A 144179-nucleotide genomic window follows, 5' to 3' on the forward strand; every position below is an offset into this window, starting at 1 on the left:
ATTTTGTAGAGAATGAAAGATTTCAATAATAACTCTAATGTACTCCTACATACTTGTACTATCATAGCTCCAAAGGTTTTTCTCGGGAAAAGAGATTTGAATTAAAAGTCATTTTGTGACACATTGAACGGTTAAAGTGCAACTCCAGCAGCATTTACGCAGTTTCCTACTGTGTAATTTAGTTTTTTTGGTTATTTTTGATTACTGTAGGAGGAAGCTTGGAACCACGTTTGCAGTGAACTGTTTGATTACCCTTGTCACCATTGAAGTCGATTTCGTAAAAATTTTAGGCATTTCACGCAGAATATTCATCATTGTTTGCTTCAAAAAATTGAGTCTTTTATTGAACTGAAATATTTACTTCTGTTATCTTCAATACAAGAAGTTCTCTCGCTTAACGATGTTTCCAACGTTTGATGAAAGCATATTACCAAACTTTGCCTGGTTAACCGTTCGTAAATAAATTTGTTTGTTTTGCATCTCGTAAATAACTAGTAAAAAGGTCAAATACTTGTTTGCGGGTTCTAGCATAATCTCAAATGAGAAAATAGTGACTGTGTTAGTACCAATAGAGCGTAGAGAGTTTTTATCCTGAACGATAAAGTTGTCTTTGGAATGCCATACACAAATGATGCTTTACACAACGATAATTGCTAGATTTTATTTTTGAAATTGCAATTAAGTTGCTCCTCAGCGTAACTCCATATTTTTTTTGTAATCCATTGTGCGAATCTTTCTTTATTGATTGAAATAAAGCAATAAATTTTTTTTAAGTTATTAATTCAAGTAGGTTACTCATATTTATATCAAGAGTAGATGCGTAATTAAATTATAAATAATAGAAAAATGTGTAATAATTATATAACTATATAAAATAAATTGTGTGTTCCGTTAATCAAGAAACCTCCTTATTTCGGTTTTTTTTTCTTAAGTTTATACTTGAACTAGAAAATTCAATTTAGAAAAAAGGATCATCTTTTAAAAGATCATCTTCAGCAGAACTTTTACTACAAAACTATATATTAAATTAGTATAAAACTACATAGACTAGGAGTTCAGGTTTTAAATAAAATTTAAAATGATTTACTCAATAAAATTTAAAATGATTTGCTTTTTTAAATAATTTATTATGGCTTTGTTTTTTTAGAGCATTTGTCACTCTTTTTGTAAAGCACACTAATACAATTTAAATGTATTAAAATAAATAGTTACTTTTTATTGTCCACGTCATTGAAATGGAAGCAATCCTAACTATTTTATACTTTTCTGATTCCGATATACTAATAAGCTATGAAACTTTTTGAAAAAAGTATTCCCAGTAGGGAATTTTGGTCCCCATGAAATGACCAATTCACGTGATTTATGGACGTGTTTTTCACGTTACTTTTGGCACGTGATATTTAGGTGACTTTTTGGTCCTCATGAAATGACCAATTCACGTGATTTATGGACGTGTTTTTCACGTTACTTTTGGCACGTGATATTCAGGTGACTTTTTGGTCCCATTAAACCGTCTAAAAGACGTGCTTTTTATGTTAATTTTGGCACGTAATATTTAAGCAATAACTATGCTTTATAATTACAATTATAAGTGTTTGGATTCGTGTAAAGAAAAAAAACTCATCGTCGAGGAAATATTTAATACGTATTAAAATACATGGTTTTATTAGTCAGTATATTAGTTCTTGACATAAAAATTTTTAATTTGTAATAAAAGCTGCAATTTTGTTAAAATATCCTCCTTATATCCAATAAGTAATAAGTACGAAGTCGTAGATCTGCAACTTACGAAGAGCACGCTTCAAACTTATATATCTATTCTCCCATAAAAGCACGCTTCAAACATAATCTAACGAATCAGTCGATATTTTCTTCTATAAGAGCACGCATCAAACTTCATCTAATGAATCAGATTTAGCTGAAAAGAAACGAATAAAATCTTAAATAATAATATGATTATTTAATAATTATCTTAAATCACAAACTTTTAAAACAAATCTTACTTTGAGAGTTGCTAACTACTTTTGGCAACAAGATTTTCTAGTGTGTTATTTGTTTTCTATTATCTAAATCATTAAATAATTTTAAGAAAACAATACTACATACAGTGTAAAAAAATAAAAGTCATTTGTCTTCTAATTTTATACTCTGATTGCTAAAAAAGTAAATAAGTATTTAATAAAAAAAGATGTAACAAAAAAGTCGACAGATGATTAAAAAAAAAGAAGTACATAATAAAAAATACAAGTTTAAAAAATTTTTTTTTATCTATATATATCTATATCTAATATCTATAGATTTATCTATATCTATATCTATATAAAGTTAATAACTGATAGACGTGATTAGAAAAAGACCTGTACTCACCTTATGTGATAGCATCTGTGATAACTCACTAGATGCAAAGGTGACAGCCCACAAAGTTGCTTTAAATGAGTAATCTACAAAGTTTTGAACAGCATTAAATGTCATTTTAGAATGCACACAAAAGTTAAAACAATTTATATAAATGTAATAGTTATCACATAACCACAAAGCATTATAGTGGGGATTTTATATCATGATTTTCCTTATCCATGGTCAGATTTTCACCTTGAGGCGCCTTTTGCTGTGGAAACATTCACCACGGCTAAGGAGCCTCATCTACCCCTAATTATATATAATATATTAAGTATAATACTAAAAATATGTATAATAAAGTTTTGTCAAATTAGGTCACCAATAAATACAGAGTGCTGAAAATTCAACTCAGAATCAAGTTGCATTCTCCAACAAGATATGAATTAAATCAAATTCTTACTACAGAGTGCGATCACAATAGTAGACAAAGAGAGGGTAAAGTGAAATTTAAAGTCAAACTTTAAAAGTTAAAAGGTTATTGGGTCTTACTACAGAATGATATTCCTAGGCAATAACATAACAATACCATTGGGTCTTCCTAGTCAATAATATTTTATGCAGAACTTATCATTTGTCATGTAGCCTAATAAATTTAATATTAAATAAGTTATAATAACTTATTTATTATCAAATTAATTACATTGACAAATTTGACAGTCTAAAATAATATACAATATGGTAGAAAAAAAAGTATACCTCGTAGTAGGGTTTGATCTTTTGCATATTGCAATATGATAATTATCTGCCATAACGTTACACAATTTTGAACTAAGCTTTATAATATATTTATTAAACCTAAATTGATAAAACTTAGTTATAAGATAATATGTTTGGATAAAATATTATATATGTGACATTTTATTTTTGTCAAAAATGCATTGCGAAGTTATAAGATATCTTACGCCCTACTTTTTAAACTAATTATTATAAAATTACAATGCAAAATAATTACATTATTGTAAAAGTAAAATAAAAAGTAATTACAATAATGAATATATAAACTACATATTTCATGTAATCATTATATTTAAAATATCCGGAAAAAATTTACGGAAAATATCCTGAAAAAATTCAGAATATTTCCCCCCTCATTTTTCCCTTAATTTTGCATTCAGCCAAGTTGTTTCTCAATTTTTTTAAAAATTTTCTTAATTTTTGTATGAATGATGACTAAAACAACATAAAAACAAATAGATGAATAATATATACTTGTTATATGTTGTAATATAAGTTGTATGTATGGAACTTGTAATATAAGTAAAATAAGATAATCCCTGAATAAAAGAAGATAAATCCTAAATAAAGAATATCTTTCCAAGTTTCTAATCACAGGTTTTTATTATGAATAAAAAAAGTTCCAAAATACACAATATTTTGGCAACGTAACATTCACGTTTTAATCAAGTAAAATTGTCACCTGGACAAGGTCACCTAAAATATACATGATTGAAACATGAAGAAGGAAACGGGGTAAGAGCAGGCATCAAACTTTATCTGATGAATAAGTCAATATTTTCTCCAATAATAGCTCACAACATCAAATTTAGCTCAAAAGAAACAAATAAAAACTTAAATAATAATATTAATATTAAATAATCATCTTAAATCACAAATTTTTAAGACAAATCTTACATGGTGAGTCACCAACTGTTTTGGCAACAAGATTTTCTGGTGTTGCTATTTCTTTGATCTAAATCATTAAACAATTTTTAAAAAAGCAATGCTATACTTGAGAGAAACTTGCTTTACATATTGGAAGGTCGTCAACATTGAAAGATAAGTAAAATGCAGTTTCAAATACAATAGCATCATAATTATCTTTTTGTGGGGAAAACATCGAACAAATCCGCGTTAATAACCTGTTTTATATTGTACATAATAACAATAAAAGTCATATAATATATATAATAATAATTTCATATAACTCGAATATATATATTAATCATATAATATTCAAATAATATAAAAAAAAGAAATAAATAAGTATTAACCCTTTTTAACAAGTAAAGCACGAGATCAAGATGTCATATATTATAAAAAGATAAAGTATTTAATAATAATATATACATATATCAATAATAAATAACATAACACATTTATTTATTGATATTATCTTGGATAAATTCTTTAACCTTGTTGATAAAAACCAAAGAAAGAAAGAAAATCTATTTTGGGTTTTTATCTAAACGACTCTTGAGTAATAATGCAGAAGTTCTGGAGACATTATTATTGCTCAAGAATCAAGAATAAGTTCTGCTAGAACTTATAATTTGTCCATGTAGCTTACTTAATTTGATATTAAATTCGTTATAACATAACTTATTTCGTACTAAATTAAGTAAGGAAAATGGACAAATTCGCCAGTCTAAAATATTATATCATAAAGTAGAAAAAAAGCATACCTTGTATTTGAGTTTAATCTTATTTGTGTGGCAAATAGGGACGGCAAATAGGGTACTAATTTATTTAACTTAATTTGATATAATTTAGATATTAGATATTACAACTTAAATGGTCAGCGCAAGAAAGTATCACTCAGAATACGATCAAAGTCCAATGACAAAAATACGTAATTATGCGTGTATTATTTAAATTAAGTTATATAAATTTTATTTAAATTATTCCATCATTGTAAAGCTTGTTATTGACAGCGTGCTCGTAAGCTAAAAAATAATAAAATTATAGTTTTATAATTAAAAAAAGTTTTAAATGGATATAGAAATGACAAGGTATATGTTAATTCTAAAGTTTAATAAGCCGTTGTAAGGATTTTTCCAGTTTGTATAAGTTTTTTATTCTTATTGTCAATAAGCGTGACTTACACAAAAAATTGCACTTATTGTCAATATTATTGACATAAATGATTATTGACAATAATCAATCAATTGATTGATTATTGACAATAATCAATCAATCATTTATTTTACTTTATAAAATAAAATTAATACAAAGCTAGGATCAGTCACAAACAGTTATGTAACTGACAAAAACGTGACGACCTACAAATATTATCCGTAAATTTGTAAAAGTATATAAACTTATTAGTAAATTAATAATAGTAATAAAATTAATAATGATAATACAGTAATAATAATTGTAATAATAATAGTAGTAATAACAATAATAATTTTAATAATAACATTAGTAATTTGCAACAGTAGCAGTAATAAAAATAATAATGTCAATTATAGAAATAATAATACTTTACAATAACAATATGTGGCATAGAAGTGGTCATTTGAGGAAGTACTATAAATAATACCATATAAGCAATACCTACATTTATTTAAGACACACACATACATTATATTTATATATATATATGTGTGTGTGTGTGTGTGTGTGTGTGTGTGTGTGTGTGTGTGTGTGTGTGTGTGTGTGTGTGTGTGTGTGTATATATGTATATGTATATATATGTGTATGTATATATGTGTATGTGTATATATATGTATGTGTGTATGTGTATATATATATATATATATATATGTATATATATATATATATGTATATGCATATATATATATATATATATATATATATATATATATATATATATATATATATATATATATATAAACACATATACACATATATACATATACCCACATTTATATATACAGATACATACATACATACATACATACATACATACATACATACATACATACATACATACATACATATACATACACACATATATATATATACAAACATACACACAATACATACATATACATAATCACACATATGCATTAATGTAAATAAACACATATAAAAAAATAAGTAAACACATTATACATATACACATACATACACACAATGCACACTCAGGTTCATACAAATATATACATATATGGAACAGAAGGGTAAGGAGTGGTAGAAGAGATAACTGATAATAGGTTTAAAATAAGGGAAAACTAAAAGCTGTTATAATTTAGAAAAATAGACAGAATTAATTGAAGATATAAGATAGTGAAAATGCTGTGTTAGAATTTTATTGAGTATTTTTATGAGGGATAAATTTTTTGATATTGGCAATGAAAGCATTTATAGTAATGTTTGGAAGATTTATTTTTATTGAAAGTGGCAGAGAGTTCCAAGAGTAAATTGATTGGTATTTAGTTGATTGAATACCATATTTGCTAGTTTTTTTGAAGGTAGCTAGTTTATAACAAGATATTGACCTAAGTTTGTAATTATGGATATCACTTGTGAATTTAAAATAGTTGTTGTAAGCAATAGGCATGGTATTATTAATGATATCCCACACAAAAACACAGTTTAATAAGAAGATGAGTTCATCTAACTTCAAGATATTTGATAAACTATACAATAAGTCTGGATTAAAATTACTTGGCTGGAAATGAACTATTCGTATAGATTTATTTTGAAGTTTTATAAGATTTTTAAGATGAGTAGATGAAATTTGGCAGCCATACCTTAGGTGGGAATTAAATATAGCATGCCAAATATTTATCAATGTTTCGTAGTTGACAAAATGCCTTACTTTGGAAAGCATTCTATTAGCTCGACTTAGTTTGGAAGATATTGCTTTTACTTGTCGATGAAACAATAGACTTTCATTTAATATAATGCCTATATTATTTGATCTTATTTATGGTATTAATTTTTTTACCGCTTATTCTGTAATTTTGTTGCTTTGAGATTTAAAGATAACTATTTCAGACTGTTTTTTGATCGTAGCCATTGTACCAAACATGCAAGGTCATGATTAAGATTTTTATTTAGTTTTTTAAGAGATTTACTAACAATAAGAAAATTGGTATCATCAGCAAAATGATATGTTTTGGAGAATTTTACACATGTGTGCAGATCGTTTATATAAACGAGGAAGAGTAGAGGACCTAAGATTGAACCTTGTGGAACACCAATACATGTAAACCTAGTATTGGAGGAAGTGTTTCCAATGCTTACAAACTGAGAGCGCATATACAGGTACGACTTGAACCATTTGAGAGCAACTCCTCTGACACTATAATGATTTAATTTAGTCAGCAAAATCTCATGATCAACAGTATCAAACGCCTTCTGCAAATCAACAAACACTCCAGCCGCAAACTATTTTTGATCCAGAGCTTCACGTATTGTCACAGTTATATCAATGAGTGCTTGATTTGTGCAGTGCTTTTTGCGGAAGCCAAATTGAAGGCTATAGAAACTATTAGATTGATTTAAAAAGTTTTCTAGTCTGTTAAACATGAATCTTTCAATTAGTTGGCCAATATTTGAAAGTAAAGATATAGGTTGATAGTTACAATGATCTAGTTTGGATCCACTTTTAAAAATAGGTACAACTTCAGCAACTTCAAACAAGTCAGAAAACACTCCAATTTCGAATGATTCATTCATTATAATGCTCAAAGGGTAGCTTAAATCTTTCAATGCTAAGATCAATATTTGAGTAGGAATGCTATTAGGATCAGTGCTTTTTCTAGGGTTCATACTGGATATATAATCATTTATTTCTTGTGGTGTTACAGGGGTTATATAAAAGGAGTATTTTTAAGGTAGTGGTTAAGGTTATGCCTAGGAGAGATGATTGTTTTAGAAAGATTTTCTGCAATTGTGGAAAAATAGTCATTAAATGAGTTAGTGATTAGGGGATTATCAGTTATAATTTGGTTATTTATAGTTAAACTTAAACAAACATTCTCACTTCCTCCTTCATGATCCTCTTCATGCAACAATATTTTTGTAGAACATACTAGGACAATAAAATTTGGCAGCGCATCAATTAAACATTAGTGCACCAATGCTTGGAACAATCTCCCTCATTCTTTGAAAAGAGAAAAACCGAAAACTCAATTTCTCGTTATAATTTTTTCAATAGATTAAAAAAACAATATTTGGATAGCTACTAGAATAATAACTCCAATAAAGGCAATATATCACTGTTAATAGTCTTATTAAAAAATACTCTCTTATGTATATATTTTTTATTTTATACCTTTTTTTTTTAAGAATCTATTTTTTTTTACAGCTTTTTTGTCGTCCTTGTACAATAATTGAATGTGTATGTACGTATGCATGTGTGGGTATATGTATGGGTACATGTATAATGTGTGTGTATATGTGTATGTATGTGTGTTGTGTGTATATGTATATATATATATATATATATATATATATATATATATATATATATATATATATATATATATATATATATATATATATATATATATATGTATATATATATATATATGTATATGTTTGTATGTGAGTATGTGTATAGATGTATGTGTGTTTATGTGTATATATATAAGCGTATGTGTGACATGTATGTATGTATGTATGTATGTATGTATGTATGTATGTATGTATGTATGTATGTATGTATGTATGTGTGCGTGTATAAGTATAGATATATTTAAATATACAATTGTTATTATTAACATTGTTATTATTGCTATTACCTTTATTTTTATTAATATCGTCATTTTTTATTAATATCATTTTTTTTATTAATATCATTTTTTTTATTAATATCATTTTTTTTATTAATACCATTATTTTTATTGTTATTAATACCATTTTTATTATGATAGTTATTATTAATGTTATCATTATTGTTAACGTTATGATTTTTATAGTTGTTATTATTTTACTCTTATGTTATTATTCATTATTATTAGGTGTTTACAAATCATTAGTAATTATACTATTTGTAAACATCCTTGAATTGTAAAATCATGTAATTCAGAATATATTGATTAATTGATTAATATAAATAAAATAAATAGTAGTAATTTATTATTTATTATTATTAGTAGGTTAATCAATAATAACAATTATAATAATAATATTATAATAATCATATTATTTTAGTAGTATTGTTATAATATTATAATAATAATATTAATTATTGATTACAATAATGTTGTTATCAATTTTTATCATTACGTTATTAGTTCAGATGTATCAGATTACGATGATTCAGACATATCAAATAATGAGGCAAAAGATGATTTAAGTCTTCAGGGTGATTTGTTTAACTTTTTTTTTTTTGAATATTTAATTTTTACTTATATCAAAAACATTCAAAGTAATTATGGTTTTGACTTATGCAAATTCAAATTTTAGATAAAAAAACGGTTTGTATTTACAATTCTGTCGAAGAAGCTGAACACTATCTTCTATCTGTTAATGAACCAACAAAAATTTCAAGTTTGCAAGATTTTTAGTTATTATTTGCTCTACAATATTTTCTTTGCATTTATTTTGAAATTAATAAGATCTTCACATTTCAGGTAAAAGTGATATCTACATATGTGATTCAGTTAAAGAAGCCAATCAGTGTCTTCATAACTATGAGATAGATAATACTGTTCGCTTTGCTGCTTTTTCAACTCCAAAGGATTTTGGTAGTACAGGTAAAAAGTTTTGGAACAATGTAAACTAAATGAAAGTTCAGAGTTACTTTATTTAAGTTGTGATATACACTTTGCAATAATCAGTTATTCAAATTTATGGAGTTTTTTGTCTCTACTGTGTTTACAGCTTATGATTATATCTATACAGTTTAAATAATAAACAGTTCATACAGCGTTGCCACCGAATCAGGGAGTTTAGGGAAAGTCAAGGGAATTTAGATATAATCAGGGAAAATATAGGGAAAAGCTTGATTTCGTTTAAAATCAGGGAAAGTCAGGGAATTTTTTAATTTTGTATTAATATTCTTTTTTTAGGTTACTATTTTAAAAATCATATCGCTCAAAAGATTGTTCAAATATATTAATATTTAATCATTATGAAAAAAAATTAAGTTTTATTCTAAAAAAAACTTAGTTATTAGTTTTGGTCTTTAGCATCGTTTACACTTTTAACAGAAAATATCAGGAAATCTCTAAATGGTTCTAAATATTTGGTTTTGGAACAGCTATCTAAATCATGCTGAATACAAATACTTTGACTCAAATTTTGGGCCACCCAAAAAATTTACTTGAGTACAACCACATCTTTGGCAACAATCAATTGCATAAATCTGACAAAACTGTGTGTGGATGGCCCAAAAGTAAAATGGTGACCTCTTGATATTATTAAAAAGCAGTGTGAGCAACAAGAATTTCCTAAACTTCCTAAAACTAAAAGTTGCAACCTCATGTAATCCAATATGCTTTTAAAACTGGTTTTTAATCAGGTCAATGAAAGTCAATGAAAGCTTCGAATGACTTTTGAATGACAGACTAAACTGTGTATTGATGAGATAAAAGTAAACTGTTAACCTTTTCATCTTATTAAAAAGCAGTTGAGCAACTCTTAGACAGACACCCTATTGATTCCATTTCTCTTTAAATATTTGTTTTCAACTGCTTAAAGCTTAATGAGTTTAATATTATATAAATACATTTTTGAATAACTTTTGTTTCATTTTTTAGATATATTTTCACACAAGCACAAAGTGTTATGGGAAACATCCCCAGAATTTTTTAATACGCCTTATGTTGTTTTGTCATCAAAAAGGTTTGATTGTCATCATGGCGTTGATCGGAATTCTAATGCTAAGCAAAAGTATATCGATGCAAAAGAAAATCAAAAAGTAACAATTAAATAGTCTTATTTATTATTGTAACAAATGTTCTTTAATTTCACTTAAAATTCTTTAAATTAAATAGAACAAAAGTAGATGTTTATGTTTATTATACTACTACTACTAATAATAATAGTAATAATAATAATAATAACAATAATAATAATAATAATAATATGATATTATTATTGTATTATTGTTATTATTATTACAGAAGTTTGATCATTGGTACAGAGGTGAATATGTGATTATTCAAGACACTAAGAAGTTTGAATGTCCTGCAAAAGTTAACATGAAAGAGATTGTATATTTTACTAGTTTAAAGGTATTTTACAAAACCGTAATTTTTTTTTTTAGTCACATTTTTAATGAATCTATTGTTATTAGAAAAATTATAACAATAAAAAGAATGATCAATTCTGTCATTTTATTTTCAGGTTGTCAACATGACAAATTATTACAAAAACCAAGTATCAAGAGATATTCGAAATTCTTTGATGAAGCATAATACTTTTGTATTTTGTAGAAAAATTAAAGTTGAAATAGACTGCCTATTATGTCACCGAAATCATCCACTTGGAAAAGTAATTGCTTTGCGCTTTGATACTATATTGCAAACTGTGTTAATCATTAATTCTTCTTTTTATTATTATTATTACTATATTTTTGAAATATATTTTTCATCTTGTAATGCTAGTAGTAATGCTAAGCATGATTTTTATACATGTACAAAGTTACAACTAATTTTATATTATTTGTGCGTAATAATATGTACCTTTCATATCTTGCTACTGTTTTATTAATTGATGTAGTAGTACGAATGCAGATAAGTAGTTACATTTTGTGTTACTCAATACTATTTTTAGAGTGAACTCCTGTCTCAGAAAATTGACCATCGATTGTCAACAAAGATTTCTGAATTTGTGAAACAAGGCGTTTCAAATGTATGTGAGATGAAGAGGCTTTTAAAAATTATGGTTTGTGATATGTTTGGAAAAAAAGATTTGCCTCCTTCTAACAACAGAAGGTTCTATCCAAGAAATAATATCATTCGTACACACATAGTCATTGAACGTCAAAAGCTTAGGTAATTTTTTTATTTAATTTTTAGTACTTTTAGATGTTTCATATTATCAAAAAGTTTTTTGATTTATTAATTTTTCAGATTCTCAAACATTGATCAGGATTGTTTAGAAAACAAAATAAATGAGTGGAAGGTTTCTGACGCCACTGTCAAAATACATTACCATCCAAAAAGAAGTCATAGTAAGGATGAGCTGTTGTTTGTTTATCAAGCTGGTTGGCAAAAAAAACTTCTAAATAAATATGGTAATGAAATGGTGTTTTTAGATGCAACATATAAGACCACTAGATATTCATTACCATTGTTTTTCTTAGTTGTTAAAACTAATGTTGATTTTCAAATAGTTGCAACATTTGTATCTGAAAGTGAAACTTTTGATACAATAAAAAAAGCACTTAATGTCATCAAATCTTGGAATCTTGATTTTCAACCTTTATACTGCATGACTGACTATTGTAATGAGGAGATACGTGCTTTGGAATCTGTTTTTTTTGTGTGTGTTTTTCCAATTTGTATTTATTTATTTAATTTTTAAGTTATTAACTTCTTTAAAGGAATCATTTTTTATATTTCATGCGATTTAAGCTCATAATCATTTTTAATAAAATTTTGTTCTCTTATTAGGGTGTGAAGTATTCATCTGCGATTTTCATAGAGAACAGGCATGGGATCGTTGGATAAAAAAAACTTCCAATGGTTGTTTTAGTAAAAAAGAAGATATTTTAAAATTGTTAAGATGTATAGCTTGGTCAAGATCTTGTGAAGAAGAAGTAGATGCTATAAAAGCGTTAGAGCTTTCTGACTTTTGGTGTCAAGATGGTTTTTCTAAATTAAAACATTATGTTGAAATGTATTGGATGCCTATAAAAAAGGTATTTATTATTAAACATGAGTTTAAATAATTAAACCTTTATTTGAGAATACATTTTGTGGCAATCATTTGGTTTGGTTTGTATTATTTTAAGGTGAGGTATGTAAAAGTAGAATTTCTTTCTTATTGTTTAGAGATGGATCTGGTGGTTTAGGCAAAATCGTCTTCTAATTAATTGCAACACAAACAATGGTGTTGAAAGACAAAATGAGTCATTTAAGTATTGCTATTTAAAGAAATATAACAACTCTTCTTTGACAGGCATGTTAACTTTATTAATTGAAGAATTCTTCACTGATAAGCTAGAAAGGTTAGTTTAAAAGAAAAGTTAAGTCATTGAACTGATGTTTGAAAGGGACTATTGTCAATTTAAAAGTTCACAGTAATGATATTAATATAATCTTTTTATTTTTATAAAGTTTTATCTATTCAATTTAGCTACACTGATGCCAACTTCAAAATGGATGCAAGATACAGGAGATATGGCTGTTGGGTGCCAAAATATTTATATAATCGCCTTCGTAGTTTAGTTAAGCATTGCTTGTTGCAAAAATCTACTGCTGATTATATGGATTTGAACACAGTTGTAATGATGAAACATGGTATCTTTACTGTATCTAGTACCATTGATTCTTCTACAAAATACTTTGTGCATTTTGGTGATGAAAATATTATGCCAAAATGTACTTGTTATGATTGGATATCAACAGGCTATCCCTGCAAACATTTTTTTGCTATATTCAAAAAGTATCCTGCTTGGTCATGGAATACATTATCAAAACTTTATGTGAATTCTCCATTCTTAAATTTAGATGAAGATAACTATGATATATTCCATGAAAAAAAACCTTTTAATTTTTCAAAGTCACTTTCACCTTTAAAAGAGTCATCTTTGTCTTTAAAAAAAAATACAACTGTAGAAGATCAGAATGACATATGTAAAAAACATGTTCCCATTTATTCTGGTGTCGATGTTAGGGAGATGCTTAATACTATTAAGAACTTATCATTTGAATTTGAGGCAAACTCTGATGAACTAGTGATGTTACATAAAACTCTTTCCACTCTAATAGACAAACTAAACAAAGGAAGAGTAAGAGAATCTGGGATTCCTGTCACTCAAACAAATAATAAATTAAGCAAAAAACATATTTCTATTCCTGTACGGAAACCAATAAAAGCTCAAACTAAGCGTGTTGGATCACAAAAAGAAAAAACATCAAATGCTTCTAAAGTGTTTATAGTAGCAGAGAGTTACTTAGTTGACTCGATTGAACATAAAATTGTTGATGAGCCTGTAAACAAAGAAAGGTTTGTTGTTGACCATGAGATAGTTATTTCACATAACAATGATGAACATTTAGTAGAAAACTGGTTTTACTTCCTCAGACAAAACTCTCATCAGATGATATGAATGATATTACAACCCATCAGATGTTGTCAGACAATGTCATCCATTCGGTACAAAAAATGATAACTGGTGTTTCTGGTCTGCAGGATCCAGTTTTGGGGCAAAATTTGTCATTTTGTGTGGTAAAGGGCTCCTTTGTACAGGTATTACATGATGGTGATGTACACTGGCTGACAATAAGCACTTTTGGGTGCTCTGAAGGTGAGGTATTTCTGTTAGACAGCATGTTTAAGGGCAAAATAAAGAATTATGTTGTCAGACAAATTTGTGCAATAATGCAGTGCACCAAAGACAGTTTGAAAGTACGAGTCTTACCTGTGCAACAACAAACAAATGGTGTAGACTGTGGTTTGTTTGCATTGGCGTTTGCACAGCACATTGCTTGTACCGGCTCAAATCCACACTACATTTCATTTGAAAATGATGAAATGAGAAACCATTTATTTAAAAGTGTTATAGAAAACCACTTAAATGAGTTTCCAAAGACTGGAAAATTGACTAGATTTTGCAAAGAAAAAGAATTTAATTTTACTCTTTATTGCGTATGTCGGCAAATTTGGATGGCTTCTGATAAAGTTGTCAAAGATAAGTAAGTGAGTTATTTAAATTATGTTTTAGCTTTTCAATCTAACTAGTTACACACACACACACACGTACACACACACACGCACGCACTTATTACTTTTATTTTATTTACACACATTACTTTTATTCACATTTTTTTGACTGTTTTTTATGTGTTAATACATTTAGGCATATGGTGCAATGTGGAAAATGTGAATGTTGGTTTCATCGTGTTTGTGAACGCATACCTGATTTTATTTTAGAATGTGAGAGTGTTGAATGGTTTTGTTCGCAATGCACAATAACTTTACCATGTAGTACTTTAACTTAAAAGAGATTTTGACTTTAACATTTATAATCCTTTTTTATGTAGTTTTAGTACTTTTTTTTTAATTAGTACTACTTAGTTTTACTTTAGTTTTTTTTTTTTTTTTTTTTTTTTTTTTTGTTATGGTAGGCAAAAAGTGTATGATTGATAAAAAATCTTATTTAAATAGTTTTTCATTTTCTAATTTTCTAATATATAGTCTTAAAGGAATACATGATTTTTGAAGGATAGCAATGCCTAAAAAGTTGTGTTACCTAAATAAGGTTTATTTTAGTCAAGAGTCCCTTAAGTAAGATGGTCTGGTTAAGTAAGTAAGATGATCTGGTTAAGTAAAGGCATGTTCAAGAACAAGATCAATTTTTTCAAACTAAATGGTTCTTTTTCAACTCTGAAAGTGGTGTTATTGTATTTCAATTTATTTATTTTTACCATAAACACTTTTTGTTTCAGTCTAAGTATAAATCTTAGTATTTGTAATAAGTATTTATTATTAATTACATTTCAATGAATATATATTTTTTTAATATATAATAATTTTTTTAAACATAACAATTTTCCTTTTTTTTTTAGTTGCGTTTGTCATTGCTTTATTAGTTTGCCTACTGTTGAAACATGGTTTTAATTTAGTAAATTTATATGATGTGAAATTTACTCTATTAATCATCAGATAACAGTTAGGGAGAAATTGGAATTCTACATAATTAAGGTAAAAATGATTATGTTTACAGGTATTACCATTAGTTGCCGATGGTAACATTACAAAACTAGTTTTTATGGTTGATTGTGTTTCAGCTCTTTAGTTTTATACTGTAACATTGATGACAAATATATAACAAAAACAACATGTTGTTTTTGTGATAGTCATTATCAATAAAAGCTTTTATTACGATTGTAAATCTTAATTATATGTTTTTTTAGCACTTATCATATTTCGTTATATCACAAATAATTATGACAACGTAAAAAATATTTAAGGATTTACTTTTGATTCATGATATAATTTTTCAAATTGCTCAACTCCAATTGTCTCTCTAGTTTAAATATTTTAATAAATGAAATCCCTTGAGTTCAAGTATTTTGTTGTAAAGTGTAATTATAGTTAATGATTGTTTTAAAGGTAACGATCGATTTGAGTTACTTGTAAATAATTGTATATGTATATAGACGTATTTGTATATAATGTAAAGACATAATTGTAAATATTAAGAGAATTAGTATATAAATTATGTTGAATTACGTTAAGAGAGAGGCGTTTTACGCTTGACTTATAAAGTTCTTTTTGATGTGAAACAAAAAGCTATTTCGGCTAAAATGTCGACTAAAGTTGATTTAAAGTTAATTCCGGAGTTAAGTGGAAACGATCAAAAATCAGTCGCAGAATGGCTGGAAAAAGTTGAACTGGTATGTAAACTACAGACGTGCTGAGCCGAGGTTGTTTGAAGATCAAACGCAACCAAATTGTTACGAATGTTAACTCCCCATTCATTTTGCAAGAGATAGTCATCTGCGAAGAAATAGTAATCGAAACAAGTCGGGTCGAAGACGGGAGACAAGCGATGTTTTGTCTTACTCGTGTCAAGAGAAAGGACACATCAAGAATGTGTCCAAAAAACGTGCCGAGGGAGAAGATGTTTGCGCCAGTTCTCTCCCTAAACAATCAATAATGGCGTTACCTACTATACGGTTGAACATTAATGGCGTTTCTCGGAATGTGTTAATCGACTCAGAATGTACCTGCTGCATCATTTATAAATAATGTGCGCCAAAAATTACGAAGAAAATACTTAGCGTGGTAACTGTTAATTGACAACAACAACAGTACGAAGAACGTTAGCCGAACTAGAATTGTCACACCTAATGAAAATGAAGTTTTTGTGGAAGCACTTGTAGTTGACTTCAAACCACTTTGTTATTGTTTTTGATGGGTATGGAATAGTGGCTTTTGGTGGAGTATCAATATCCGCAACTCGTGATGTTTGTTTTATGGGAAGAAACGAATCATGTTTACTTGGACTAAAAGGTGATATTTCAAAAGATGTCAGTAATACGAATATAATATCTCGGGATTTCACAGCTTTGTTTAAGAAACAAAATCGAGAATGGATAATTGCGTGGAAATGGAACAATAATTCTCAACCTGAAACTCTAGTGAATAAGATTGCTGAATTCACTATCCCTGTTGGCATAAAACACAATTACGAAAAAGAAATTGAAGGGTGGATAGAGAAAAAATGGCTTCAAAAGTACGATTTAAAGAAACACGGTCCAATAAAGGGTTTGGTTCCTCTCATGGCAGTGGTGCAGCAAAACAAAGGAAAAGTGCGACCAGTATTAGACTTCAGGGAGCTGAACACGTTTATTGAAGCATTCACTGCGAACACAGATGCGTGTGCTGACAAACTTCAAGACTAGAGACGGTTTGGAAAAAATATTTCAATAATTGATTTATCTTCAACTTATATGCAACTAAAAATCGATAAGAAACTCTGGACTTACCAAAATGTTGTGTTCCGTGGACAAAGTTTTGTTTAACACGTTTGGGATTCGAACTAAACGTTGCGCCAGTCATAGCGAAAGCGGTATTAGACAAAGTGCTATCGCAAGGTGAAACAATCTGGAAAGGAACGTCATCATACATTAATGATATTTTTGTTGAAGACATAGTACCTGTTTGTCGCGTATTTGATCATTTGGAAATCTTTGGGCTTAATTGTAAGCCGGCGGTCCGCGTATCCGATGGATCAAGAGTTCTTGGTTTACAAGTCAGAATGGAAAACAAAAAGTTATGTTGGAGAAGAGATAACGATTTTTGTGAAATTCCGAATTCGTTAACAAGACGTAATATCTTTTTTTTGTGCGGAAGAATGACAGGAAATCTTCCAGTTTGTGGTTGGTTGCGTGTAGCGTTGTCGTATGTTAAAAAAACAGCAAACGCCCTGACAAAAACGTCAGGCAACAAATTGGGTAGATGCTAGTTCAATCGTACTAGACGTGGTTGTCGAGTTTAATGGCAATATAATCGAAGACGCAGGTCGGTTAAGAAAACATACACAGCGCATATAAACATGTCCAAACTTGATACAGTGATTAAAGGATTAAATATGGGCCTTAACTCGAAAATGGAAGTTTTGCATATCTGCACCGATTCGAAAGCGGTGTTCCATTTAGTTACCGACACACTCGCAGAAAAATCTGGATTGAGGACAAACGCATCAAACGAAATGCTGTTAAGGAGAATACTCAAGAATATTGCAAATATAATGGAAGAAAAAAATGTGTCTTGATGTTTGATATTTAAAAAAAAAAAAAAAATTGTGCAGAGAAAATTAAGCGTGAATTTGTGTATTTTCAGATCTAATCGTGGTTCAATCCCCATAGCCCATTTAACGTAAGAGATCAACTTGAGGATCTCGAATCAGGGCCTATGGATAAATTTAATCAGATAACTCGTGACTGTTCTGAAAACATTGGTACATCAATTCAGACATGTGTACTGTTTATATTGTCATGCTTTTTGTGGTTTTTTGTGGTTGCTAATTATTTTTACTATTGTTGCATTTTGCATTTGTTGCTATTGTTCAAGTGATTTCATTTTTTTTTTGTCTTATCATAGTATTTATTTACATCCTTTTATTATATTTTATTTTCTATCACCTTTCTTAGAAGGAATAAATGAGATAACACAACGTTTAATGATCAGAATCTGATCATTAAATGTTGTGTTATTTTAATTATTTATTATCTCTCATGTCAGCTCATTCACTTTTTCCTTTTTTGTTATTAGTCTAGTTTTTTTAACAGTACACCAACTCAAAGTAGATATTAGGCTTGTCGCTTCGGAATTTAACCTGGCCGATGCCCTTACTAGAGTGTCTAATAGTTGGTTAAAATTGGTTGATAAACCTTCTGAAATGGCAGCAAGTGGTTTATTAGTACTTCGCTATCCTCCAAAGAAATCGAGCACGTTTATAGATCTACAGGACATAATGGCGTGAAGAAAACATTGTACTTCGTTCGTAAAATCGACCCGTCAGTGGAAGAAGTATTACTGAAAAGAATACATACTGAAAATTATAAAATTTTTATACCTACTTTATTAATCCTTAAAAAAAAAGTTTTGGCACTCCTATTGCGTAAATGTATACCATATGCGCTGCCTTTTTGGCACCCTAAGTGGTAGAAACAACCTTTACAGCTTAACTTACTTGAAACTTACTACTGACCTCATTTCATTTTTTAATCTTTTATATTTGTCCCATTCAATAATTTTTTTGTCCATTTTAATGAGTAGTTCTAAATAAATGGGATAAATGACCAGGTCTACTAAATCGTTCTTTTTACCAAAAGTACATAATAGTGCAAGAGTTAATGGTCATCAAACTGTTTTCAATATATAAGTTAAGCAACTTTATGAAATTAAAAAGAGCATTTCACGAGAACTGCCCTATTCATTAAGGTACTCCTCTTAATGAATAGGACAATTTTAATTAACTCCCCCTTAGGTCACACAAAAGCTTCATTTATTCAGTTTAAAAAAAAGTGCAAACAACTTCGCCAGTTATAGGCCACATTTTTATAAGAAATACCCATTGCAGAAATTAATTGAAGTATATATCACATATATACTTTAGTTATTTTTAATATAAATTTTAGATCAATAAAAGCTCTTTCAATTTAATCAAGGATTATTGTAACTATCGCAACATCAAATTACATATAATGCAGTTAATAAAGATTTCACCAAATACTGACTTGTATTTTATATCAAATACTAGCAAATGTCTTAACCATTTATTGGCCACTGATCCGTAAATGAGAAACACGTCGAACAGAATAATAGAGCATTGAAAATTTATTTATTTTAATGCAATTATTTAGATATAAAACAAAACTAAAAAATAAATCAATATAATTTATTCAGTTTAACTCATTGTATGCTAAGTGCAGGTAATGAACCCCGAAAAAAAGTTATTGCTAAATACCATCATTTTCTTCAATATCTTGATAATTTTCAATATCTTCAATATTTTAATTCTTCAATAGAGGTCGATTTTCGCAAATTTGATATCTCAGCTAACTTCTTTTTATAGTTCACAGTTTTCCTTTATTTTTCTTTTAATACCTTTTGTTATTCAACTTTTCTCTTTTCACAACTTTTGCAGCTGTCTTCAAGCTTCGTGTTGTAAGACTGTAATGTGAAAAAAAACAACTGTAAAACAGAATTTTTGAGTTAATCTTCTTTTGTTTAATTTGTAGTGAAGGATAAGTGAAAATATTGGAGTCTTTGTCTAATATACTAGATGAACCATTAAATGGGAATGAAAACTTGAGTTCTATTGATGTGTTGTGAGAGGCTATTTTTTATTATTCAAAAGAATTCAAAAAAATACTTACAATTTAAAACCATGAAGCACCAATGAACTATTAAACGAATCTTTTTTAACTAATGTTGATTTATTAACCTTTACTTCTTCAAAACTTACATTTGTATTAATATCCACAGTATTGTCTCGAATAGAAAAATCAATTGAATCATCTTTTACTCCAGGTTGAGTTCTTGCATTGTTGTGATGCCATATTGATACGCTTTAGAAAATAAACCAAATAACTTAGAATGTGAAACTTTATCCCCTGTAGTTTTATTCATCATTGTTTGATAGACATCAGAATGCATATTTTTTAGCGGCTTTAAAACTGTGCTGACCAAAGGCTGCAACCAGTTGTGGATGTGAACTGGAAGTTTTACACCTCATGTCTTTCTAGAATTAAAATCAGTGGCCTTGCAGAACTAATATTTGAAAAAAAATATTTTTTCAAACCGTAACTTAACAAAACCTTGTTTAGTCCAGCAAGAAACACTCAATGTTGCTCCTTCACTATTATGAGGTGGTATGACCAGCTGCATTTATACAAGCTATATTAGTAATGGTTTCTTTGTTGCCACTTATTTGACTCTGAATATATTTTGATCCTTTTACTTACAACAACACATTTTGGTGTATGATCTAGTTGTGATCCTGTTTCATCCATATTCCAAATACATATTAGTTTATTAAATAAGTTCTCATTTTGTATCAGTCTCTCCAAAGATGTGAAGTATTTTGAAATTTTCCCCCTGTCTATACATAATTTTGGCAAAGAATATATTGGCTCTGGACAACGAAGACTTGCACAACCATGACTCTCTTTAAGTAGTTGCTACCAGTTTTTTTTTTTTTGCTAACTTAGCAGCATAATTAATAAATGTTATTTTCAAAAACCAATTCCTATTTGGGTACAATTGCCAGCATAATACTTTTTTCAAGATCACCTTTAATTGGCTTTTTCCCTGGTTATGCTCTTATTTTAGATTTTCAATAGATAGTGGCCTGCATAGTTAAACGTGGAACTTTTTTATATTCCTTTTTGCTGAGACATACCATTTATTACCAGTTTCATATTAGAATCTGAATTGTCTTCAGCATGCATTTTTTTAATTATACTTGAAGTTGGTTTAATGATAACATTTGACTTTGGATTTTTCAGTATGTTTTAACTTTTTTGTTTTTTCGTATTTAATACTATTTTCAACTAAAAAAAAATAGTAATTATAGAAACAAGTCTACAAACATATGTAAATAAAATAAATCAAAAAATATATATTGATTATTTTTTTTTTACCTTTAACGCGACATTCAAATTTTCATTCAGTATGTATAATATAATATAAATTCAGTATGTATGTATAGTTTCATTCAGTATGTATAATCAAGTTAATTTAAGTAAAATTTGGATGTTGCTTACCAGTTAACAACCTTAATTTAACTTTTTTCACACAAGTTATGTGTCAAATTTTATCACACTTAGTTATTTATTATGTCACATGAATTTTAACTAAGTTGAGATAATCTTATTACGTTTACGACGGAAGAACTTTTGTAAACAGCTATTTTTAAAGCGTTTCGACATTCGCATAATTTAAAAATAAAACTTTCGCATGATTAGTATAAATTAAGTGCGGACTTTGATCGTATTCTGAATGATACTTTCTTGCGCTGACCAACTTAAATGCATCGCGTTAAAAGATATTATATAGACCAATTTTTTTTTTTAATTATGATAATACTACAATAAAAATTAATTATATTATCATAGAAGTAAATAATTATAACTAATATAATGAATACAAAAACTATACTATAAAAAAATAATTAATATAATAAAAAATATTATTTCACATTTCTTATGCCAGTTTTTTTTAAAAATAAAAAAAGTTCCGAAAGACGAGATATTTTGGCACGTAACTTTAACGTGACTTTCACGTAAAATAGTAACCTGGACGAAGTCACCTAAAATACACGTGATTGAAACGTGAATAAAACGTTGCGTGCCTACTGGGTTGTTTACATGGAAAAAACAGAAAACAAAGATTTTGCTATTTTATCAACGAAGTAATAAAGACTTGCAACCAAATAGAGTTAAACTTCTTTTAGTGTATAGAAGTCAGAGAGAAAAGATAGTTATTTAACGTAGTAATAATAACGTAATGGCCAAGTTAAAATAGTTGTTGAAATTTTGAAATATCAAAGAACAAAAAAGATATTTAAAATTTGATTAAGTGAAGTATTCTGATAAAAATTCGGAGAAGATTTCATGCAAATAATTGTAGATTTAGCTAAACTTTTTTTTTCGGGAAAATCTTTTTCGTTAACTTTATAGACATATTGTACCCGAACCCATTAAATCAACAATATTTAACATATTTGTTATATTTGTAATACATTTACAGATATAAAACAGCTAGTTTAAATCTGTGTGCAAAAGGAAAAAGAGAAATGAGTCATGAAATGCAGTAGTAATATGAAATTAAAATTACAGCAGAAGCAATATAAAATTGGTGCAGTTGCAACTTTTTTGAAAAGTACGATTTAAAGTCTTGTAAAAAAATTTATAGAAATTGATATCGTTAAAAGCATTTGTTAAATTAGTAAAACTAAATATTTACTCAAACTTGTATCATATTTAACTTAAATCTTATCAGTAATTTGATTAACTTTTAGCAAACTGGAGTCGTGATTTCACAACGCGACAAAATTTTTGCTGCTTGAACAACTCAACATAGTTAAGGCGAGTTAGTCAAACTTGAATCGAAAATGTTTATAAACGTCATCTTTGACGTCATCTATAACTTAGATTTGAAATGAAATAATAAAAAATCTATTTTTGTTAAATACAACTAATTCTTTTTTTGTTTTAAAAAATTTTCTCTATTTTTTTTTTTTTTTTGTTGTTAATAGAGAATTTAAGTCTTTTATAAAGTCTCGGTTTGCTTCAAATTGTTTTCAATAAAATTAAAAAAGTCCTTAATTTAGACATGATTAAAGATTAAAAGAGATCTTTTGATTTTATACAAAGTGTTTAAACCCGTAAATTTCCTAAACATTTGTTTTTTTCACTCAAAGTTACATAATAGATAAAAGTAAACAAATTTAATGTTGGTAGTTGTTGCTCTTTTTCTTTTATTTCCGTAAGAAATATTCCATTGTTTATATGTCTTTGCAAAAGCAAAAATAATTCCAGCTCTGTGCAAACTTCTCACTTTGCAAATAGCACTTAAGAACTCGAGATTTCACAGAAAACCTGGAAATTAAAACTAAAGTTGGGATTCCATAATACACCGCAATTAAATTATATTAAATTATAAAAGGTGATTTTTAAAGAGGTATATGATTTGATTTTCAAAAAAAACATAAAAAGTTTGAAAAACTGATGAAATCTTTATTTGAGTTGATAAAACGGTCGATATAATTTAATGTTTAAAATGTTTAATGTATCAAAGATTATTTCATGTAAATATTGGCCGCGGCTCCACTTTGGATGGCCCATGCGTAAGGTCCAATTTTAGCTCACAATCTTCAACATATCGGCTGGTATCTCACAAATAAATGCTTCAATATTAGTTTCCATATCGTCAATCGTTGCTGGTTTATCCCTGTAGACATTAGCCTTAACATGGCCCCATAAGAAATATTCCGATGGCGTTAAATCATACGATCTGGGCGGCCAATTGACGGGCCCCAAACTTGTGATAAACCGTTCACCGAACTTGCCTCTCAATTGGGGCATTGTTTCGTGTACTGTGTGGTATGTGGCACCGTCTTGTTGAAACCAAATGTCAGCCAAGTTCAATTCTTTCATTTTGGGCAAAAAAAGTTTGTAATCATTGCACGGTAGCGCTTGCCATTCACAGTAACGTTCACAGTAACGTTCCAGCCATTGTCATCTTTAAAGTACGACGGCCCAATGATGCCACTGGCCTATAATCCTCACCAAACAGTGACTTTTTCGGGATGCATTGATAGCTCTTGCAATGCTTCTGGCTGGTCTTCACTCCAGATGCGGCAATTTTGCTTGTTAACATATCTATTCAACCAGAAATGAGCTTCGTTAGTAAACACATTTTTTTGATAAAAATGCGGATCTTCCTCCAACTTTGCCAGCGCCCATTCACCAAATATTAAATGTTGTGGGAGGTTGTGTGGCTTTAATTCGTGCACCAGCTGTATCTTATAAGGTTTTACACTCAAATCCTTTTGCAAAATTTTCCACGTAGTAGAGTAACCCAATTGCTGCGAACGGTGGCAAATCGACATTTCACGGTCATCACTAACACTGGCGGATACAGCTGCAATATTTTCTTCAGTCCTCACTCTACGTATGCGTATAGCTCCCTAAGTAGGTCGACCAAACTGCCCATAAATTGGAAGAAGTGCGCGATGCACTCTCTTAACCGAGCATGAATTTTGATAGTAAAGTTCAATGATTTGCAAACGTTGTTCGTTAGTAAGTCGATAAATTAAAGTGGTTAAATTATAGACCAAACTGAACAAGTTTGACAATGACACAAGACACGATGCACGCGTGATCTGTCAAAACCAATGTTGCCAAAAAGATACCAGCAAAAAATTACCCTTTGTAACGTATACAATATATAAGTCTTGATTTTAAATTTTAAAAGATTGCTTGTATTTCACAATAAGTCTTTTAATTTTAAACAATCTAGTTTAAACCCACAGTCAATGTAGCAGCACTCGCGAGGGGGTGCTGCTACATTGACTGTGGGTTTCGTATGGGGCAGCAATCTTAAAAAGTCACCACTGACGAGTGCGCAATAAGCAAAAATATTAATTTATTTTAGGATGCTTAACAATAGGATTACCTACCCAGAGTTATTTGTTCTTTTTTCAATAAATTATCTCATTTACTACAGCAAAGATGCTTAAGGCTTGTTTAATGTAGTACCTACAATGTGAATTGCATTTATTCATCGCTATCTCAAAATTTGGTTTAAAAGCTGTTTGCAAATGAGATAAAAGAGATACATGAGAGCATGCAACAGCTGCTGAAGGTTATCTCGTATTCTCAGCGAAACCGGATGATTTTCAGCCACTTGATATATAAAGCTATGTACCTTGGGATTTCTTTTAGAAATGCAGGTATACGAAGCGTGATTTATTAGGCTTTCGGATAGCAGCGATTCACTACAAACACAGAAAATGACTTTTTAGAGAAAAATTTAATTCCTTAACATCAAATATTTGCTTTTGTTTGATCCAACTAGCATAATTCTGCAAGCTCTGCGAATCAAACTAGACCTTAAGAAAAACTTTGTCAAGTCAATGAATAAAGATAATCCAAGTTTTCACCACATGCAAACTAATACCCCAAGCATTAGGGAAGCTAAGTTGAGTGCTGGTAATTTATTTTCAAGGAAAAAATGTAGTTTTAGGAAAAGAAGGCTCAAATTACTGTGATACAACACTTATGACTTCAGTTATGTTTTTCGCTGTGTAGCGTTATTATCAACAAACCAGATTTAAGCGAATCGGCGATTTACTCGAATCGGAGAGATTTACTCGAGTTGATGGTAAAATTAACATTACACAAACCGGAAACATATTACACAACTTATATTTTAATTAACAAAATCATTTAAAACAGCAATATTCATTATTTGTAATTTATACAACTATTAAAACGTTTAAAACAAAAATCTGTTTATTATATCCTTAGTAAATCATTTAATACTTTAACAATGAAATATTTTAACCACAAAATAAATAAAATCAAATAAAAAACAAAAAAATAAAGCACAGCACAAAATTATTTTACAAAAATACAAAAATAAAAAAGTTTTTAAAACTAAAAAATCAAATTTTTATAACATCAGCTTAATAACTCTTTATTTCCATAAACACGAACTCTCTGTTCATCTACAGTGTTCTGCCAATCAGTAATTTTACGATACAGGTTGGTTATTGGGGTGTATTTTAGTTTAACAACAGGCTCTTTAAGCTTTGCTTGCATCTCATCTGATGTTACACTTAATTTAGATGATTTACATTTTGATTGAACAAACACTACAACCATGTAAACATAGAGAAAAACAATTGTTGACAAAACAAATATAATGATTACTTTAATAAGTAAGGAGTTACGAGCTTCAAACTTGCATTCACACTTTAAACAAAAGTTTTCACTTCTTTTCACAACATTTTCACAATTGCAATCATCTGGTTGTGTTATTGTGTTTACAACAAAAATATTTGAGGTATTATTTTTCTCTTTTGGGCAAATGCACTTGCAACGTAAATCTCCAAATTCGCAAAATACAACCGTTGATAAATTTATACTTATTAAAACTAGTATTAATTGAAAAGAAGCCATACTTTTATTTTTACCTGCATAACAAAAAAAAAGAAAAATTAATCAAAAAAAGCAACAACAAAAGTATACATATAGAATTGTAAAAAAGATTAAGGTAATCCAGGACAGAAGTTGAAGTTTAAATTTTGTACCTAGCTTATAAAACATGCACTCTGCCACTGCACTATTACAAAATTTATATATATATATATATACTATGCTCAATTCATATGTTAGGTCGGAATTTCCTAATATCATTTTAGCGCTCTTAAGGTAAAAATGTGCATTTTAATTTTTGAGAAAAAGAAGAAAAAAACGAAGAATAATGAAAGGAGAGATTGCTGCCCTATCCCAAACCCTCAGCAGATGTAGCAACACTCTGCTGCAAGTCAGGTTATATAAATGTCTTTATTTTGTAGCGTTTCCATTGATGTATCCTTACGGCACACATCAGCATTGGGGAACTGCTGCTTAAATTATTTTCCTCAAATAAACCCTGACTGTGCATCATATAAGTGTTGTTGAGCTTTAACAATTTTTATTACTTTTAACAATAATAATATTATAACAACAGTTTTATTTAATGATATAATAATACATTTTAAAAATTATTAACATTGATTAGTGACATCACTAAGAACGATTGTTGTTTTGAGAAACTGAATTTCATTAAGTGATGCCATTGAAAAGAAGCCAACTGTTTTTTAATACGTAGATTGTGTACTCTATCTCTCTACAAACTGACCAATTTTTTGAGGATTATTCCAATATACATTAATTATGCTTTTCATGATTTAAAAAAATTCAGTTAAATTTTCTATATTTCTTCCCTTCTCCAACTATAGTAACATTAATCTTTCCTCATTGACATACCTTAGAGTGAAGAAATTTTTTTTTTCTCTTTGTTGAATATTTTCTATCTGTTTAATTTTACAAATACTGAAGATTGTGGAATCCAGCAGTGTGGATACCAGTTTTAGTGCAGCGCACTTTAATATAACAGTGTATGTGGCCTCACTGACAATGTAAACAGCAATTCAAGCAAATTTCTAAATAACTAAATGTTTTATCATTTCTACTTTTAATTCATATTTCATCAAAACTGTATTCATTTTACAAACCTAAATTGATATAACTTATTTTGAATCTTTTGACACATAAATCCTAAAATCCTTTCTATTTCTGTTTTAAGTATTCATTTTGATTCCACATAACCTTATAATCTTTTACATTTCAAGGTTAAATCAAAGTAACCATTTTTTACCACCAATCATCCATTGACACTAGTGTCTTGTTTAAATTCTTCATTTTTAAAATCTGACACATCAAATATTAAATCAGGACATTTATGATTCATTTTCCCTGGCCTGTTGGGGTGTTGTTTAGATCTTCATGGAAAATAAAATAAAAAAATTTGTTCAAAATATTTGTTTTTTGAAAACTATCTGTCATCTATTAGAGCTCTTATTGCGTCTTTGATTGCAGTTTCACTGTTCATATATGTAAATCTAAGTTTCTAAATACATTTTAATTTCAAAGCTATTTAAGCCAAATCAATTTCTTTTCTTTAACTAGAAATTAAAGATCATTTTTCATTCAAAGCTCTTTTGTTCAATTAGTTTAAACAACTTGCATAACAGGTATAATACAAGAGCATCATGGATTTAAATATTCAACTTATTTGAATTAACAATACTCTTGTTTTTTTTTTTACTAAAACAAATACCCTTTGATTTAATAAAACTCTCTCACCATGTTTCACATATCATAACAACCTGCAGTTTTCTACTGCTAGATTCCAATAATAAATAATGAAATTTTATTATTATTAAAAATTATTAGAAGATATTCTCTCTATAGTTTTGAATTTTAACCTTAACTTATGAATTTCAATATAAATAATATATATATATATATATATATATATATATATATATATATATATATATATATATATATATATATATATATATATATATATATATATATATATATACTAAACTAAAAAACATAATATATACCCTTGAAAAATATTTACACTAAATTAGTTTTCTTTTGATTTAATGAAAACTTTTTTCTGTTATAAAAGCCAGCATTTTCTATAACATGTGTTATACAAAATTCTTGCTTTTGTTACATATGCAACTGCATATGCTACATAGGCATCTGTGGATGCAACAATACTTTTAATTTAGATTTAACTATTTTGCTCGGATTATTACACTTTTTACCTACCGTTTCTAAATTTATTAATATCGTATCTAAAATGTTGAAGCAAAAGAAAAAGTTAAAAATAATAGCTGTAAAACAACTTTACTCAACTTGAAACTAAAGTTAAATATTATAAAGAAAAACTTGTTAAAATTTGCTATTTTAGAGTCAAAATTAATCAGATCTTCGATCGAGAAACTTTAATTGACTGCAGTTTTATTACCATAAATTATGACTTTAATACTACTGACATTATAATACGTGAAAAATATGCGACAATAATTTCGTACGATGCAATAATTTTAAGCTAAATATTTCGGTAAAAAAAAAACGATTGGCCGGAGCAGCTTTTTATTAAACTGAATCAGAAAAAAAAAAAGAATAATTAACGTAGGCGTTTGCAGAAGATGTCAATTAGACTTTAAACACAATTCCAGTTTAAACACAATACATAGTTTTTGATTTGGGTAAATTTCTAAAACTTTAAAAGTATGTAATATCAAAGCTTTATTTTTAAAAACTAGCTATAGACTCTATAGCTAGTTTTTAAAAACTTTTTTGTAAACAGGTTTCAAAATTGTAAATAGTCTATAGTATAGACTATTTACAATTTTGAAACCTATTTACAAAAAAAAGTTAACAAAACGTTTACGAATAGTACTATTCGCCTTACGAATAGTAACTATTCATTAAACGAATAGTACTGTAACGAGTAGTAATTCGTTAAGCGAATTTTTGATACTATTTCTTTTTTCACAACTTCAATTTTATTCTCTATTTTGATATTATTCCGGAAATAGCAGTAGTACTACTCGTTAAGCGAATAGCACTGCTCGCCTAACGAATAGTAAAGTACTATGGCTACCTCCTGATTAATATTGAAATAAAGAATAAAATCGAAGTTGTGAAAAAAGAAATAGTATCGAAAATCCTAAAAGCAGTATAAGATCGAAGTTAGAAGAAAATGATTAACATCGAAATAATTAAAAATTTAGTAATGTTGAAAACTAAAATAATGATTATGATTAAATTTTTTTTAATAAACTGCCCAAACCAAACCCTCAGTCGATGTAGCAGCACTCCTCGCATGTTCTACCTCTTTGCTAGTTTTTCGATAGTATTCCTAACTCCAAATTTCGATATTATTCTGTATGGGCATTTTCGATAATATTTCTTCTAAAGAGTTTCGAACTTTTATTTGGAATTAATTTCTTAAAATCAATTATCACTACTATTTCCTTAAAAACGTTTCAGTAAAAAAAACTTCGATATTAATTCGCTTTTCGAGCAATTGTTTTGCTATACTATTCTGCATTCTCCAAAGCCAGTTATTTGCGTAAACTTTAAAAATTAGACCTCAAAACTTTAAGGTCTGCAGTTAGGATTGAAATTTTTTGAAAATTTTCCGGGAAATTTTTCTCAAAGCCTCAGGAAGTTTTCAAAATATATTTATTGCAATAAACTTATAGTTTTATAAAATTCATTTCTTTGTTTCAAAATATGCGTTTTACGAATATGTGTTTATGAATATGTTTTATGAATATGTGTTCTTAAAATATTTCAAAAAAAAATTCAAATAATAAAGACCCACAAGCAAAAAATAATTATAATTTGGTCAAATTTCTTAGATCAAAATTTAAACAACAAAAAGTTCATTTTTTCCGAGATAGCTTATTTCAAAATTTAAACAACAAAAAGTTCATTTTTTCCGAGATTTCTTGAGCTGCTGTATAACATATCGCGACGTTAGAATTATCTTGTTCTAAGTCCATGTTTTTGCAAACTGAGAAAATCGGTGTCAAAGTTTGAGTTTGTTTGCTGCTAAGTTGAAAAAATTATTTGGGAATTAAAGACTTTCTTTAGATTTATGATTGTTCCGTTGTTTATTTTTAAATAAAAAAAACTTATAAAAATTTCGCTAACGCCCATATTTTCCCACCCACTTTTGGAGATAGAACAAAATAACTTTGGTATTTTGTAAAATACAAAAATGTTATTTTGTTACATCTTATATATTAAATATATTAACTACATTTTTTAACAAAGACATGTTGAAAATCAATGAAATTTTGTTCTAGGTAGTCATTCTTCTTACGCAGTGCTGTTGCACCCCCACGCCCCTGAATTAGGGTTGGTTGGGACCCGGCGAATCTATGGGAACTCTTTTTAAATTAAAAGGAGTTTTTTTTTTTTTAATACCTAAAAATGGAATTTTTTAAATTTATTTTGGGAGGGGCTCCGACCCACTAGCTATTGCACTGTTCTTACAAGTTTGTTTGATACCTGTTCGCACCGGCTCTGAACAAGACTAAGACATCTAATTTAAAACAGAACACTTCGCTACATAATAAAAAACGGTAATATATAGCGTATAGGAAAGGAATGAAAAATATTTATCAAAGAAATAGCTTTTTTTAAATTTTCTATCAATTATTTAAGTCTTACAGATATTAACACAACAATTAAACTAATCTAATTACAAACAACATGCAAGATGAAATTGATTTTATTTTTCGTATACCTGTGATTCTATTACAAGAGTTTAAGTATTTATTAAAAACTATTATAAATAATAAGCTAAATAAGATTTTTCAATTTGACTATGAAACTCATCACATTCTTGAATGCTGGAGTGACCTGGCTCGCAGAACTTTTGCTCAATGACTTTAATTTGTGGGTATCGTATAATAAATTCACATAAAGCTGCTGACATGAAACTATTGCGGTTTTGTGGTACACATGAATCGAACCAAAGTATGAACTTATTTACGTCAAGGTCATCCATGATTTTCAGAAGCAGACATGTTACAGCACTGGCAAGATCATTTCCTCCACGACCAGCCATAGCTTCATGCCAAAGGACGCAATAACCTTTCTTGTTAAACAAACAATGATCAATTAATTATAACTTAAAAGTTTCCGTTTGTAATAAAAGTTTCCAACATTAGCCCAAGGCAAACTTAAAACATTTTTAAGATCAATAAAAACAACTGCAGTTTTAGATCAGCATTTTGACGATCTTTATCACGTTCAGTTTTGGTATCATTCCTTGATGTTATGTGCTTATTATAACTATCTGTTTGCTCATTGCTTGCATTAAAAATATTGCAATATTCATAGCATGTGTCACATAAATCTTTCTTTGGTTTTTGAAATTCTATGTTGAACTCGTGATTAAAGATATAACGATACATATGTTCTTTTACTGGTATATAGTCGTTTTCATCACAATATATTTTAAAAAGATCATGCAGTTTACCTATATTGAGTGATCCTTCCATATACTCTTTAAATGTCTTTTTCCTGCAATAATGGGCCTCAATTCTTGGGAAAAGATTTATATGGTCTCGTACAACTTTTTTAGAATCTTCCGGTAAGCTTTTTTTTATGTCTTCCAAATTTTGATTGCATTGGCGTTCCAGTAGTTAAGCATTTATTAAATTTGTGAAAGTAAAATATTCTTTGGCTACTAATATTCAATGTTGAAAGATAGTAGGATTTACAAACTCTATATTGTGTATTAGAAACAAAGAAGCTATAGTAATAAGACATTTTTCTTCTCGAATTTTTACCAGCAGCTGTTCGACAGCGTTTTTTCTCTAGTTTTTCGGTAGTTTTTGAATAAAAATGTTTTTTACCGTCATCATCTAAGGTCCAAAAGTTATCAAATATAACTTGACGCTCGATCTCAGTTATATTAGTAGAGCATTTGAACTTACAATTTCTGCAACTTTTTAGCGTTGCGATAGATCTTTCAGGCACTTGTTTACCTTTTGAATTTTTATAAGCTTTACCCGACTGACGTTGCATTTTTCTTATACTTTGTTTCCAATTACTTGTATCAGCTTTACGTTTTCTAGATATTCCACCATGGGGTGACCTACGAGAAGGTGTAATACCAAGCGACTCTAAAGATTAAAAAACTCCATTACCTTTTTTACTTGATTATCTAGGATGCATAAATAATAAATTATTTTGTTTTTTATGCATTCTGGATAATTAAAATAAAAAATTGGCAAAATTATAACGCTAATTAAGTGAAAAAATACCTTCGTTTTGATTTAGAGCATGTTCCATTTTTTGGTTAATATTTTTAGTTGCCATTTTGAAAATTACAATAACAACAAAATTATTCCGTACAAATATGTAATTGTAAATATATGATTGGTTGATCGGAGTTAAAATAAGATAACATTTTCAAATTTGCTTATTTAGGAGATAAAACAATGCAATATGGCATGCAACACCGTATTAAAAGTTTTATATGTTTTCAATATAAATAAAATAGAAAAACATAGCGCAAAACTATTCAAAAACTATAAAAACTCGATTTTTTCAAAAAGTGGAGATAGAACAAGATAATTCTAACGTCGCGATATTTCTAGCATTTACTTCTCTCAACTACGACGTAAAATATTTACAAAGTACAGTAAAATTCAAAATATAAAAAATAAAATCTTTTTTAGATTAACAAGTTTTATTGCGTACTATTTTTATAGAGTGTTTTTTAAGAAACAAAGATTTTTTTTGTGTGTAAAGATTGCATACAAAGGCGATTTTCGGGGTGAAAGGAGTGTTTCACCCCCACATAGAACTTGATTTTTAAGTTATAGTCGATTTTTTGACAAATTTTTTCGGCTAGTCTGGTATTTGACACAATTGCACTAGCTATGTTAGATAATAATAACTTATCTAAAAATGGTATTAGTAAGCACATTGGATTTGAGTGTTCAGTAAAACTAATTTACTTACTTATAAAACACACACACACACACACACACACACACACACACACACACACACACACACACACACAACCACTCAAATTGCCCACTTAGCAATATAGGTTGAAAATGCGGTATACATTTAAACCATTTTAATGTATAGTATAATTTTTTAATCTACTGATTTATAAAGTCAAAAGTGCTCTAGCAAGGTTGTGAAGGGTGAGCCTAAAGTCATAAAAGTACTTATTTAAACATAGCAGTAGAATTTACGACCTCGAAATCATTAGTTCTTTATTTTTATTTATATATTTTATACTATATTTTTAAATAAAAATATTAGAAAAAATTGTAAAATACTGTAAATAATCAATCATATCTTTTTATATAAAATTTCACAGTTTTTAGTAACTTATAGGCTAATTTAAAAGATATTAAAAAAAATGCTCCGTCTCTTTGAGGAATTTATTTTTTTTTTTTTTTTTTTAGGTGCCCCAAGAAGTCCTAACGGTCTTATCACAGAGCACCGCGGAAGTGCATTTAACCAGGAAGTTCACGCCTTCTTCCTTACCGTGACGCGAAAATGGGGAATGGGGGTGCAAATTATGCTTAGCCTTTTAAATAAATTTTGCTGCGGCAATAAACATCGATATGATTAGAAAATGACAGAATAAAATAGTTTTAGATAATTTTGAAAACAAATTATAGTTGCTACTTATAGTCAGGGCCGCCTAGAGGGGGGGGGGGCAAAGGGACAGTTTGTCCCGGGCGGCAGATGTCGATGGGGCACCAGATGCCGAAATAAAATAAAATAGTTTTTTTAATCTTAAAATGCCATAATTGAAATCTATATACTACTCGCGTTATATCATTACTTTTAATTCCTCGAAAAAATTTTAAAATACGAACTCATCATTGATTTCGTACTCCATACGCTATTTAATTAAAATGTCTCTTGAGATTTTCGCATTCATCAGACTAAAGTAAAAAAAACGTAGACGTTGATAATTAGCAATAACAAACTGTGAATACATTTTAGAAATAATTCTATTCAGAATTTAGAAAGTAGTAGTAAATATTTTTCAACTCTTTACGATCAACTTATTTATGGTAATTCATGTTTAAGATTTATATTTAACTATTGAAAATTGATTTATGACATTAGCTTTTTGAGATTGAGTTTATAATTTTTCGATGAGCTTGCGTAGTTGACTATGCTATTATTTTATTGATGCGTACGGTTATTTACAGTAACTGTTAATAATGAATCGTAAAAAACTTTCTGGTGCCCAGAATAGGGCATTGGCTTCGAAAAGGGCAAAAGAATGTGAAAAAAATAAACAAACGCTCCAAGAATTACGTTGGCTTTACAAAGCTACTAATCAAAATACTGATTTGAAGGTGAGTTAGTAGAAATATATCGGTCTATATATATATATATATATATATATATATATATATATATATATATATATATATATATATATATATATATATATATATATATATATATATATATATATATATATATATATATATATATATATATAGACCGATACATTTCTACTAACTCACCTTCAAATCAGTATTTTGATTAGTAGCTTTGTAAAACCAACGTAATTCTTGGAGCGTTTGTTTATTTTTTTCACATTTTTTTGCCCTTTTCGAAGCCAATGCCCTATTCTATATATATATATATATATATATATATATATATATATATATATATATATATATATATATATATATATATATATATATATATATATATATATATATATATATTATATTATTTTCAAAGCAATTTACGAATAATAATTAATCATTTTTCAAGTCGGCCAAATTAAATAAATTAGAACAAAAAATAGAATTATCGTATTATGATAATGATGATTGCGTTGAGGATATCGTTCATCTACATTCTCTTGGTTCAGTGGAAAATGAAACAGACGACAGTTTTAATAATGAATTGAAACCCGAAGAAAATAAAGGGGCACACAAACAATAATTCAAAATAGTTAAATATTTAATTATATATTAAGTTTTAATTCATTTTTTTTTAATTCAGACGTTGAAAATGACCCAGCACTCTGGCCATTGATTCTTGAGCAAAAAGAAAAAGAAGAAATAATCAAAAAAGGTCCGTCAACTTTACCTGATGATTTCCCACGAGATGCTTCTAATAACAGGGCCTTCCCAAAAGAAGTTCTTTTCATTGCATTGCCTAATGGAGAAAAAGTTCATAGAGATTATTTGATATGGTGCCCATCGTCTAACTCTCTTCTTTGTTTCCCGTGTTCTTTATTTGGATGTGAAAATTCTGGATCCAATGGGGATCGATCTCTTCTTCTTCTCTGGAATGGAGGAATAAGAAATGATTGGAGAAAATTGAGTGATTGTATCAAAAGTCATCATAGCGACCCAGTTTATCAGAGTCATTATCTCAATTGGAAAACTTTGCACTCAGCTCTTGTCAATCAGCACGGAATTGACTCCGAGTTCAAAAAGGCACTAGGAAAGGAATTAGCCAGATGGCGTGAAATACTTCGTTGTATTTTAGATGCAACTTTATTTTTAGCATCTCAAAACTTATCATTTAGAGGTAAATATTCTAGGCAAGAACTCTAAATAATTAAAAATAAGTTCTTTATTATTACATAACTTCTATGATATACATTTAACTAACGTAGAAATTATTGTTTTAGGGCAATATTCGTCGATGGAGAAGAACGAGAAAGAGAACTTTTTAAGTTGCCTTGAAGTTATTTCTCGTCACAACGAAACAGTAAAGAATCATCTTGAAACAGTTGCTCGTCATCAAAATAAGGGACACAAGCTCACTATCTCTCCTGGCAATCACAAAACGAATTCATCAGTGAATGCACTACATTAGTTCAAGAAGCAGTTGTGAAAGAAGTAAAAGATGCCGTATATTTTACGATAATTACCGATGGGACCCCAGGTGTATCTCACACCAAACAAATTACGTTTATTCTTAGATTTGTGCGATTCAACTCGGGTAAGATGATTTGGGAAGTTAAAGAACAATTTCTCTGCGTTGAAGATATGGAGAAAAAGAAAGGTGCAGATATTGCTTATTTAATTTGCAATGTTTTAGCGAAAGTGAATCTCGATTTACAAAAATCGAGAGACCAAGGATACGACAATTGTTCTAATATGGCTGGAATCTATAATGGAGCTCAAGCTCATATACTGGAAAAAAATTTGTTCGCTTTATACATTATTTGCGGTGCGCATAGTTTAAATTTAGCTGGAGTTCATGCTGCTGAGCCTTGCGCTGAGATCAAAACGTTTTTTGACATTATCCAAGCCCTTTACGTGTTCTTTAGTTGCAGCCCAGCAAGATGGAAAATTCTTCTTGAAGAAACTGCTTTATCACTTTACAAGCTCTCAGATACTAGATGGTCAGCCCACATTGCAGCTGTAAAACCTTTAGTGAAAAAACCACAAGAAATCATTGCTGCTCTGGATAGAACCGTTAATCAACTTGACCTAACTGCGGACATGCTAAATCAAGCGAAATCGTTGGGAAAATATTTTAAATCATTTGAATAGTTCTTCTGACCATTTGGTATAAGACACTTCAAAATATTGATGGTGTTAGTCGATGTCTCCAGTCGGAGTCAATCACCATTGAAGAAGAAGTCATCCTCATTCAACAACTTCTAGATGACCTAGGTCGCATTCGTTCATCGTGGTATTGTATTTGACTGAAAAAAGCTAGTGGCTGAAAACCTAGGCTTTGATACAGAACTTAAAGTGAAACGCACAAGAAGAGTGAAAAAATTCAACGAGGAATCATCAAATACAGCCCACTACCTCGACAATACAGAAAAAAACTTTGAAATAAATATTTTGAACATGGCATTGGACCACATAATTCTACAAATTCAATCAAGGTTTAATGTGGTGAAAAAGGTTTCTTCTAAGTTTTCCTTTATCTGGCTTCAGTCTGAAGACCCTTCTTCACAAGATGACAAAGCTCGTCAACTTGCGAAATTCTATTCAAATGACGTTAAAGAAGATGATCTTGTTGAGGAAACTTGTCACTTTGACCGGTTGAAAGCATCTTCCTTGTTCAATAGAGGCAACTTCCTCAATCTTTTAAATCAAATATATTCCAAAGGCTTACATCAAATTTCCCGTCGGTATGCATACTTTTGCGAATCTTTCACACATTGCCAATATCCGTTGCAGAGGGTGAAAGATCTTTTAGTAAACTTAAGATTATAAAAAATCACTTCAGTGCCACCATGGGAAAAGGGCGACTTTCAAATCTTATGATGTTGTCTATTGAAAATGATTTCGCGAAATCATTGTCATATGATGAAGTAATTTATAATTTTGCCTCGAAAAAAGCTCAATAATTTTATTTAAATTAGGAAATGTTTATGCTGTGGTTAGTTAGCAAAAAATAAAATAAAGTTAAAGTAGCTATAAAGGCATAATGTATTTTTTTGCTTCTATGCTAAGTATATATATGAAGCAAAATCTATAAGGGCGCCAAAAAAGGTTTTGTCCCGGGCGGCTTGAAGGCTCCCGGCGGCCCTGCTTATAGTTATAATAAAAAAACTTAACAAAACACCAAGAAAAGTGTTTTTCAAAGAATGCAGATTAAGAGAATTTTCTAAAACTTTTATAACCTGCATCACAATATTTCTCTTTAAAATTGTTCATAACAATTGCCTAAATAAGACAAAATTTTACCCATTAATTATAAAATAACTTATCTTATTTTGAAATTTTCCGGAAATTTTTAACCCTATCGGCAGTTAAATGCGTGATAAAACTCACGTGAAAAGTGAAGTTTGCGTATTTAAATTTAAATAAGCAAACTTCACTTTTCACGTGCGTAATTATTTAAATGAGTGATTATTTAAATGTGAGTGATTATTTTGTATTATTTATGTTTGTATTATTTGAAATATCAAGCGAGTGATTATGTTGTATTTATTTGTAAATCTTATAAAATTTACGAATAAATACAAAATATTATTAAATATTTGAAATAAAAAAAAGTAGGAATTCGTATTGTTCACATGTTTTAGACTAAAGAAAAAGTAATCAACATGTAGCTAATTGTGTTAGGATGGGAAATTGTTGTAGATTTCATTTAAAAGCGGATGCAGAAAAAGATACAAAGGAAATTGTAGGTGTAGAAAATGATGCAGCAAGTATCTGTGATGAACAAACAATACATGTTGGAATAACACCTTTCGTTACCAATTTTCAGCCTAAACTAGAGTCTCCGCCTCCCACGCCCCCATTTCCAGATAATACAGCTAAAGTTGTTGTTGCAGTTTATGATTATGATGCAAGATTAGATGACGATTTATCATTTGTAAAAGGTAATTTTATTTTGTTAATATTTCTGCTAATTAGAAAAAATCATACCTATAATGCATAAATTCATTATGTATTAAGACTAAAATTATCTTTGACTATCATAACTTGTCATGTTTTTACTCGTATTTCCTTACAATAATTCAACCAAAATTTTTAACTTTTAATCAAAAATAGTTATTGATAACATCTTTTTAATTTCCTTAGGTTTTAATCTCAATTTTCATATATGAAGTCAACTCCATTCAATGACATCATTAGTCTGCATTCCTAGCATATAAATTTATATATAAGGTTTTAAATATTGACAAGGAGATATATATAAAAAATAAAGTTTTTTGATAGATGTTAAATAGTCTATTAAAAATTCTCAATTGTCATAATGTATACAAAAACTTACTACAAAGGTAGAAATCAAATCCAAACCCTGGGGCACTATGGAGTTCTGAAGTTATAGCTTAAAAAATAATATATTTTAAACAGTTTTGTTGTAGTTCCAGTATCCTTTACTTTCTATCTAAAAAAAAAAATTAATTGATCTGGTTTATCTATTAAATTGTCTGCTAGTATGAAATCATAAGCAAGTAAATCTGCCTTGTTTATTCTGTATTTTTTTCTGTTTTAGGCACAAATTTCACATTTTTTTAAAAAACCATTCCATAGCTAGTTTTCAATAATGACTTGAAGCTAAATTAGCCAGAACACAGGCCTGTTATCATGTGATTTAATGAGAGGTAAAAGGCGTTTTTATAGACACTCTTTAACATATATTTGACCAGAAAGTTTGGACTGACAAATATAAGGTGCTGATTTTTTTCCACAAAAACTAATTTTAACATGTTGTAAACAAAATACAAAGCAATTAAAAATAAGTTTTTGTGTACACACTTTATTATTGTTGATTTTTAATGAACCATTAGTAAATAACTTGGAATCATTGTCATGTCATAAATCTATAGAAAACCAAGGCAAAAAATTAAGTAGTAATTTATGATTGCATTTTAAATCTTAAACTTTATTACATAATTTTATCAGTCTTTTTGCTCATTTATTCGAAAAAAAAATGTTTAAAAATATGCCTAACAATTTAATTTTGCTTTCCTTGTTTTATATTTAAATTGTATTATAAACAGAGATGTTTCTTTAATGGAGTTAAAGCTGCTGAGAGCAGATTAGAGTTTTTTTGGTGTGGTGTTTTTCTTATTATTAGGGTGAAAAAAATGTAACTCTTTTTTTAAAAATTATCTATACCAATTATTACTTACATATAACTGTTTATTATTACTGTTCAATAGTTATTTTAGTTTATTTTGTTGCTAATAATAATATAGGTGGTATTCTATCACGCGACGTTGAAATTTGCGGCTGCCATACTGTATGACAAATAAAATGAACATAGCAATCATTTATTAGCATAACTTATTTAATTTAATTATAATTATTTAGATAAAATTTAAGTATAAAGTATATTATAAGTAATGTGTGAATAAGTAAACTGTATATAATGTACTCCGAAGTATTCAAAAATAAACTTGATTATTTGTGTTTTAAATTTTTAAGGTCTTCTGTTAAATACAAGCTTCCCCAGGAAGCGCCTGCGGTCCCACACCTTGTACTTCCACGCTTCAAGTAATTTTTTTAGACAACTTGACCACATTTTTATATAGTTAGCATTTTAAGAATTTGTAACAAAATAAATCTATAAGAAACTAGAAAGAATAAAACAGCAATACTCAAAAAAAGGAAATGAAGACTATACGAAATAGAAAATCTAATTATAATAAGTTAAAAAAAATAAATATTAAAAAAAAATGTCAAAAAAATAATATTTTTATTTTTTTGAATTTTCAAAATTAGTTTCTTAATTATATGAACCGTTAAAAATCATGAATAAATTGCATATCAAAAACATTCAATTGTTGATAAATGTTTATAAAAGATAATATGTTTTGTTTCATCAACTTATATCAAATTTGGTAGCCATAAACAACAACCACTCTAAAAAAAAGAAAACAAAAGTTGTATTAAAATTTTATAAAAATTTTTATTTTTTTAGTTTCCTTTCATTTTCTTATTAAATTTTCTAGTTTATTTAATTAAAACTTGATATTTTTTTTCCTTATTTTAGGATTGTTTATTTTTCCTTGTTAGATAAGTTTAGCTTTTTGCTGCGAAAATTTGAAACACTTTATAAGTTGAAAGATGCGAACTGCCATGGTCAGTGTGTTTAAAAAAATTACTTTAAACGTGGACAAACACAGTGTGCGACAGCACACACTTTCCCGGAAGGCTTGTAAATATGATTAATATTAAATATTAATAATATTATAACACATTAGATTTTTTTATTATTTTTGTCAATTGCCTAACTTATATAAATCAGACACTGTGAACATATTTTGGTTATTTAAGGATGCTAAATTTAGAATATTTATATAATTTATTTAGTAAATAAATTATTAAAATGTTTTAATATTTTTTCTATGTATATGAATAATATGCTGTTTTACCTATTAAATTGCTTTAGTATCTTCAAAGTATTTAATAATAATTAGTAACAATAATAATTGGCAAAAAGCGAAACCACAAACTGAGAAGAATGTGTGATTTTAGAGGCAATCAACATTTGTGCAAAATACACAAACAAACTGCAGATGATTCAAATGATTATAATTTTATTATAAACTTTAAATTATTGAAAAATATATTTTCACCTTTTGCTAGCATGTTAAGAATGTTTTTCATAAAACAGACTTTATTGACAAATTAACTTATCACATGGGTGCTGTTTATAAATTAAACTTTAAATTTAAAAGCTTGCAGTGTTTTTTAAATTAACCACTCTTTACATCCAATTCTGCTGCAAATAAAAGTATATATAGTAGATGCAATTGATTGAAAGATCAATTGCATCTACTATATATACTTTTTAAAGTATATATAGTAGATGCAAAAAGTTTTCTGAAATAAGTTGTAACATTTCAAGGATTTCTACAAATACTACTAGTAAATATCTATTAGATCTTTAAGTATGAAATTATTTTCAAGGAATAGATATATTCATTCAAGCAAGCTGTTATTATGTTTAGAAGGTCCATTTCAATTCATTGATCAGAATACAATTAATTTCTCAGAAAAGGTGACATTTGCTATTTAAAGATGTTGTTAGTTGTGGGCCTTATGTACAATTCAATATAGTACCACTGAAAGTAAAGTGTGTTGGATTTGTGCAAATTTTTTACGGATTTCATTTAATAAAGCAATGGACTTAGAAGTTTTTTTGATGACTTTTAACAACTGGAACCTAATAATGGGACTCAATAAAGACTTAACAACACAACCTTGTGTTAAAACTACAAACAAACATGATTCTGAATGTTTTAAGTTTTTAAGAAAATGTTTTAAGAAATCACTTTTCAAATGCACCTTGAAAATATGCTTATTTTGAAATAAAAATGCTGGACCAGCATGTTTAAAAGAATATACATTACAACTTTTTTAAGAATTGTGTAGTATATATATTATCATCTAACATTACATCATTGTATAATTTGCATTTTGTAGGTGAAAATAAAAGTTTGAATTAAAGAGATTTTTTAATTATAAATTACTGTAAAAAAGATTGTTTTAAAGCGTGTGTAAAAATATTTTGTTTTCCTCCATGAACTACCTTAAATAAATTATTTTATCCTTGACAACAAAACTATGTCAAGTACTTGTTTTGTTAATGGTTGCTCAAGTAGAGCAGACCATGACAAGATGTTTTTCTATACCTTTCCTGCATCAAGACAATAAAACGCAAGAGTTGTCGTTTAAGGGCCTGTGAATAGATTGCAGCAGTAAATAGGCAAAAAAAAACAATCAAAATGGGTCTACCAAACTAAAAAGCTGTAATTTTGCAGTATATCGCATTGCAGCAGCACCCTATAATGTTTGAGCATTATAGATTTTTCTTAATTAATAATGTGATAAGATTAGTAAGGATTTACAGGATTACATAAATTCTATTTTTAATTGGTGCAATGAGTGGAGTATGCAACTAAATATAGAAAAATGTAAAATAATGCATGTCAATAAAAGTAATAAATTAAATAAAAATATCAATAAATATTACATTTCTGATTATCAATTGAGTACGGTGAATTGTGTAAATGATCTTGGTATCATGTTTAAATACAATCTGAAATATGGTCGTCATATATCTGGCTGTGTTTCTAAAGCAAATAAAATTTAGGTCTTATCCGATACACATTTTCATTTTTAAATACTGATATACTTAAATTGTTATATATTTCGGTAGTACGCTCTCATCTAGAACATGCGTCTTCTATTTGGAATTTGTTTTTAAAAAAAGACATTAATCTTATTGAAGGAGTACAACATAGAGCAACAAGAATAATTCCAGGATATTTAGAGCTTCTATATGAGGAAAGATTAAATAGACTTAATTTAACAACCTTATCTATGAGAGAACCTGTCTGTAGACATTTGAGTAGAAGGAATTTTTTTTACAATCGTGTTATTCCAATTTGGAACAATTCGACTTTGGAAGTCAAACTTAACAAGGCAGTGTTAAACTTTAAAAAAAGTCTTGATGAACTTTATTATGTGAATTAAAAATATAAGTAACTGATAAGTCACAAAAACTCAAAAATCCTTTTATATAAATATATATATATTTTGTTTTTGAAAAAAACAAATTAGATTTTTAATTAGATTTTTTAATTAGATTTAAAAAAAAAATCTAATTAAAAAATTTTAATTAGATTTTAAATATTTTTAATTAGGTTTTAAATACCAAAAACTTTTTGTATAAAATGGTGCACTTTCGACTTAATTTCATTAGTTTACCAGTGGAATTTAACTTGACACATATTGTCAAGTTAAATTCCACTGGTAAACTAATGAAATTAAGTCGAAGTTAAAAAAACACAGCCAAGATTATGTTGAGTATTCTGAAAAAACTGACGATTCTCTTCTTCCTCCTAAGAAGAAACAACAAACCATGGTTGAAATGCTTGAAACAAAGTCCAAATATGACAAAGACAATTCCATTCAAAAACAGTTTGACTCTGCAATGCTGGATTACTTTTGCACTGATCTGGCATCCTTTTCAGCAGTCGAAGGAAGAGGTTTCAAGAAATTGTTTGACATTGCAAACCCTAAACTGAGCCTTCATCACAGAACAACATATTCAAAAAAGCTTTCAATTCGGTCAAGAGAAGTTCAAGCTGGAATAAAGAGCATAATAACAGAGATTACGCCAAATCTAAAAAGTGCTGCATTTACTTCTGACCTTTGGACTTCTAGAGCTCAGGACAGCTACATCTCTTGGACTTTTCATGCTATTGACAAAAATTGGAGACTACATCACTGGACACCCCATGTTCAACAGTTCCCAGGCAGACACACAGGTATCATAATTGAAGGAAAGCTGGATTCTTTCTTAGAAGAACTAAATTTGCCTGCTGATTTGCCAATGTACTGCGTGAACGACTAGGCAAGAAAAATGAAACTTGCAGTCAAATTGTCAAAGCGCTTTGACCAATACTTGTGCAACAATCATATTTTGCAATGTGCAGTTCGAGACTCATTTGGAATGACTGCTGGAATGGATGATGCGTTGCAAACATGCAAAGATTTGGCTTCTTTAACTCACCAGTTAGCAGTTGCAGCTGAGTTGCTTGAATCAGAATCAGACGCTCAAGGAATCAATTATAGACAGTTACTCCAATCTGTTGACACAAGATGGAGTAGTGAACTGGATTGCATGGCTTCCGTCCTACATCTAAAGAGTGCAATTATCAGCCTATATGCAAATGAAGATATTTTTTCTTCGAAGACCATCACAGTGGAAATCAAACAAGGGAGCAGTAGAAATTTTAGCACCACTTAAAGAAGCTAAAGAAACATGGTCGGCTGAGTCTATTCCAACAACTAACACTGTCGCCGATTCTCTTTATTTAATCCATGACAAAATTGATCAACTTATTAAGACTGATGGAAAAAATGGCTACGGTGTCTTGTATGCAAAAAACTTGAAAAGTTGCATCGAGAAAAGATTTCCTAATTGTCACACTGGAAACTTATTGATTATCTTGCTTTAAAGGGGCTTCACTTGAAGCTCTTCAAAAAATTTCAAACAACAAAAGAATGGTTAGCCTCACAGGTTAAGGATAATGTTGAGTGCCAAGAGTCTGTTGCCAGAGTCCTTTCAGCAGATTTGTCCCCTAATTCAAAAATGAAGCGCAAGTTAAACGTCAGACTTGAAACACAAGAGCCAACATCTGAACTGAATCCTATTTTGAGCGAAATGTGCCAGTATGGATATCTCCCTGATGCCAAAAAAGACTTTCCGATTCTTGATTGTTGGAAATTGCATCCAAATACATTGCCAGAACTCTTTTCATTAGCTAGACAAATTTTAGCTATTCCAGCAAGTTCAACTAAATCAGAGAGAGTTTTTAGCTCAGGTGGAAATGTCGTCCAATCATCCAGACACAACTTACACCCAGAAAAAGTAGAACAAATCATCTTAATCAGAGAAAACATAGTCTTGTTGGAAAAGTTTGGCAAAAAAATTCTGAATTATTATTTGAAAAAGTTGTTTACATTTGACAAATGTCATTTGTGTCTATTTGTCAAAACCATGTTTACATTTTTTCTTTTTTACTTGGATTTTAATAAATTTGTTTTCAAAAATTGTTAAATTTCTTGTCTCGTCTCGGTCTCGGTCTCACAAGAAGTACTAACTTCTTGTCTCGGTTTGAAAAAACCTAGTCTTGCTCATGGTTAAAAAAAGCACAATAAAGTACGATATAATTATTAAAAAACGATCGCTAATTACAACAGTCAAAAGGAATTTAGCGGTGATCAAATATTTTAAATAAAAGAAATCGTTAAATAAGGTATAAAATATTTTTATATCTTATTTAAATCTTATTCAATATTTTCTTATAAATTAAATGCTCATAACTCTTTTGTAGATATGTATACAAAAATTAAAGACAGAGGAGTTTAAAAATATATAAAAACTAATTTAAACTTTTTATAGTTATTTCAAATTAAAAAAATAAAACTCTTATAACTTAATTTTAAAAGATATCTTTTTTATTATTATTTTTATTACCAATTAATTAATTTTTAATTTAAAACATTTACATTTTTAAATAAATAATTCCTTAAACTTCCCCCCTAAACAAATATCGATAATAATGTTTCATACAATGCGCAAATAGCTTTAGGATTATTTTTATTAGTTTATTTTTAAATTACTGCGCAAATTTTTTGGACCTTTAGTAATAATTTTTGTCTTACTTTTTTTGTTTTTATTTATAATCCTTAAATTACCTGGTGTTTAAAAAAAAACAACATAAAAATATGCAAGTTTTGACTGTTATTTTTGCAGTAGTAAATTTCTTATTTTGTTTTTTCATTAATTTTTGCAATATGATAAATTGACTGTTTCATTGACATAGTGTTCACAGCTTTTAATAAACTAAGAATTAAATGACCAGAAATATTTCCGGATATTGCAATTCGTGATCACTTAATTTGAGCCTTGCATTGTAGTCATTATTATATTAATGTTATTAATACTAATAATATCATTGTTATTATCTTTATTAATGTTATTTCTATTATTATTATTACTACTAATATTATCTTTATATAAAGTAATATTAGTATTAGTAATACTTACAAGTACTAATATAAAGTAAAAATCTAAACTTTTATTGTTTAGGTTTTTACTTTAAATTAGTACTTGTGCTATTTGTAAATTCACAACTTTTTAGAATAAACTTGATTTGTTTAATATTGCTTGATTAAAAACTAAAATTTTTTTTTTCAATTATAATTTACTTCCTATGTTTGGAGTTACTAGAAAACAAAGAATAAAAGAACAGGGAAAGGGTCTGTTGACCATTCTTTGAAGTACTAAGATTTTTAGAAGTTGTAGGTTGTATGAGTCAGGAAAACATGAATATGATAGAGGGTTCCAAAGGGTGCAGAAAAAAAAACTAGACTAAAAAATAAAAGTTTTTAGAGCATGTGAACAGATACAGTAAAAGGATGTGACTTTGTTGAATGACTAATCAAGCAAGAATGAGTTTTGGTTGATGGAACTAGATATGATAACTCTTTTGAGCAATGGCCATGATAGTATTTGTAGAAAAGAGAAATAGATGCAACCTAATGACAATGAGAGACTCAAGCTTGGCAGATAGAGCATGTTCAACTATATTTACAATGCAAATTTTACAAATTTTTTAGAACTTGTGTAGTAGAGAAAGAGCACCATTAAAAGAACCAGCCCAAGTATGACAACAGTATTCCATACAGGGACAAATAAGATATTTGTAAAGGTAAAGAATGTAATCAAGGAAAAGATAATGGAGAGCATAATAAAGAGAAGCAAGTTTACAAGGTACTAGCTTTGCAGTTGATTGTATACATTGTTTTCATAAGAGTTCAGTAGTAAACAATAATCCAAGAAGACATAAAGAAGATGACTCAATGAGAGGGTTGCCATTTATCAGTATAGGAATGTCGACACATTTGTAATGACCACTTATACAATGATCTCTATACTAAAGGATAACAAAGAGAAACTAAACACAAGCAAAGGTTAGAGACAAAACACAAATTAAGGAATGAAGTTAAATGATTAGGGTTGTCTGGAAAAATCCTGAAGAGAGCGATCCTGATAAACAGAGGCAACCTTAGTAGATGCTAACTTTGCAATGGATTGCAGGCCTTGTTATTGATAACTTTAACACAGCTTTCATATTTTACATTGTTAAAAGTTAAATTGCGTCATTAGCGTATTTTCAAATACTGCATTGTAATCAAATTAAATTTTAAAGCACGTTAAAAATCATTTAAACTAATATAACAAAAATTACTGATGAAATCTTAATCCCAGGCCTTGTGATGAAACGGGAGCGATCGCTCCGCACACATGAAACATGCCTGTAAACAACAATCTGGGCATGACAAATAGCGCTCGCTAGTTTTGTTATGAGAGTAAAAAATTGTGCTCGTCTAAAGAACATGCGAGGGAGAAAATTATAAGTTGATTTTATATTTTATATTATAAAATATTTTTAGTTGAACTTTTTTGCTGAAGTCAATATATGTTTAAACAGTAGAGTTTGCATATTGTTAAATAAAGAAGTTATATTCGTAATAAAGTACGTCACCCATAATTTATGCATGACATACTTCAATCTTAATTTATGCGGTATAAGTTCAAATGAAAATTGATTTACTTCTTTTATTTGAAAGCAAAATCCAGCATGTTTTTTTTAAAATTCGAGTTGAACTTTATCATATCCACTTTATCGTAACCTGGTTAAGTCGAACCATTTGCTAACTCGGCTAGTTTTTTAGGATTAATTTGACAAAAAGCTTTGCTTAACTAGAATTTTTACTTTGAATTGCATAAAAGTCCATATAATAGAATATTAAAACTTGCAACACTACAATGAAAATTCCAAACTTAAATGTTAAAAAATTAAATATCTAGTGTAATATCTATAAATATCTAGCATAATATTTATAAATATCTTATAAATAAACATCTAGCGTAAAAAGTTTATTTAACTTCACTTAAAGCTTTGATTTGGTACAGGCTCGATCACATTTTATCAATTAATGAGTATTATATTTAAAATTCAAAAACATCAAAACGTTGGGATATCAAATAATTTTTGTCAAAAATAAGTTAATGAATTAAATATTTTCATCTTCGAATCCGTTAAGCTATATTAAAGTCAAAAAAGTTAAAGCTAAATGCAATTAAAAATTAAAAAAAAAAAAGTTTCAATAAATAATACATATAACAATTATATTTGTTATGGATTAGGTCGAGGTTGTCATGTGATTGTAATGTTATTACCCCATTCGAAATGGTAGAAGCCGTGAATTGTTCTGAAAAGTTAAACATTAGAAAAACCTTTAAAAAAATTGTTTAAATTATTTTTTTTCATTTCATTTTAATTCACAATGTAAATATTTTTTACACTGTTTTTTATTTCTAAGTACCTAATTGAGCAGTAAATAATAAGTTATTGTTAATTAGTAAGTAACTCTTTTAGAAAAATGTTTTAAGCATTGTTAAATGGATAATTTGTGATATCATTGTATGTTTATAATGTATGTATGTTTATAAGCATATCAATAATAAAAAATAAACAACATAAATTCCGTATAAAAGTTATCTATACTTTATTATAAACAGTTTGGTGGTTAATTTATGCAAAAAAGTTGTAAAGAATTCAAATTTAAAATTCAAAAAAAGTAAAGAAGTGTTTAAGATAAATCTTTACATTACTTTACATTATGTTGTTGTTTGAACAATTTTAAACACAATCAGTTTTTAGCCTTTTTATTATCAAATCATAACAACTTTTTGGTTCTTTTATATCCACTTCTTGGCGTGATCTCTTAATTCTTTTAAAGCCTTTCTTAATGCTTTTATAACCACTTCTTCACATGATACAATCTTTCTTAATGCTTTTATAACCACTTCTTCACATGATACAATCTTTCTTAATGCTTTTATAACCACTTCTTCACATGATACAATCTTTCTTAATGCTTTTATAACCACTTCTTCATGTAATGCAATCTATCTTAACTCTTTTATAACCACTTTTTTATGTGGTACAATCTTTTTATGTCTTGTACAGCTAACCTTACAACTTTCTCGTATAACCTAACTGAACAACAGCCTTATGCATATCAATTTTTAATTAAAAAAAAAAAATGAAATTATGCCGCAGTAATGGTGTAAATATTAGTACACATTTCTTCACTGGAATAAAAACTACATCATTTTTGGCACGTCTTAATGATTTTCTTATAACATTCTTAATTGTCAAAAATGAGGATTCTTTAAGGATTTTCTCTTATTCTTTGCAATGTTATCACCTCATTTAACATGACTGCCAATGCGATTGTTCTTGTTTGACATCAGAAAGACTTAGTGGATATAACTTTGAATTGAAACTTTTGGAAGCGTTCTCACAAACAACAAAAGAAAAAATGTCACGTTACCAGTTTCACCTAAGCATTTCTCAAAAAATATGTCAGTATATAAGTTATTTATATATTATATTTGTATAAGTATATATATACTTACACTAATATATATTATATTAGTATAAGTCTATTATATATTTATTAAGTATATAATCGGGTATATAAAATAATATTCACTTGATAATATTTAAATGGCGCATTCAATTTAAATTAGAAAGCAGTTTTCTGTTTTGAACAAACAATGAATGAAATGTAATGAAATCATTACTACTAACAGATAGAATGGAATGTTTACTATTTTCAAAACTTTTCGTCCCAATGAGAATAAAAAATTTAGATTAAAAAATTAAAACTTGATTGAATTTTGAAAATTCAAAAGTTTTAATCCACAAGATTTTGTAAAAACATAAGATTCTTTTGCTTTATTGTTTTTAGTTTTTTCACACACCTTTTGTAAATAAAAGAAATATTCCCAATGTTTTTATTTTTTTTTTTAACTATTATTTATTTTAAAATAAATTAAAAACGTTTCTGTTGTTTAAAATGTCTGCAATCAAGCATGTTAATTCAACTCCAAAAAGTTATGTAGTCATTTTTTAGTAAATGACGATATTTCATTTTTTTATTTAATATGCATCCTTTTCCTTGTAGGCACTGGTACACTTTTGAGTGACTCCCACCCCATACTTGCGTATGTAATTTATGGATGGCCCCATTGCAACCAACTTCCAACTCTAAATATTGCTCTCAAAAACTTGATGCTGAGTGCGCATAATCACGCTCATTGATAATGTGTTTCAGTATAACGAGCGCGAAATATTGCGATGAGTGATTTTATTTATCACTTGCACTGCATCTGGTATTTGAAAATGATTATATTTCCTTACAGTTTATTTCTTAAAACAGTCTTATTCCTAATATAATCTTTTGTTTCTTTATCATAACTCTTTTTTTATTTTATTTTACATATTTAATGTAATATTTATTATAAACAATTTATAGATAGATATTTCTAAACAAAATTCATGTCCATAAATGAATTAAATCTACACAATATTGAAAATTCTAAATACATTTGTGAAAAGAGTTCTTTTAAAGCAAAAAATACTTCTCCCTACTTTAATTGAAAAAAAAGTTTTTTTATTAGCTTTCACATATTTTAATCTATGACGAAGAGATTACGTAATGAATTAATTATAAGATAATAAGTATTGCAAAACCATTTTATATTCCTTTGAAACTAAATTTTACATTCTACATTTTACTAACTATTTTACATTCCTTCAAAACTAAATTCAAATCAACTCAAAGTCTTATATTTAATTCAAAGTCTTTTAAAAAAATATTTATTTAAGTTTTTTAATTTATATCAGTTAATTTAATTTATATCAGTTTCTTTAACAAAAGATTTGACAGTTGCGGTTAAATGCTTTTTTTTTACGACTTAATATTTTCTGAATAAACATCACATAAACAATATTAAAAGATAACTTAAAAGTTATTAAAAGATAATTTAAATATTCCAAAATAAAAAAGTTAATGCTTAATGTAAAACTGCTGAATTTGTAGGCAAATCGCCATTTCATATGTAAAATGCGAGCTCTGTAATGCTTCTTAACAAGGTTTAACCTGGTTTGTATATATGGTTTCCACCGAAGGTCAGTGGTAAATGATAATCTGAGAGGATGTAAAATTCTCAAAAAAGACTCCAAAAAAGACTCTCAGTGAGAGGGTTACCATTCATCAGTTTACGAATTTTAACAATATTAATGCTGTTGTTTGCAGTATATAAATGAGTTTTGCCGGAGTTAAAATTCACAAATTGTTGGAAGTTTCAAGCTGTTACAGAACAGCGATTAGATTCAAGATTGGCTGCTTGTTCTAAGTAATTGAAAGGTGAAGACTTTTTGTCAAGGAGGTGTTTAAAATTAAGCCCTTAGCAAATAAAGCCACTTTCACATCAGGAAGTTCATTAATGTAGATAAAAAACAATACAGGACCAAGGATAAATTCTTTTGGTACCCCAAAAGTTACAAATAATAAAAAAGAATATTGGTTTTTAAGGATGACTTTAAAACTGCAATTAGTGTTGTGATTTTTATTTGCGTCATTAATTAGCTAATAAGCAGTTTTAAAGTCATCTTTGAAAGCCAATATTCTTTTTCATTATTTGTAACTTTTCGGGTACCAAAAGAATTTATCCTTGGTCCTGTATTGTTTCTTATCTACATTAATGATCTTCCTGATGTGAAAGTGGCTTTATTTGCTAATTAATGATGTAATGCGGTAGCGGTGTAGTGATAAAGCACTCGCCTCATAAGAGAGAAGTTCCAAGTTTAATCCCCATGTCCCGGGTAATATCGCACTCAATTTATTTCCCTGCGCAGCAGCCTTGTTCTTCAAGGTTTGTGTTTCATTATTATAGAGTTGAGAGCGGGTTGTAACCACAACTAAAGTAGCCTCCTCGACTTTAGTAGCCTTCTTGACCTTGGGGGCGTGAATAAACATAAATAAAAAATTAAAAATTATTGACAAAAGTCACACATAGTATTTTTTGTTATTATAATGTTTTGTATAATGATCATTAATTGGTGACTAGAGTCACAAGTTGTGTTTCTAAATGGTATATTGTAACAATATTATATATTGTGTGTTTATATATATATATATATATATATATATATATACATATATATATATATATATATATATATATATATATATATATATATATATATATATAATTTTTTGTTCTTTTACCATGGGTTGCGCTTTCATTAATTCCTGGAGTTGCCCAAGTCTCATGGATTTGATTTTTTTTTTAAATGAAGTAGGTGATCCTAGGCTATCTTTATAAAAAAGATGGTTTTGGTTTCTTAAAGCATAATAAAGATATGTCATTTTGAAACTTAGACAAAAAATTTCTTTATTTGGCCGCTATTCTCTATTATAGATTTTATAGCGATACTTTGTGTGTGAATAATTTAAGTTTTAGTAGGTGTTGAATGCAAAGGTGAAGAGAAATTAACTCAATTCCTATTATTTTAGAATAATTTTTAAATTTTAAAATGGTATAATATTACTTAACCATAAAATGGGGTAACATTTTCACAAATTGCCTGACTCTCATGGGTTCAATTGTGGCGTGTAAAAACAGTTTATTAGGGTTGGTTTAGATATATAAATAAAGTTTTGTGATGTGAATTATCATGAAAAATATAGTTTTGCAATGCCTGCTGTGATGTATAAGTATAGATTTGGGACGTCAGTTATGCTGTCTAAATATAGTTTTGAAACAACAGTTAACAATAACAAATTTCAATAAAAAAAAATTATTTTAATTTTAGATTAAATAATTTATTAAATCTTGTTTGGTAATTCAGTTTCTTAGTCATGGCAAACAGCCAACAGTGCTTCATTGGAATCAACCTAGAAAATGAATGTCATCTCACAACATATACATCGTTGCTGGGAATTTAACCTTTTGAAGATATTCCTGAATATGAAAGAGAAATATTAATGTGGAGGACTGGGCTCTCAATAATAAATGTCCAACCAACAACTTGTCTCCATCATAAACTTGTTTATTTGTAGCGTTATACAACTAAATTAACACAGTGCTGCAATCCTTTTAATACTCATAACAAAGTTATAAAAGGTATCGTAATCATAACTTTTAGTTTTGTGAAAATGTTGTGAGATACAATAATGAAATTATTGGCAGCCAAATTATATTTTAGCTATATTTAATCTTTTAGCTGACTTCTGAAAGTGCACTATTAAATGCCATACAACTTTAAGGTTTTATTAAAATTTTTATACATATTAAAAGAAATCTTCCCTTTTTTTAGGTAGTCTTCATGAAATCAACTTGGATACAGCAAAGTACCTATGCAGTAAAGGCAAATTCGTAGTTCCAGGTGAAAAACTTTGTCCACAATGCAGACATAAATTAACATCAAGTGAAGAATCAGAAGAGAACAAGTTGGAGATAAAATTAACTGAAGATAAAATGGAAAAAGAAATTAAAGCGGAATCAACAAGATCATTGCTCAACAGTACTTTACACGAACTTGAAGTGTCTCCTCTAAAAGTTCATTTACCCAAAACCTCTAACGCCTTCACGCCTTCACTTGGAAAGAGAAAGATAAAGAAAGTTGAAGAAGCAGTTATTAAGAAGCTTGCAATTAATCTGGATGTAACCAAATATGATCTTGTTGCACCAAAAATGAAGTTCTAAAGGAAATTTAAACCAAAGCTGGAGATCTAGACTTCCTTGTAGAATGCATGAAAGAAAAACCTAAGGTTTCTAACAGAAGGCAGCGACTTTAAATTTTGACATTAACCCCAAAATCTTGGTCTATCAGAAAAGCAGTAAAAAGTTTTTACGCAACCAAAAAGGCATCATAGCATACCCTGATGTACGTTGAACGGCATTAAATCAGTAAAAGTTTTATAGAACTTGTAAAGCTTTTTTATTGTGACGATGAGTATTCAAGACAAATGCCAGGTAAAAAAGACTGTAAGTGTTGGGGAAAAAAAATACATGTCAAAAAATTGATTTTGTGTTACTTGAAGGAGCTCTATGTGGCATATAAGACAAAGTACCCAGACCATAAAATTGGATTTTCTAAATTTTGCAGTCTTCAGCCTAATTGGTGCATCCTTGCTGGTCCAAAAGGTGCACATTCTGTTTGTGTGTGTACAATACACCAAAATGTTAAATTAATGTTGAGTGCTATAGGCCTTAAAACATCTTACCATGAAATCATTGAAAAGATTGTCTGCAGCAGAAAACCTAAAGTTTGCATGATTCACTGATGCAATAGTTGTCCTGGCATACAAGCTGATCAAAATTATTTCCAGCAGTATCTCACACAAAATAATGATCCAAAAGAGCAATATGACACTGATGAAAATGAACAGTCAGTGGATTTAAAGCAGTGGACAACAACAGATAGTACTGAACTATTAACAATAAAACTTCCATTAAATGAATTCATAGAGCTCCTGTGTGAAAAACTTGATAATATTACTTCTCATTCATTTATAGCAAAATCACAATCTAAAGCATCTCAAAGAAACAATTAGTATTGATGAGGCTATTGTACTGGCAGATTTTAAAGAGAATTACACTTTTGTAGTATAAGACGAGATACAGAGTTACCATCGGAGCAAGAGTCAATGTTCAATACAAGAAAGTGAAATTGGAAATATCTCCTTTTTGTGTAATTTCAGATGATTTGAATCATGATGTTGGATTTATCAATGAAGTTATGCATAAAACCATTAATCACATAAAAACTCATCTTTGTCCCACAATTACAAAAGTTCATTATTTTTCTGATGGCTGTGCAGGGCAGTATAAAAACTGCAAACATTTTTACAATTTATGTCACCACGCTCAAAATTTTTCTGTTCGTTGCATCTGGAATTTTTTTGCAACAAGCCATGGGAAATCTCCATGCGATGGAATAGGTGGCACTGTTAAAAGGCTTGTTGCAACAACTAGCTTGAAGAGTCCAACCACAGGTCGTATACTGTCTTCTCAAGCAATGTTTGAATACTGTCAAAAGTCAATCAGTGGGATTACGTTTGTGTACGTTACTGCATCCACATTATCCAAGTCGGTCGTACACTGGCCAAAGCGGGATGATAATTTCTGGGTGCCAAGAATGAATGTCATTTCTCTTGTTAAAACACGTTCAACATCTTCTGGGCGTCAGTACCAAATCTCAAAAGAAGATGAAACTCTATTTGAACAAGTTTTATCTTTTCAGTGAAAGTTGATTAACATTTTACTTTCATTATTTAAATGATATAAACTTCAATTTTAGTAATGTTTGGTTATTCCTTTTAATTTTTATTTTTGAGCCTTTTTCAATGAAACAGTTTTTTAATATTTTTCAAAAAAGTTTGCATTTTAGTTTCTTATTTTTTAACACAACATTTGAGCATGTAACCTATAATTTTCCCATGCAACCAATATTTTAAAATAATACCTAATTACTAGAAGAATAAAAAAAGAAATTATTTTTTCAGTGTGTTGTATAGTAAATTATATTTCCATGTATACTTTTGAAAATATTGATCATAAATATGCAAGTTATGCAATGCAATATAATTTTTTATTTTCTTTCAGAGACCTAAACCTTTCCAAAACATCTTATTTCACAATGAGAGTAAGGCAACTCGCTATAAAATCTATAATAGAGAATAGAGGCCAAATAAAGAAATTTTTTGTTTAAGTTTCAAAATGACATATATTTATTATGCTTTAAGAAACCAAAACCGCCTTTTCTATAAAGATAGCTTAGTATCAACCTACTTCATTTAAAAAAAAATCCATGAGACTTGGACAACTCCAGGAATTAATGAAAGCGCAACCCATGGTAACAGAACAAAAAATTTGATTGACCATTTTAAAATAAAAAAATAACTATCAAAAAATTTAAATTTCACTATTTTATCTACATTTATAAATACAGCATCCTCAAATATGGTCAGGTACCAATTTTTAGCTGCATTTTTCCATTGGATCTTAAATTATTCAATTAAAAGTACAACTACAAAATACATAATGACGTACTTCGTAAAAAAAGGAACATTTTTAGACATTTTTATAATTTCAAAACATCATAACTTTTGAACCGTTCGGATTTGGGAGCTTAAATTTTGCATTTTTTCATGTTTAATTTTTTTTTTTTTTTTTTTTTTTTTTAGATTATTCACCTCCCCAAGGCCCGAGGGGCCACTACAATCAAGGAGGCTACTCATTTTTTTGTGGTTTTTTTTTTATTTTTTATTTTTTAGTTGTTATTCGTGGTGCAACCCTCTCTCAACTCTTTAACTCCGAAACACGAACCTTGCCGAGCAAGGCCGCTGCGCGGAGAAACTAAGTTGAGCGCGGTACTTCCAGGGACGTGGTGGGAGTCGAACTCCGAACCTCTCGCTTACAAAGCGAGCGCTCTTACCACTACACCACTACCGCATTAATAGGTACCACTGGTTAAAATTTAAAGAAAATCCAAGGGGTGAATAAAATTTCTGTCCCACTTTTACATGGTCTTCTCCATAAGCTTTCTTCTTATGGTGTATCCGGCAACATCTTTAAGATCATTGAATCCTTCCTTTCCAATCGTAGCATAAAAGTTGTCCTCGATGGACAACACTCTTCTTCTTATTCTGTAACTTCAGGGGTTCCTCAAGGTTCTATCCTTGGCCCTATACTCTTTAATTTACATTAACGATCTTCCAGATATTCTCACATCTAAGGTGGCATTGTTTGCTGATGATACTACCATTTATTCTTGTCGTGATAAGAAACCAACACCCTTTGATTGCTTGGAGGGGGCATTTGAGCTTGAAAAGGATCTCACTTCTGCTACAGCATGGGGCTCACAGTGGCTGGTGAACTTTAATTCAGATAAAACTCAATTTTTTTCAGCCAATCGTTATCGCAATAATTTAGATCTTCCTATATTTATGAACGGTGATGTACTCGATGAGTCACCTACTCTTCATCTTCTAGGATTAACTCTTACTTCCAATTTTTCTTGGAAACCATATATCAAATCAGTTGCAAAATTAGCATCTGCTAAGGTTGCATCTCTTTATCGAGCTTGCCACTTTCTTACTCTGGATTCTATTCTCTATCTCTATAAATCCCAAATCCGGCCTTGTATGGAATACTGTTGCCATATCTGGGGCGGATCTTCTAATGATGCCCTTTCTCTTTTAGACGAGGTGCAAAAACGCATTGTAAACATAGTTGGACCTGCTCTTGCAGCCAACCTTCAACCATTATCACATCGTCGTAATGTTGCTTCTCTTTCTCTTTTCTACAAATACTATAATGGGCACTACTCTAAAGAGCTAGCGTCTCTTGTGCAATCTACTAGAATTCATTATCGTGTTACTCGTCATTCAATTAAGTGTCATCCTTTTTCTGTGACTGTTCCTAAGTGCTTCAAAAACGCTTATTTGTCTAGTTTTTTTTCCTCGAACATCAGTTCTTTGGAATTTGCTTCCTTCATCTTGCTTTCCTGATTCATATAATTTGCAATCTTTTAAATCGTCCGTCAATCGTTATCTTGCTCTACAATATTCATCTTTTCTCTTACAGTAACTTCCAACTTTAATTAGTGGCTGCTTGCAGCCTTGTTGGAAGCAAAAATGTTTAAAAAAAAAAAAAAAAAGAAGAATTACCCACTTGCATCTTAATTAATTTATGTTACTTCATAATTGGCAAATTTTTAACAATGCTTGTGTGCTTGCATATCTTTGTAAAATCTAAATTTTGCTTTTACAATTTTAACTGTTTATTTATTTTGTTATTTTTTTTAGCACTAATTGCAGTTTTTTCATTTTTTATATATGTATATATAAAGATTCCTTTGTGTAATCCTTATACCAGTACAAATACAAAAAAAAAAAGTAAATTTAAAAAGATTTGAAGCCCTTTTGAAAAAATTTTTCAGAGTTGAAGTTTAAGCTTTCTTAAAAATAATGGATTAAAACTTATGAACATTTTTTAAAACATTGGTTGCAACTTTAAAAAAAAATTTATATACTTATTAACTAAACATATTTTTATTTTAAAAATATCATTTTAACAGTCAATGTTTAGAGAGCTAGTTAATATTTTTCTGAACTTGTCAAATTCTTTTTGTTTAAGTGTTTATTCTCAGGTGTTTAATACGAAGGAAGGGTAATTAGTTAACTTTTGGAAAATATACCTACCCTGAGCATATTAAGATTCATTAAATTCATTTGTTTATTAAATTTCAATTATTGGCCAAGAAAACTATCTACCGGAAAAAAATAAAAACTAGTTAGTAATCAGGTTTTGAAAAGTCAAAAACAGATCAAAATGAAAACTTTCATTGTAATCAGCTCTTAAAAATTCACAAACTCTACACAAGAATATAAAAGGTTATTGAGAGTTTGTGTTGAAAACTGAATAATTTGTATTGTTATTATACATTTTTGAGTTGTTTATCTGCATTTTGATCCCAAAATTCTTAGTTTTAATTTATTTAATATAACTGTGACGAAAGCAAAACGGTAGCTATTGGCATGCTTAAGATAGTTAACTAGCAAAAGATTACTGTTAGGAAGAAAATGGTATAGTAAGGAGTTTTTAAAGTAAGGATTTACTTTCACAGTTGCAGCAGCAATTAAATTTTTTTTATTTTTAATAAAATCATTTCAGCCCAACAAACTGAAACACTATTTTAGTGCTGAACAAACTGACTTTGCAGTGGCAATGGCTTTGAAGTCAATAAGTTTGATGTCCAGTATTTTTAAAACAAAGATAGTGACATCAAAAGTAGATTTGGTTCTGGCAGCAATTACTGACTGCAAAATGTTATTCTTAACTCAAAATTTTCTACTCGTTTTTTATTTGTAATTTTCAGCCCTTAACTAAGAAACTCAAACCAAGTAAAAGATGGCTGCTGCACAGAAAAATACGAAAAATATTAAGTGTGTGGTACTTTTAGAAGTAACTTTTTAGCAAAAAATGTTTGACACTTAAACAAAAATTAAATGCTACTATTTGTAATGTCAAACAAGTAAAATGAGAAGTTCTAGAAAACTTTTTCTCTTTAAAAAACCTCACAAAAAAAATTAATATTTTTGAGGCAACTGTAAAGTGTTACAAAAATTTAAACAGTTAAATTAAAAACTTAAAAGTTTACTCAGCATTAATGAATATCAATTTAATCTTATAATGCAGTGGAACAATTTATGGAAAAAATTTGTTCATGATTAAGTTGTAAATCAATCAGTTGTTTATGCTTTTTAAAACATTTTTTCAATTTAAAAAAAATTGAATTAGTTTGCTTATATAAGTCCCAGAAATTGCCTTTTTTTTATTATAATTTTATATAAATTAACATACTATTTATGGTTGGGTCCCTAGAAACCTTGAGATAAAAAGTTACATATTGGAAACCTTGGGATGCAAACTCTCCACACTCAAAAAGATTTTTCTAACAAAATTTTAAAAATATTTTACATTATATAGATTGATGTTTTTCGTTAGTTTCATACTGAAAAAATTTTTGATCTAATTTTTGTTTATTTTCATCTTAATTTTCGATCTAATTTTTGTTTATTTTCATCTTAATTGTTAGTTTCATACTGAAAACATTATTTTTGACGCAATGTTCAAATGGATTAAGCTTAAATAGGGAAATTTAATAAACTTAAATGCAGAAAACCTTGTATTGTTTTATCAGAATTTTATTTTTGTTCAAACTTCATATTTTTAATCAGGTGATTTGCTTGAAATTAGAGAAGAGGCTACAGATTGGTGGTATGCTCGATCAAGAAAAAATGGAAAAAAAGGTTACATTCCAGGCAATTATGTTGCTCCAATACAGACATTAGAAGCTGAACCGTAATTTTTGTTCTGTAAAGTTTGTTTTAAAATGTTTGTTTTTTTAATGCTTCATGTTTTTAACTTTTTAACCACTATAAGTTAAAAATTTGAAATTAATTCAAGATCATATCATTTTGACACAAAAAATTCTTCTGTATATACAAAATTATTTATTATAAGTTATATTTTTTAATCAAACTTTATGTAATTTTGTTTTATATTTTCATTGTAACAAAGTTTTATATTTTAAAAAGTGACATTTATGATTTCTTAAAATTTTTTGTGTGATTTCTTAAAACTTATTATGTGTTTTCCAAATAAATTATACATCAATTTTATTTGATTCTGTAAAAGCTTTTACATAAAATTTACTTAAAAAATGATTCACAATTGTACATAGAATCTTTCCAAGCTTCTATAAAATTTCTTTATTATTGTTAAGTGATGTTTGATTGTTTACTAAATAACTGATGTTTGTGTTATCCATTATAATTATTTTATATTATTTTACATTATAAATATGAAATTTTACATACTATAATTTTACTTGAATTTAGTATTCAACAGTTTCAAATTTTAATGTTTATCTCATTTGCAATGTTTATAGTTATCTTCCTCTCATTTGCAATGTTGATAGTTATATTCATCTCATTCGCAATGTTTCAATAATTATAACATTAATAAGCTTTCAATAAGCTTAACATCATAATTAAGTTTTAAATGCGCAAAAACAATATAATTAAGTTTTAAATACACACAAAATTATTTTAAATTAAATGATAAAATCTATAAAAGTATTACAGAAAGATAAAAGTTAAAGAGATGAAAGTTAAGATAAAAGTTGATATTGACAGAAAGCTTAAAAAACTGTTGTATGAGTCAGAAAAATATGAAGACGGTAGAAAATTCTGAGGCATCGATGTTTGAGGAAAAAAATTTAATGAATAAAAGTATATTGTGCATTAAAAAACAGTTATAGTAAAAAAATTTTTGCTGAATGACAAGTCATGCAAGATTGAATTTGAATTGTTGGAAAAGGTGATGATAGTTTGCTTGAACAGTAACCACAGTAGTATTTGTAGAAAAGAGAAAGAGATGCAACCTTACATCGATTGGTATGATGCTCAAGCTTAGAGCAGGTCCAACAACATTTATGTATTTTTGGGTTTTGTCTAAAAGAGACGGCCTCTTAAATGGAACCAGACTAAACATGGTAAAAGTATTCCAAATAAGTACAAATAAAAGGTTTATAGAGGAAGAGAATAGAATCAGGAGTAAGAAACTAGAAAGCTCATAAAGTAGCAAATTCATTCAATGACAACAATTGTCAATGCTAACTTGCCATGGATTGTATATATGGTTTCCACTGCTTATTTGTTAAGGCAAATTTATTGGAATAATAGTGTTATACTTTGAATGATGTTATTTTTTACATGGCAAAAATTTATATCATCTAAGTTATTTATATACTTAAAAAAATCCTAAATTAAAAACAAATATATATTTTTTAATTTTTCTGAAAAACATTATATACCAGTTATATACCACTATTATATACCAGTTAAAATAGAGTTTTATGGGTGTTAATTTGGAAGTCATTTTTCCAAACTGTTTATTAAATATGAGGTCAGAACATTTTTTTATCAAATTATAACAACTGAAAAAAGAATTGTCATTTAGCTTGTTTTTATTGTGTTATAACTCACTTTCTACAAAGGCTTCGTGAATCACAATGATATTGTCTGGTATAAAGATGGTATTACTAATGTAAGTGGAACTGAGAAAAATTTATATTCTATTTTTATTGATAGAATAAATTTGTCTCGTCAAATTGTTTGCATTTTGTTAATATTGAAATGTGACTTGTTCTAATGATTGCAGACTCAATCAAAAAAATATTTTAGTTTATCAATCATAGCCTTCCGGTTAGGATCATATCCCTTGTTCTATATTATAAAATGAAACTTTCAAAAATTGTTTTATAATGCAGAACAAAATTGTTTTATAATAAAGAAGAATTTTCATTATCTCTTGATTTTTAGATATAATACCTTTAAAAGAGACCTTTAAAAAAAGATAAAAGTGGCTGTGGCGCAGTGGTTAGAGCACTTGCATTAGAAGCATTGCATTAGATTCAGGGTTTGAAGTGAGCTCTGGGCATAATTTGCGCCATAAATAGGGAAAGAGGCGTGTTCTTCCTAGTTAAAAGCTCTTCTGCGGTGCTCTGTGGCAAGACTGATAGGTCTTCTTGGGGCACAGAGAAACAAAAAAATTAAAAAAAAAAATCTATGGAAAACAAAGTAAAAAATTATTTTTATATAAGTTTATTAATTATTTTTAAAATTATTTTTTTATTTAAAAGTATTGTTCTATATTTCCAAATGTTAAATTTTTATTTAATAAAATCTAAAATTTTGTTGCTTTCTTTATATTGTAGTATTTCACTCTCCTTAAAATTTGCTATTATGACTTTTAAATGCCATTTTAATAAAGTATTTCTTTCATCCATCAAGTACAAATAAGAAATAATCAATTATGCTATACAAATAATCAATTATGCTATACAAATAATCATTTGTTCAATAAATTAGCTTTCTTTAGAATTAGTTTATTATATTTTTAAACATTTTTCAGGTGGTACTTTGGCGACATAAAACGACATGATGCAGAAAAACTATTAATGCAAATTGGATGCCAAGATGGTGCTTTTCTAATACGAAAAAGTGAAAATAAGAATGGACAAGTTTCAAACTGTTTTGCATTGTCTGTTCGTGATAAAGAGTTAATACGTCATTATCGTATTAAAATCACTGACAGTGGAAAATATTTCATTTCGTTATCAAAAGAGTTCACCACCTTGAATGAACTAATAGAGTTTTATAAAATATCCTCTGACGGATTAAAAATAAAGCTGTTAGAACCTTGCGGAAAGGTATGTAGATGTATTAGATTTAAGGTTTACAGCAAGGTATGTAAGCAATCAGTAAGTTATATTGAGTTAGAGTTGTCAACCCAAAAGATTTTGTGTAGTTTTTTTTTGTAGCTTTCTGTATTTTTTTTTTTTTTTTTGACTTATACAAATTTTGTTTACTTATTTTTTAACTTTTTTTTTAGTATTTTCAACTTTTATAAAAAGTTTCTTATTAGTTTTGTTTAAGTTTTGAATTTGAGTTTTTTTAGATTTTATGAGTTTTATTAAGATTAGTCTAATTAAAATTCAGGAAATTGTTTGTAAAAAGCTGATAAAAGCAAGATTTTTTTGATTGGTAAATTAGTTAACCAATAGTTTGTTCTTTTCAAAATTAAAATTTTGATGACAAGCAACATTTAAGGTTTTTTTTTAAAGTTAATCTACAGAAGAATCTTGGTCTAACAAATTCTTAAAAAGTTCACAGGCGTTTTCTTTCTACTTCAAATGTAGGAACAAACATAATTACTCACTATTAAGTTTGAAACCAAAGTACTGATTATGAGTATTGTATTGATAACATGATTACATTACTAATTGTACTGGTTGTTACTGGTTACTGGTTGTACTAAATATTGTGTTTCTCTGATTACAAATAATATGATAACTTTGATAAGAATTCTATTTAAAGCTTGCAAACACCTTAAAATTGTTATTTTCTAAAATAGTTCTATAATTTAATTAAATAGAATTACATTAACTGTATAAAATAAAATAAATAATAAATTAATTGTTTATAAATTTACTGTTAATTATTTCAAGGAATACTATATCACAAGATATTCAAGGAATATTATATCACAGGATGTGCTAAGTTGATTTTCTGGTTTCGCTAGCGAAAGCCATTATTTCTATCAAAGTGGAAGCGTTTTTAACGTTGCAGTAATATTTTTTGAAAATCTCTTTCATTATGCCAAACAAATGTGGAGTTGTGAATTGTAAAGGCAATTATAATTAACTTAATAAGTATTGTATTTTTAAATTACCTAAACATGAATTTGAGTAACAGAAATGGATTAATGTGCTTCCTCCATGTAACGATTTTATTATAGAACCATCTAATTTTTTTATTTGTGAAAAACATCAACCTTAAAATACTGAAATGATTAGGCTTCCTGGTGGCTATACTCGACCATTATGTGCACTAAATATTTTTAATGTTCCTTTTTCTTGTCTATAATCACAAAAGTCAGTGCTTCGCCAATCTAAGCCTGAGTAAACAAATTTATTTTGTTGCTTGATCAGCAACAAAATAAATTTGTTTTCTGAATTTTATCCTGACAAAAAGTATGAAAATATAATGCAATATTTCATTGTTTCAGTGTTCATTGTATTTACCACTAACATTTTCTGCTTTTAAACGTGGTAATAGCGTTCCATTAAGCAATATATTGAATCTCACCAATGGCTTCTCAAAAGTCTTCTATTTACAGTTAATGATATTATTGAAAAGATTAAAAAGGTTAAGATATTATTGAAAGTTATTCGTTCAGAATATGAATTTGAAATCAATAATGCTATCAAGCAAAAGAAACTGAATTTTATTATACAAGACAATTTAAACTATTGTGTAACAAAAGTTTCGCTATAGCAGATTGCTTTGCTGTCGAGTCTTTTTACAACTCCAACTATGATCAACTTTGTGATTTTTTAGTGCTTCCAAGTAAACGAAAACTGCAGTCTATAATTTCTCCCACCAATATCAACATTTTGTTGCAAAAAACATTTAAAAAAGTAAAGATGCTATGTGTAATGCTGAAATGTTTACATAGTGGACCTAGTTTAATAATTTCTGTTACACCTGTTCACAAACTTACATCAATGTATCAATTTAGTGTTGAGAAAGAAGCTGCTGTTATAATTGAAAAAAATGGCGCCATTATTTTAGGATCTGTAACAGAAAATCATAAAATCAATTAACAATACTTCAAAATTTTCAAAAGAATTACTGACTATCAGGCTATATAGTCATCAGCATGTTTGCTTTTTTTTGTTTGATACAGTTCATCTTCTGAAATATTTACGTAACATCTGGATTTCTGAAAAGTGTCAAAAATTATCTCTTGACAATAAAACCAATGGTTCCTTCACTGATATCAAAAACCTATATCAATATGAAAAAGATAACATTTTGAAATCAGATCCTATATCCTATGCTGCTGTTTATCCTTCTAGACTTCAACTTTATAATGTTTTAAGAATTTTTAATGAGAAAGTAATAGTGAATTGAAGTGACAGAGTTAAAGGAGAATTTTCTATTTTCAGACAATCAACAGGGGCATTTGGTTTTATGGCAGCTGGGGATGTTTCTTCTGCTTTTAAAAAGCGTTTTCGAGCGAAAACTTGATTTGCTGCAATATTTTAAGAATTAGTGGAAGTAGGACAACCCAATTAAAACGGTCACACATGTGATGGTCCAATCAATTATGAAGATGCAACCTAAATTGAAACTTGCATTTATAGTATGAGTCTTTCAGAAACTGAAGAGAGCTCTGCTGTCAATGTAGCAGGGCGGCAGGAGAACAAATGTGAGGGTGAACTAATTTATGCTGAGGATAAACCTATACTAACAAATAAAGCTTAAGACTTCATTGATTAGGTTTCAGGAGGATATTTGACAGTTCCTCGTGAGTGTACTTATCAGCTAGTTAGTATTGGGTTATGCTTGGTGAAAAAAACCAAACACAGCATGTTATAGAAAAAGACTTATAAATATTCTGTCTATAATGGACATGTTATGATTTTTGCAAAACATTTTTTAGTTAAATTTAATTTTATAAGTCTTTAATAAGAAGTATTGAATGGCCTTCACTAGCGAAGTAAAAAAATCAACTTTGCGTGTTCTGTCATATAGTAGTCTTTGTGTTAATATAATTCAAAATAAACAAATGCATTTAAAAAAAGTTATTAAACTTTTTTTTAAATGTGCTTACATTTAAAAAACAATATTAAACCATCATTAACATGCCTTTTATTCTGAAACAGTTTAACATGTGTAAAGTTTCTTTTTTCAAACCGATACAATGCACTTATGTAATATCAGGCCTTGGTGGGAAACAAGAGCTTTAGCTCTCGCCCACACTCCCCTAAAACGGTTTACTGGAGCAATTTATGGCTCTCGCAAAAGTATAATTTTTTCTTTCAAAAGTCTAATTATCATTGTAACCAAAATAAAAAACTCATTCATTTTAATAACTATTTTTAATGATTCTTAAAATGCCTGCATTCTATTACAATAAGAAAATATAAAATCTTTTTTATAAACAGTAAATAAATGACACTTATTATGTATATATTCCTGTAATATTAACATATCAAACATATGCTTGATATCGACAAATCTACGTGCAAACTTTTGTTAGAAGAAGAAAAATGAATGTCTCATTTCTTTATTATTACATTTATTAATGTCACATATATGTGAATATGTAAAATGAACGTCACATTTCTATATCTTTGCATATGGAACGGTTGGGTTTGCTAAAAAGTTTTGAAAACACACACATTACTTCAGCAATTTTTTCTCCAAATAATTATGCAATTAATAGTCTTTTTTTATAAAAAACACACTTTTATGATAAAAAAACAATTAGTTACTAAAATTTAAAACACATTTTAAAGACTTAAAAAGAAACCATGCTAATACATGATTATCTTGTAACAAGTATAAAACCAAAATTTTGTAATTAATAAGTAATTTTTTTAATGAATAAACAGATAGATCTTGCAATAATCAAAAGCTCTCCTAAGGAGCTGTTTAGAGGAGCAGCTCGCATAACTCACCATGTTTGTTTAAGAAGCTTTTTCGCCTCTCTCGCACTTATTTCTTCCCGCCGAGGACTGTAATATTAATTATAACTCGTTTAATAATTTATGTCTACAAAGAAAATTTATATTAAAGAAATTAAAAAAAAAAAAAAACTTAATAATTTTCTCTGATAATTTTATTGTTATTAGAATAAAGTTTCTTTAAATCAAGTTTCTTCTTTAATTTTTAGTTTTTTATTTTCAACTTAATATAAAGAAAATAATTTAGGAACAAATACTAAAATTATTTGATTAATTTAATAACTTAATAAGAACTTAAAAGTCAATATTGATAAAATTGCTAATTCTATGGAATGAAAACAAATCTTTTAAATAATATCAAATACTAAATATATATATTTTAAATCAATAAACCTTTTCATCAATAAACATCTGAAAAACTCAAAACAAAGCTTAAATTGTACCGTTGGTAAACAAACCAAATGGCTTCTAGTAAAAAAATCTTCTGTAAGATAAGAAAATCTTCTGGATTTCCTTTAATTCCTTTAATCGAAACTACAATATTTAATGTTGTAGTAGGTATCATTTTAAAAGTAGCCATCTTTCAAAATAATACCTACTATACAATTATATTTTTTTAATATCAACTTTAACAGTTGAATTGTTTCTATCTTCTTTTTGTAAAACAGTTTACTCAGGAAATAAGTTAACCACACTATGTAGATTGACTAAATTTCGTATATAAAAAGTAAACTTCACTGAACTTTATTTTTAAGTCTTCAGTTTAATTAGGCTTTTGTAACAAGACATCAGGACTTGATTTTAAGATACTATATACCCTTATTGTGTAAAGAGTTGAGAAGTTTTTAAACATTTTTGGAGCTATAAAACTCTAGAAATAAATAATAAATGTTTTACTCTGAATCTGGAAGTCCAGATTCTCATTCCATCCAAGATATAAGTATATAAAAACGAGTAAAACTAAATATACAGAGTTGGCAGCTATGTAACTAATTATTTTATGTTTGCAGCTGGGTAATTAAGTATATAAAGTTTGTAGCCAGATAACTAAGTATACAAGGATTGCAGTTTGGTTAATTAAGTGTATAAGTTTTGCAGTTAGGAGAAATGTTTTAATGAAAAATAAAAATACAAATCATTATATTTTTTTGTTAAGACACAAGCTCAAACATTTGGTTTATCTCATAAAGATAAATGGGAAATCTCAAGAGATTCATTAGAATTTCAAAGTCCTGTTGGGTCAGGGCAATTTGGTGATGTATACAAAGGAGTATGGAATAGTAAAATACCTGTTGCTATCAAATCATTAAAACCAGGATTCATGGATAAAAAACAATTTCTAGCTGAAGCTAATTTAATGAAACAATTAAGACATCCTAAGCTGGTTCAACTCTATGCTGTTGTTACCATTGAAGAACCATTATTGATTGTTACTGAATTTATGAGTAATGGCTCTTTGCTTGAGTTTCTGCGATATAATAAAAGTCAAAAGTTACTGTTTAAAGAACTTATTGATATATGTGCAGAAGTTGCCCAAGGAATGGCGTACCTGGAACTAAAAAGTTATATACATCGTGATCTTGCTGCACGAAATATACTTGTTGGTGAACACAATCTCGTGAAAATTGCAGATTTTGGTATTTATCATATTTTTAATTAAAACAAATGTTGTTGTATGCATAGCTTAGGTGACTTTATCATTTCTCTGGCCTGAATTGCAATTCAGTGAAAATCAAAATTCAAATGAAAATTGGCTAAAATAAAATAAAATTGACAAATTAAAATGAAAATTGGCTAAATTAAAGTGAAAATTGGCCAACTTAAACACAAAAAAAAACGTGTATTAAATTATTTGTTAAAATATATCATTTAAAAAGATTAAAAAATATGTATATGTATTAACTTTGTAAAGATCATTATTAATGCCATGAACACATTTTAATCTATTAAATCATCTTTCTGTTTTAATAATTATATAAAATCAGTTTTATAATTGAGACATTTAATGAAATTTGACATAGGGTAAGTTAGAGAGAGAATTTGTTTTTGTTGATGATACCATAAAAGATTTTTCAAAAATGTAGCCAAGCTTTAAGGTTGATATATGAAGTTTAGTAATTTGAAAATGTATTATGAATGAAAAATGTGATCGATTTTATAAAACCAAATCAAGCTTTAAGTTGATAATATATTTTTAAGGATTATCACGTTGTGTAGTTGATGGTGATGGTGAATACAGCGCTTTGCAAGCTTCTCATTTGCCAATCAAATGGACTGCTCCAGAATCATGTTTGTATAATCGTTTTACAATAAAATCAGATGTTTGGTCTTTTGGTATTTTAATGTATGAAGTCATAACATATGGTAGAACACCATATTCTGGTATGACAAACACTGAAGTAAGTTACTTTGATGGCTCATGTATATTTATATAGCTGCATTATTATTATTATTATTTAACTTTAGCCTGATAACATATCATCAGTATCATATATGTATGATATTGTTTTTAAAACATAAAGGAATTATATTAATAGTAAAATTTCTATTTTACATATCGCCCGCCCCCCTTCCTCAAAAATGAGTGGTCTCTTTAGTCAAGGATTTTACTCTTTTTTTAAAAGTTGTAGTTATAATCCTTTTTTAAAGGCAATGACTTTAAGACACTAACCTTCAAAAACAAGGCTACTGCACATTTAAGCAAGTTAGGTGATAAGAGAGTGAAGCTATAATACATAGCTCCACACTCTTATAACCTAACATTAAGCAACATAACTGATTGTAAAAGACAAAATATCTGATTGTTAAAAGGCAACATTAACAATTTATAAAGTAGGGGTGTACCGGAATGGAAATTTTGAATTCTGGCCGGAATCGGATTTACCGGAATTGTTAATAAAACAAGACTTATATTTATGTAATTTTTTACCTTCAACATTGAAACTGAAAGCCTGCACCTCAGCATCGTGGCTATATAATATATATTTATAACTTATAATATGTGTATATATAACCTATTTCAATAATTTGATTCTTGTTTCATTTAAATCTAATATTTTGTTTTCATTTGTTTTTTATAATTTTATCTATTGAAAGTTTTAACCTGCATAATATTTATATTTAAAATTATTTCTTTGTTTTCTTTTTTTCCATTTAGGTTAAAAATAAAATATTTACTGTATTAGACATCCTATACTTTTTAATTTTTTAAAATTAAAGTAACATTTAAAATGAGATTATTCTCAGAGACAGGTAACATTTTTGATAAAAAAAGGGCTTGTTTGTTGCCCAAAACTGGATAGCAAATCTTTTTGCACCAAAATATTCCTAAACCTCTTAAAATCAGTACATAATTGATTTCTGCAAATAAAATTACATTGTGTTTGTTAAGAAATATGTATTTTTTACCTATGTTTACCTATAGTTTATTACCAACAATTTTTTGATTTAATTTACGGTCTTCGTCACATGTCTTAAAAAAAAGGTAAAAAATAAATTCCGGCATTCCGGCCTGAAATATTGTAATTCCGGCCGGAACCGGAATGACCTAAGAGTCACGAAATTCCGGTACATCCCTTTGATTAAGACAGCATTTCTGATTGATGAAAGCAACATCTGATTTACAAGTGTAATATATATGATTGATAAAAGCAACTGAAATTTAATTTTTCCGTTTAAAAATTATTTATTTTTGATTTTTAAATCATACTAAATAGAGAACAAATCACAAATTGTAAAAAGAAATTCTTTTTAAAATAATTTTTTAATTGTAAAAACTAAAATAATTTTTAAACTATATAGCATCACTATATTAAACATGATGATCAAATAAAAAACCTTCATCATTAGTTAAAAAAAATAACTGGTTATCACAGTGCAAACACAAGCAACGTTTTCTAATAAACTATTTAATTACAAAAGTTGCATCTAAGTTTCATTTTACTTTGTTGCCATACCAAAGTGAAGTTTTTAATACATAACTAAAACGCTTTTGAAAAAAAAAGGGGGTTGTTTACTTTGATCAGTTATTTTTTACATAAAAACTTATAAGTTTGTAATTATTGTTTAGTTCTAAAAATATTTGAGTATTGGAATGAATTAATGAATGCATATTCAAATGAATTAAATAAAAGTTGGAAATAAGTTGAGTAACGAATGAATAAAAGTTGAATAATATTTGTAATTTTATACTTTAATTTTATAATTCTATTGTCTTATTTAGTAAATTATTTTCAAAATAATGAATTCAAATTCAAATTAATCCTTAAAAATTTTAAAATATTCAATCCTTAAATTTTTTGAACAAAGAAAAAGTAGGGTATTAATTCCATCTTTTTTAATTCATCTTTTTGATTTACTATCAAATATGATAAACTTTATGAAAATATTATTTGTACAGTTGTATTTTTAGATCTGATTTTAGTAAAATTTAAGAAATAACTTTTCAAGGTGTGCCAAAAAGGTCAAATGTGAAAACCTTAAACATAAATAAACAGTTTTATTTATTATTAAAACACTAGTTTTATAAGCCTATGTTTTTAATTATAGGCACTCCGGAAAATTCAAAACGGATACCGTCTTCCTTGTCCTGATGGATGCCCAATAGAGTTTTACAATATAATGCTAAACACGTGGAATGATATTCCTGAAGAAAGACCTTCATTTGAAACTTTGCAGTGGATTTTAGAAGATTGGTTTCAAGAAAATAAATACGCAAATAACTTATAATATACACTTTGCCAGATGAGATGAAAGATGAAGATCTTTAAAAGACTAGATGTCTTCAATTTTATTATCTATGATCTACTGATTTATTTTAAACAAATATGGTTATTGTTATTATATGAACGTTAGTATGTCATTTTTCTTTGATTTTTATGTAAAAGTGAGTGTATATTGTATACAAAGAACTATTGGGTTGTAACTGTTCTAACTAAAGTCCTAACTAAACCTGGTAGTATTTTGCTCAACCTGTTTTTCTGTAATGCAGTATTGCATACTAAAATTAATATTTTAGTATCCAATACTGGAAAAAATCCATGAACCAAGGACCTAGGGAATGGGTCTCGGGAAAGTTTTTTCACACTCATATTGTTTCTATAAGCTTTTCAAAATTTGTGTATTGTGAATTGTATTTGTGGTTGTTAATTTTTATTAAGAAAGGAAACGAGAAACAAAAGACTTCGTTTAAATTATTTTTTTAATGGCCACAAGGATTAAAAAATAAATAATAAAGATTAATGTTTTTAAGTTGTAAAAGTTAATTATAGTGAATCCGGTGCAAATTGGTGTTATTTGTATTTTTTATAGTTTTTCTTCCATATGAAATATGTAAATTTAAAAAAAGATATAGAATATATTAATTAAATATATTATTACAAATTAAATTATATTTTTCTAAATAATTTCTCAATATATTTTTATCAGATAAAAATTTTTTACTTTCTATATTGTTTTCTTAGATGAGAAGATTTATAATCTGAAACTTTTTTCTTTGAAAATAATTTTTTAATGTTTTTTCTTTTAAAATGATTTTTTAATCTTTTGAGTTTTGAAAAGGATTTTCAAAAGTAATTATATTTTTTAGAATTAACCAACAAATTTAAAAGCGTTAAAAAAAATTTTTTAACTTAATATTTTAAAGTATAATTTTTTAATTTAATTTGTTTTAGAATAGCATAGCATTTCATTTTTATAATTAAAACCTTTTTATTTCCACAATTTTTTTGATCTCGGCTTTGTTTTATAGTGAAGTGCACAATCAAGTGAACAGATATTTTATTCGCTGTTGCTCGTGCAACGGTACTGTCGCACAGTGGAAAATAGTTCTACAAAAACGTACCATAAATGTTTTTTGCTCTAGTTTCAATTCATATTTTTAATTAAATGGTTTTGTTTACTAATAATTAATTAGACTACAAAATGAGCTAGAAAATAAAAAATCTTAAAGTTTACCAATATTTTTAGTAGTCACCCACGCTTTATTTTTGTAATTGATTTGTGGCTTAGATGTTTATAAAATTGGTTTATTAAAAATCAGGTGCGGATACGTGCGGTTTCTAAAATAATAGTTAAAAAAGTGTTAAAAGTCAGAAAACAGAAAACTGCTTTTTATCGTGGTTTCAGACTATATCTGTTTATAACAATAGTTTAACATAAGTTATTTTTTCTATTTCTTATTAAGAATTAATTTTGATGGACATACACTCTATTTTTGGTATTATTATTGGTTGTTGTAGATGAAATTAAAATCCAAATATACTCTTTACGGCCATCTATATTTAACAAATGTTGTAATGGAATATTAGTGAAACATGAACTTTTTTTAACAATGATAGATGGAAAAGTGGCTCAAGTATTAACGGATACGTCTTCTGCGTCTACATGTACAATAGGTGGAGCTACACGACAAATAAACGATTTGACTGAAGTGTCTGCTAGGCTCGAAAATGAAAGTTCGTATTAATACGGTCTGTCCACACTACGTGCCTGGATTCGGTGTATGGAAAAATACTACATATTTTCTACAACATGTCTTTCTAAACATGGTCAGCTAAAAGTAAAGAAAAAAAAGAAGACCTTGGTACAGAAATGTTTTCGTGAGCAGCTAGGGTTAACCGTCAACAAAACGAAACAAGTAAGTGGTTATACGAATGATGGTGATACTGCAGTTAGGCGAAGTTTCTTAAATTAAACGAAATTGAAATCTGTTAAACTTCGAAAAACAGTTAATTAAACGGTTATAAAAGCCGTAAAAAGTTGTAACATTAACTTTTAATCGACTTTGAAAACCTTTAAAAGTCGTTAAAACTTAATTAAAACGATGTTGAAAGCCGTAAAAAGTCGTATCTTTACTTTTAATCGACTCTGAAAACCGTTAAAAGTTGTTAAAACTCAATTAAAACGATGTTGAAAGTCGCAAAAAGTTGTAAATCAAAATTATACGGTTATGAAAATCGTATAAATTTGTTTACATTATATTTAACGAATTAGAAAACCTCTTAACTTTGTGTATGTTATTTAACACAATTTAAACATTGTAAAACATCAAACAAATATGCCAAAGATCCATCGCTCGCTGGTTTGGCAGCACTTTCTGAAGGAATACAGGGGAGATAAGGCCTATGGTATGTGCAATATCTGCAAGAAGGACCTAAAGATGTATTCTGGGTCAACATCGACCCTGAGTGGTCACCTACGATCCAACCATAAGAATAAGTACATCGAAATGTGTCAGAATCAAAAGATACGAGATGAGGCAGAAGCTGCCAAGGAGGACAAAGCTGAAGAGACAGAAGATGAATTGGAAACAGCTGGCACTGGTAACTTAGTTAAATAATGGGTGTTACGATGCAATATACCGAAGTTATACTTCTTCATGTCAAATTTATATGATTTTATATTGATGTAAACAACGGTATCCGAAGTTAACTCAATGTTAACAAATGTATGCAATTTTTTTTAAGTCACAGAAAAAAAAAAGGGTTCTAAAAGCTAGAAAGAATCTGTGCTATCCAACACAGATCACCACTCAACTTCGTGGTGACATGAAGCTCATGATTTACCTAGCAACTGACAAACAGCCTTTCTCCATGTGTGACTCTATCCCGTTCCAAAGACTGCTTGCCCACTTTGACTCGAGGTTTAAGGTTAAAATTGGTGCCTGCATGGCTTGCTTCAAGTTACCTCTCCTCTATAGGAATCTGCAGATGGCCATGACATGTTTGACAAGGAGCTTCCTCATTGGAACGAGTTGCAATCAGCACTGACATTTGGACCTCACGCATCAACGATCCATTCATGGTGTTGAAAAAGAAGTGCATCGAGATGAATGGTAATATTTTTAACTTTTTAAGTAGATACGAATACGAAGTTTTACAAATGTCAAGTTTTACAAATATTTTTTGATTTTGAACAAAGTTTTCTAAGAGTTTACGATTTCAAGCGAAGTTTTTTGCAAATTTTTATTTTAGTTTTTGTTTCAGTACCCTACATAAAGATCACTGCTTCTTGTGCTATCAGATGGAACTCTACCCAGATGATGCTCCTAGACATCAACCATCTCCAAATTGTGTTGTGTGCTCTCTGGGCTGACAAAAAGGAATGGATCACACCCATTCCTACGGATGAGCAATTTGAGCTGGTTGCAACCATTCTGCCACTCCTGATCACATGCCAAATCATTTCTGAGTCAATGTTGAGTGATAAGAAAATTACAATGGATAAAGCACTGGCAGCCACTGCTCATCTTGTGGATAGGTGTGCTTCTCTGAGAGTCAAAGAAATTAGAAAGAACAGTGTCACTGGAGTAGGTCTTTTCATGGTTGAGCTCATTGAAGAAACGATTCCCAAAGAGGAGGATGCGACATCATGCCTTATGCTATAGGCTGCCTGCTACACTCCTTCTTGATAGGCCAACAACTGCACGCTTATGGTGTAAGAGATGAGATTTTTGACAAGTTGAAAGCCAGTCATCCTACAGCAGCAAACTGGATGTCAAACCAGCAAGGTACAATCAACGTCTCAGTTGAGATCACCGATGAGCTTCTTGAAGATGATGGTGAGACTGAATCCTGGAAGGCAGTAGCAAAGTTAATAGCTATTAAGTATAATATAAATTCCTTTAAAAATGGTAAACTATATATCTACTAATTTTAATGCAATCAAACAAACAAAGTCATAAAAATTTTAATTTGAGGATGTGATACAGGGGAGAGGGGCGGGCGGTTAAAAGTTAAACGAACTTTTTAAAAACTATTTAAATTTAAACAATTTTAGATTAAAGTAAGCAAAGTTATACGAAGTTTACTAAACGTTTAATTTCCTTCCTTCCTTTTAGACTGTATCCAGTCAATTGAGGCGGACAAATGTTATAGCTGAGGGTAATCCTCCAATTACCGTTGAGTGGGCAAAATTCAGAGAAGCAACAGTAATAGAGTCGATGGTTGATATCCTTGACTGGTGGAGGACACATCGCAGAGAGATAACCATCTTGGCAGAACTAGCACGGGAGTATTATTGCCTGCCAACCTCATGTGGCTCAAGTGAGCGGGCCTTTAGTGAAGCTGGACAGGTGGTCCACAAAAAGAGATGCAGGTTGTATCCAAAACCACTCAGAAGTTGGTCTTCATCAACGAGAACTTCAATCTGTTAAACTCCTTTGTACCAGTTTGGGAATACCGCTCCATGGAAGACGAGACAGTCATTCAAATGACGTGACATGAAAGACGAGACAGTCATTATTTGGGCTCCCAAGGCCAGGAACTAGCACCAAAAAAAAATGAGAATGAAAGACTGGAAGAGGGCGACTAAATATTTTTTTACTAGGACAACATGCTAGGATTATTTTAGATTAGATAATCAATAATATACAAATAATTTTTTCACATGTTTAAGGAATTAGATTTTTGAAATCTAAAATGATTATTAAAAAAATGCAAGGGTTTTAGCATACTTTTTGTATATTCTGTATTTTTGTAATGTTACTGTATTGTATATTTCAAATTTTTATTATTAAGAAATTAGAACTTAGAAGGGCAGAGATTGCTAGTATATACCAAACCAGTTATCATTTCACTTTACTTTGTATCAATGTCTTTGAACCTGAGCGTAGGTAGCTTCTCATCGATTGTGATTTTTTCCAAATCTTAGGGATAGAGTAGGAGTCTAGGGAATAGAAGGGAAGAGAATAATAGTACTAGTACAGCTACATTCAAGTTTAAAAGCCTTTAGAAATTTTAAACATGTTTAAAACACGCCACTTTCGAATTTATACAACTTTTTACAATTTTAAAAACCGCGAAAATATACTTTATTTGAACTAGTACGATTTTGAAAACCGTTTAATTAAATTTTATACTACTTTTAACGATTTCGAAACACGTTCACACACGACTTTTAACGACGTAGAAGCTTCGACTCCGACTTTGAAACACATCAACCTCGATTGTTTTATCTCTAATAATAACTTTTAATAATAAAAATAGTTGAAAAATAGTTTTTTTAGTAAAAGACTCGATCCCGCAACACCGAGGAAGATGAACCAATGAGATACCACATTACTAAAGGTACAATGTTAAGTTGGAATTCTTTTAAAATTTGTTCAAATAAAACTTTTAAAACCAACGAATAATATTCGCAGCCGTGACTTAAAATGTGACTTTAAAATAAAAAATTAAAGCAACGGTACCGTTGCGCTAGCCACAACGTATTTTATTATCTAGTATTAACCAATTGTACAATTTATTACAGATTCGTTGTATTATTTTTCTTCACAGATTTGTGAATTCCATTTTTTTTTTCTAAAGATTTTAATTTTAGTAATAAAATTATAAACTTTTTTATATTTCTCTATATATACTTCTAGTTTTCTATATTTTTGAAATAAATTAACAAAAAAAATTAAACGTTATTTTGTTAAAATGTGTCGTGTAAATTTTAACAAGATAATATTTTGAAATACTGTACAATTGAGAATTAAAATGTCTTCGTTCTTTTTATTCTCGTGTTTTTATTGAGTTTCTTTTCTTTTTATAAGAAATAATTTTGAAAGGTTTCTCCTGGTTAAATGAATTTTTTACCTAGTTATTTGTACTTCAAAGATTCTGCAAGTTTGATTTGATGACGATAACCTTTTATAAATAAAATTATGGAAACTATGAGAAAACAAGAGCCCAGTACAATTAAACATAAACGATCCACAATTATCCCGATGCATTTCCAAAACTCTTCGTTACTTCTTGATTCAGTTTTTTGCAACGATCTTGAAACTAATATATTAATATCTGAACTCAGTTTATTTGTTTCGTACTTTTTTGAACTCTTTCGAATGTTTTTATACTTTTCGTGAAACTTAACGAGGAGATTTTTTTTACTATAAGGTTCTTGGTTTTCTTCGTCGTAATATCTTGGCGACTTTGGAATTATATGGTTAACTCCAACTAAGGGACCTATACAATTGAAAGCTAATATTCGCAGCCATTTTGGAACTGGTTGTTGACGTTTTAAGCCAATCGAAATAATATTAAAGACTAATGCTAATGAAATCAGCCCCATATACAACATCAGTGACTTTGTAATAAGCGGTGACACATCTGAATTAATTGGAGTACTGTCCGACACCATCATGCATAAAAATGTAAGTGATAAAAATGATTCTATCACAAGACTTATTCTTTGTCCCGTTAAATGAGGCAAGCCAAATGTAAGAACACCTGATAGTGTCATCACTGTACTTGGAATTATTACGTTAATCATAAAATATCCAGGATGACGTCGTAAATTGACTGTAAATACGATGTTTGGATAAGGCGTTGGGCAGCAACTATAATGAGACTTCAAATAATCTTAAAATAGTAAGTAATAATGTAAAATTAAATTTTTAATAATAAATAACATTTAATTTGTAATCTGAATTTACCTAATTATAGTTAACTACCTGTATTTTACAACTTCTCTAACAACCTTTGCGCCAAGTAGCTTGAACTCAGTACTGTTTAAGTAATACCTTAAATCAGCAGATGTATTTGTCGGAAACATGTCGATGTGATAACCATCAAATGTCCAACTTCCAAATCGAAGAATACATAACTGGTCGTCAAATGGAAAGTATGTTGTGTCAATATTACAGCTGCTTCTGATAATAGCTGGTGAATACCTAACAATATTTCACACATTTAAAAAAATATGAAGCTCATTACGCACATATATATTGACAAATTTGACGCCAAAATATATTGAACATAACTCAAAATTGTTTTTTTTTTTAATACATGGCACTATCCAAAAAAATTGAAAACGTGGCTAGTCAAATTATCAGATAGGAAACTTGGTGTTATACTTTTTAAATAAAAAACTTCATCCGACTTTCAAGTTTTTCTTTTATCGTAGCAAAAAATATTGTGTTATCGTGGTGAACCTGCGTACTCTTGAAGCGGAAAAAACGTCAAGTGTACGCAGTGTTTTTTTGAATTTTTTCAACGTAAATGTTATATTAAAAATTGTCAATTCATCTTTGTTTATGTTTATTTGTATTTTGAATGATTTTATTCTCTCTATATTTAATATTTTTTTAGTGCAATTTTATTTGCTTCCCACGTAATTTTTCAATCGCAATAAAAGCTAAAAATATAAGATGCACACAATTTTTTTAAAATTAATTTTTTAGAAGACTTTTTAGAAGACTTTTTAGAAATTCTTTTATAAATAAACGAAGACTACTTTTTTTTATAGTATTAAACTAGCAAAAAACTAATTAAAATTAAAAAATTATTACCTTTTAATTCTACGTGGGAAAAGACGGACAAAGATGACTAATGTGGCTAAAGACAACTTTTCTTATAACAATTCAACAAAAAAATTAAAACATGTGTAAAAATGAAAGTGTATATATATATAGATGTGACGAATGCGACGAGATGGCTTTTCATATAACAACTCAATCAAGTTTTTTAAGCATAGTTGACGTGATTTTATACGCATATGCTTTTTTTTTACGCTAAAAAAGTAAAGTTTTACGTTTAACTGCCGATTACGCGGTTAATTCCGATTGATCGCTTATTATGCGGGTGTAACTTTTTTAGGAACATTTTTTTGCAACGCGTTTTGAGTATTTATGACAGTATGCAACGTAAATAAAGCAACAAAGGGAGTTAACTAATTAATTAAAGATGTGTTACAACCATGTAATTCTAATTGTAGTTGGGCCATAGACCTATTGTGCTATTCAAATAGGCTTTTTACAAGACTTCAAGAAGATTTTGGCAAAAGTAAAAAGTGAAGATGATTTCGGCAAAAGAATGGAATTTTGTTATATCAGGTTGTCAAAGAGTAAAAAAGATTCCGATTTGCATAACAAATTTTTCGAACAGATTGTTGCTATTGGACCTACTCTAATCAGTACAAACTAATACCTGTACCTAACTCAAAGAACGAAGTAATGGGGTGGTGTTAAATAACTTATGTTGGTCTAAATGGTCCATACTTTTTCAGCGATAAGATAGACGTAGACGTGTGTAAGGGCCTGCAAAATCGTAGTGTTTTGAATAAAACGTCTCCAAGAGCTAGATGGTAAAAAAATTGAATAGCTGCATATATTCTTTTTTTATTTTCATAAATATACTATTAAATAAATTTAAAAAAATTTTATTATTTGTTTAAATATTTTAAATGAAAAGCACATACACAACTTATAAAATACCCAATAAATAAGTATTTAAGAGATAATGTTGCTTTTATATAAATAAGTATGTAAATAGGTAATAAATAGGTATGTAAGAGATAATATTGCTTTTATATAAATAAGTATGTAAATAGGTAACAAATAGGTATGTAAGAGATAATGTTGCTTTTATACAAATAAGTATGTAAATAGGTATAAATAAGTATGTAAGAGATAATGTTGCTTTTATATAAATAAGTATGTAAATAAGTATAAATAGGTATGTAAGAGATAATGTTGCTTTTATATAAATAAGTATGTAAATAGGTATAGATTGGTATATAAGAGATAATGTTGCTTTTATATTCAATAAAAGTAAAATAAGTAAAGCTTTTAAGAACAACTTATTTAAAATTTTCTAAAAACCGACAGCTACCAATTGGCACACAAGCGCCACTAGCTAGTTGGTGTGATGATAATTTTGAATGAAAGACATTTTTAATAAAGCCATGATTTAGGTAAAAAATTCACAATCAAAGAACTTTTTTTAACTACTGATTATCTACAACTAGACTAACAAATAATTTTCATAAATATTTACATAAATAAGATTGAATAGTTTAAATTTTCAAAGATTGAGTATTTAAATGAAAAAAAGCATTGTTAGCTATGATATCATAAAAAATAGTGAAAAAATTCTTTACTTAATTATTGCATGAATTTTCTTTTGAGCAATCGTAAATGGGTAAAAAGAAAGTATTTTACACGCCTAAAGTCTTCTATGTTACGTTGATTTCATTGTGCATAGAGGACTGGGTACATTCATTTTTGTAAATTAGCCATGAGAAAAATATAATATTATATGACATATGGATTGTTTCAACTTTATGTGATGAAGTAGTGATATTAAAGTAAGAACACTCTTTGAGTTTGATAATTTCAAAAATTTTAAGTTTTGCAGTTCAAGATTTATTTGGAAATGAAAACATACCTTTGCCTCAATAAGATCCCATACAATATTGTTATTGAAATAATAAACAGGAGTCCCAAGAAAATGAATCGGTGTTTTTTAATAGAGCGGGTATGCTGAAAACAGATTGAGCAAATCCGCCCAACTAAAAAACACTGATTCAACTCTGTGGCATAGATAGAATTTATTAAATAAAATTTTAATTTAAAATTTTATTTAATAAATTAATCATCAATTAAAATAAATAACTTTTTATTTTATACAATTTATTATTATTTAGATATTTAGATCACTGAATATGCAACTAAAAATGCGATTGCTAAAAACAAAACGTTAAAAAAAAAAAAAAATTTTCTGAGCAAAAAGCTACTAACAATTTACTAAACTTTAAAATGTTTTGTTTTTTATTTTACTTTGAATTTTATAATACTTCTATTATATTTAGAAAAGCAGTAGAAACAAAAAAAAAAAAAAAGAAACAAAAAAAATACAAGTTAAAAAAAGTAAATAAAACAAGTTTTCAAACTAATCCTATGGTCACGTGTTTAAGACGTCAAAATTAGTTAATATTACTTGGAATTAAATTTATACTTATCGCTATCAATGATAGTGATAAATATAAATTTATATTGATATGATATATGACATTGCATGATGATAGATTGAAAAAATAGATATGATATGATAGATGTAACTGAAACTATAGATATGATATTGTACGATGATGATTATATTGATATAATATATGATATTGTATGATGATTGTATGCTATAATAGTATAACATAATATAATAATTTTCTCAAATGCATTTTTGTTTATGCATAAGTTAAATAATTAAATAACTAAACAAATAATTAATTAAATTACATTAAATGTACTGAACCCAGCTTTCTTCTAGTTTACTTTTTTGAAAAAGTTCACAGAAAACAAAAATACTTTTATTACTACTGAAACTTTTTTTTTTTTTAAAGTTAAGACTTTTATTTTTTTTATTTTCCATTTTGAACTTTTTATTTTCCAGTTAAGCAACTTTCAAAACAATATTTTTCAAAAAATAATAAAAATGTTAAAAACACAAGATCTTAATATCAAAAATCATCAAATAAATATCCAAAAAAAAAAAAATTTGCTTTTTTTTTACTTTCTTAAGAAAGTAAATTTTTTTTTTCTCTAAAGATACAATCAAGTTTGAATCAAATCAAATTTTTTTTTTTTGATATTTATTCTACTTTTGAAACTGACATTTCTTAGCTTAAATAAGCAAGTTTCATCTTTAATTTTGTAATAATCAATTACACCAGTTAATTAATTAAAACAAATCAGTGTACTTTTTATAGCATTTTTAAAATATTTGAATTTAAGGGAATTTCTTAGTTTAGCTTGCCGTTATTAGGATTCGTACATTTTAAGGTCATATTAGACATATCCAGCACACTGTTAAAAATCGGAATTAAAAAAAAAAACTATTTTAGACTTGCCAAGAATGTAATCCGTCGTATCTCATAATGATTTTGGTTTTAAAACTGTACATAGAGCTACCAATGCCACTGCTTGCACTAGATATAATTCATCGCTTATTTAAAATTTAAAAATTGTAACAGATTTATCAACAACAACAAAAGTAAAAATTAAAAACAGTTATTTACTATCATATACCTAAAAATTTTTTTTTTAATTGCATATTCAATTTGTTACTGTTAATTTATTTTTACCTGTTATATAAAACAACATCTGGTACCCAAATTTTTTCAGGACTAACATTAACTACACTGATATTATTAAACTCATAAGGATTCCATTTTAAATGCTGATTATACCATTTCTAAATGACATTCAAAAATTAAGCACTTATTTGATATTCAATTAAAACATAGGGTGACACAAAGTTTGTAAAAAAACAACAACAACAACAACAACAAACGCAGTGCGTATTCTGGTTCTACCAAACTTAGGAGTCTACAAGAAAAATCTTAGATTCTTAAGTTCTCAAGAAGTGCTACACGTAAGTTCGAAGAGTTGAGTTTCCTTTCTTAAAAAATCAAAATATTTCTAAAATATTTGTGGTCATTTATAATTAGTTTTTAAACAGTTTAATTATAGCGTGAATATTGTGGTTTGCATTTTATTCACATTTCAATAATTAACTTATTTTGTATGTTTTTTTAAACTAGTAAACAATTTTTATTATTTACGTTGAAAATGTCAAAAATCATGGAGGGAAAAGAGAAAAAAATTAGATATAACGCTCGAAGATTTTTATACCTACTTAACACGCCTTTATGCTATTTACCTACGAACCGACTACCATCTAATAACAGAATTCTTTGGTATTACCTGAACCTGACCTCAGCTAAAGATAATCTATTCAAACCTATCAATCTTTTAATGTTCTTGAGCACAAGTGGATGTTATCTTTAAAGAGAAAAAGGAGGTGTGTAATTCACATACCGGAAAATACTGCTTACTCCGACAAATTGTAAATATTTGGAAGTTGGCGGATTTCAGTAACTATTTGATTTCTGAGGGAAGCATATTGGAAAATTTTAAATCTCTTAATGAAAAATATAAAGGTTTACGCAACGGTACGAGCTTTCAGATCAAAAAGGAAATTTCTGACAGCACAAAAATGATTTTTACAATATGATAGAGCAATTGTTGGACATCAGTGCAAAGGAATTTGAGAACAAGTTGAAGCACGACAAATCGATGCCTCGCGATACTTCTGTTATACAAGAGGATTAGGCCTTCTTAGATAATCAAGGCATTCATTGTTAATACATTTTTTAAACATTTAACCAATTAAAATAACTTATCTACTTATTTTTACAAAAATTAATTTTTTTAAGAATTGTTTTATATTCAAATTTAAGTTACACTAAATGTTTTTAACAATTTTTTATCCAGAACTAACAAAAGTATAATCATATCAGCAAAAATTAACAAATCTCTTGATTAGTGGTAATGAAGACGAAATCGGTAAAAAGAGGCGATTGAACCATAATTCATTCTTTAACGATAAAACGGATCCTGATTTCTCTGATGAAGAACCTGATATTGATCAGGAAGATATTGCACCTAAAAATTTAAGAGCTAAATCACAGTTAGGTAATATCAAGTTTTAATTTGTTTTACACATAAAAATATTCATATCATTTTTGCATTGAAAAAATAAGAAAGAATGTAAATATTTTTTACCAATAGTAAACAGACATTACAGGTAAAATAATGCAACTTCTGAAGTAAATATGTGACCGAGCTGGAAATCTTTATATTAATTTAAGTGCTGCATATTTAATCGTCAAAGTAAGAAACTTTCATCCCAATTAAAAATGTTTCTTTTCATGAATCAATCTCAGAAAGCAAGCATTAGTTTAGATTAGTATGTTTTAAAGTAGAATAGGAGATAACCATGGAGGGTCTCATTGCAGTAACAATTTCGACCAGTACAAAGACCGGTCTCAGGGTTCAAGATCAAATCCTTTTTATTGCTAGTCTAGTAAATTATCTTGGAGAAGATGTTAGATAGCTTAAGTTAAGCAGAGAACCTCACAGAAGAAGACATTACAGATTTTTAGTACAGGAAAGAGGCCAAATACAGATTTTTAGTATAGAGGCCAACATTTATATTACTATATTATTTTAATGATTAAAGAGATGTTAGTTGTACATTTGATGAAAAAATTATAAATTATAATATTGAGAATAGACAGACAATTTTTGCAGACAGACTACAAGTATTGGTAACTAGTCCAGAGTTTGAATCAAAAGATGATCTTTTTCTTGGTGTTGTACCAGCTGGAAGAGGTTAGGGAAGCAATATAGCAATAAGTGTTATAAAACCTCCTAGAATTTTTTGAAAACGCTGACTATATTGAAGGATTCATTTCTGACCAGGGCCAAGAAGAGGGTGAGTCACCCGAGCAAATTGCTCAGGGCCCCAACAGTGCATATATTAACACACATGTAGTATAAAATGTTCAATGGCGCCAACAATAGAGCAAGCGAGTTTTGTTATAGTCAATAGAAATAACCATAGAAAACTATTGTTAAATCTTATTTTTAAAATTTTGCGATAAAATTTGTCACGTGATCAAATCTAGTGAAAACAAATTTTATAAATAGCGTATTTGGAAGAGTTTTTTTACTGGCGAAAACTTATATCAGCATGTTAAATCTTATTGAAATTATGATAAAACAGCTGTTTGAAAAGGCACATTTTACTGCAAGCCACGCTAAAATTAAATAGTTTTATGCGTGTTTTGTAAAAAATATTAGTTTGGATTTATAAACTAAAATTTTTTGTAAAAAATACTTATATTGTAATGTAATAAAAGTTCTTACCCTCTCGTCTCTATCATTAAAACCCCACAGTTTATTAGATCTAGGCTAAATTACCCCCCTCCTTCCTTTATTCCCCCTTCCCGTTTTATTAAGGACTCGAGAGTATACAATCTTCTCTGCTAGTCCACAACGCTGGGAAATATTACAAAAGAGGCAAACGACGTACCTCTGTGTGGTCCAGATTGTCCATGCAATCTGGACCACACCCCTCCATGATGTGTTTTTACACGGGTAATCTTGAACACAATGAACTGAGAGACTTGACAGCATTCGCCCTTTCTCTAATTACTTAAATCAAATTATTGAATTGTTGGAAGATGTTCACAGCTTGAATCTCACTCTTAAAACAAAAACTGATATTAGAGGTGCCCTGAGTTATATGAGCTCTTTCAAATGTGAGCTCATATAATGTAATTATAGGAGAAGTCAAATAAGCTGCAAATACTGCAATCAGTTCTGAATTTACAATCTTTCCATTGAACTTGTTAAACAAAATTTTTGAAATGAAGCTTGGGTAACTCCTTAGAAATGTAGTAATTGCACTGTAAACTTTTACTTCAATTCCAGTTACAGTGGACTATCAAGAGTTTCTTGCGCTTAATTATGGGACAACAACAAAGTAGTAATTTTGCCATTTTTCTTTGGTTATTGTTTAGGCACCATATTGCAGAGATAAGTAGGCTTTTAAAGTAGTTTTAAAGGAACAGTCTAAAGTCCTTCTAATAAGTTGCTAAAAGATTTTTTAGCAGAAATGGATAACATAATTTTATCCAAAAGTTTTAGCCAATGGTGTCGTAGAAAAGTTTCATTGTTCAAATAATACCCTGAGGGAGACCTTTTTGTTTGCAGTCAGCTCTGCTAACTCTATATGAAGGCTAAAAAGTTTGTAGCTAATGCACTTGAACATGAAATTTTCCCTAGGTGTGTAGCAATAATATAAAAATATTTATTTTTTTATAAATATGCTTTTTTTTTTAAGGAAAATAAATTTAAATAAATGTTTTAGGAATAGTTATAGGCATTTTCTAAAATATTTGGCGTTCTATATGAACGTTAAATCTAATAAATATATGAACTTTTGCATCTGTCAGCCTGGCGCATGTCACAATGCAAGGTTTATGGCCAATGTCATATATTTTCTAATGCTCAATATGACATCTGACAGTCGTTGAATATCTGACTCTTGAAAAAAAAGATACGGTCTCGAGGGTTACATTTATTGTAGCTATTTACTATGAGCTTGTCTTTCTTAAACCTGGTAAGACGGAGCATGTTGTTCTCAATGATTTAAATGCTTTTAAAATTGCTTAAACAATTCCAATAGAATAGGGTCATGAAGTTGGAAACTCACTTCAAAAAAGCATGAGTAACCGCACATGATATTTGTCTCCTAAGGTTATCTTACTATTGTTAGGTGATCCTGATCTGAAAGTAGAATCTAATTTTTTAATTTTTGAGAAGCTCTTAAAATTTCCAATTTCTGAGTTATCAGAGATTTCTGTAGGTGCTCTTTCTGTAGTTACTGTCTCTAGCAATAGTGTGATAGAGAATTTAATTACGAAGAAAAATCTTTTTTTTTTATACTCACAGGTCACATCGATTCTGTTTGAGAATGGTATTCTTCAAGTGATTTCTAAGCTTTAAATTCATACAAGCATTTTATTCAGCTAGTTAGCAAGCTTAGTGTGACCAATGACTGCGCGAAAAGAAATATTAGTTTAGTAGAAAACTTTGTTCACAGTTCCCACAATAAGCATCAAAGACAAAACATTCTTTTAGTAGTCAGGGAACATAGAAAGTTAATAACAAAAGATATGTCACTTTCTGAACTGGTTAAGCTGTAACCTTGAGTTGGGTAGTTAATGTAAAATAAGGCTTAACTTTAAGAATAATCGTGTTTTATTTTCTAATAGCCGTCACACTGACACTAAAAAACGTTTTATTTTAAAAGTGTATTGAATTGGTGTTGTAAAAAGCTTTACAAAACAAAAATAAAACAATACCGCAAGGTTGTTTTGTCAGTGGCCTATAACTCAACCTAATTTTGAAATATCGTAAATCGCAGATTATGACGTTTTTGATTTTAAGATGACAACTTATTAAAATTTAAGACGGCACCTTATTAAAACATGTACTACTAGTTTTGCGACCTACTAAATCTTTATTTTTGACCTACTGAATTTCCAACCTACTGAATATTCGACCTACTATCTTTTCAATTTTATAGCGACGCCGTTCCGGTATGTATAATGTATATTTTGTTGTTGATTTGAATTTTGAACGAGCCAAATTTGATCAGCTTTGGCTCAGTGGTTGAAGGGCTGTCTTTAGAATCGGGAGGTATACGGGTTTTGATGAATGTATGGAAAACTTATTGATTGTTAATTAAAAAAAAAATTCGCAGTTTAAAAAAACAACGCTAAAAATACAGACAAAAAAATCGGTCAAAAATTAATTTATCTCAAATCGATTGAAAATGAAAATCTATAAGATAGGTTGAAAAAAAATCGGTCGAAAACAAAAACGTCATAAATCGGTTGAAAATAAAAAAGACTATAATCGGTTGAAACAATTTAGGCCTCTGTAGGTTATCTGAAAAATAATTCCACTTTTTAGTAGATGTTCTTTTTGTAGAGCAACTTAGTAGGTCGAGATTTTGTAGATCTAACTATCTGACACGGTTTTAATATAAAAAGCTTGTGTTAAAATAAAATAACCTTGCACCGTTGTTTTATTTCTGCTCTATACAGTTTATAACATTAAAAACATAAAACGCGCTTAAAATAAAAGTTTAATTATAATAATAGTTTAACTCATAAAAATGACATAAAACTCAGAAAATTTTCAACATTTTAAAAATTACATGTAGCACTTTCAATTGTCAAAAACAATTGAAACTTTGTATTTAACCTAATTAAATGTGGTAGAGCAGGATAAGCAACTGCGGTTCAATTTTCTAAAATTTTCAACTCACAACCCTATTTTGTGTCACCCTACTGTACATGTTTTAAAAAATATTTGAAAGTTTTTACCTGACCAACCCATACATTACTGATCAATGTTTGTGAGCGATCGTCCTTAAAATAAAGTGTAAAAACATAAAAAATGACCAATAGATCTTCTTAGATTTTCGACCTTAGATCTTCTTAGAGTACCAAACCAAAAAAATGTCTAATTATAAGATATAATATTTTATTTTAATTAAACGATTGATTAACAATATGACCCTATTTAAAACATATCTCTATATTATATTAAGTTTATCATTTTAATTTAATCACAAATACAAAATAATAATACACGAAAAAATTTTAACTAAAAATAAAATATAATTCAATTTTGAACAAAGTTTCAGAACGTTATATATAAAACGAAATCTCAGAAACTTAAAACTAAATTTGAGAACATAATATTTAAAACGAAATTTTACAACGTAATACTTAAATTTTTTTATTTTTAATTTTATTATTTTATGAATTTATATACTTCGTATAACTGTTCTTATAATCATATAGTAACCACTTATCAGAAAACAAAATATTATATAATAACCAATATGGATTTAAAAAAAATAATTCTGCAGAACATCCAATACTTCAACTAACAAGAAATATTGGTGATTCGTTTGAAACATCGCAATACACATTAGGTATTTTCATAGATCTATCGAAAGCTTTCGATACTATAGATCATAAAATTCTTTATAACAAACTAGAACATTATAGAATCACTGGAAATACTTTATTATTACTAAAGAACTATTTAACTAATCGTAAACAGTTTATTCAAATAGACTTATCATTATCATCAAATTTATTAAATATAACTTGTGGAGTGCCACAAAGCTCAATACTAGGCCCATTGCTGTTCCTGATATACATCAATGATCTCTACAAAGCCTCAAACTTAATGACAATTATGTTTGCGGATGACACTAATCTTTTTTTAACCAGCAATGATCTAACAACATTATTTAGAAATATGAACACTGAGCTTATTAAAATCTCTGACTGGTTCAAATCAAACAAATTATCAATTAATATAGAAAAAACTAAATGGATGCTTTTTTACCCAAATTCAAAAAAAAATTAATTCCAAGTATTACGCCACTTATTTTTGTTAACAATATTGAAATAAAGCGAACAAAAATTACAAAATTTTTAGGCATTTATATTGATGAAAATCTTAAATGGAAACACCACGTTAACAACCTAAATAACAAAATTGCTAGAACTATAGGAATATTATATAAATCAAGATGTTTCTTAAATAAACATACTTAAACTTAATTATATTATTCCTTTATTCACTGCCATATTAACTACGCTAACATTGCTTGGGGTAGTGTGAACAAAAGTATACTAGAACCTCTTCATCGTCAACAGAAACACATTGCACGTCTTATAAACTTTAAAGACCGTTTTACTCATGCCAGGCCTCTCTTACTTGAAATGAATATTTTAAATATATATCAGCTAAACGTTTATAATATTTTATGTTTTATGTATAAATGTAAAACCAACGATTCCCCTTCTTCCTTTCATAAAATATACTCAAAACAAGTACAATCTACGAAATGATAATTCTATTCGACTACAATTTTCGCATACAAATTTTGGTAAATCTTGTGTTTCTTTCCGAGGAGCCTTTCTTTGGAATAAAATAGTTTTGAAACATTTTGACTTTTCTCATGAATGGACTTATACCTCTTATAAAAGGAAACTTAAGAAAATCATTTTGTCTATTGATAATATACTTTTATACTTTTAATAGGAAATTTATTTGAAAATTTCTATTTTTTATTTAAATTATGTTTTTCTTCTACTATTGTTAAACACAGTTTTTTTTTAACTTATTTTAAAATATGTAACACGTAAATTTGTAACGATTTTGCAGCGGTTCTCGACGACTAGACCTTAAGGTCTTCAAAGAGTCTCCGCATTCTTTTTTTTTATTATTTATAGTAAAAATCCTCACTTGTAATTGTTTATATTATTATATCTTAACTTGTAATTTTATAAATATTGAAGAAATGTAAAAAAAGAATTAAAAAAAAAAAAAAAAAAAAAAAAAAAATTTATTCATAACATCTATGTTTTTATATTTATTCATAACATCTATGTTTTTATATTTTTTATTTGAGTTTGTTACAAAATTTGAAACAAGAATACTACTATTGAATTCGAGTTAACAAAAAAAAAATTTGTATTGACATCGGTTACTAAGTAAAAAAAATTTTTTACTTTGTAACCGGTGCCAAATTCAGAAATTGATCACAAATAAAATCAATTGTGGAACTGAGTTTTCAATTTTTATTTGATGAGTATACGTCGTTTTGTGACACGTTTTATATAACACTTTCGTACGTAAAGACAATCAGGAGAAATAGAGGAAGTTTATGGCTTCATGGAATATTTAATGAAAGATGAAGTAAAAGCAGTTGTGATGGTGACGGTAGTAAATTTTGTTCCGAAGTGAAAATCAACGATGTAATAGTTAAAGGCCAATAATTGTGATTTAAATAGTTTTTTTAATTAATTTAAAATAGTTTATGACTATTTTAAAAGGTTGAAAAGCAAGATGAAATAGCGTGAAAAGTTTGATAAATTGAAAAGTTTCGAACAGCAGCAAAAGAACATAAGACATAAGACATGTTGATATAAGTTTAATGAACGGATAAAAACGTTAGACAGCGAGTACAAGTTCTGTCAAAATATGGAAAGCCGGGAGATTTTTTTTATTAATTAGGAATAAAGAAATAAACTATTATTATCAACAAAAACAAGTCTTTAATCTCGTTTTGAAGTATAGGTCTTTTGTCTCGTTTTGAAGTCTTGCTTTTGAGTTTTTTTTTATTCAAAAGTTATTAAAAAGTTTTTTTCATTGAAAATTTTTTTATTTAAAAAAAAACATTTTTAAAAAAAGTTTTTAAGTTTTTAAAAAAATACTCCGTAAAAAATTAGCGTTTTAAAAAATTTTAAAAATCGGAAAGATTTAATAACACAGTGAATTACAAAGAACTTTAGGTAGTAGGATGTATAATCAATTTGGTTTTATAAAGAACTATTTAAAAACAAAGCATCAAAAATGCCACTTTTTCATTAAATAAAAACTCATGGTTTACATTAAATAAGTAAAAACTCGTGGTTTACGTTACAAGCATTCATTGGTTTTTCAAAGTATTTTGTCGAACCTTAATGAAAAGATTAAACTCAATTTAAAAATTAAAATCACAGTAACAAAAAACATTTTGTAACTAAGATCACGTGTCACACGTGTCAATGTATACAACATATGGTAACTTGCATACATACTTGTCTCATTACATAGTAATGACACTATTATGTATCCATATGTATCCTTACACAGTTTTACTGTAATATAAGCTTAAATATCAAAGAAAAAAAAAGAAGATATCTTTAAATATTTTATTATGAAGTTTTTTTCCCACGTTCTCAAAAATGAAGATAGACGCATATCTTCTATTAAGCTTTTATAGGTAATAAAAAAGAAAATGTTTAGATATATAGGCTGTATTCAATAGATCCTAAATAAAACGAAATTGTAAATTTTTAATTGAAATAGACTCTATTATAACTGAAGATTCCTACAACTTTAAGATGACGTACTAAAAATACTTACATCGAAGTTGCTAAAAACATTAAAGTACTATATAAAGCATGAAAAAATGTTTAAAGAGCAGTCAACACAAGGATGTAACTTATTAACTGCTAAATTAGCGGTTACGTCTTAGTTTATGTGGATATGTGGAGGTACTCAGCAACACTTTTTTACGGAATTTTTGACAAATATTTATTTATTTTTCCTTGGTGATGTTTTTGATAAAATTTTTAAACAAAAGGTTGTTATCTGTACAATGATAGAGCAACAACGTATAACGGTAGTGCAACAACGTACATCGGTAGAGCAACAACGTACAACGGTAGAGCAATCTTTTCACAAAAGTTTAATAGATAAGTTACAAGATTAGATTGATTAGATGGCCTGTAAATTAATTTAATGAACAGTAAATTAATCTTTTTTACCATAAAATGTGAACATTATATATAAAAAAAAAGGTTAATATAGATAAAAAAAAATTTGAAAAAAACCCTAAATTGATGTCTGTATACTCTCTGCACATTCTACCTGTTTAAGTCAGTCAATATATATGCATTCCCTTCATGCTCTAAATATTTATGTCAGTCAACGTATGCACACATCCTGCATGTTTTACTTATTTAAGGTTATTATTATTATTAACGGTATTTTAATAATAAAAGTCTGATCAAAGTTTTATTTTTAATTGTCGTATTAGAATTATTTAATGGTCCTTGTAATAAATCTAATGATCATATATATATATATATATATATATATATATATATATATATATATATATATATATATATATATATATATATATATATATATATATATATATATATATATATATATATATATATATATATATTTAAACAATTTTAAAATGTATTTTACAAAATAGAGTGCTCAATGTTCTTAAAAGATCAGAGCAATTATAAATTTATATACATAAATATATATATATATATAAAGTTCTAAAAAAGTATTTTTCATTCAAATTCACAAATAAAATTAGCTGGAGTTCAGTTATTAATTTATCTATTCATGAAAATTAGGTGCTGCTATATATTTATTTCATCATTTTCATATCTCTTATTAAGGGTTACTGTTCTCTTATATCTATATGTTCTTATATATATATATATATACATATATATATATATATATATATATATATATATATATATATATATATATATATATTTATATATATATATATATATATATATATATATATATAATTATATATATATATATATATATATATATATATATATATATATATATACATATATATATATATATATATATATATATATATATATATATATATATATATATATATATATATATATATATATATATATATATATGAACATATAGATATAAGAAAACAGTAACCCTTAATAAGAGATATGAAAATTATGAAATAAATGTATACCAGCACCTAATTTTCATAAATAGATAAATTATAACCAAATTCCAGCTAATTTTATTTGTGAATTTGAATAAAAAATACTTTTTTAGAACAAATTAATCAAATTCCTCAAACTGCCAAGGAAAATAAATAAATATACGGAATATTCAATAGCGTTTTGAGGTCATAAGTTATAAAATTGTTTTCAAAATGATAATGCAAATATGTTAAAATTAAACTCATTTAAGTTTTAATCTTGCAAAATTTTAATCTTCTAAAACTCAAAAAAATGACTTAATTTATTCAACTAAATTTTACCTTTTATTCTTAGTAATTACCAATGATATATTTATTTTTATTATTAGTATAAATTATTCAATCTTTGCGTTTATGTTTGATATATTTCTAAACCTTTGATTATATATTTCTAAATCTTATTCCTATGTATGTATATATATATATATATATATATATATATATATATATATATATATATATATATATATATATATATATATATATATATATATACATCTACATATATATATATATATATATATATATATATATATATATATATATATATATATATATATATATATATATATATATATATATATATGTATTAATGAAAGTTGAATATTTATATATTTGTTATATATAAGTATTAATGAAAGTTGAATGTACTTAATAGTATAAATAGATAATTTTTTAATAATGTTAAGTAATACTTAATATCTAATAAAAATATCTCAATTAAATAATGTTTAATTAAATATTAATCAAAATGTTTACTAATTTGACGACTTGCACGTATGCTAGATCCAGAGTCAAGTTAACAGGATCTGATTTTTGCATCGCTGGGCGAACTTCTTTGTTATAATTTGAAAAAATATAACTTAAAAGTAGCGTTTCGTCGTTTGTCACATGTTGACCATCTACGTCTAAAATTAAAACTTAAAAATTAATTTTAATTTTTTTTCACTAGTATATTATAGATTATTATATTACTCTAAGATACACATGCTCGTTAGATAATAGTTACTTAACATACCTTTGAATAAAGTAAAAAACAAGGTTGAATAAAAACACATCGAAATACACCATCGGCTAAACAATGATATATAGAATATCATTGCTATGTTATTATACTGACGTATCTAACAAAATTGTAAATCAAGTAAAAGCAACCTCTTCAATATGCAAAAAAAAAAAACAAAAAAAAAAACAAAGTTAAACAAAAAACATTCAATTGTTTTCATTGTGGTGAAATATTTTTAATACTGCATTTTAATACAGTTGGGCCGAATTTAGAAAATGGATTTCTGAGATTTCAATGAGTTTTATTCTAACCTAATAATTAATAAATGAGTCATAAATTCATAAGAAATTTTTAATGTCAAGTATTTTATTCTTCCAAAACAAGTTTTTCTTTTATACAAATTTAAACGTTTTTTTCTCTACTAACAATTAAATTAAAGTTTTTGATATTTTTTATTATTTAAATTATATTCGTTTAAATAGCTTTTTGATACTTTCACTTATTCTCTTCATTGACATGATACCGAGTTTGGTTTTTAAGAACAATGTCATCATTAGAATCAAAGTTTTGGTTTATATCATTTGGATAAGTAGTTATGCGGAAGGTAAGTATTTTCTTACACATATTAGTTTTGAATATGTCAGAAAATATTTCTGTATAAAATTTTTAGAGTTTTTCTTTTTTTTGAAGCTTCGTTGGAGCCAAAGAATACAATGATAAAGTCAAATACCAAATCAGAAACAAATGAAAAAAACAATAAAGCATCTATGAATATTGACCAAAAAACTTACCAATCTACATTATATAGTACAGAGTCAAATGACTCAAACATAAATTCAACAGAAAGTGACGAAGTTAAATTGATAAAAGAAATATTTAGGAAGAGAGGTTATAATAAAGAAGTCAGACCTGTTGTAAAAAAAGAAGATGTTGTACAAGTTGTGTTTGATTTAGCCTATACACAGTTGCTTGATCTGGTATGTTGTCAACACAATTTTTTTCTTAGTTTAGATTGCTAAAAAATTTACTTGATTTGTTGTTATTTTTATTATTATTATTGTTATTATTATTATTAATATTGTTAATGTTTTTAATATTATAGGATGAAAAAAACCAAGTGCTTGTTAGTAATGTTTGGGTTCGGATGGTATTTTTTATACCTATATTTTCCTATTTATATTAATAATATTTATTTTAAAATTTGTCTTTGTTACTATTAGAGTTATATTGAATATTATAAACATTACAAAATATAATTATATATAAAAAGATATTAAACTTAACAAGATAGAACTTATATTTTTTCAACGTTAAGAGATGGTACAACGAGCTATTAAAGTGGAATAAAGACGATTATGGTGGTTTAGAGTCAATAAATATCGATTCATCAAAAATATGGATACCAGATATTGTTCTTCAAAACAAGTAAGAATAGTTCATTAGGAATTGTGCTTCAAGGAATGTTTCTTATATTTAAAAAATATATGTTTTCAAGCTCAAAACTTTCATACTCGATAATTTTCTGTAAAGTGAAAAACGAATATTGTGTAAAAATAAGAAATTAAAATTATTTAAAAAAGACTATATTGCGGTAAAATAATTTGTTAAACCCTAAACTATATATAATGTTGTTTATACTTGTTTTATCAAAAAGAATAGATTGTTTTTTAGAATGACGGGGAACGCATCTCATAAAAAAGTTCTATTGCTAAATCACAGCATTAAAAGTTTAATTAATATCTTAACATTCTTTAATATACAAATGAAAGCAAAAATAGTTTATAAAGCTCATATCTTATCTATTCAAACATATGTCATTTTAATAAATTCTTTTCATTATAAAACGTGCAATAGAATTTTTATATTAACACAACATCAAAACTGTTTTTTTTTAAATACTATTGAACAAGTTTAGCTTCGTACAAAGATATAAGCAAGATATTATAAGTAACATAAACAATTTAGCAATACATCTTCTTTATTATTACTGATTTTTTTCTAAGTAAATCGTTCTTACCAGCTATGTATTTATTAAAAGCTGTTTACCTGCGCGGACGCGCAAATAAGCTTTTTTCTATGTAACTTTAAAAATATCTGTAAATACAATCAAATAATTTTTGAAATATGTTTTATAACAAGCTTCTTCTAAACTTTATTTTATACTTTCATTCTGTTTTTAGCAGCCTGTGTTTTTACTGATTCATAAAAAATAGCAAAAAACGGCTTTATAGTCTGTATCTCTAAAGCTTTTTTAAATTGTAAACCTTTATACTTTACTGTTTTCAAAGCTACTTGACCAAACGCTAAAAATGCAGTTTTGAAAAAAAAGGAGTCTTATTCAACCAATTTATTGAAACAATCATACAATAGTAGAAACTTTTTTGAAAAATCTCATCAATAGCAACAATTAATTTAAATTAACTTTGATTAATTTTCATAAAAGCAATGAGTTCAAAGTTTTTTGATTTTTGGTTCTCTAGCTTAATCAGTAACAAGTTTAATGCAGTAACAAGATTAATGCAGTCCAAGCAGAGGCCTGAGTCCAAGGAGTAATTATTTTACAACGTTGCAAAATAAAAACAAAAAAAAAACATTTTGCTTAAACAATGTTTTCAATGAATTAGACATTATATACGAAGAACATAACACAAGCTAAATTTAGAGCATATTTAAAAAGTATTAATCAATATTTCATATCAAATTATATTAGCATTTGCTATTTCAATTTTGTGTTATTCGATGACTCAAATTAATTTGAATGAAAGTGCTCCAAAAGATATGTAACCAAAGGCGACAAATAGTTTTTTTATTTCTGTATGTTTCAGCAAAACTTAATTAATGAGTAAACAAAAAAAAAATTATATTTAAAAAATTTTATTTGCAACAAAAATTTAAATTTGAAAAGAATTTATTTAAAAAATGATAGCTACCTACAGAAAAGCTTATTCTGGATAAAAGTTGTTTTTATAGCAAAAAAGCATTTTAAAATTCAAAATGAATGGTTTATAAAAATTTAAGATGCCTCGGGGCGCCTTGTACGCATTTCTTTCAAAACGCAACGAGAATGCTGTAGTTAAAGAATAAGTTTTTTCAAAAGAAATATGAAATTAGGTAATTGAAATGAGGTATTGAAATGGGGTGCATAGTGTATTGGAAATAAAGATTAATTTCAAGTCGCTTAATTGACAAAATAAAAATGTAAAGAATCTATAAAATGTTGTCACTGTATTTTATAGTTTATTAACGATCCATAAAAATGTTTCAAAAATCAAAACTTTTAAAAATTCTTTATATTATATTTCTTAATACTCTGTTCTTAATCATAATAATTGAAAACTGTTTTATATAAGTATGAATTTTTTGTTTTGTTTTGAGTTCATTTATTATTGAAAATCAATTTTGGAGTTTATAATCTTTATTTTTCAAATTTGTATTATGCTTGATGACTTTTTATGATGTTTAATGACTTGTGAATATTATTTATTAGAGGATTGGCGATTGAATATTATTTATTAGAGGATTGGCGATATTGTACCGCCATTTGTATATTTAACAAATACGAAAATGATAATTCTAACGGCAAATTAAAAAAAAAAAAAAACCGAAAGAGATTGACTTCTCAAATTAAATATTTCTTTATGTTTTACAATTTAAAAATGAAATCTTCAATCTATCATTCTAATTCATTGCAATCATCTAATATATCAAACAACAAGCATCTTGTTTCGATTTTATAATTCTAATTGGTTTCTTGATGCTGTAACTTATTTATTGTATCCAGAAATTATAGTATGTTTTTTATGATAATATATCCAGCAAACTTTATTATCATGGATTTGCAGTGGACCTATAAAAGCAACTTAAGAGGTTCATTGAAGTTTCGGTCATCGGTTATATAGTGGACTATTAGTGGCATCCGCTATAAGTGGACGGCCGATAACTTTTTACATGTTATATAAAGCTTATATAACGCTATTGTTAATCACTTCTGGCAGCTGCCACTAATGGTTTACTTAGTAACCAATGACTAAAACTACAGAAAATCACTCAAAATGCCTATATAGATAAACAGTTATCCTATTCACCTCAGCTTCTCTAAAAAAATTTCTACATGTCTATAGAGTCTTTTATTCCCATTATATGACAGTATTTTACCTATATTTTACTTTTGATCTATGGTGAATGGGGTTTCTATTTTAAGATAAAAAAATATAAAATGTTTCTTGATCGACTTACAAAGATGCCAATGATGTATTAACACAGCCGTGTTCAACATTGGTTGTGAGTTCTGACTCCGAACCAAGAGGTCCGAGATTTGACGCCAACTCTAGCCTAATAAGCAACATCGGCAAAAAAACGAGACGTGTTATGAAAAAATGTTTTGTTACTTTGATGGAACAGAAGGTATTAGAGAGCATTTAAGAGTGTGGAGTAGCTAGGTTTATGATTTGACAAAACTAGAAGTAATACTCAAATTCATAATGAGACAATCACTGTTTTTAAGTTGTCTTCTAACATCACGTTTATGAAATCTGCGCAGTTGCAGTGTTTTACGGAATTGTATCAAAAGGATCAAAGATTGAACTTTTTGGTTGAGTGAAGTTCTAGTGGTAACTAACAGAAAAAGTTTTAAAAGTAAAATATTTAAAGATTTTAAGAAAAAAAGCGCTAAAAAATAAACATTAGCAACCCTAGGGCAAACCAATGATATAGCGGATGTATAAAAGTATTTGGTTTTTGCCATAAATTAAATGTTACCAATAAAAAAAATTATTTTTTGAGAAGTTAATTTCTTTTTAGGGTAATCCCTTTTAAACTCTTAATATCTTTTTTACACGAATTTTTATCAGTGACGGCTTTAATCTAAAAACGTTAAATACTAAAAATTACGGATATCATTGAATAGAGTTGTATCACAAAAATATCTTTTTAAGAGAGGAAAGTATTAAAGAAAATAAAAAAAGAATGATTGCATATCACCCAATTTAATAATCTTATTTCCAAATAAATCAATTTGAAAGGACTGTGTTAATCACATAGCATATTTTATTAACACAGTCCTTTAAAATGTTCAATATGTTTTCTCAAAAAATGGAACGTTTAATGAAGCTACAATTTTAATTGAGAAGCAAATGGTTCGTTCATTACTACGACATATAATATAATCATCATATGGTACCTATATTTCATCTTTGCTACCTATTGTTCATCTATGCTATATATAGCTCATTTATCCGATCTATTGCTCATCTATGCTGTCTTTTGTTAATCTATGTTATCTATTGTTCATCTACGCTATCTTTTTTTTTTTTATTTTTTTTTTTTATTTATATATTTTGCCGTTGATAAATATTACAAAAAAGAAATTACAATAAAAGAAAAATCCTGGCCGGAGCAAGAAGAAGACAGGTTGTCTTATCACCGAGCCCCGTCACACACAAATTTACATGCACAATAAATGATAAAAGACAAAAAGACAGAATAAATACAAAAACAAAAACAAATCAAATACTATTGTTCAGTATAATTGACAGTATAAATACAAAAACAAAAATCTATTGTTCATCTATCCTATCTATAGTTCATCTATGCTATCTATTGATCATCGATGTTATTTATTGTTCATCTATGCTATCTATTGTTTATTTTTACTATCTATATAGTTCATCTATGCAGTCTATTCTTCATCTATGTTATCTATAGTTCATCTATGCTATCTATTGTTGAAAAAAATTGGCATGGCAACTGTGCAAGAGTTGACTGGTTTTGATCATCTTATCAGTTTACCAATGAAGAACAATTTATCGACTTCGTGAATTATGCAAAAACAAACGATAGGGGTCAGTAGTTTATAAAAATATCAAGACCTAAATTGTTTTTTCCTTAAATTTCAAAGCCTCTAGATATTATGCAAAGAAAAAATAGCTAAGAAGAAAGACTTTTTTTAAAACATTATATCAAAAATATTCTGAGCTATTATTAAAATTTTTTTTTGATCTTCATTAACTTTAAGCAAAATTAAACGTTTTGCAAAAAATGTAAAAAAATGCATCAGACCTTTTTTTGATTCATTTTTAAAAAAAATTCAACTTGACCCCAGTGGGCACGCGTCGTCCTAGGGACATCGAACGTCTTACGGAAGTCTAAACGTACGAAAAACGTCTGACAAACGTTGCCCGGACGACGCATGCCCACTGAGACTGGATACCTTTGTCATGAAACAAAATCAATATTGAGTTCCAACATTACAAAAATATAAGAAGAAACTTTTTAATAAAATTTTTTTTTATCATTTGATATATTTTGATAATGCATAATTTTTGTATTTTGTTTATTTGCTCAATAATTTTTTCAATACACCAATATTACATAGTCAAAGAAAGAATTGATTTACTATGAGTGGTATAAAAACACACAAAAAAAGCAAGCTTCGGTGTCTGATTTAAAAAAAAAAAAAAAATACAGTTTTTAAAAATATAACCTGAACTTTTGAGTTTTTGTGAACTTTTTTCCCATCTAGAGATGGGAAATAAAAGTTCACATTAGCTGAAAGTATGAAAAACCAAAGACTTTCTTTAATGAAGTTAAAATTAATTCAATCGCAGAGAAAATAAGAGGGCTAACAAATCGCAGAGAAAAAAAGCGAACAAATTGTAATCAAATTATTATAAAGCTTAAAACCAAATACAACTGAAAAAAATAATTGAACAAAAAGCAATGAGAAAAGTAGTGAAAATGAATACCAAAGAACACGAAAGATATATACAATATATTTATTTATATATATATATATATATATATATATATATATATATATATATATATATATATATATATATATATATATATATATACATATATATATATATATGAGGGCAGAGTAAGTGAAAAAATATCATCCTGATAATTAAAACTAGTTTAGTGGAATATAATGATTCTTTAAATCCAACCCCCCTCCTTCCCTCCCTGAATCCGTCGCTGATACGATGGCTTATTATTACTATATTAACTTTACTATTTTTATAAAACTATTTTTTACATTTATTTCATATATAACAATTTTATAAAAATATAAATATATAACATTTATTCAGTCAGTCTTTAACTATTTTTTACATTTATTTCATATATAGCGCAGAAGAAGCTCTTGGTGCTGGTCAGCTTGATTTGTTTAATACAAAAGTAATTTTAAACCACAATGGAGAAAACCAGTTCTATGCTCCAGCCATACTTCGGAGTCGTTGCGAAATTAACGTGGAATACTTTCCTTTTGACGATCAAAAATGTCAGCTCTCATTTTTAAGTTTAAGCTATGACAAAATGAGGCTTAATATAAAAAACAAAACTAGTCAGGCTGATAGAATATTTTACCTAGAAAGTGCAGAGTTTGAATTGCTCAGCGCAAAAGCTGAAAACAAAGAATACTATCACGGGTGAGTTTGTTATTTATTTAAGTTTAACTTTTATTTGTATTTAACTTTAAATTCTTCTCCAAAACAATATTCAAAATACCTAACACAGATCCTGGAATTGGGTTTTCTATTTATTTCCCCGTATACTATTGTCATCACAATTTTATAAAAATATAAATATATAACATTTATTCAGTCTAAATATAACATTTATTCATTTGATTTTGAAACTTTTCTTAACCCCAAGGTTAAATTTCTGAAACTAATGTTAAGATATTTAACTATCCATATTGACAACAAAATCAAAAAGCTTTACTCTGTTACTAATTTTAAAAAAGCTTTATTCTATTACTAATTTAATGCGCTAAAAACAATAAAAATACTCAAATATAATATGATGCATTTTTAACAATAAAAATACTCTAAAAAAACAATTTAAAAAATAAAATTGTCAAAAACGATTACTGAATTGTATTCGAGTCCGATTGTTTGAAATGTTTGAAACTAAGAGGGGATTTTGTTATGATAAGTTAAACACTAAGTTATTTAATGATTTAAATTTTACTTTGAAATTTAACGCCACTGCTGCGAAAACTAGACGGTTTAATTTTGTAATCTTTGAAGAATATCTCATTATTACATGCCATAAACTCCCTGATATAATGTCATTTACTACTTGCCATCATTTATCAAAACTCCTACAGAAAAACTTGCTATTATCATTATTATTATTATTATTTATTTATTTAATATATGTTATGTAATTATGTTAATTTAAATACTCATTTAACACTATAGATCATAATAGAGCATCTACAGGGGCGCACAGAGGGTGGGGGATCCGAGTTAAATAAAAAATTGAAAACATCCAACAAAGAAATGAAAATTGTTTACTTTGTTACCTTCATCAATCAGATTACAGTGAGATTTTAAGCTCTGAAACAGCAATGTAGATTATTTTCCTTCATTTGGTCTACGCCTCAATACAGACATATGGTCTCGATATCAATTCCGACTAAACAAACAGTCAGAAATCTAAAGTTAAAGATCTTGTACTTCTGTATCCAAATAATCTTTGTGAAGACGAGTTTATTAATGAGTTCCGCCAATTTTTGTTTGTTCAACGCCATCTACTGACAAATGATCGGCCCTTAGGTCTTCTGAAGAGCATTTATGCAAAGGGATTTAAAAGAAATTTCCCCCTAAGCTATGAACATTCCAAGACTAAATAAATTAGTAAACATTCCAATTGCAAAAGTTTTTTTGAGAAAGATTTGTTAAAATTGTAGTTTTAACAAATTAAACTATTCAAGATTTTAAACAAAAAATCTCATTTAGACAAGATATTATTCAATACTTTTCGATATATGATACCGAAGAACTAATATTTAGTTAACTATTGAAAGTTTTTTTATTCTTCAGCATCGTAAATCTATTATTTCAGTAAGATTTAGTTGTTCTAGCCAATTTTTATAAGGAAAATTTGACGTTTTTGCTATAACTTATTTTTTAGTAGATACCCATTTTAAAATAATTTCACATAGGATTTGCGGCGTTGATATGTTTAATAGTATTATTTATATGTTTAGTAAGTTTATTATTATCTTTATAAAACGGTACCACCGTTTTACTTTTGGTTGTTTCCCACAAAGCACGGTATTCATGAGTAGCAATATTTTATTTTTGTAAAAGTTCATAATAGATTCACGTGCTTTACTAATATATATAGATCTATCAGCAGAGTTTTAAAAACAGCTGGACTTATCTTTTAAATTGCTCAGCTTTATTTTCTTTTTTTATTATTGTTTCTCAGAATTATTCATCCACAGAATTGGAAACCACCTTTTTTTTTCCCCAAATAAATGAGAAACTTGAAGTAAGTTTAGCTATGAACTTTGGAAAATGATATGCTCTTAAAATTTTTTTCTATGTTTCGTTATTAAAAACATAAAATTAGGTCTTAAGTTATATATCTACTCAGCATCAATTCATGGCTATTTCAACGAGTCTTAAATAAAATAAATAACAATAAACTTTCTTTTTGCTCGACCTCTTTAACTTAACTTAACAAGAATTTTAAATGTGCAATACCTGAATGCTTTGCATATTATTATTGTTTTTGTTTCCTTTTTTAGCGACTAATTTACTTTTGCATTACCTGTTTGTATAGCTTTTAGAGAGTCGTAATCCCTGAACACATATCACCTTAAGACTTATATTCTTCATTGTCAGAGTTATAGAGCAAGAAAATGTTTGTCAGAAGACTTGAAAAGTTGTTGGTTGTATGAGTCAGGTAAACATAAAGATAGGAGAGTTTTAAAGGGTTGAAATGCGGGGAAAAATAATAAACAAATAAAAGTTACGAGTCAAGCGAGAATGAGTTTTGGTTGATGGAACTAGAGATGATAGCTCCTTGGAGCAGTGAGTATAATAGTATTTGTAGAAAAGAAAAAGAGATCCAACCTTAAGACCATGGGAAAAAGGCTCAAGCTTGGCAGATAGAGCAGGTCCATCTATGTTTACAATACGTTTTTGGACCTTACCTAGAACAGAAGGAGCATCATTAAAAGAACCAGCCCAAATATACAAACAATATTCCATACAGGGACGAATAAAAGATTGTAGGGGAAGAGAATGGAATCAGAAGTAAGAAAATTGCGCGCACGATAAAGAGAAGCAATTTTAGCAGATGCTAGTTTAGCAAACGATTATATATATGGTTTCTATGAAGGGTCAGTAAACGATAATCCAAGAAGATGTAAAGAAGTGGACTCAGTGAGAGTGTTGTCATTCATTAACATAGGAATGTCGACAGTATCATAATAATAATTGTTTGCAGCAAATAACTGAGGGTTTTTGGAGTTAAAATTTACAAGCCACTGCGAGCCCTAATATGTTACAGAAGTGAGATCAGATTCAAGATTGGCTGCCTGTTTTAAGCAATCAAAAAAAGAAGAATTTCTGTCAAGACAGGAGTATAGAATTGAGTCATCAGCAAATAGAGCTACTTTAGATGTAAGGTTGCCAGAAAGATCATTAATAAAGATATAAAACAAAACAGGCCCAAGGATAGAACCTAGAAGTAGTAGAATAGTACCTCAGAAGGTACTGGAAATGAAAAAGAGTATTGGTCTTTGAGGATGACTTTAGTAAAGCGGTTAGAAAAAAACGATTTGATAATCTCAAAAACTTTCCCAGATACACCATAAGAAACATACTTATGGAGAAGACCAGCATACTATACTTTGAAAAAAGCTTTAGATATGTCAAGAACATTAGCTCTAGCCTTTCAGCCTCCATCTAATGCACAATAAAATCTTTCAGTTTCAGTAGTTAGCGAGTCAGCAGTAGAGCAAGAAGATCGAAAACCGTATTGATTGTCAGACAGTAACTTATTTGACTCAAGATGTGAAAAAGTTGTTGACAAAAGACTCAAAGGCCTTGCTATAATAACAAAAATAAGACTGATTGGACGATAATTGGAGAGGTCAGAATGTTTGCCTGAGTTTTTGAAAATTAGAATAACAGATACCATTTTCCAGCAGGCAGGAAAACAAGACTCAGTAAAGCAATTATTAGTATATAGTATTTTAGAGAGAATTGAAGAGAGTTCTGGGAACAATTGTAAGAATTTGACAGGAATCTTATCTGGACCAAAAGCCACAGAAGAGTTTAATTGAGAAGTGACTTTAGCAACAGAAACTGGAGTGATCTGAATGGCAACAATAGGTTAACCTGTTTATTTAGAATGGAAGGAAGAGAATAGCCATAAAATTTAAAAATCGAATTAGAAAAAAGTTCCGCCTTATTCTTGGAAGAGCTAATACGATCACTTGCATTAATGAGAGATAGAATGTTAGACCAACCCTTGTTAATGACGCTGTTAATGACGACTGGTGTTGTACATATTGGTGTTTTTTGGCTATTCTCTAGTAAGGTTCATTTTAATGTGATAACCATTCATATTATAAAGGCTGCAGAAAATCGTAAAGATTACAAAGATGCATCTCTGACGAGTGATGTAGTTCTTTTATCAGGCTTGTGTAAGTCTTTGTGTGGTTCATATTTTAACTAAAACGGAGTAGACAAAAGCACTGTTATTAAAAGAATATTATGGTTAGAATAAAAAGATTGTTTAGTAATTAAATTTGATCATTTCGTTATTTCGTAGAACAGAAAGTATCCTTAAAATGAAGGATGTAAATACCCATTTAAATAGTGATTACTTCTTTTTTATTCTCACTTCTCTTTATACTTCTCGTCCCACTTTCAAGCAAGACTAGTATAAGGGATTTGGAGAGTCATTTCAGAAATCAACTTTTTTTTTATAAAAAATATAAAAATGTTTTTTTAAAGTTTGTTGGGTACCATAGTAATATATTACTATGGCACCCAACATATTACTAAGTATAGCAATTTTTAAACAATGTTTGTAAATTGTATACTTAACAATATTTAGTAATGTAAACCATAATAGATGTTTGAACCATAACAATGTTTGAAGTACCATAATAGATACCGCAATTACTATTATGAGTATTATATTTCTTTTTTTTTAATTTAAAGATTAGATTTACATGTTATTAAGCAGGACTTCTAGAAGATCACAGGATTTTATTATGAGTCTTTGAGAATAAATATCACATGTTAAACAACATTACGAATTTTTATAAAATTATGCTATTCGTTATCATTTTCTTTATAAACTATATAAGTTATATAATAAATAAAATCCAAATATAAATCAAAATGGTGCGGGTTTTTGATGATAATTTTTATAGAAATACTATCAATTTTTTTATCTCTAATAAAGATTTTTGTATATTATACCAAAAACTTTGAACTTTTATCTCAAGCAAAATATTTAATAGTCTTTCTTTTTTTTAAAGGTTTGAGTAAAAGGCATTCATTTAAATTTATCAATATTTAAAAACAATGTTTTCTTAAATAAGTTTTTTACTAAATAAAATATGGTATTTAAAATAGGTTTTTGACAAACTAATGAATATGCCAAATAACTTTATTTATTAAAAAAATTTATTTTTGATGGTTTTAATGCTATTTAAAATTTATTATAACTTAGATTTAAATAAGTTTAACTTAGTGGCAATACAAATTCTATAATGGAGTTAGAATCTGTATTGTAGAAAAAAAAACTTGAGTTCGGTGATTTGAGTTCAAACTTGAGTTCAGTGGCTTGAGTTCAGTGGCTTGAGTTCAAACTTGTGTTTATTGGCTAATTTATTTTAAATTTTCATTGGATTTTGAACGGTAGTTGTGTTTGCCTCCCAACAAGGCTGCAAGCAACTACAGTTTAAGTTAAGAACTACCAGAAAATAAAACATGTTGTCAAAGAATAAAAAACGGTTGATAGAAGACTTAAAAAACTCAAAATGTTTGAGTCGGGAAAATATAAACACGGTAAAGAACTCAATCATATGACTCAATAATAGTACATGGCACCTCTAAAAATGAGTTATGCAGCTGCCTTAGCCTCACTACTTAACCCAAGGACACTTTATGTAATCTCAGCAATGCACAGAGACAGAAAAGAACTCCCATTCGCAACATGGCACTATTAAGGCTCGGATGTATTATAGCTGTTGGTGGAAACAACTTCCCTGAGAACTACCCTGAAGTTTGGGAAACGTTACTACCAACCTGCCTAAGAACCTTTCAATTGAGTTATAGATCTGTGTCCCAATTAGGAGTGAAAAGGAAGAGTTGCACCACCACTGGCAAGGAGACACAAGCAAAAACCCATGAGTGATTTCAAGTAGATTTATCCTCGGCAGGATGCAATGTAACACATTTGCATCAGCTTAATGGAATTTTTTTGCCTACCCCTTCAGTCTTTTCTAAGAGACCTTTTACAAAACAGTAACCGGATGTAGTAAAATTTGCTAAAGATAAGTATTTTAATCGAGATAACAATTCTTAATAGAAGAAAGTAACAAGAGTTACTTTCTCCTAGCCTTTAATTAGAAGCTCAAACTCTACAAGGCATCAGGATATTGGCATGTTTGTTCATAGGCGAGGCAGAATAGTAAATTTTTTCTTTGTTTTAATGTTTTGATTTCTGCTTGTTGCTTTGTATCGTATGTTTGTTTTGTGGTCAATAATTGGCAATGATCAAAATTATAATGAATGGCAAATGATCAAAAGTTTTTACAATACTTTTTAATCAACCAATTGAAAAACCAAATTGTATAAAACGTTATTATTTAACAAGCATGTTGAAAAACTTGTTATTCTTGTGATTTTATTTTTCATTTCTATTTTTCTCTACATCAAGTTTTTGTTGCAAACTACGTTAAGATAAGTTTTCGTTTTGCAGTTTTTATTTAAAAAGTTTATTAGATTAAAACAATTTAACAAATTAAAAATTTATTAGATTAAAACAATTATTATTATTTTTAGAATAAAAACATTTAAACTAAGATGAAGTGATTAGAATAGTTTATATCTCAGTGGGTAAATTAAGAATAATTTAAAATAAATTCGAACTACCTTTTGCCTTTTTTAATTTTCGTTTATCTAGATTCAATGTAAATTAACGATACAAATGGTTTATAAATACTTTCATTTAAAATCGTTTAAGGCTTTTTTTAATTGTTAATTTTAATATTTTCAAACACTGTAATAATTGCTTGTAATCGTTTGTTGTTCGCTTTCTGAAATTGTCATTAGTATAAACTTTTTTGGTTTATAATTTCAACTTTATTATAGTACTTGATTTTTATAAACTTACAGTAGTTGCATTCTTTCGAGTTCTTTAAGCTTTTTATTATGCATAACCGAAAACTGTTTCTATAGTACAGTACATTAACTTAAACTAATAAAGTAAAAGATTTTTAAACTCCCTCTCTCCATGTTTTTAAAATATAATCTCTTTAATTTTGAAAAACTAATAAAATTTTTAGTAAACAGCAAATAAATAGGCAAGTTCCTAAATAACAATTATTGAATTGTAGAGAAATTAGATAGTTTGAGTTTACTTATTAATTGAATGAAAAAGTAATTATAAACATATAAACAATTATAAAAAAAAATTATAAAATTATTTATATAAGCAATTTTATTACTTATTTATATATATACATTTTTTTTTTTGAGTTGTGAGTTTTAAGTGAGGATTGCATTGGATATGGGGTTTCAGGGGATAGAGAACCTTGATCCTACTATATTTTTGATATCTACTGTTGATTTTTCAGCGACTATTTTGTGCCATATATGAACGTTGTATATACAATTCATATTCGACGAAAAACCTTATTTTATTTCAACAACTTAATTGGTCCGTGTTTTCTCATTACTATGTTGTGTTTATTTACATTTCTTTTGCCTCCTGAAACTGGTGAACGCATTACTTTAGTTATAACTACTCTACTCGCTATGACGGTTTTTATGCTGACCATTGCAGAAAAGACACCAATAGCATCAAAAGCAACTCCTTTAGTAACAAAATTCTTTTTTTCGTCAATGGTAATTATTGGTCTATCTCTCATAGCAACCTGTATAGTATTAAACTTGTATGAAAATAGAAATTCACGGAGCACTGCCCCTCGAATATTGAGAGTCATTTTATTTGAATACGTAGCTCCCTTTTTATATGTGAATTTTAATAAAGATTTATTACGATCCAATAACATTTTACATCAGGTAAAACAATGTAATATGAAAACTCAAAACGGTAAATCATTTTTATCGAATAGAGCACAGACATGGTGTTCAATTCCGCAAAGTCAAAATCACGTTTTGAGTGTGCCAAAATCCATTATGGATGGAATAAAGGTGCTTGCTGATCGAGCTAAAAAACGCAACGAAGAAGAGTTTAAAAGTGAGGAATGGGTTACAATTGCAAAGATTTTTGATCGATTGTTTTTTATAGTTTTTCTTTTCACTATTGTATTATCAGGAGTGTTTATTTACTCAAATCGATCCTGATTAAATATTTTTCATATCTGACTAACGTTTGGTCAACTCATGATAAGATTTATCATATTGCTTACAAACTTATAACAATGAAGAAGTAGCAGGAGAATTAGTAAAGTTTGTTGTGAAGACACACTCTAGCTTTTTTCTATATTATATATTAAATAAAGTTTATAAAATATAACTTGTTTAATATATAATGTTGTGTATAAAATAATATAAATTACATTTTGTAACTTAATAAAAAACTTTATTTACTCATTTTTTTGTTTTAACTGTATACTTTGATAATATGACGTGATGATAAAAGTCTAACTGTGACATTGTAACCTATAATTATGTTTACACAATTTGGCAATATTATTGTTATTATAATTGTTGTTGTTATTGCTGTAGTTATTTTTACTTTTATTATTGCTGTTATTATTATCATTGTTATTTACAACAAGCCTCAAAAAATTAGCATCAAAATCGCAGCCGTGATGCTGTTAGAGCGCTTGCATTAGATTTAAGTGATTAAACCTTAGTTCAATGTCTGTACTCTAAGATTCAATGGCCATAAATGTAACATAGGTTAGACAGACGGTGAGAGCTTCCTAAATGCATTCCACTGAGACTTTGTGAAAAGACCGTTGGGTCTTCCTTCAACCATAACAACCCGAAAAAAAGTTCCATGTAGTTTCAAACGTTAAATACAAAAAATGTATATGGTTTACAAAAACCAGAAAGCTGGTGAAAAAAAGGAAACGAAAAATAAAGTGCTTATAAAACATCAACTAAAAATGAAAAATAAAAAATGAAAAAATAATAATATGAAAATATTATTATAAAGACTACAATAATAAAATTATTGAAAATAATGAAAAAAAATTATGAAAAGTTTTTTTATTAAACTTAAATTTTCATGAACATGAAAAATACTTCTACAAATTAAGGTATAAAATTTTTCTTTAAAATTTTTTATAAATGTGTTAAGATATGGCTTGTAAATTTTCTGCCCCAAAAAAATGCTTTTCAAATTAATAGGATAAAATAATTTTACAAGAATTATACTTTTTTATGTATTAAGCAAACTGCAGTAAATTGGTTTGAAAATCTAAAATTAAAACAGCATTAAATCATAAGAAATTAGCAATTAAATTTAAAATAATTAATGCATTAATTATTTTCATAATGCAATAATTATTTAAAATAAATAATATATATAATTGATTTTTAAATATATATATAAATAATTATTTATAATATATAATATGTATATAAATAATTATTTAAAATAAATAAGGCAATAAATTATTTAAAATAGATAACGCATTAATTACTTTAAATACCCGGTGTAATTAATCAAATCAAAATTTAAAAAAATATATATATATATATATAGGAGTCCGAACCATGTAACTTTTTTTCATTTTATGAACAGTGAATTAGTTATTAAAAAAAAAACTTATATAAGTTTTATATTTTAATTATTCTAACTATAAAGTAATTATTTTATATTTAAAGAAACTTTAAAAAAAAAATAATTGCTTTTCATATTACTTTGTAAATGAGTTTTATTATCTAGTTATCTAGTTTTAATTAGTATTAAATGATATATACATTTAGTATGAGCACTTTAATAACCAGAGATAAAGAAAGGAATGGATTCTCAGGTTATAAACCATAGTTTTATTGGCCAGATAAAAAAATATATATTTAAAATGTTTAAAAACATAAATAATTTCCCGAAAAATCCTGCTTTATAAACAAAATGTTTAAAAATTACTTTTCTAAACTGAAAATCGAATTAATTGAGTTTATTATTGAGTTGAAAAAATTATTCGAATTAATTTTTTAGTAACTTAGTTTCCAATATTTAAACTTTTAGTAACTTAGTTTCCAATATTTAAACTTTTAGTAACTTAGTTTCCAATATTTAAACTTTTAGTAACATAGATTCCAATATTTAAACTTTTAGTAACTTAGTTTCCAATATTTAAACGTTTAGTAACTTAGTTTCAAATATTTAAACTTTTAGTAACTTAGTTTCCAATATTTAAACTTTTAGTAACTTAGTTTCCAATATTTAAACTTTTAGTAACTTAGTTTCCAATATTTAAACTTTTAGTAACATAGATTCCAATATTTAAACTTTTAGTAACTTAGATTCCAATATTTAAACGTTTAGTAACTTAGTTTCAAATATTTAAACTTTTAGTAACTTAGTTTCCAATATTTAAACTTTTAGTAACTTAGATTCCAATATTTAAACTTTTAGTAACTTAGTTTCCAATATTTAAACTTTTAGTAACTTAGTTTTCAATATTTAAACTTTTAGTAACTTAGTTTCCAATATTTAAACGTTTAGTAACTTAGTTTCCAATATTTAAACTTTTAGTAACTTAGTTTCCAATATTTGAACTTTTAGTAACTTAGTTTCCAATATTTCAACTTTTTGTAACTTAGTTTTCAATATTTCAACTTTTAGTAACTTAGTTTTCAATATTTAAGCTTTTAGTAACTTAGTTTCCAATATTTAATTGTATAAAAAATCTTTAAACTTTTAGTAATTACTTTTTAGGGTTTTATCACAATCAGTTATTGTTACTTACCGTAGAAGCTTTATTTTTCTTTTTTAATAAAAAGATATTACAAGCTTTATAAAAATGTTTCATATAAAAAAAAACAAACAATAAAAAAAACAAACATATTTAGGTGTCAAATTTAATTTCTTGTTAAAGTCTTATCTAAAAAATATACTTTAATTTTTTAACTACTAGTTTTTGTTGTTGAGTTTTGTTACAATCGATGATTTATAATACTTCAATACTCTATGAAAAATGTTGATTACTCGAAGGTTTTTATCTGATAGTCTCCATCTCTTCCTAAAAATTTTTTTTGTTATAAAATTTGCTATTATCATTACCTTTTACACATTTTATTTGCATTTTCCATTATAGAAAAAATCAGAAAAGATTTTTTTAAGCAAGTTCAACGTTATTGTTTAATAAACTCTTTTCACGTAGCGGAGGTTTTATTTATTCGTTTAAAATAATCAAAAAAATTTTTTTGTTTTTTATAGACTGCAACTTTTTTGAAGTTTTTTTTTTAGCACAAGCAAAAATGGCCGTGCACACACGAATACACGCGCACGAGAATACATATAATTTAATATTCTTGTGTGCAATTTTTTAACTTGCGACAATTATATTACGAAAACAATATCGTTTTTACAGTGTATTAATACATATTAATACACTGTAAAAACGATATTTTATCAAGATAACTTTTATTTTTATAATTAAAAACTTTAATTTTTTTAACAAATTTAAATTTTTATTAATATATAAATTTAAATTCGGAAGAACAACCATAATGTTAATTATTAAAAAAAAAAAAAATTTATAAGAGGAATTAAATTTTGGACAAGTAATTGTTGCTTATGCCAAGTAATCTTACTTAGCTAAGATTTTTTTTTTTTTTTTTTAGTAATAAATCAAAATAACAATTTTAGAAGTTTTGCCTCATTGCAAAATATTCAATATGAACTAACCTACCTTAAAGCCGGCTCCAAAATTAGTTTTATTATAGAAAATCATTTCTTGTTACCAAAAATTTGTAGGATAGGTAAGTTTAATCAGAGAATTTTAGCGGTTTAATTTGTAATGTATTTTTCAGTGGTTGTTGTGCGCCTTATATGAACGTTGTATATACTATTCATATTAGAAGAAAAACGTTATTTTATTTCAACAATTTAATTGGTCCATGCTTCCTTATAACGATGTTGTGTTTGTTTACGTTCCTTCTGCCGCCAAAAACTGGGGAACGCGTTACTTTAGTTATAACTACACTACTGGCTATGACGGTTTTTATGCTTACAATTGCGGAGAAGACACCAATGACGTCAAACACTACTCCTCTAATAGGACAATTTTTTGTTTCTTCCATGGTAACTATAGGACTCACTCTAATAGCAACGTGTGTAGTACTTAATCTGTACGAAAATAATCATTCTCCCAATACTTTGCCTCGATCAGTAAGAGTAATTTTACTAGAATACTTGGCTCCTTTATTGCGTATAAAGTTTAACAAAGATTTTCTCCCTTCAAATGTAATCCAACATAAAAAAAAAATCTTAAAAGATTTTAAAGCTGAAAACGGACACACTCAAAATCCGCTTTTACAACCCAGAGCACAAACATGGAGCTCAGTAACACCAAACCGACAAAACATCTTATGTGTACCAAAAGGAATAATGGACGGGATAGGAATACTTGCGGACCGAGCTATACAGCGTAATGAAGAAGAATGCATAAGCCAGGAATGGGCAACAATTGCTAGGATTTTTGACCGATTATTTTTTATTGTCTTTTTAATCACTATTGCATTGTCAGCCGCTTTTATTTACTCTAATCAAACATAGTAGAACTAGAGTACAAAACTTCATCAATAAAACTTGAACATCATCAATAAATCTTCTATGAAAGTATTTTTCAATATTTTATTTATTTAATATTTCAATATCAGTGTAATACTATGCTTATTATTTGTGTTCATGCTAATTGTTTATATTAATTGAAACTAAGTAGCAGTTAATTTAAAGTTAGAAATAATTGTCTTTAAATTAATACTTGGGCTTTTGATGTTCTTAGAGGTTTTATAAAAGATTTCACATGTAATGGTTTTTTTAATAAAAGCCCAATGTTTAATTTCTTTTTATTTAAGATTTGTAATTTTTTTATTTTTGTTGAAGGAAAGAAAAATGCAAATAAATTTTATGTCCAATACCTCATAGCGGTTATATAATTTCACAAAGTTATCAATACCTCATAGCGGTTATATAATTTCACAAAGTTATCAATACCTCATAGCGGTTATATAATTTCACAAAGTTATCAATACCTCATAGCGATTATATAATTTCACAAAGTTATTAATCCGAATGATGAAATACATTTTAAAATGCATGATGAAATACATTTTAAACGAATGATGAAATACATTTTAAAACATAATATTTGGAAAATTAGTAATTTGAGCTTCGTTATCCTAGCCAATATCATTGAATGGTTTATAATTATATCTAAAATCATTATATAATAATTACATCTAAATAACTATATTACATCTAAATAACTATATAATTACATCTAAATAATTATATCATTATATCTAATGTGTACATTAGATATAATGATATAATAGCCTATATCATTGAATGGTTTATATTTATATCTTAGATCATTATCTCAAAATCATTAAAAATGTAAGATTTTTAATGATTTTAAAAATCAAATAATTACCTATAATTTACTTCAAGGCTTATTTTATATTAACTATTCAGAATTTTTAAATAATAATTCAGAAAAAAAAAAAAAAAATTCCAAAAAAAAAGTAGATGTTTAAAAGTTATAGCTGAAATGCCAGCCAATAAAAAACCTTTAAACAAAACAGCAAGAAAAAGGCAACTCATTCAAATAGGAGTAGCGTTTACCAAAAAAGAAGTTTGTTATTACTAAAGACATTCAGCAATATTTTATGTTCCTCTTTAGAGTGATAGATAATTTTAATCTCTCTTAAGAGTGATAGATAAGTTTTTGATCTTTAAAAAAATAAATTCAATTGTTAATGCAATAAATGGCTTTAATGAACTGAAACTATGAACTGTTTTATGAACTGTTGTTTTAGAAAAAAACTGCAAAAATTATAGCTGTCACAATGTTAAGATTCTCAGAAACTTTAAATGCAGCAAGAAGTTCCGAGTTTGATCCCCACTATATTCCTGGTGGTACTGCGCTCAAACACAAACTTTAACAAACAAGGCCGCACTAGCTTCTCCGCGCATCGGTCTTACTCGTTTAGGTTCGTGTTTTGGAATTAAGAATTTGAGAAAAAATTGTTACCGCAGAAAAGTAGCCTTCTCGACTGTAGTGGACTTTTCGGCCTTGGGGAGGTGAATAATATAAAATTAAAAAGATAAAAAAAGAAAAAGATAGCGGATTCAATTATATTGGACTAACAGAAAGAATTTGTACAGACCTTTGGTACAAACACAAAAACTAATTCCAAATACGAAAGCAAAGCAAGTTCAACAGAGCTTTCAGATTTTATGTGGGAAATTAAAAAAAGGGATATACAATTCCTATTTGGAAAATTATTCGTAAAGCAAAACCGTTTAAACCCGGCGGAAATTTACCAGTACCACATAAAAACATCAAAATTAAAATTATTAAACAAAAGAAATAAACTACTATTAAAATGTTGCCATGAAAACAAATTTTTTATAAATAACTTAAACTTCATCAAAAACTGCATAGTATTATTGTAATTTTTTTTTTTGTCGTTAAGATTATTTGAAGAGCTCCCATGCAAAACCAGAGAAATCCAATGTTTACCGAAAACAAGATTATGTGTACTATTTATAGTAGACAATGATTGTCATTGATTTATAAATGATTTTCAAGCAAAAGAGGACTCTATTTTACTGTAATGACATAAATAAGTTACTAATATTGTGCAAAAGCAGAAAATTCCAGTTAAGCATTTTGTCTAAAATAAGACAAATCCAACAAACAATCAACTTTATCAAAACGAACCACGCGATGTTTACAACTTCTGAAACTGAAAGTTAAAAAATTTTGTTTTAATTTTTAAACTGTTGCAAATTAGTTATCAATAGTTTAGACCTGTTATAATGCAAGTTAATTACGAAAATAAAGTAGATAGTTTAGAGTTTTTTGAAGAACGTAGTTGCGGCTCCAGAAAGCGGAAAATAATTAAAAGAAAGCGATCAGTTGCAAAAGAAAAAAAATGTAATTTTACCAGTGTTATGTTCATTTTAGTTCTAATTCTAACTGTGACCCTGAAGCAGCACGTGATTCAAATAAGATAGCAAGTGTAGTGTACCACTCTCTTGGTAAGGTATTTGTTAACTTTGGGAGTTCTAGGCAAGCGTCACATGTCAAAATATTTAGCGATGGTTGTGGAGGGCAGAACAAAAACAACATTCTTTTTGGCATGTTTCAGAATTGGCTGCACGAAATAACTGTTGGTGGTGGAAGCCAGATTAAAGATGTGTCGTTAATATTTCCACTACAAGATCATTCCTTTTTACCGTGTGACCGCCTATTTGGAAGAATATCACAAGACACAGGAAGCTTGTCAAATATCACTACTCCTGAAAAGTATCATGAGATATTTAAAATGCATGCTAGTGAAGTGTTTGTTTACAGTAAGGCCTGGGTATTGCATGATTTCAAAGCAGCTGCAGAAGCAACATACAAACCGTTTGTAGGACTGCAAGATTTAAAGAGAATACTCGTTCATTCTTATCAGTCAAAAGGAAAGTGCGTTATTACAGTAAATGAAGAGAAAGATTATAATACAAGTAAGAACAATTAACAGTCACATTTTAGAGCAAAAGCATTTTATTCAAAGATGAACCGTGACAGGTTTCCGACCTTTATCTATTGCGAAACTTGCGTACATTAAAAACCTCCTTAAAGTGACGTTAGGTGAAAGCTGAAAAAGTATTCCAGAGTTAGCTTTCTACAAGACACTGACAGACTGTACCGAAGTTGATGTGGCGTATGTTTAACAAAAGTTTAATATAGCGATGTGGATTATGTGGAGCAGCAATAAGCTGTTGTTATAATCAAAAGTACACTGCAGTAAAATAAAGTTAAAGACATGGTAACAGTAAGTAATGCTGTGTATTAATAGTCATTATAATAGTTCATTTTGTAAAAGTAGCATCGTTATTAATTATGCTGAGAAAATGAAGCAAAAACAGACAATTCCTTATTTTGGTGAAATACAGACTAATCCAAATTTTACCGTTTCAGAAAAAATCTCTAATAAAGTTTTTCTTAGGAAATATTTCATGTTCTCTAAATCATGAGCCTTGTCAATGTATGTTATGTTTGTGACATTAGAATGTTGCCAACAGAAATCAAGGATTTAAAAATATCAAGATATGTTAAAATTTTTAAATATGGATTTGTCTAGTTTTGCGTAGGAGCTCTTCATTTGTAACAATTGATGATCGCTTTATGCGCAAAACTTCGAGTCATGTTTCTTTAATTACCTAGTTTTATTAATTAGTTTTACATAATTTACTCTCGTCTGTATTGAGCACTCTAAACCGGTATTATCAACACAACTATTAATATTACATTGCTCCTTTATTGTCAAGCACTCTCTAAAATAAATTACATTAAATAATTATTGAAAATATAATATATGGATTGAAATCTAATGGATTTTTTATTAATAAAGTTGGTGGACCAGAATCAGAAAAATAAAGACCAGAACCAGAAAAAATACAGAAAAATCTTGTCAATCTTTTTAAGAATAAACTCAATCTAGAATTAACAGTTTTTATATGTAATACTTAATTTATCGGATTGTTCCTAACAACTATACAGAAAACCAGGTGACCACCCACTGTACATTAACGTTAATTCTAACCACCCTCCTAATATTATTAAATCCATACCAACAATGTTATCCAAAGGTATTAGCATTTTTTATCCAACAAAGACGTTTTTAACAAAGCCGCACCTTTTATAATAATGCCTTGGCGTCTAATAGTTATCAAGAAACAATCTATTATAAAATAAGTCATATCGCAACAAAATCAAGATCTTGTAATATAGTCTAACCCTCCTTTTACGATCAAAGTAAGAACAAATTTTGCAAGAATTTTCTTAAATTTACCTAAAATACACATTTAACTATCGCGTAGATCTAATTAAACCTTCAACAAAACTTTAGAAGAAAAATGCCTGCAAAATAACATGGTATACAGCTGTAACGTAAAAAATTTTACGACAAAATAGCGGATTCAATTATATTGGACTAACAGAAAATACTTTAAAAGATCGTTGGTGCAAACACAAAAACTCATTCCTATTCGGGAGCAAAGCAAATTCAACAAAGTTTTCCAAATTTATGCAGAAAATTAAAAAAAAGGGGTATACAAATCCTTTTATAACATAGAAAGTTGTTGATCAAGCGCAACCGTTTGACCCCGGCGGAAATTTATATATATATAGGGGAGAGTTGCCTTAATTGGAACATTTTAGGAAAAAATATTTATTAACCAAAGATGGCTTAACTATGAAAACATTTATGAATTAAATAATATAGATATACAACCCTACTATGCTTTTATTAATGATTCGACTCTATTGATCGCACCCTTATTGGATATAAACTTTGATTTTTCAAGGCACCATTTTGTTCCAATAAAGGCAACTGGTCTCCTTGAATGGAACACATATATTCTTTAATTAGAACAGTTCTAATATTTGAATAAATTACAGCTATAAAACTTATGGCTCAAAGGAAAAATTAATTGATTAGCTTTTTAATAAAAAATATTTAAAAGATATAATAACAAATAAAAATTACAACAAATATTTAATCCTTTTTTCGCAATTCATAAGTCTTTTTTTCTTGCAGCTTCTGCACTTGGGATGGTAGTGGTGAAAGGTGGTGTGCTGTGGTGGCGATGGTGATTTTATTTGATGTGCTCAATTTCATTTGGTCCATGGTGATTGAGTCAAGTGCTACTTTGCTTTCCTGTGGTTTTTGCAATAGTTTGGCAGTTATTGGATTTAGTGTGAGCTTTTTTTTTGTAGATTTTTTAATTTGTTTGGAAGCTATTTGATTTAGTGTGTGCTTTTGATTTCTTGGTGTAATTTCTAGAGCACGTCTATATGGGGAACTTGTAAGATCAGCCGCCTGAGTTGTTCGTGATCTTCTTTTTTTGTTTTTTACTTCAAGTGAAACCACTGGCAAAAGAGACAAAGTTGAAAATGAAACATGACATTTTAATTTTTTTTCACTTGATTTATCTGTAGATAGTTTTGTCATCCCATCTATACTTTCAGATGACTGAAGATTGTTTGAAGGACCAACATCAGTAAATGAAGAGGCTGTAAAATCAGAATCAGTGAATACATTTATGTCCAAAGGCCACAACCCACTAGCCTGAAATCCTTTCATAGCAATTCTCAATGATGCTGCTTGACTATATGAGTCACCAAATAATTCTGCAACTTGCCAAGTTGTTACTGGTTGTGATATATGTGACCGCATCCATTTTCGCATAGCTTCATCATAGTATGTACCAAGTGGTCCAAAGAATGCAACGTCTAATGGTTGCAGTCTGTGTGTAGTATGGGGAGGTAGTGATACCATACGCACTCCAGCATTTCGTGCTAGATATATCGCTGCCAAATTTTTTGAATGTGTAACATGACCATCAAGTATCAACAAAACTTTTGATTGTTTTAAAGGTTTAACAACTTTAATGAAATGATTGAGCCAATCTAAAAAACCTTCATTTGACATCCATCCTTTCTCTTGAGTACTAAATACAGTTCCTGGAGGTGCACCATTTGTTATTTCTGGCTTCATTCTTTTGCGTTTATATATTAACATTGGTGGAACATAAAATCCTGCTGCAGATACACAAACTACAGCTGTTACTGAATTTTCTCGTTCACTACTAGTCATAATTCCAACTCGTTTTTTGCCCCTTGCACTAATAATTTTTATCTGACCATCTTGTACTGTTGATAAACTAGTTTCATCCATATTATAAAGTCTGTCTGGAGTTAACTTTTCTTCCATGTATAACTTTGAAAGTAAATTAAAGAAAAATTGCACTCGCTCTTTATTAAAACCTTGTGCACGTGCAATTGATGTTGGTTCAGGCCCACGAAGCGACAGTTGTGGGTGCCTTTGCATAAATGCATAATACCACTTTTTTCCTGCCATTCGTGTTTGTTTGTTAAAATTATGTGTGATGTTGTTAGCTTCCGCAATATCAAATGCTAGACGACGAAGATCATCAATCCTTAATCCAAAGTACATCGATTCTAATAATAAACAGTGATCAGCTAGTTCTGTTTCAATTTCATTAGGTAAGGTGGTAAGTCGACCATGAAATTTCACATTTGCAACAGCAACTTTGTTTTTTTCATTTATATGCCTTGACAAAGTTGCTTTTCGAATACAAAATTCATAAGCGGCTTCATTTAAGCTGATTTCTCCTTGTTTTATTGCTTCAACAGCCTTTTTCAAGTTTTCTACTTTCCATTATCCATATTTTCGTGGTGTTTGCATCTAAAATAAAAGCAAATTACTATGAAGATACATAAGGAGAGTTTTATAATCTTATTACAGGCTTAGTTTTTCATATATTTATTTGTTATTCATATATGATTAAGTTAATTATATACTCATTATATAATCATTATTTTTCATCATTTTTGTTTAGTTAATCATTAACTATATAAATCAAAATCTATATAAACTATATAAAGTTTGCAACTTTATATATTAACTTCTATATACAGTAAAAAACTTATGCTGGGTATATACTTTATGTTGTCTTACAAGTTTATCCGTTAAATAGAAATGTATAACTTTTGTAAAACTTTTACATTTTATTTTTTACTAAAAGATAAAATGATTTGTTAATTAAAGTATACGATGTTTACAATCAACTTTATATCCTTAGACTATGCTAGACTTTAGACTATGAAAAATTTTTTGGGAAAAATCATTTCATACTTAGCAAGACTAAATACCAATTCCAAAAAAGCAACAAATGTCTAACAATAATAGTATGTATATAAAAGAAATTTGCTTTAAAAAATATTATACACTCGGACTAATGAAATTTTCTGATAACTCGGACGTCAAGTAGCGTGTTATGAAATGACATCGTTTCCATTACGGCAACTTTTGAAGTTCCATTCTGGGCAACATAGGACCATGGTGTTGTAGCAAAATATATACATACAAGTAACAACTTACGATATAAGCTCTTAATATCACATAGACTTGAAACCCTTAAAATTTAAAATTTTAAAAAAATTATCATTAAACTCAATATCGTTAAGCTTCTGTAATCGTTTAAATGCAACGATAAAATTAGATCGCAAAAATTTTTTTCATTAAAAAAAAGTAATTTTATTCACATACGTGCAGTTTTTAAGTTTAAATACTAGAAGTTTCAAAAAATAAAGAAAATTATTTTCTTTACAAGAAAAAATATTCATGAAAGTAGAATAAGTTCCAGTTTCTAAATAAAGCTAAGTGTTCCAATTAAGGAGCTGTTCCAATTTCGGCAACTCTATATATATATATATATATATATATATATATATATATATATATATATATATATATATATATATATATATATATATACTATATATATATATATATATATATATATATATATATATATATATATATATATATATATATATATATATATATATATATATATATATATATATATATATATATATATATATATATATATATATATATATACATACATATATAAAACTCTGCTTTTAGAGTCAAAAGATATACGGTCAGAAGTAGATTTTCTAAAAAATTAAGTACTAAAATTGTTTCAAGTAATCATGGTTTTGAAAAAATTAACCTCTTTCAAACTAATAATTTTAATTTCAATGATGGAAATGATCTAGATTTAAATTATTTTAACAAAGTTATTACATCTGAATTTGAACTAACTTTGATGAAACTAAAGAGTAAAATAAGATTTTATAAAAATTGATGAGAATAATAATATTTATTGAATAGTAACAATAATAACAATAATAATAGTAAAAATAATAATTATAATAATAATAGCATAATATTTAGCATAAATTTGAATAAGTAATATGATAACGAAATGAAAATATTTGCTCGCTAATTGCTAGTGTTTCTAGCAAGCAATTACAAGTTGTCGCTAACAAACTGCTAGCTTATTTTCGACATTATTTTTAAAGCAAAGAAAGAAGTGGATTATAATTGATTTTTCTTAATTGAAAAGAGTTATGGTCTTATTTTGCAAAAGTTCAAGTTCTCAACAAGAATGACAAATTTTATAACGAAAATAATTGTCAAAATAAACTACCAATAGAAAAAGGACCAATTTGTGCAAAGGTTCAGCCCACAACAAACTTTAATACCAACTACATGAGAAACAATATTATTTCCTTCCATCCCAACCAAGCCAGAGCAATTATTTCAATTGAGACAACATGGTGTCAAAGTAGACTGGATATATACAACTAAGTTATAGAAGTGAAGAAGAGGATCTTAAAAAAGAAAATAGAACCTTTACTTTAGTTTCTTTAATTCTGTCTTCAAACTCAGTTTCAGAACTAAAATTAAATTTTAATTTTGAAACTGATGTTGTTGGTTAAACTGGACAAACGGGAATGCTAAAGTTCAGTTAAATTCAATTTTTATATAGAAAAAAGAATTTTTTTAAAAAAATCTAGTTTAAACAAGTTCGATTTTTCATTACTATTTTAAATTTAAACGAACTTTATACCGTTTTGTAAAATTCAATTATTTACCCCATCAAAAGCTAAACCAAAAAGAAGCTCCCAAAAAAGGTGGAGGGTCTTCATTTGTCACAACAACAGGTCAGGTAAAAAGGACCAAGTTGGATGTTAGTCCTCAAGTCCAATCCAAAATCTAAAATAAAAATAAATATCTACATATAACTCAATGGTGCTTAATTTCTTGACCTTGAAAATTTTTTATAAATGATACTATTAGCAAAAATAGTGTAAAGAAAGAAAATAGTGTAAAAAAAGAAGTGTAAAAAATACCAGAAGTGATCAAAGGTTTATTTAAAAGTTTGATTTGTTTAGTTGTTAATTCTTTGTAGAAAACATGTTGGTCTAATTTTTATTTTTAAATATTTTAATAATACAATTGTTAGATTCAATTATATCATTGTGTTTTTTGAAGTTGAAGTGAAGTTCTTATTTAATATTAAAAGATCTTTGATAAAAGTATCGTTATCAAATTTTTTTTATAAATCTTTTTATTTTTTATCTTTTGTATTAAGTGGTTTACCAGGAATACATGCAAACTGTGTTACCAGGAATACACGTGACATGTGGTTAAAGATTAAAGTTGTAAAATTTTCAGAGATAAAAAAGGAGTAAAAAGAATTAATGAAAATGTTTTCAGAAATGATTTTTGGTTTTTTACAGAGGTTTGTGTTGGAAGAAGAAAAAAAAAATAATAAAAAAGCTCGTGTATGAGATAGATAGTAAAAGCATAAAAATTCAAAATGATCAGAAACAACTTTTGATTCTCTATGATTCAGCAGATTTATATCAAATAAACAATATAATTCCCTTTATAACTTTTCAATAAGAGAATATAAATGGTTATATATAAATTCGTTGTGGTTTATAACAGCCGTGGCGCAGTGGTTAGAGTTATGACTCAGAGGCAGGTTTGATGTCTGCTCTGACCAAATAAGTGAAATTGGTACGGAAGGAGGCGTAAACTTTTTAGTTAAATACTCTTTCGCGGTACTCTGTGATAAGGTTGTTAGATTCTCTCGGAGCACTTTAAGTATAACAAAAAAAAACTGAAAAAAAAATTCTTTTACTTGGACTGAACTTGGTGACTACTTAAATCATTGTCATTAAAAAAGACAGATTATTCTCAACACATGATAAGACAGTTCTTAATCAATGAAAACATGAGGTAAAATTAGCAATTATTTACAGCCCCAAAAAATCATTATTGACAAACAGATTTATAACTTCAACAAAAAAGACTTTATAAGTTTCAAGAAATAAATTAGGAGATCACGGAACTAGGTAATTAAGATTAAAGTGTGGGTTTTTAACTCTGAGAAGTAGTGCGCCACTTTTTTTTTTAAAATGTTTGGCAATGTTTAATGTTAAATTCGTGTAAGATAACATCAATTATATTTGAATTTCTTACTTATAAATTGAACTCGTTGTTTTATCAATGTTATAATATTTTTTCAGCAAAACTGGAAAAAGTTTAAATTTTTTTTTTATATTTAATACCGAAGTAGTGGTATTGAATTAACTAAATACTCGTATTTTGGTACTTGATAAAAGACCGTAATACCGGTGTCGATACTTTTAGTATTGGATACATTATTCCTAATTAAATGCTTTTCCGCCCTTTTTTTGAGAAAAGGCCATTTGAGCATTTTAATAACATGGAAAAAAATTGAGAATAAAAAAAATTATAAAACGATATCAGATTACAATCAGACAGAGTAGTGTATTGAAATCAGCAAAGTCTCTGGAACCGCTCATTATAACTGGTGTTAGTTATAATGAGTTAAAATTTGATATAAGTTATAGTTACAAACAACTTTTTTTCTAAAAAAAATATGTTTTTATCTAATAATTTATATTTTCATTATAATAATATGATTGTTATATAAAATATGTACACCGATATTATTATTTCAGTAAACTGTAAACTCTCATAACTTTTTTCTTAATCTTTTTATACGTTTTTTCTTAAGACGTTAAAAAAATAATTGAAATCTAGTTTATTTTAATTTATACATTACATTATTTTAATTTATACAATAAATCATTTTAATTTATTTTTCTAAGATGTTGACAGAATGTTTTGAGATATTGACAAAGATAATATTAAAATTTCCAAAAATTATTTTAAGAGTTTTTTTCTTCTAGATTTTTCCCACTATTGCGTGAAGAATTTATCATAATACAAAGAAAATAATTGCTAATTTTACCTCATGTTTTCATTGATTAAGAACTGTCTTATCATGTGTTGAGAATAATCTGTCTTTTTTAATGTGTTTAGATTAGGGTAACCATCTGATATAAACACACTTATATTTTTTTTGTCCATACTTTTTACTAAAACTGTTTTTGTTTATAATATTGTTAAAATAGCCTACATGTGAAACAATTACATGTGAAACAATTACATGTGAAACAATTACATGTGAAACAATTACATGTGAAACAATTACATGTGAAACAATTACATGTGAAACAATTACAGCCTTGAAAGAAGTGCGAAAAGAGTAAATGTAACAAAGAATTTATCCATCCTACAACCAGTGACGGACCCAGGGGAGGAGGGGGGGGGAATGAGGTATTCATCCTACAACTGTTTTTTTATGTAACTATCAAACTTGAATACAAATGAAAAATAATAAAATATATAAATGATGAAGTATTAGAAATATAGTATTAAGTATATACAAAAGTTCTTTGAATTTTAACAATGTTTTTTAAATATCTGATAGCTTGCTCTAAAATTTACTGTGTGTACACTCACTTATGCTTATTCAAATTATGCATTTCTGCTACACAGCTATGTAACACATCTTGACGTGTTTTAATTAGAGCAAAGAGTTTGGTTACAGGTCTAAAATGAATTTAAAAAACTTAAGTAAAAAATAATATGAAAAAATGCTACAGGGATGAGTGTGAATATATATATATATATTCACACTCATCGCTGTAGCATTTTTTTATACATATATACATTTATTGAATGACGCATGATATGTATAAGCATATACGTCTATCCGCATGTAGCAGTCGTTGTACGTACTTATCAATATCAATATAGTCAATACATTTTTAAAATTATATTGGATTATTTGTTACTAAATGTTAAAAGTTGTTATTATTATACTGATAAAGAATTTAATTTGTAATAAAATAACAAACAAAAGTTTAATATTAAAAAAGTAATAATAACAAAATATGCATAAAAGGAAAAAGATCTTGTAAAAAAAAAAATAATAATAATAAACAACAGAATGTTAAGCGAATCTAAATGAAAAAATAGAACAATTTCTTTTCTGTCAAAAATTTTAAAATCAGATTATAAACTTTTTAAATTGATGTCAAAATATTTTGTAGCGTTTCAAAATTACGAGTGTATTGTATACTTTGCATAAATGTGTTAAAGAGAGTTTTGGATACATGTGTTACAAGTCATACGAGTGTTCTGTTAAAAGGTGTATTAATAAACTTCTTAAATGGTGCTGCTGAAAATAAACTGCTTTAAATAAAAATTCAAAATTTCAAGTGTGCCGAAGTTAAATTGTAGATAAATACAATACCAAACGTTTAAAGTTATTTGTTCCGTTAGCTTTGCACTTGGTGGTATTTTACAACTGGTAACTTTGTATTTAGTGTAGAAGGTCTAACCTTTAAAATAATGTGCAAATAAACTCTAAAAAAATTTAGTTTTTAGAACTTCGTAATTTTAAAAAAAATTTTCGTCTTTTTAAAAAATGATAAAAAAAATTAGCCCTTAGATTATCTAATTTATTACTGCTCTGTTTATTAAGAACATTGAGCATTCTTTTTATAGAATGCAAAATATATTTGATATATAAATTTGTATATTGTATATATATATATATATATATATATATATATATATATATATATATATATATATATATATATATATATATATATATATATATAAATATATATATATATACATGTATATATATATATATATTATATATATATATATATATATATATATATATATATATATATATATATATATATATATATATATATATATATATATATATATGTAAACAGTTGCCTCAAACGTGAGAGCAACAAGTTGGTAAAATATTTCATGTACAGTAGTAAATAAACTTATATTCATCGATAAATTTTAAAATTTCATGCAATAATTTTTTAGCATTCATAAGAAATGACCTCAAAAATTTGGCGATGGTTTCACATACGTTTGCCCAATGTATGTCTGCTAACTGAGTGGAGTTTTGTTTATTACATAACAAATATTGAAATAATTCTTAAACATACTTTGATATATTTCAATAATGTCTGTTAATGTATGAATATTCAATATTTGTATACTTGGCTAATTGGGATTTTTATATTTTTATGACAGCAATGAAGCTGCTAAACAGATGTCTCGTATACCCAGATGTAAAATAAAAGTATATATCAGAATGTTTAATACAAATTATTTAAGATTCTGATATATATAATTCTTTCAACCATTCATTAAATCTATCATGCTCCATTAAACCATAAGTTGAACATTTAGTGCCTTTTGTTTCACCTAAAGGCAGCTCAAAAGCTTCGTTTTGCTTTGTGTTAAGAGAGTACGTCTGTTAAGTATATGATCCTTTGAAACTTATAGTGTTGCTGTTCATCCAATTAGAATTACAAATAGCATGCCTTATTTGAATGCAACTTTTTTGATTGAAGTATATTTTTCTGCTATATTAACTATCGCAGCTTCTATATCTATTTCATTGTAAGGCTTTTTACACTTTGATATTTTAAATGTAAATATTTTAGATTCATTTATGTAAAATATTTTTATATAGAAAAAAACCAAAACCAACACTTGAAAAAACCAATTAATAGAATTAAAATCGATAATTATTTACCTATTATTTATGGAGAATTTAAAATGATCATTTTATGTAGATTAAATTAACAATTTGAGTTTTACCAGAAAAGATTTTTTCATTTTTTAAAACTTTTTTTCTAATTTTATTTATGAAACAAAAAAAGTTATTCAATCGGTAAAAACACTAAACTTTTGAGAAGATGGTTGAAATCCTCGTCAAAACCCCCTTGAAACCTTCTTCCCCTGCTTTCGAGAAAATAGTTGTAAAACTATTTTTAAATAAGATGTGGTTACTCAATTGTTTATGTCGCAAATAAATAAAAGCAAAATTTATCACTTTTTTTAAAAATTTTAATAAAAGGAAACTGACTGGAAAATAATTTGAAAATTACTTTGACATGTTTGAATACAAAAAAGATTCTCTTTCTGTTGGTGTTTTCATTTTTTTTAAACACTCATTTATTTCGGTTTTATGTCAAAAGTTTATTCAGTAATCGAAAAATAGTGTAATCAATTACCTCCGATTTTAGTCTTTGAAATATTCTGCATTTTTTTATTGAAAAAGTAATCAATTAAAGTTTTCAAAAGTTTAATAGTTTTAATCTTAGATATCAAGTGAAAAAAATTATTTGAATTAGTAAAAACAAGTTAAAAAAAGAAATTGATTGAATTTCTTAGACAAACAATTTATTGTTTAGAATTAATTGTGATTTATTAACTCTTAAAACAGCGGCAGTTGTTCATCAGTTATCATTTCTAAAAATATTAGTATTTTAGTTCCCATTCAAACAAAAACAAGATTAACTTAGAAAAAATAAATAAAAATACAATCCGTCTTGAGAAAAACTTTTTCTTACCTCCACAAAAAAAGCATCAGAGAAACAACTTTTTTATTTTTAATAAAGTTTTTAATTATTTTAAACACATATTTATTATATTATAATTTTATGATAAGGTCACGTAAAACATAAGTTTTTATACTCAATTTTAAACTTTTATCGATCTTGTTATTGTCAAAATATAATCATTATGTTTATGTGGAGTATTTATATGGCACTTTTTTTTTAATAATTTTTTTTTTTTTACGTTTAGTTATTTTGTATATTTTTGTATATATTTATATATACATAAAAACTTTTAGGTGATTTGTAGAGAAAAGTTTATTTTTTATACCACCATTATTGCCGGATCTATTGTATATTTTATTGATTTATGAAAACTTAAAAGTCTCGCAATTTGCATAAATAATGGAATGCTCAGGAAGGAATTTAGACCATATGTGTTTAAAGATTTTATGATAAAATTGTATAAAAATGGGAGTTCTTTTAATTTATCAAGTTTACTAGATACACTGTGGAATTGAAAACATCAATTACAGCTTTTTAATTAAAATTCAGCTGTTCTTGTTTTTATAGTTATTCATAAGCATGGTTAACTTAAAAACAAGGTTAACTTAAAAACAAAGTTAACTTAAAAACCCACAAAGAGCATTAGATTTTAGCAACTGTAGTGAATGGTATTGTTCCAATTTTACTTATATATGTTTTTATTTTACTTTAATATTACTGTTATGCTGATTGATTACTGAACTGGTATTTGTGATGATTTTATTGTAATGGTACATTATTTGAGTTTTTTTTATTTTAAAATTATTATTTCTTGTTGTTACGCTTAGCTATAAAGCGTTAAATTTTTAATCTTTAATTAGCTTAGTAAAATAAATAATCAATAAATGTATCATGATGACGTAACCTTTTACTTTACTAAATGATTCTTTACATCATTCTAAAAGTGATTTTATATATATATATATATATATATATATATATATATATATATATATATATATATATATATATATATATATATATATATATATATATATATATATATATATATATATATATATATATATATGTATATATATATATATATATATATATATATATATATATATATATATATATATATATGTATATATATATATGTATATATATATATATATATATATATTTTTTTTTTTTATACTATTTTTATTTTTACTCAAATAAGGATACTTTGCAAGCAATTGCTATGATTGGAGCCTGGGAACAAAAAATCCTAAAATTTTCGCCCATCTGACCTAAACGGGAGAACTAATCGTTAACAGTTTTTTTTTTTTTTTTTTTACTGTTCCCAACTAAGTTCATATTCATCAATAAATTTTAACTTTTATAGAACTATGTCTTAGCGTTTAAAAATTATGACTATTTAAGGTTTGAATGCCCCTTAATTATAGAGGGTAACAATTTTAAAATTTTTTTGGGGATTCTTCTAATCTAAGTTCAATATGATTTAAAATAAAACTTAATAGTTTAAAAAATAAATTCATCATAATTAAGTAACTGTTTTTAAAATACTGTTACAAAATTTATATCAAATTTATATATTTAGTTTTATTTGGAAAAAATAATTTCCGCAAATGTGACTCTTGGCATGTTATTGAGAATTCAGGTTGTTTTAGAAAAATTTTCAGTATCCGACAAAATTCTTAGGTGCAATTTGCACCTTAGAACTTTATACAGAATTATCGTTGTATTTGTTTTGTTTTTTTACTTAAAATATTTTAAAATTATTAAATTTAGGTAGACAAGAAATCATATTTAGAGGGTTTTGAAAAAAATGGTGTAGTTCTTTTTGTTTGCATTCAGAAGGAGTTTGTTAGCTTAAAATAATTTATTGAGCTTGTCAAATTTCTTATTCATATTGTTAAAAAAATGTCTTTTGTAATTTTTGATGGATATATTTAAAAATATTCAAATTTAGCATAATAGATATGTGAGAAATGGGTTCCAGTTTTATCATAAAATACGCCTTTGATACGATTGTTCTGATACTAACAAAACCATTCAAAGTTAGTTTTTTACTTCTCTTAAGAATTAAGTTTGTACATTATAGTCTGCAGTATCAAAAGCTTTTGAGAGATCAATAAAAATTCCAAGAGTATATTAGCTGCATTTAAATCCGTTTAAAATATATTTAATTAATTATTAGGCATTATTTATGCAGTAATTTACTAATGGTACGTCCAAGCCAATTTCCAATAATCTTGGGCGAGTAGTTAAGGAAGTATGCGGTGGTGTATTATCATGGTGAAACACGACAATCTAATGATTTACTAATTTTGGACGATTTTGTTGCAAGGAAATGTTCACATAAACATTCATATCAAGGACGATTTTTAAAGCCTTGGATTAGCTAAAGTTGTTGGTTTACGGTTAGCAGCCGTTAATCACTGTGGTGCACACTGTTCTGAAACTGTTTCTCCATTAGAAACTCGATGGAATAGTTTATGCAGAATAGTTTTCTTTCAAAAATTTCAAAAAATTTATTCTCTACAAACATTAACCGTTGAATAACGTTTTGTTTTTACTTTTTTTCATTTTTTGGTCTTATCCCTCGTAATATATTTAGTAAAACACAGAAAAATGAGCATGAGGATGCAAAGATTTCAACCTAAAGTCTTTTAGGTTTACAACTTAATTACTTGACAAGTTTACAAAGCTTTTAACAACTGATAAAAGTGTTGTTGCAGTGAGCAAAATTTTCAAGTTCAAAAGTTAGATAATTATGGAACCAAGAAAAACAGCAGTGACGTAAATATTAAAAGCTAATGTAGTAGGAAAGAAAAAAATTTGGATTTTTTAGTACCATAACTTTTTTGTATCATCGTGTAACATGGTTGTTTCTGCTTTTTTGTCTATAAATTCTAAGAAAGGAATGAATTTTGCAAATTGTTTAATTCTTTAAAATAGTTTCATTATTCTAAAATTTTTCTTAGAAATTCTTCAAAAGTTCTTAAATTTCATTTTTCTTGGGACGCCTCTTATTGTAAACTCTTTTGCAATCAGAGGGGGTCTAGCCCCCTACGAAATTTGTTAGTCGGCAAGTTAGATGCTGGAATCGGCAAAATTGGATCTATACTCATTTAGCATATGTCAGCCAATGAGGACCTTATTTTTTTTTTTGTTGTTCTTTTCTAAGATCTTAGTCGGCAAAAAAAACTTTAGTCGGACTTACTTGGCATAAAACACATACTTCACCTCCCCCCATCCTTCCTTTAAGATCTCTTCAGGACGGCCCACAGTGGTCCTTTCTGGCAATCTATGGTTGCAAAAGTATTACATCACAACATAAGGGACTGAAAATTCGTATACAGGTAAAACATTGTTGTATATGTAAAATACAAGAATGACTTTGGTTAGGTATGGTAGTAAAGATAGTAATTTCATGGCAATTAGGGTAAGTACTTTTACTGTCTTTAGGTAATAGGATTAAAACTTGGAATTTCCCTAAGTGCCGAGGTTTCAATTTTCTACAGTTATTTTCTTAGAAATGAAATCTATCTACATCTGGCAAAACACTTATATTTCTTAAAATGTCTTTATTTGTCAAGAACTGTGATTTTAGTATTTATTTTATATTTTGATTAAGTTTAAAATTAAAAAATGATAATTTTTATTTTGCTATGTTAAATTATCGTTTCTTAGAAATATTGAGCACTGTAAATTTTGTATACTTTTAATTCTATATTTATAAACAATGTTAAAAATAACATTTTATAACATTTGGTTTTATTTTTCTAGGGAGTAATTTTAAATCAAACCGATTTTAGTTTTGTTTTTCTAAATTACCAGTATGTAAAAAAATAGCCTGAACCAGAATCCTGAAAATATAAATATAACAATGATTTGCAAAGTAGGTATTAAATTTAATGTTAAAAAAATAACAACACTGTAACCAATTTTTTTCAATATTTTATTACATTCTTATAACATGTGAAAACAATTAATGCCTACAAGTCTTCAGCTTCTCTTAGCAAGGCTAAAGCTGATTGTGGAAAACTGCCACTAGATTTTGGCTTTTCTCTCCTTAAAGAAGAGATTAAAGGGTCAGAGTTTATTAGAAGTAGATGTAACATGTCTTCCACATTTTCTTTTCTGAAAAAATTTCTTGCATGAAACTCTCTGTAATTTTGAATGTCTTTATTTTTATGTTCTGAGTTTCTTCTGACAGTGTACCAATTGGTAGGATGGCTTCTTTTATAATGAGGCTTTTATGCATCAAAATTTTGTGTACACTTTGCGGCATGTAGTACCAAGAGTATTCTTGAATGTACAAATCAGTAGTTCGCATGGTAAAATTTTCAAAAGCTGGTATATTAATTGCAAACCCCGAGCTAATGGTACATAGAATTGTGCCTAATCTTTCTATAAGAGATTTATTTACCCCTATAGCTTGTGAGGCTAGCTCTGAGTTGTAAAAAAAGTACGAGTCACATTCCCTGTATTACTTGTGCCACAGCCTTGTTTTTGTAAATCAACTAAAATATTCAATTCTCATTGGTTCATCAATTCTCTTCTCAAAATTTCATCAATTCTCTTCTCAAATTTCATCAACTAAAATATTCAATTCTCATTGGTTCATCAATTCTCTTCTCAAACTTTCTTGTACTACCTTTTTTTTCTGTTCTTTTATCTGTTTTTTTGTGTTTTCTCAATTCTCCATTTTTTAATATCTAAAGGGTATGATATATTAAGGATACATTCCATGGATTTAATCCAAGCATGTAAGCTTGATAGTCCTAATTGAAGAGCATTTTTATTTATCGGTCGTGCTTGCACTGCTTCTAGATTGTTCATTATTTTTGGTGATGCACCACAAATATGATAGTTTTGAGCAGCTGTATTGGAAAGAGTGCTGCAAGTTTTACCATCGATTATCGTTAGTGAAAACGTCGATTGTATTTTAAATTGTACTCCTTCCACAATAACCTCACTGGGTGAGGTTATTGTGGAAGGAAACTATCATATTTGTGGAAACTATCATATTTGAAAACTGTCATATTTGTGGTGCATCACCAAAAATAATGAACAATCTAGAAGCAGTGCAAGCACGACCGATAAATAAAAATGCTCTTTAATTAGGACTATCAAGCTTACATGCTCAGATCCTGTATTTTTTTTTTAACATAATCAACTTGTTGTGTTACAAAATCAGGTGTTTCTTTGTGAAACATTATTTTGATGGGACGACAATATTTTGTTGATGAAAGTACAGGGTAAATCCACAGAATCAAATCACATGACCCGCTTACCGACGGGGCAGTCAATATAGGGGGAACCATAGATACAAAATAAATGCTCGAATCGTCACTACCGTCCGTTTCAAAACCTTGCATATATCGACTATGACCCGATGCACCATCAAAAACCCACTTGAATAAAATATTTAGTTTTTTGGAATTAAAATCCTGCTGCCTTACTTTTAAAACATCTCTTTCTGCACTCAAAAGTTTTTGAACTGTGTGGTTCGCTAATGATTTAAATAAACTTCGGCAGATATTTCAGTTATTTTGATGTCAACGGGATAACATTGCTTCTTCGCCTCTAACAAATGATATTGTATGGTGGGTAAATGTCAGCGTTGTGCGTTTTAGAGGTTTGTTGAACATCGATGTATTGATTCTTTGTAAATTTATTATCAACAAAAATAGCTAATGCACGCTCTGCTGTCATTTTTATGGGAGCCTTACTTTCAGTGAAAATACGTTTTTTTACTTTGGTAGCTCTTCTTAATGAACTGGTAGGTGATGAAACCATATGAATAACTTTTGCAGCATTCCTTTTACCCTCATGCCTTAATCTAGTTCGTGTAGCTAGAGAAAGCTCATCAGATGTCCTACCTTCAGCGAGATCTTTCACTCTCCCAGTTTTCGCTGAATGACTGCATTTTCCGAAATATTTTTTTGGACGCCCTGTGTTTTCTGTCTTTTCACCTTCCTCTAAGCACTTAAAAATTACAAAATCACTGTCCAACCAGTCTTTGTTGTGGTGTAAAAATTTGTCAAGTGAGCGACATCGTTGTTTTATTTTTTTGGCAAATTTGCTACACAAATTTTTAATTGTTTTTCAAAACTCACTTTAGGCCCTTCTTTAGTGTCACAACTGTTAAAGTTAATTGTTTCTTCAGCAAATTTCATCACTGTATTAAAATTTCTTTCTTTCCGCCTTACTTCAAAAATGTCTCGTTTTCTCACACGACACGCCATCGAACCTACAAAAATTAAAAAAATATAAAAAGAGCACGCACGAGCACACAAGAGTAACTTTTTCTGATAGATAAATACATAAAGTAAAAATAAAAAAATAGTCTAGCAACAATCTCGAACAATCCTACTCTATTAAAATCTTTATAAATTCTTGTTTTAGTGCTAATCTATCATCATCTTTACAATCAAATAATTTTTTATCAACAAAGATACAACTACTGTTTTATAATATTGTAAATATATACCTGTTCGCTCAACTTCCATTACAAAAAAAAATTAAAATAACAGTTTTAGATACACTTAAATTCACTTTAAAAGGATGCTGGTGAATTGCCTGAAACTACTGAGTGTAAAGAAGTATAACTTTCGGGTTCAATTGTTCACTTCGAGGTGAGAGTTGAGTTCTAAGAACAATTTTCTTTGTTTCCCTATTTATCTAGGTATTCAATGAGTGTCATTACAACCTATTATTTGAAGATGAATTATATAACTTTTGCTTTTTTAATTTTGTTTCATCATTGATAATTTAGTTCGCAGATTTCCTGTTTGAAATCTGTGAACTAAATTATCAATGATGAAACAAAACTATTATGAATCTACGGAACCAGAGCAAGTTGTTTTTCTTATCTAGCAGTCCTTTTTCCTGGTTTTTAAAATATTTTTCCAACTTTTTCATTTATTTACAAGATGTAAATTGAAAATTATTTCATTTTAAAGTTTTAGTCCATTTATAAAAAAAACTTACAAGTTTTAGAGTTACAAAATTCTAATGAAGCAGTTATAAAGGCCCATATTAATGTATTTTAACCGCATATATGTATTTTAATTTTTATGTTTTCTTTATTTTAAAATCCACGACAAATGTTCAAGATTTCAGCTTTATTAGGTCGTTATAAGCACTCTTAGAATTCTAAAATTTAGTTCTAGGATACATGGTAACATCACCCAGCTAAATTGACTTGAAATTATTTATAGACGGTTGTGATCTTAACAATTTTGCCTGTAACTGTCTTTTAAAATATTTGACTTATTATAAAGTATATCAATTTTAAAATCATATTAAAATTTTAAGAGACTTTTGCAAACCGTGGATTAACATAAACTCAATAACTTGATGCGTAGACATAAAATCAAAAACTTGGTGCGTAAACATAAAATCAAAAACTAGTGCACAAGTCAAGTTTCATTTTCCAAGTCTTCAGTTTCAAGTTCCAAACTGGAAATTGAAACTGAAGACTTGGAGATAATATTTTAATTTTGATAGGTCGTCAAAAAAAATCTAATAAAAAGTCTACGATTGCTGAAAATATATTGATAATTACAAAGTACATATAACAAACGTTAAATAAACATTTAAATATTGACATTGGGATGAATTGTATTAAATCAATAACAGATAGCTTGTAAATGATACAAATTCAACAATCAACATTGAAATACATTTCAATAAAATGTATAAAGCCATAAAAAATACAAAGACCTTCTACTTACTATACTCTATGGTATTTTGTCATATAAATTACATATTGTTTTTTTATTTTGTAAGTTCAATTGCGGTTACAAAAATCCTGTAAATTTCAAGACGGCAATCAAAATCATACTAAATGACAATAAATATTTTATTAAAAACAAATAAATTGAAATAAATTATTTATAATTTACCTCTTTGAAAATTTTACTAAAAATTGAAAAAGCACAAGTAGCTCGAACAATTTACAAAAACGTCATCAATATTTCAATTTTATTCTGTTAAAACGAACAAATTCGTTACTACTTTTTCCTTATTGCACTTTTCTGCGTTTTGATGAAAAATTTCGCTGCATATCAATTGCTGAATGATATACTGTAAGAAGCGAAAATAGTGGCAAAAAAACTATAATGTTAAGGCATTTTTACCTCTTCTGAAATTGTTATCATATAAAAGCAGAAAAGCCAAACGCATCTCCAGAATTTTTTTTTAAACATCTTTATTTCCAACAAGGCTGCAACCAACCTCTATTAGAATTGGAAGTTAATGGAAGAGAAAAGATAAAATTTATAAAGCAAAATAACAATTAGCAGACGACTTGAAATATTGCAAACTATATGAATCAGGAAAACAAGACGAAGGGAGCGAATTCCAAAGAACTAATATTCGAGGGAAAAAACTAGACAATAAAATTTTTTGAAGCACTTAGGAACAGTCAAAGAAAAAAGATGAGACTTAACTGAATACGAGTAACATGAGAATGAATTTTGTATATGGCACAAGAGACGGTAGCTTTTTAGAGCGCCCATTATAATGTTTACAGAAAAAAGAAAGAGAAGCAACAGTACGACAATTAGAAAATAGTTGAAGGTTAGCTGCAAGAGCAGGTAAGGTTAACTAAGTTTACAATGCATTTTTGCACCTTCTCTAAAAGAAAAAGAGCATCATTTGAAGAGGTTGGTTATGTAAATTTAAAAAAGTATTAAGTCAAGGATAAAATCTTGAGGAATCCCTGAAGTGGTAAGAAAGGATTCAATATACATAAAGATGTTACTTGATACACCGTAAGAAGAAAGTTACGGATAAGACCATCATGCCAAACTTTATCAAAGGCTTTAGAAATGTTGAGAGGAATAGCCTTAACCACTCCACATCTATCTAACGCACAATAAAACCTATCAGTTATTATTATTATTATATATTCAAAATGAGAGATTAATTATTTTTTTAATTAAAGACACAAAAACCTTGCTTATGATAGAAAAAAGACATATGGAATGGTATTTGGACAAGTCAGATCACTCTCCAGAATTTTTGAAAATGGGGATAACAGATGCCGCATTCTTGCAAAACAAGACTCTGATAAGCACTTGTTAAATAGGTTTGAAAGTATAGACGAAAGCTCCGGAAAAAACTTCTGCAAAACTTTAACAGCTATCTATCCGGACCACAGGTTGTAGAAGAGTCTAAGCAGAAAATTACTTTAGATACAGAAGCTGGAGTGAGAAGAATGTCAAGCAATGGATCAACCTGTTTGTGGGCAAAATCAGGCAGGATGTGATTAGTGAAATTTAGAGATGAGATTGGTAGAAAATTCTTAACAAACAGTTCAGCTTTGTCTTTAGGTGAGGTAAAAAAATTTGAATCATGCAAGAGAGAAGGAAATACAGATTCACCCTTATTATAGGCTCTATCAAAGATTCTCTAAAAGCCTCAGAAATCTATCTTTTGAGATGAAATACAAGATTGTATGACCTGAGAATAGCGGGCTTTGGCATTAGACAAAACCTTTTTACTAAGCTTTTTGGCAATAGTAAACAAACGTCTGTTTCTTGAAAAATAGTTTTGGTGATAGGTAGTCAAGTAATGATTACGATTGGAAATTGCAGCAGCAAAATGAGTAGAAAACCATGGAAAAGAGTGAGACTTGACCTGGAATTTTTGAGAGAGAATAAAAGATTCCATGTCAGCCTAAATCCATAGAGTTACATAATAAGCACATTTGTCAGCTAATAGACGAAAGATTTCTAGCCAAGGACCATCACAAAGAAAATCACAAAGCAAGAGTCTCTGTCAGCGTTAAGGTAGTTATAATGAGAGTTTTAGAGAGATAAAACCATGATTAGAAGCACCAAAGGTTAAATTTGGAGAAATTAAGCACTGACTAGGATCAGAAAGAAGACATGAGTGGAGTAGTGAGGTAAATGATTCGAATTGTCTGGAAAACAAGTTGGAAAGTTGACTATTTGTGTAATAGATTGAGAAAGACAAAGATTGTGGACCTTAACATCTGCAGAGTCACTGACACTAGAACCAAGCCAAAAATAACCAAGATAAACCAAGATAACCAAGATAAACCAAGATAAAGAGAAAGGGCTCGGTCAATTTGATAAGAAATAATATCAAAAATAGTGCAATCTTGAGATAGAAGAAAGCAATATTGAACAAGGAAAAAGTTGTTAGAGTGAAGTAATGCTAAACCAAAGGACATAAAGGATTAGTCTGTGAGTTCAAACCTAGTTTCCCGACAAATGGGTAAATTTTTACGAATGTAAATGCCCAGGCCAAGCACGTGACTATTGAAGTCTTTACAAGTTAAAGGAAAGTAACTATCGACACTAAGGTCACAAGATGAGACAGCTGAACTCAAATTAGTCTCACAAAGAGCAAGTAGGTTTGGTGAACTTTGCAAAGAGATAAGACTCAACAGAAAAAATGTTATTTTGAAGGCCACAAACAATAGCGAATGATAGATTTAGAGAACTTGGTGATGACATTGGTTTTTTGTGTTTTATAGTTTTTGATCCTTTGGTCATTTTTTAAATTGGTTAAAGAAATTGACTCAAAGCATGGATAGTACTCAGTACCCTACTTAATAGTATATTTAATAGATATATCGAAGCCAACATACCACTCAACAAAACTAAGGAAAAAAGCATTTGTGAAGTTTTAATTATTTTAAATATTCATATATAGTTGATTACTGTCAATTGTCTTAAAAAAAAGTTCTAATTGTCTTCAATTAGCTAAAAAAAGTTTGATAAAATGTAAAAGATTTCATAAAAATTACATACTTATATACCTTTACAATGTATAATAAGACAGGAGCTCAAAGAAGCCCAAGATACTATTTTATTCATTGCAAAGATTTTATGGAGCGAATAAATTTAATAAAGTATATTAAAAACAAAGTAAGCGCTATGACATACAAATGAAAAATTTTTTTAAAAAAAAACAGAAAGAAACTTTAATTTTTTAAAACTTTGTAAAACTTATCCAAGAAGTGTGACCTGTTCCTAAGATCACATAAGGTATTAATGGGTCAGTAATGTTAATACAATTTTTCCAAAGTATGCCTTGTTGGGTCTTAAATTAAGTGAAACTATATATAAAAATAAAAAATGTAATCTTTTACACAATTTTTTGATTTTTTTTTGATGGTGCTTTTTATTAATTTAAGGGACACATTTTTTAAAATATTTTTAAATTTTTTTAAATTTTACTATTAAAGCGGTTGCGAAGACCGTAACTTAGTGGGATTTTAAGTAGTGCAATACCCCAGCAATCTAAGTCAATATTGTTCTCGATTTTTTATTTTTGGATGAGGTTGCCGCGTAAACATCTCTTGTTGAGAGGTGAGACCGAGTTTAATGCATCTCATCTTGTAGTCAAAGCGCTTCATTTCGTGCGCTACTTTGGTAGTCCGATGCTGGATACGTTCTAGCTCTTTCTATACTAAATGGATCAATTTTGTGTAGTTGATTGTATGGTGGTATTTCTATTTAAAGTAAACATAATCTAGTACAAATTTTTTTGATATCATTATTAGATGACATCATTAGATGACGTCAAAGAAATAAGTATTGTTGCTGCTGAGGGTTCTTTTGAAATATAAAAACATTTCAAAGCTTTTTTATTGTCAAAATATTGAATACAAGTAAAAAGTCAAGTATTTTTGAAAATGAGAATAATACTATCTAAAAATAATACTTTTGATTATTAGTAATATACCGGCCATCAATAAATGAAAATAGGTTTTCAGCATCAAATATAATTGAGCATACTTGGGTGTTAAGTATAGGTAGGAGTAAAAAAACTTTCGAATAAAAAATCTCATATTTATTTAGGTAATTTTTATTGTCGATACTTAATAAATGGAAGCTCTGAAAGTAACTAAAAGTGGAAGTAAATGTGCATTGAAGCTGCAAAATCCATTTTAATCTCTATTTATCTGTTTCTAAAATCTCTGACACTGTATTTAGGTTTATCATATTAGTTGATAAAGAGCACATGTAATTGCTTGCTGTATTTTGCTGATTATGAGTTTTTTAGCATCTTGACATCAGGTGTTAATTTCAAATACACTTATTACACTATTAATGCCAGTATACTGTCATTAATAGTGCATCAACAATATCTGATTAAAACAACAGCAGTAATTTAAAACGTTTGTAATAAGTTCTTTTTGCAAAAGTCATACTGTTGATGTTTTTGATTATTATTGCTCAGTTTTCACTTATTGTTAATATTTCATATAGAGTTGTTTCAAATAGGATTCAAGTCAATTAGCCAACGTATTCCGAAAGACATCATTAGGCATGGTAATTCGTAATCTACCCTTTATTTTGTATGTTGCAGCAGGATATTAGATACTTTTGTAAATCTTTAACAACTTAAAGTTGGTAATGTTAAACAAGTTAAATCTACTGCTTCATGGTGTTCAAATCTAAGCAGTTGGTTAAGTTGATCTTGTGGACAGTATTTAGTGATTTTGCACAAATATCAATATCTGCCTTTACTGCAAGTTGCCACAGTAACATAAAGAACTTGCATCTTATACGGTAAACTGATTGCATTCAAAATTGGTTTGTACTCCTTTTACTCCCTTCTATGAACAAATGATTTTAAAGTAAATTCTGCATACATTTTTATTAATTATATATATATATATATATATATATATATATATATATATATATATATATATATATATATATATATATATATATATATATATATATATATATATAAATTCAAAGTGTCGCTTTGATTCAAGATTGGATTTGAAAAAAATGAGTGTTGTTGTTTTTTCAGATATCCAACGCAAAGATGCTATCAAAATGTTTTTATTTATCTCAGTCAGAGTAAAGTAATTGTAATCAAAAGTAATTGTAATACTGCTTCCAAACAACTAAAAAATTATTTCGTGTAGAAATAAAATATTTTAAGTAGATTTTAAAGAAAGAAAAAAAATTCCTCATATTGCTGATTCGATTCGTGATTCAATTCGATTCGTAAATCAAGACCCGCTTTGATTCGAGATTCGATTCAAAACTAAAAATGCCAATTCGCATGGCCCTAGTTTAAAGCTAACAAATTCTCTCTAATTACAAACAAAAACAACTACACTATCTTTTCGAAATCTTATAAATTTGATACCATGTCCTTAAAACTTTTCAATATTTTAAATGAAAAAATATAAAATTAAATCGATTATTCTGTATAAATTTCTTAGGTGCAATATTGCGACGAGGTCCAACTTTTTAAATTTTTATTTGATGCTTCACTCCTAGAACAAACTGTTTTAAACAAGAAAAAATATTTAATAAAAATATTTATGAGTGAATAAAAAATATTTGTTGGTGGGATATAAATCTTACAATCGAATACAAAATTACACATTATACTTGGTATTATGCTGTTTTATTATATTACATTATGTAAAGGAAATTTCTTAGCCATTGTAAAGACAACTGTCCCCAAAGAAATAATATTTGGATATTTATTTTTATTTTACATTTGACGAAGTTTTTTTAACTAATTACTAAACAAAGTAAAGAAGAAAATATTTCAAACAAAACAGATTATAAAAAAGTTTTTTTTTAAATATTAAGTTGTTGTATTTATGAGCAAAATTACAGAAAAAGGCTAAAGATCTTCCACAAAAACTTAAAAAATTAAAAAAAACATAAGTATCCATAAAGCACTAAATCACAGTTACTACGGAGTTCAAGAGCTTAAGAAAAAGCAAACAGGTTTAATCTACATGATTCAGTCAATAAAAAGTTATGTATGGACAATAAACAATGCGTCAAAACAGAGCTTTTTTAATGAAGTTGTTCTGCCGCCGTATTTACATCTCTCTGTTAAGTTCAATAAAACGTTAAAAAACTATTGAATACATTTTCTTTTAAATAAATGTTTTACTTTTAGACTTTCGTCTAAAAGTAAAACATTTCTCTAAAAGTAAAAAATCTCTACGGGAGAGATAATACGGCAAATAATAAGCAAACAAAACAAATTAATATAGGTCGCCTTAAAAGATTACCAAAATTTTTTCTTCATTTAAAAAGCTTCAATGGACTTTTTGAACGCTCTGTTAATAGTGCAGGCCCCCTTTTTTTAAAACATTTTTGTGTATATATTTCGTCCGTAAACAAATAAATTTACTATGAACTTGTTAAAATATATACATGTATATATATTCGTTAAATTCGAGGAGGATTCGTTAAACTAAACTTAGAGGAGCAAACAGGGACAGACTTCGTGTGCGCAAACGTGTTTTAAGCAAAATTTTTCTTGATTTGGATTGGACAAGGATTTAAAAAATGGCAGGTGTCACTCAATTTTCATTTTTAATGTCACGGAGACAGGCTCGGTGGGGGTGTTTACTCATTGACTAACTAAAATAGGGACAGGTGTAGTGGAGTGTATATGTAAGTACAAAGGATTTGGGTTAGGCAGGCACTCAAAAAGAATAATTTAAAAAAACTACTAAAAGCCTTTCTGTTCTGCATAACATATAAATTAAATTAAAGAACAAATAAATGTTTATTTTTAATCATGCATCCAGCTCAAAAAAATTAGCCTTTTTAAAATTCTTCTTCTTTTCGTACTTTGGAAACAATTATTTTTAGGCATTTCAAAATAGTTCCATCTCGCTAGGTTTCGCTAGGTTTCAAAACTATTCCGAATATGATACTTTCTAGTATATTCCAAGGTTTCGTACTTAAGAAAAAACTCAAATTTAGATTTTTCAAAATTATTCCTTTTTGCGATTTTGATACAAGTACTACTACCCTATCAGTCATGTGTTCAAAAAAAATATAAAAAACTTTTATTTCAAGAGATATTGGGG

The 144179-nt window shown here is 27.8% G+C and overlaps 6 protein-coding genes and 2 long non-coding RNA genes across 16 annotated transcripts; 3 read left to right on the top strand and 5 right to left on the bottom strand.

Moving 5' to 3' along the window:
* Positions 1–1623: 1623 nt before the first annotated feature.
* LOC136089020 (uncharacterized) lies at positions 1624–5100 on the bottom strand. Of its 4 annotated transcripts, XR_010642715.1 has the most exons (7): positions 4803–5100; positions 4033–4090; positions 3818–3947; positions 3097–3195; positions 2368–2441; positions 2004–2066; positions 1624–1918 (listed from the first exon to the last, which is right to left on the bottom strand). It is a non-coding gene; the product is annotated as an uncharacterized LOC136089020 (long non-coding RNA). The 4 variants fall into 4 exon arrangements; XR_010642713.1 differs by having other exon boundaries at positions 3818–4090; positions 4803–5090; XR_010642714.1 differs by having other exon boundaries at positions 4033–5086.
* On the top strand, positions 5060–15227 carry LOC136089019 (uncharacterized). Its single transcript, XM_065814491.1, has 13 exons — positions 5060–5129; positions 9333–9403; positions 9505–9588; positions 9672–9794; positions 10800–10960; positions 11166–11276; positions 11389–11535; positions 11818–12038; positions 12117–12280; positions 12660–12907; positions 13041–13216; positions 13345–14906; positions 15071–15227. Exons 1-12 carry the CDS (start codon positions 5110–5112, stop codon positions 14318–14320), a joined length of 2502 nt encoding a protein of 833 aa, XP_065670563.1. The 5' UTR covers positions 5060–5109; the 3' UTR covers positions 14321–14906; positions 15071–15227.
* Positions 15228–20043: 4816 nt separating this feature from the next.
* LOC136089021 (uncharacterized) lies at positions 20044–22581 on the bottom strand. 2 transcript variants are annotated; one of them, XR_010642717.1, is made up of 3 exons: positions 21870–22141; positions 20604–21779; positions 20044–20397 (listed from the first exon to the last, which is right to left on the bottom strand). It is a non-coding gene; the product is annotated as an uncharacterized LOC136089021 (long non-coding RNA). The 2 variants fall into 2 exon arrangements; XR_010642716.1 differs by having other exon boundaries at positions 20044–21779; positions 21870–22581.
* Positions 22582–26414: 3833 nt separating this feature from the next.
* On the bottom strand, positions 26415–26915 carry LOC124817325 (putative protein 2). Its single transcript, XM_065812058.1, has one exon. The coding sequence runs from the start codon at positions 26913–26915 to the stop codon at positions 26415–26417; it is 501 nt and encodes a 166-aa protein (XP_065668130.1).
* A 5327-nt stretch (positions 26916–32242) lies between these two features.
* LOC136088510 (uncharacterized) lies at positions 32243–33208 on the bottom strand. The gene is made up of 2 exons (XM_065812356.1): positions 33155–33208; positions 32243–33013 (listed from the first exon to the last, which is right to left on the bottom strand). The coding sequence occupies exons 1-2, from the start codon at positions 33180–33182 to the stop codon at positions 32466–32468; spliced, it is 576 nt and encodes a 191-aa protein (XP_065668428.1). The 5' UTR covers positions 33183–33208; the 3' UTR covers positions 32243–32465.
* Positions 33209–38650: 5442 nt separating this feature from the next.
* On the top strand, positions 38651–72683 carry LOC100215085 (tyrosine-protein kinase SRK2). Of its 2 annotated transcripts, none has more exons than XM_065814493.1 (7): positions 38651–38732; positions 38899–39198; positions 60521–60644; positions 63261–63558; positions 68540–69020; positions 69583–69782; positions 71932–72683. In XM_065814493.1, the coding sequence occupies exons 2-7, from the start codon at positions 38940–38942 to the stop codon at positions 72109–72111; spliced, it is 1542 nt and encodes a 513-aa protein (XP_065670565.1). In that variant the 5' UTR covers positions 38651–38732; positions 38899–38939; the 3' UTR covers positions 72112–72683. The 2 variants fall into 2 exon arrangements, with proteins under 2 accessions (XP_065670565.1, XP_065670564.1); XM_065814492.1 differs by having other exon boundaries at positions 38676–38732; positions 38873–39198.
* Positions 72684–77794: 5111 nt separating this feature from the next.
* Positions 77795–95110, bottom strand: LOC100199590 (neuronal acetylcholine receptor subunit alpha-9). 2 transcript variants are annotated; one of them, XM_065814497.1, is made up of 7 exons: positions 94933–95110; positions 94674–94822; positions 88888–88932; positions 83227–83336; positions 82993–83070; positions 78821–79039; positions 77795–78706 (listed from the first exon to the last, which is right to left on the bottom strand). In XM_065814497.1, exons 1-7 carry the CDS (start codon positions 95012–95014, stop codon positions 77968–77970), a joined length of 1422 nt encoding a protein of 473 aa, XP_065670569.1. In that variant the 5' UTR covers positions 95015–95110; the 3' UTR covers positions 77795–77967. The 2 variants fall into 2 exon arrangements, with proteins under 2 accessions (XP_065670569.1, XP_065670570.1); XM_065814498.1 differs by having other exon boundaries at positions 77839–78706; positions 78890–79039; positions 94933–95097.
* On the top strand, positions 92522–115036 carry LOC100203342 (neuronal acetylcholine receptor subunit alpha-10). Of its 3 annotated transcripts, none has more exons than XM_065814494.1 (7): positions 92522–92628; positions 95403–95524; positions 95611–95897; positions 96023–96067; positions 96236–96345; positions 102054–102353; positions 113928–115036. In XM_065814494.1, the coding sequence occupies exons 1-7, from the start codon at positions 92621–92623 to the stop codon at positions 114670–114672; spliced, it is 1617 nt and encodes a 538-aa protein (XP_065670566.1). In that variant the 5' UTR covers positions 92522–92620; the 3' UTR covers positions 114673–115036. The 3 variants fall into 3 exon arrangements, with proteins under 3 accessions (XP_065670566.1, XP_065670567.1, XP_065670568.1); XM_065814495.1 differs by lacking the exon at positions 113928–115036 and adding an exon at positions 109547–110411; XM_065814496.1 differs by lacking the exons at positions 92522–92628; positions 113928–115036 and adding an exon at positions 109547–110528 and having other exon boundaries at positions 95289–95524.
* The last annotated feature ends 29143 nt before the right edge of the window (positions 115037–144179 follow it).

This window comes from Hydra vulgaris, chromosome 12 (genome assembly GCF_038396675.1).
Source record: "Hydra vulgaris chromosome 12, alternate assembly HydraT2T_AEP".
Classification (NCBI taxonomy): domain Eukaryota; kingdom Metazoa; phylum Cnidaria; class Hydrozoa; order Anthoathecata; family Hydridae; genus Hydra; species Hydra vulgaris.

Coding starts and splice junctions, on each gene's coding strand:
- LOC136089019 (XM_065814491.1), top strand. CDS start 5,110: ATGGATATAGAAATGACAAG. Junction 11,277..11,388: donor TATATTTTACTAGTTTAAAG/GTATTTTACAAA, acceptor TTTTATTTTCAG/GTTGTCAACATGACAAATTA. Junction 12,281..12,659: donor AAAACTTCTAAATAAATATG/GTAATGAAATGG, acceptor TTCTCTTATTAG/GGTGTGAAGTATTCATCTGC.
- LOC124817325 (XM_065812058.1), bottom strand. CDS start 26,915: ATGGCTTCTTTTCAATTAATACTAGTTTTAATAAGTATAAATTTATCA.
- LOC136088510 (XM_065812356.1), bottom strand. CDS start 33,182: ATGGAACATGCTCTAAATCAAAACGAAG. Junction 33,014..33,154: donor TGCTCTAAATCAAAACGAAG/GTATTTTTTCAC, acceptor TTTAATCTTTAG/AGTCGCTTGGTATTACACCT.
- LOC100215085 (XM_065814493.1), top strand. CDS start 38,940: ATGGGAAATTGTTGTAGATTTCATTTAAAAGCGGATGCAGAAAAAGAT. Junction 60,645..63,260: donor CAGACATTAGAAGCTGAACC/GTAATTTTTGTT, acceptor AACATTTTTCAG/GTGGTACTTTGGCGACATAA. Junction 69,021..69,582: donor CGTGAAAATTGCAGATTTTG/GTATTTATCATA, acceptor TATATTTTTAAG/GATTATCACGTTGTGTAGTT.
- LOC100203342 (XM_065814494.1), top strand. Junction 95,525..95,610: donor GATAAGTAGTTATGCGGAAG/GTAAGTATTTTC, acceptor TTTTTTTTGAAG/CTTCGTTGGAGCCAAAGAAT. Junction 96,346..102,053: donor GATATTGTTCTTCAAAACAA/GTAAGAATAGTT, acceptor TTTCATATATAG/CGCAGAAGAAGCTCTTGGTG.
- LOC100199590 (XM_065814497.1), bottom strand. CDS start 95,014: ATGATATTCTATATATCATTGTTTAGCCGATGGTGTATTTCGATGTGT. Junction 94,823..94,932: donor GTTTTTTACTTTATTCAAAG/GTATGTTAAGTA, acceptor TTTTAATTTTAG/ACGTAGATGGTCAACATGTG. Junction 83,337..88,887: donor GTAATGTATGGGTTGGTCAG/GTAAAAACTTTC, acceptor AATGTCATTTAG/AAATGGTATAATCAGCATTT.